Source organism: Lepisma saccharinum, chromosome 13 (assembly GCF_977018435.1).
Source record: "Lepisma saccharinum chromosome 13, izLepSacc3.1, whole genome shotgun sequence".
NCBI lineage: Eukaryota > Metazoa > Arthropoda > Insecta > Zygentoma > Lepismatidae > Lepisma > Lepisma saccharinum.
The window spans coordinates 8053270-8177107 of NC_139241.1; the positions used below are offsets into that span (position 1 = coordinate 8053270).

General features: G+C 38.3%; 1 protein-coding gene and 1 non-coding gene across 3 annotated transcripts; both read left to right on the forward strand.

Annotated features, from left to right (window-relative positions):
• Window positions 1–13630: 13630 nt before the first annotated feature.
• Window positions 13631–83578, forward strand: LOC145997161 (serine/threonine-protein kinase RIO3). 2 transcript variants are annotated; one of them, XM_083133839.1, is made up of 12 exons: window positions 13631–13702; window positions 19249–19404; window positions 35919–36091; window positions 39615–39724; window positions 45178–45357; window positions 47874–48085; window positions 54392–54500; window positions 58025–58094; window positions 61874–62019; window positions 67636–67806; window positions 73470–73559; window positions 81727–83578. In XM_083133839.1, exons 2-12 carry the CDS (start codon window positions 19271–19273, stop codon window positions 81925–81927), a joined length of 1596 nt encoding a protein of 531 aa, XP_082989965.1. In that variant the 5' UTR covers window positions 13631–13702; window positions 19249–19270; the 3' UTR covers window positions 81928–83578. The 2 variants fall into 2 exon arrangements, with proteins under 2 accessions (XP_082989965.1, XP_082989966.1); XM_083133840.1 differs by lacking the exon at window positions 13631–13702 and adding an exon at window positions 13891–14009.
• A 35733-nt stretch (window positions 83579–119311) lies between these two features.
• TRNAQ-CUG (transfer RNA glutamine (anticodon CUG)) lies at window positions 119312–119383 on the forward strand. Its single transcript has one exon. It is a non-coding gene; the product is annotated as a tRNA-Gln (tRNA).
• Window positions 119384–123838: the final 4455 nt, after the last annotated feature.

Below are 123838 nucleotides of genomic sequence, written 5' to 3' on the forward strand. Positions count from 1 at the left end.
CAATTACCAGGACATACTAGACTTCACTGCTGCAGAAATTGCAGAAGGCCATCAAAACCAAGAGGCGTGGCATGTTGACCAAAGGCGTCCACATCCTGCAAGACAACACTCCAGTTCACAACGCGCATGTTGCCCAGGCAGAAGCACGGTCCTGCGGAAATGAAATCCTTCCTTATCCCCCATACACTCCAGACCTCGCACTATCAGACTTTCACCATTCCCAACAATGAAGTCATTTCTGAAGGGAACACACTTCCACGACGAAGAAACGTTGATTTCTGAGGTCAAGCCATGGCTTCTGGAGCAACTGCAGACTTCTACAAACAAGGTCTCCACGGGTACATAAAGCGATGGGAAAAGTGTGTAGCCATTGGTGGTTCCTATGTAGAGAAGGACTAATGTCTGTACCAATTTTCATTTATCTCTGTCCATGGGAACTGGTTCAGAGGAAATCTTTAATGAATGTCCCTCGTAGGAGAATGTTGACAAGAGGTGTCCACCTGCTTTATGACAATGCTAGGGCTCACACAGCGAATGTCACCAAGGTGCTTCTGAAAGGATTCAAGTGGGAAGTTTTGGACCATGTGCCATACAGCCTGGACCTTGCACCCAGTGACTTATAGATTAAGAATGAAATTGAAATGTGGTTCCAGCAGCAGGCTGCAGAATTCTATGACTGTGGAATAAAGAAGTTAGTACCTAGACTTAACAAGTGTTTGGACAATCCCGGAAATTATGTGGAAAAATAACTCATGTAACACTAAATAATCTGTAGTGGACGTGTTTTTTTTTGTTTTTTTTTTGTTTGTTTTTTTAATGAATACTAGCCATTGTAACCTTTCTTTCTGGACATGCCTCATATTATTATTTACATATCCAGGGTTGGGCCAAATCTTAAGACGATATGTAGAGCTGGCCCACAGTTTGAAGTAAGTAAGGACTGGGATCCAAACAATGGTGCAATGTTTGATCCGGTGGCGATCAAACTTCAAACCCTTTGATTTGATTAATAACTAAATTTGTCTGCAGAAGGCAGCACTGCAACTTGAATCATCATCATACCCCTCTCTAAATTAATGCTCATAATATGTTTTATTTGGTAATAATAGTCGCATGTGACAAATCAGATTTAATGATTTCATAACAGCAATTTTCTCCTGATTGTACCACAGAATGAATTTACAAATTCTATTTTGCAAATACAGTATTCAGTTGGAATTCATGTCATGTCTTGCAGTATTACGGTCAGTCGCACACCGGATCCAACAAAACACAATACAAGTCATTCTTGTCGCAAAATATCTTTGAGAAGGTTTTACCCTAAACTCTTATGGGCAGATGCACACTGGACAAACATTTGACTTGAGTTACATTCCAAGGGCTTGTGACATGTGTATGTACAAATTCAACTTCTTGCCATTTATTTAAGACTAGCTGATTACCCGGCATTGATTTGGTATTTATTTACCCCAATCTTGTATTATACAGGAAAATAATGAATTCTAACTATAGTGTAAAATGTAACATATTATATGTGATCGTGAATGTCACCAATTAGCATAGTGACTCCGAAAACTATGGATTTGACACTAATCTAGGTCATTTGTGGAATTTTATTTTTCACCTCCTCTCACCCCCCGTGCCGATACGTGATGAACTTTGAGTTGAACGACATTAAGATTCCACTAATATCGGTCATTTTCGATTATTTTTACATGTCCCCACCCCAAGGGGTGCTAGGGGTGTCTTAGAGTTGAATGGCATTGGGAGTGTCCCTATTCATCTTAGCGACCGCAACAACTATGGATTCCACAGTAATATCGGTTGTTTTCGATTATTTTTACTTGTCACCTCCTTCCCACCCACACCTCCTAGGTATACCAGGGCTGTCTTGGAGTTGAAAGGCATTGGAAGAGTCACTATTCATCTTAGTGACCCCGACAACTATGGATTCCAAACTAATATCCGTCGTTTTAGATTATTTTTACATGTCACCCCCTTCCCACCCCCACCCCTAGGGGTGACAGGGTTGTCTTGGAGTTGAATGGCATTGGGAATGTCACTATTCATCTTAGCGACCTCGAAAACTATTGATCCCACATTAATATCGGTCATTTTCGATTATTTTTACACATCACCCCTTCCCACCCCCTCCCCCTAGGGGTGCCAGGGGTGTCTTGGAGTTGAATGGCATTGGGAGTGTCACATTTAATCTTAGCTACCCCAAAAACTATGGATTCCACACTAATGTCGGTCGTTTTACATGTCAATCCCTTTTCACCCCTACCTCCAAGGGTGCCAGGTTGTCTTGGAGTTGAACAGCATCGGGAGTGTCCCTATTCATCTAATCGACCCCGAAAACTATAGATTCCACACTAATATTGTTCCTTTTCTATTATTCTTACATGTCACCCCCTTCCCACCCCCACCCATAGGGGTGCCAGGGGTGTATTGGAGTTGGATGGCATTGGGAGTGTCCCTATTCATCTATTTTTTTTATTTATTTATTTATTTCGTCTTCTTTTACATGGCGAAGTTAAGGCTGTGGAGCCTTCTCTTCCACTTTACCATGTTTACAAAATAAAATTGGATGTAAAATAATTAAAATATTGAAAAAAGAAAAAGAAAAAAATATATAAAATTACAGAGAAATAAAAAATACAAAGAAAAATTACATATAAGAATGGTAATCTAACCTATAGATACGGGCACACACACTCACACTCACACACACATATTTTTGCCCTTACACACGTACAAGCAAATACATAACACTACACTTACTTAAGCACAGTCCAATATTACACATACTGAAACACAGTCCAAAACGGTATACTTTGACGATAATTAATCTTAACTATTACGTTAAATCATTTTAGTGCCTTACGTCCTTCTATTATTCTCTGCACCCGCCATATTATTAGGGAAATCAAACATTTAATTTTCATTGTATAATATGTGTAACTTTAACAATTTTTTGAATGTCACAATTGAGGAAGAGACATGAATTTCAGGTGGCAACTTATTCCAAAGGCCTGCTGAGGTAACAGTAAAAGAATTTGCATAAAAGTTGGATTTGTGGAGTGGAATGGAGAGCAGAGACCTTTCGCGCGATCTGGTGTTGCGGCTGTAAAAGTCAGAAAGATGTTGAAATCGGTTATAGAGATATTGCGGGTCCTTTATTTGGAGGATTTTGTACAGTAAAATTAACTTATGAAAATTACATTTATCGCTTAATTTAAGCCACTCGACCTTCGCAAAGTACGATGTCAAATGCTCTGAATATTTTAGATCGAAAACTAAACGAATGCAGGCATTTTGAATTCGCTGCAGTCGTTTTGCTTGCTCATGATTGACATCCAAGAAAGCAATGTCACAATAGTCAACAATGGGAAATACAAGAGACTGGACCAGTTTAATTTTTATGCGTTCAGGGAGGAAGTTTTTGAGCTGATAGAGTGAATGCAATGCACCGAAAGCTCTTCTAGATACCGAGTTAACTTGCTCTGCCCAGGTGAGATGGTGGTTGAGTATCACACCCAGATTCTTAACAGTAGTGGAGAAGGGCAGATGAATGTCATTTACGTTGAGTCTAGGGAGGCTAGATTTATCTACTTTGCTCAAAATTCTAGAGGAACCTACAAGAATACACTGGGTTTTAGTCGGTTTAAGATGTAAGCCATGATGTGCAGACCAAGTACTTATTTGTTTAAGGTCATTGTTCACAATTTCTATTGCATGCAGTATTTCTTGCGGAGGGAAAGAGAAATATAACTGAAAATCGTCGGCATAGATATGGTATTTACAGCAGTTAAGCACCGTCGGGAGGTCGTTTATATACAGAGCAAATAAGAGGGGGCCGAGTACAGTGCCTTGAGGGACACCACAAGGAATGGTTTTCCACGACGATTTTCCATATAGGTCAACGACATATTGTTGACGTTCTTGTAGATAGGAGTAGAACCAATTAACCGTGGAGTCGGAAAAATAGAATAACGATGATAATTTAGCGAGTAGAATTTCATGATCAATTGTCTGAAAAGCTCTTGTAAAGTCTAGAAGTACCAGAATCGTAAGTTGTTTATTGTCCATGGCTAGCCTCATGTCATCGGTTACGTTGACAAGAGCCGTGCAAGTGCTGTGGTTACTTTGAAAGCCAGACTGAAGAGGATCTATTAAATTATTTCGCGTTAGAAAGTCCCGGGTTTGATCGCTAACGAGATGCTCTAGGGCTTTAGACAAGGCTGGGAGGATGTTGATTGGTCGGTAATCGTTGACGTTTATTATGTCGTTTGTTTTAGGTACAGGGCGTACCAGGGCGAGTTTCCAAGACGAGGGAAATGCGCCGGTAATTAAAGAAAAATTTAAAATATGAGTGATAGGAGCAAGTACGTGGTAGAGAATTTTTTTAATCATGAGGATAGAAATTTCATCTACTCCTACGGCCAATGACTTTATCTTCTGTAACGATTTTCTGACTTGTTCCGGCGAAAAATAAGAAAAACAAACTTTTGGAGCAGTTGTGGAGCGTGTTTCAATGTTACGAATCGTTTCATGTTTCACATTATCATCGACGATCGGAAGATCACAAAAGTGATCGTTCAATACTTCCGGTGGAAATTTATTAATGGATTCGTGGTTTCTCCGCTTCCCAACTCCCAGTATATTCAATTTTTTCCACAGGACGTCAGGTTTGCTTTCGTATGTTAGTAGTTCAGACGCGAATCGGCGCTTTGATTTTCGTACTTCCTGGGTGCAACGGTTCCTCAGGATTCTGTAATTTTTAAAGATGGATGTGTTATGATCACCGACCTTGATCGCCTTCCTATATTTTGTGTACGCTTTGTCACGCATCGCCATAAGCCGGCGCAACTCGTCCGTCAGCCAGGGGGCAGGGGGGCGTGAAACACGCTTCTTCCTGACTGGAGCATGTGTATCGTACAATTGGAGGATAAAGGTATTTAACAATAAAACTTGCTCATCCACTGTAGGTAACATACTGATTAAATGCCATGGTACAAGGGCAGTGTCTTCATTTAGGCGGGCTTCGTTAATGTTTTTGAAGTGTCTATATGAAACTTGTTTTCCTTTATATTTAGGAACGCGAAGATAATAGGACACGTAAATTAAGTCGTGGTAGGAAATTCCAGGCACTGGTATTTGGCCATGGCGCATTACACGATTTTCGTCAGAAACCAAGATGACGTCAAGCCATGAGTCGGAAGTCGCCGTGTGGTGGGTTGGATTTAAATGGCATGTGGAAAGATTTAAAGCAGAGAACGTATCACGGAATTCTATAATCTTTTCTTTTTTCTACATAAGTCGGTATTCATATCTCCCAGAACGATCGTGTGTGAATATTTTGGTAGAAAGTTTGCAACGGCGTTCTCGAAGTTATCAAGGCGAGTGCAAGGTGGACGATAGACTACCGCCAGGAGGAGTTTTTGTTGACAGATACTGTTTAGAGGATTATATATTCCAATGAACCGTCATAGGCATCGGGCGACTTTGAGAGAATTTTGGCAGGTATGTCCTCGCGCAAATAAATTGCCACTCCCCCTCCCCTCTTTCCGATTCTGTCTTTCCTAAATAAACGAAATCCCGGAAGATGCACCAGATCGACCGAAAGACTCTCCTTCAACCACGTTTCCGGCATGCACGTCTTTGTTTATTTGAATTATATTTTCTACTTCTAGGAAATGAGCGAGAATACTTTGCGCGTTGATATGAATTGCGTTAAAGCTGCCGGGTGCAAGATTCAGCTGCAGCCCAGAATATGGATAAACCGTTTCAGTTTGTAGCGCTGCAGTTGAGTAGGAAAGGCCATTGTTGCTGTTTGTTGGAGAGGTACAAATGTTGCGAAGTTGGTTGAAAAAGTTCGACGTCGGCGTTGCCGGATTTACAGTACACAAATCGTCTCCATCAGCCATAATATTGCTTAGGGTTTTTAGAAGTGCTGACAAATGGATGGAATGCACACATTTTAAACGAGATTACATATATAATTAGTTTAAAAAAGAATTGACTTACCATAAAAGCGGCGTTGATGAAAGGCAGGTGGTGAACACAGAAATAATAATACACTTACACTAGATTTAAATTTAAACACACTCACATGGACGGAACGTATGCACAAGGATGAAAAATTGATACGCAAAGAAAAAATAGTTTGACGCCCTTGGACACAATAAAAACACGTAACCCACAACACACATACAGTTGCATTATTTAAACATACACTCATGAATCCTTATTGAAAATTTACTTTTCCTCCCGCATTTATTTCATGTTGTCAAGTGCCGCCAGTGTTGTGACGGATACTTTTCGGCCAGTCGGTAAGAGGATGATAATTCTTCCATCTTGGGTCCACACGTTCCGTTGGCCGTGGCGGTCTTTTGCCCTCCGCAACACATCTTGTCTCATGGACGTCAGGGATTCGGTGATGAGCAACTTCGTTCCTTTCAGAGATTTCTTCCGCCTCCAAACTTCGTCCCTGGTGCGGTAGCTGGTCAGACGAAAGATGATGGGCCTCCTTCCTTCACGGACGGCATCGGCAGCGGTTCTTCTTTGAGGGCCAAGGCAGTGAGATCTTTCGATGTGCTCCAGAGTGATGTGTTGAAGGTTTACATTCTTGTGGAGAACGTCAAGTACCAGGGAGTCTGTATTTTCGTTCGACCTTTCAGGAACGCCATGCAGGAGGAGGCAGTTTCTCCGAGAGTACATTTCAAGGTCGTCGATTCTGATGGCATTTTCTGCTGTTTCCTTCCTTAAAATCTGCAGATCGGACCTCACAACTTTGAATGCGTCTTCAACCTCGTCCTTGAATTTCTTGAACCAAGCGCAGATATCTTGCAACGGTGTAACGGCGCTGCTGTCCACGCTGTTAGGGGCTGGCTGCTGCTCGACGATCTCGTCGTAGCCTCGACTCCACACCGGCTACCCGAGTTGAGACTGTATTGATAGATGGCTTCGACATTGTAATCTTTGATTATTCAATTCCTGGAATCACAACACTTCAATACGCTTCAGAAAATAGTTGCAAGTTGCCGGCGAGTGGAATATATAAAGTTCTAGATTTAAATATCTCAATGAGCCAGGTAAATTCGGGAAAAATTGCGGAGCTCCAACTACGCGTAGGCCATACGGTCCGCCATCTAATCGACCCTGAAAACTATGAATTCCACACTAATATTGTTCGTTTTCGATTATTATTATGTCATCCCTTTCCACCCCCCTTAGGGGTGCCAGGGGTGTCTTACCCCCACAGTATGTCTTTCCACATTGTAAGTCATTTGTGTACCAAGTTTGGTCATTGTGAATGTCACAAATTAGCTTAGCGACTCCAAAAACTATGAATTCGACATTAATCTTGGTCATTTTTGACATTTTAATTTTCACCCCCTCTCACCTCCCATCCCGATAGGTGATGAATTTGAAGTGGAACGGTATTTGAAATGTTACTCTTCATCTTAACGACCCCGAAAACTATGGATTTTACACTAATATTGGTCGTTTTCGATTGTTTTTAAATGTCACCCCCTCCCACCTCCACTCCTAGGGATGCCAGGGGTGTCTTAATATGTGTGATTATATTTATTCATGAACTGTGCAATTTTGTAAGGCCAACATTTTGAAAAAGAAATGTGGATATTTGTGTCAATGATCAGTTACAAGGTTTTGGCTGTTGCTAGCAGTGCCTCATGCATGTATTCAAAATACAGTCAATGTGTATTTTTTATTATTATTATTATTTCATAGAAATTGTAATGTGACTATGTTCATATTACATCATCTTGAAATCTTGAAAATACGTCACTTGTTGATTATCTGTATATTAGGAAGATTTTAATGTATCAGTGTTTGGAAGTAGTTGAATGATTTATTGAGTTGGTGTTTTAAGTCCACTTTATGCACAGTAAGGCTAATCAGGACTGGACTTAAGTGGAATCCGAACCACTATGATCCTCCACCGGGAATCGAACCCAGGATACCTTGATTACAAGACAATGATGCTACCACTGTGCCATCGGGAGGCCCTTTTGGAAGTAGTTATTTGTAACAAAGTTACAAGTAACACTTACTTTTTATGTATTGTTACCGGAGCCGTATCAAGGTTTATGGAGGCCCTCCATTTTTTTATATTTTTTACTAGGAGCTTTATTAGCTCAATATGTTAACCACCAATTTTCAGCAGTTGAAATGGTAGACCTGATTTTAGAATCAGTAGTCATTCACAATCGAGCATATCGCAGATAGGTTTGCAGGGAGAATTGCTCAGTAAAATAAAGTTACAGGACGAAAATTGTAGCACTAAACTTCTGCATCTAAATGTCTACAGTATATTATGAAAAGTGATCACAGTAACTACAATATATAGTAAATACTAAGGGGGTTCAGACGGAAACGGAGAACTGAGCAGCAGACTGTACTTACGTACATAATTTATTATAAATTATATTATTTACAATTAAGAGTAAATATGTCATTACATATGCACGGTCCATCTACTGGACAATTACCGACAGGTTCATTGTGGAAATTGTAGTAACTACACTTTCTTAAAGAAAATTCACAAAGGCTTAACACTTATAGTAGACACACTTTTCTTGCCTTTTTCGCCGAAAATTCATGTACTATACCATCAAAGTCCAATTTACGAAGAAATTCATGTTCAATGCTTAATAAACAATGATTGGATAAGTGATCCTGTCACATGGCAGCACGAAGCCTGTTTTTCACTAATTTCATTTTTGAGAAAGATCTTTCTTTGGACATTGGAAAATGTACTGCGGAACGGGTCCTTACCAGTGGCGTAGCGTTATAGTACGCCCGGCGTTCCCAGATTTAAATTTTCAAAAATGCTAAAATGCTGTGATTATAAAGTAAAACGTGACTAATTTCAAATATGTTTGACCTTCATGGCATTATAATAGCTATTTTTCGCGATCCGCTTGCAACGCTCCACTCTCAACACTCGTTCTAGCATCTTTTTTCAATGCCTTTCCCGGCCGGACGCCGAGCAGGTTCGGCGTACAGGACTCCTATATTCCTTGCTGCCTTTATGGAAGGAAAGCTTCCATTTCTACAGCACGCGCGTAAATGGGCTCTCATACGCCAGCGTACGAGAGATCTACCGTGATTGGTTCATGTGACCCTTCCTGCCTTCTGAAGCAGACGACAGCGGTATAATTCCTACCCGGTTCTTCGCTCTTCGCGCTCATGCAACTCGTGTTGTGTGATGCTACAATACGCAACATTGACTTTACCAATCTCAAATATACTGCTTCTTAATGGCCACTGCATTGTATAATTTATCGCACGAACAGCGATGTGTATTAGAAACTAAAAGATCAACACAGTTTTTGTGAAGTAAGTTGGTGAAGTCCTCTTGGTAGAAATTCAGCGTGTTGCTGCTCTACCACTTAACCCGCAAAACTATTTTTTTTATTGTATTTTTTCGTTATTATCTAACTGCTTAATATTGTGTCAATGGAAATGTTTAGCATTCATTTGAAAACTCTTAACATCGAATGGTCTCTGGAGAAAATTATTTTAAAATGTTTATCAGCATTCTCAAGATGTAATAAACAGTGGTCTGAATTACTAACCGGCACTGTTACGTCAGTAGAGTGTACGATATTTGGATCATCCACTCTGCTTTGTACAGTGCGCCAAGACGACAGAGGTCCCTGGTTCAAATCCCAGCGTGAGCACGGGTGTTCTTTGTCAGTGTCCCTTCATCAATATCATCACTCATATTCATATTCGCGATTAACCAAAAGTGGTAGAAAAGCGAAGTAAAATAAACCAAATCAATGAGTAGTTGGATCAACCACAACAATGACGTCTGCTGTTGTTCAAAGGCGCTTGTGATTCAGGTAGGTTTTCTAATGACTTGCGTCATGCAGAACGGTATAAAACACCAGAGTTAAAAACATTTGTGGCATAGTGAGGCATCTAATTGTCTAGCTAAAACATGCATGGATGATGTTTTATTGAAAACCCAGCTGACTTCAGGCAAATAAACAATACCTGTGGCGACTAATACCATAAGTAAGTTATTAAGCAAGAAAGGGCCGACCCTTCCTTCGGACTTGGCGTTCCCACCCGAAATGTCCATGCTACGCCACTGGTCCTTACATACAATATTATACATAGACAGTTCCATTGGGATGTCTTCCTGATATTTGACATTACTGCTGCTTACTAGGTGTGAAAACTGTATCAGCTCATTCTCTAGCGGGGGTTCCAGATCCTCCTCGTAGACGCTCACAAGCTCGCAAGCTGCAAATATAATTTGTTGCCACTGCAGGTTCATTTAGAATACTGAACCTCTTTGCGAAAGTTTCATAAGGAAAAATCCTGTCTGCGAGTGATGAAATGACTTGATCAATCACTGGTAGAAAACTTTCTACTCTGAAATGTTCACTAGGTGAGAGGTGGATTTGAGGTTGAGAATTGATTGTTTGAATAAGTGTGCATTTTTCCCACACCACAGAGAAATCAATGCATGGGATTAAGTATACAGAGCTTCAAATATCTACAAACAGATCGACTGAGAGCTGTGCTACAATTGGATCTAGAAGAGTGTAGACATACGACAATATTTAAGTTTTTTTCTTATTTTTAAATACAACTTGTTATGTAATTTTTCACAAGCATAGACAGCTGGTTAAAAGATTTTTTGGTGGAGGTCCTTAACAGCTTCCTTTTGGTGGGGGCCCTGGGGCAATTGCCCTGGTTGCCCATAGGTTAATCTGGCCCTGATTGTAACTGTAAGTAGCTACTTTTAAAAGTAAGTAGCTAGCTGTAACTGCAACAGAGTTACTATTTTTAAATAGAAGTAATCAGCACAATAGTATATTTAGTGCACTTGAATACATAAGTTGCAAACTTGTAGTAGGGGAAGAGCTAAATTTCACAAGTCTTGTTTTCAAATATGTTTTCTCAGGATGCTAAGGTTGCTAGTCTCTGTCGTATGCTAAATTTGAACAGTCACGTTCTATTGCAATTTGGCATCTCCCGAATTTGATCTTTACTGGCCCGATAATACCATATCGTATCATAGTGCTGATTACGAAATGGATGTGCTTTTTTTACCTTCATACTCTTATGTTTGGGTGCAAACTCTGACACAGGTCTGGAGCAAGCCTGGAAAATTCACGTTGATGACCTCCCCCCCTCTCCGCAACATATCCATGCCACATTTCCGAACAGTTACACATTTTGGCTCATTGTTCAACACCCAGGAGCATGAAACATGTTTCATTCTATTTGGAAACGTCCATTCTTTGAAAAGAATACTAAGGTTTGCGCCTTCTCTCCAAAATATCGGGGGAAGAGGGGCCCAACTCCAGATTTTTTCCTCGGGCTGGCGTTCTGAATTGTACAGGCATAGCTATGGTACAGGGTTGCATGCTCTGATGTTTAGCTGAAAAACAAGACTTATCCGAAGTAGATTGCTCCCATAGTGCCCGAGTTATAACAATTTTCTGAGTAAATATGCAAATTACCTATTTATCGTTAAAACAGAGTTTCACATTTTGGCTAATTATTCAACTTGTATGGCACCCAGGTACACATGAAACATGTTTCATTCTCTTTGGAAACGTCCATCCTTTGAAAGGAATACTAAAGTTCGCACTACTTTTCTCTCCCCAAAATAGCGGGAGAAGAGGGGACAAACTCAAGATTTTTTTTTCATTGAAATTCGGGGGTTGCGCCCCCCTTCCTCGGTCTGGCTTTCTGAATTGTACACGCTTGCATGCGCTGATGTTTTAGCTGCAAAACAAAAGTTATCCGCAGTAGATTGCTCTCATAGTGCCCGAGGTATAACAATTTTCCTCCAGAGAGTGTTCGAATTTAAAATTCCCGCCGAGAAGCCTGGAACGGGGGGGGGGGGGTAATTTCGTAAACCTGCTCGGCCGTCTAAAGGGAAAATCTTGATCAAGGAAGAATTGAACTGTCACCACATAAGGGTCACTTACCAAATGACAATTTTCAAATTAAGTTGCTTTAAAAACTTAACAGCAACTTCATGTGTGAAAAAAAGAACGGTAAAATTTTCGTATCCCCAAAACTTATTTCTTCAATTTTACAGGAGAAAGTACTTACCGAAATGGGTTTATTTATACTTTAGGAAGGTCTTGGAAGTTTGTTTTCACCTCGTTGAAATTTTTTTTGCCGGTAAATCATGTAATTTTCGACATTAATGTCACTCCAATGCACGAAAGCTGTTCCCTTGATGTCCGTCTACTACGTGAACCAAATATTTGCGAGCGTTTCATGACGTAACAACCGGTCAGTGTTTCCAAATACGCGGTTTTGTAACTGTGTAACAGTTCTAGAACGTAAATAAACGTGAGTTACTGTTCATCATTTCTGATTACGAACTTGCGACAACATGACGTGCACAGGATCAGTGGCGTGCTCAATGTAAGGTTCATGGGGGCTATAACCCCCCCTTTCGCCCAGTATCTCTAAGGCTATTTATGAATGGTTCGTGGGCTATTTATGTATGGTTCGTGGGGCTATCCGTGAATGGTTCGTGGGGCTATCTGTGAATGGTTCATGGGGCTATCCGTGAATGGTTCGTGGGGCTATCCATGAATGGTTCGTGGGGCTATCCGTGAATGGTTTGTGGGGCTATTTATGAATGGTTCGTGGGGCTATCCGTGAATCGTTCGTGGGGCTAGCGCCAATGGTTCGTGGGGCTATCCGAGAATGGTGTGTGGGGCTACGAATATTTTTTTCGAAACCAATTTTTAACTATTGAAACCTTTGCGTGGCCCTACTAACCTATCCACGCGCCAATGGTTCGTGGGGCTATCTTTTTCACTATTGAAACCTTTGCGTGGCCCTACTAACCTATCCACGCGCCAATGGTTCGTGGGGCTATCTTTTTCACTATTGAAACCTTTGCGTGGCCCTACTAACCTATCCACGCGCCAATGGTTCGTGGGGCTAGCGCCAATGGTTTGTGGGGCTAGCGCCAATGATTCGCAATTATTTCCAATTTCACACTTTTCACATTCCTTTCCTTTCTTCACCACCCCGTGTGCAACCAAAAACTCCACCGGATCCTCAACACCCGGCACCAATTTCACAACACACCCACCACACGACACCTATAACTTCCGAGTTTCGTCAATTTTTGACATTCGTACTTACGTATTCTCCATACTAGTACCTAGATATTTTGCTATGAAGAAGGTCGCAACACTGCATAACCACTGATCATGGACTACGCTAGTCAAGATTTCTCCGCCATATCGCGTGTAACGCAAGCAAAAGCGAAGAAAATAAAAATACTCCATATTTCGAAAATTGAGATTATTTGCCTGCAAAAAACGAAACGCGAAATAGAAGAATCCTTACGAATGCAGAATATGTAAGTATCAATGTGAAAAATACGAAAATAAGGGAATTAGAGACGTTTGGTGGTTACCGAAATTTTAATAAAAGAACTTTAGTGTAAGCTGATAGCTGTGCTGACAGTTTCTTACGAAATGTGTTTATGATTATCTAGACTACTTATAAAAAATGTAAATACGTAACATATTTTGCCCCTCGTAAAGGGAAATTGTGGTATCACTATAGGTGGCAACACTAGGAACGAAACGAAGGAGGAAAATATTTGTGTACAGACACAGCCGAAAGGCTGTGACGTAACAGCAGAAAGGAAAATTTCCTCATTTATCAGGTATCAATTATTATCGTTCTTAAATGTTAATTAGCATTTAAAGATTATAACATTATAATTAAATATGTGTTTTAACCAGTGTAATTATATATTTAATAATAAGTGCTAGTTCAAGCATAAAATTACGATACTAAAACTACCCTATTCTAAAGAAAACATTGAAGAAAATTGAAGGACAAATGTGACACAACGACGTAACTATTTACTGAAAACATTGCACAACGGTGTTAAATATGATTTTTGTTTCATCCCTCTTCCTCTTTGCTTCTATGTGCATCATTTGTGAAAAAGGTGGAGAGGAACTGATGTAAGTAAATTCGCCTCCTGCTAATGTATACGTGTTTCAACAGATGACATAGAGTAAATATTGTCGAATTGTGATATTTCTGCAATGAATTTATTCATTTTTTATATTCAGAATTGTAGATGCCCTTATGGATATTTTAGATAACGATATTAGTTTAAAAAGTAAATTGACAGAAAAGTGTTGGTTTGAACAAAAGTTACATTTTGATATTCGCACTTGAGCTAAATGACGAGAGACAGGACAATTAATTTTTATGTTTACTTGCATATTTGATTGCTAATCAAAGGTAGCGTCAAATGCAGCACCTTGAAATGAAGTAAAATAAAGGCCCAAGTTCTAATTGTTTAATTGCGAACTAAACTCTGTAAACGCATTTTTACATGGTTCGATTTCTATTCATGTCTGTTAACACAATTCATCGTCTCAGTGATTGCTTTCTGCGTGTTTTCTAAACAATGATTTTCGCTGTCATGTACTCAGATGTGCGTATTTGTTTGCTGGCTGCTATTAGCTTACTGTTATCGTGATATTCAGACTGCTGCTACATCATGTGTCATGACGTGAAATGCAAAAGAGTATTACATCCCTAAATGCTTCGTTGTTAGGTTAGGCAGTCCAGGATTAGCGTTCTTAATTATAATAAATAAAATGTTCCTACATCCTTGCAACACCTGATCACAAAACTATCTTCAAGGCTTGTATGAAAATATGTCTGTGGAAAAACCATAATCCAAGAACCGCTGCTCGCTTAGAAGTGAGGATGTTCACTTAACCTTTTGGGTCCCAAGCATCTCGATCGAGATACCCAAATGTAACCCTTGCGGTGCCAAGCATCTCGATCGAGACGCTGTGTCAAGGTTGTAGTTTTTATGTTATAACTTTTCTATTTTTGGCTAGAATTTCGATTTTTTTGTGTATATATATATTGTTCCTAACACATGTATTTAACAGAAATGTTTCTTGCACTTTTTTTTTCTTCATGAAAATGTAGGGGGAAAGGCAGGAAAAGGGACTTCTCTTTTGCATCTCTTTTCAAGGGAAAATTTTCCCCTTTCCCCCTCCATATATACGCCGAATGTGCAAAAATTATATATCGTTTGAGTCTGTGATTCATTCTGCGTACAACGGTATATCGTTCATATCTCCAGGGCAAATAGTCTCTGAGCTAAAGTCATTTCAAGGTACCGCTGCATTTTGAAGCTTGAATCTGTGGCTAGCCGACTATTCCTTTTGGGGGTACAACTCAAGTTACATTGGTCATATGATAATAATGCAAATATTTTTGTGTTCCTTACATGTCAGCGATCATTTCCATGTGCATGTCGACACTGTCATGTACTTTTTTCTTGGGGGAGGGTGCGGGGACCCCATTTTTTTCCGAAATTTTGGAATTTTGAGAGTTAGCCCCTCCCCCCTGCCACATATATGCCGAATTTACATAAATTTCATATAGTCTGAATCTCTGGTTCATTCCGCGTACAACGGTATATCACTCATCTCTCTAGGGCAATTAGTCTCCGATCTACACTCATTTAATTGAAACTCTGCATTTTGCTCAAAATCGGCTCAGGACCAAGGGGGTTACATGTGAAAATGGCCTTGGGACTAAAAAGGTTAAACTATTTTTCAATTAACTTAGGTGAATAATATTTGATGAAGCTTTTAACTATGCTAATTATATACGAGGGCAATTCGGAAAAAAAACCTCCGTTTGGTTATCAATGACATACATTCGTAGATACAGAACTTGTATTATATACATTTGAAACTTAGAACATGACATTACTTTTCAACATAATCACCATTCAAATTGAGGCACTTGTCATAACGTTTTACAAGGTTTGAAATTCCTTCTGCAAAAAAATCTGCCGCCTGGGAATGAAGCCACCTGCTAACAGCATCGTGAAGCACATTGTCATTGTCAAAGCGGTGCGATGCAAGCCACTGTTTCATGTGCCTGAAGAGGTGGTAGTCGCTCGTTGCCAAATCTGGGCTATAGGGAGGATGACCAAAAACATCCCAGTGGAACTGCTCCAAAAGTTCTTGAGTACGTCCAGCAGTGTGCGGGCGAGCGTTATCGTGAACCAACACCACACCGGAAGTCAGCACGCCCCGACGCTTGTTCTGGATGGCTCGTCTGAGTTGTCGTAATGTTTCACAGTAGACTTCTGAAGTGATGGTCTATCCACGCTCCATGAACTTCACTAACAGTACACCTTTCACATCCCAGAAGACTGTTGCCATAACCTTTCTAGCAGACAATGTTCGCCGAGCCTTTTTGGGTTTCTTTGGTGAGTGCGTATGTCCCCACTCCATTGATTGCTGTTTGGTTTCAGAGTTCACGTACGACACCCAGGTCTCATCGCCAGACACAATTCTGTTAAGGAATTGTTCTCCTTCTTCGGCATAACGCGACAGAAAGTCCAAAGCAGAGCCAATTCTGTTTTTTTTGTGCTCCTCCGAAAGGAGTTTTGGAACCCAACGAGCACAGAACTTGTAGCACCCCAACTTTTCTGTCACCACCTCGTACAAAACAGTCCGAGAAAGTTGGGGAAAGCACAGAGAAAGTTCCGATATCGTGAACCGACGGGTTTCACGGACAGTTTTGTCAATTTCCTCCATGAGTTCGTTGCTGACTACAAATGGGCACCCACTTCTTGCCGCATCGTGCACGTCGGTTCGTCCATCTTTAAACATGCGACACCATTCACGTACGACACTGTCACTCATCACGTTTGGTCCGTAAACATCACACAGTTCGCGATGATTCGCAGCCGCCGAAAGATTTTTCGCACACAGAAATCGAATTACGGCACGCACTTCACATTTGGCGGGCTTTGCTATTGGAACGTTCATTTTCAATTGTTGTAACGGACGAGTGAACTGCAACACAACCTTCTCCTTCCACTGCTCACTGTCTACTGGACTACTGCACATACTGCCACAGGACTGACGTCGCTCTTCCCGGACATTTCTTGCGCATGCGCAAACGGAGGTTTTTTTCCGAATTGCCCTCATATTTTGTGCATGAATGTAGCAAACTTGATATTTTTGAGATCATGCTTCTTTTGTTGGTTATCATCTTTTACATAAACCTATTGTATGTAAGCTCACGAAAGATTTGGTAAATTTCTCGAATCGGACAAACTGTTGAAATTTGCTAGTTCATTTAATTTGAATATTCGTACTTAAGTATTCTGCATTGAGAAACATTGCTGAAGGTGGCATTTCGCTTATTTCACGGAAATAAGCTCTATTTGCGACATATCGAGTAAGTTTTCTTCTTTTTGCCTTCGGTAACATGCAAAATGGCGGTCACAGTTTCACTACCGTACTCAGCATGCAGTGTTTCCACCCCACTGCACCCAAAATTACCTACGTAGCCCCACGAATCATTTCCAGTAAGGTTATGTTAGGTAGGGTCACTTATAGGTTACAATAGTTAAAAATTGGTTTCGAAAAAAAATTATGCATAGCCCCACACACCATTCTTCATAGCCCCACGAACCATTCTTCATAGCCCCACGAACCATTGACACATAGCCCCACAAACCATTTGCGGAAACGTACGTTCTTCAGTTACAAAAACACGTGTTTTGAAACACTGACTGGGATTACATCATCACACACAGGCTACATCCCCCTGGAAGTAAATGGATGCAAGAGCTTTCGTGCATCTGTTACACATTTATATCAAAAAATAGATGATTTACCGGCAAAATTCAATGAACGATGCGAGAAAACACTTCTCCGAACTTCCACAAGTATAAAGAAACTGCATTCGGAAAGTAATTTCTCCTGTAAATTTGAAGAAATCTGTTTGTCCGATATGAGAAATTTACCAAAGATTTTCTTCTTCTCCAGTAGAACTTGTAAAAATCATACTACCGACCCAGAACCACCATGCAGCTTCTGGTGGCACACTTCTTTCTTGATCTCAGACAGGTTTTAAAATATCCATGGAAGAGACTGAAAAGAGCCAAAAAGTGGTTTCATGAAAAGTTAATTTACTTGTCCAAAAAAGAGAAGAAAAAACTACTGTTGTATTCCAATGGAGAAAACTAGAGAAACTACATATCCTACTGGCAAAGAGGCAGCCTGGCCAGCAGAGTGGTTAGCATTGTACACTATGAAGCCAGTGGCCATTGATAAGGCAAGAACATTTCATGTCAGGGTTGCAAACTATCATTAAAAATTGCTAAAATTGAGCTATGTAAAGACTATAATAATATTTTGGCGCGAATGTAGAATATAGAGAATGTCTCTAATTCCATTAATATTTGGTATACTAACTAAATTTGGCCTTCTAATCACGAATCTGTTGTTACAATGCAGCGGAGACATCTGGAAATCGTGAAAAAAGCTGATGTAAGTTGATTATTTTTTTAAAAAAACAACCTTTTTCGGATTGTTTTACGAACAAAATTTTAACTATGCTTGCCTAACCTAACCTTGCCGGAAATTGATCGTGGGGCTACCCGTGCATAGTTTGTGGAGCTACTTTTGAATTTAGTTAGTATACCAAATATTAACGTAATTAGAGGCATTCTCTATATTCTTCATTCATACCAATATTTTAACTTACAATTATCCATAATGTTTTATTTTCACTGGCAGAGAAGTTACTGAAATTATTTTAGTTTCATTAACACACTCAAGAAACATTTCCATACTAGGTTCATATATACAGTATCAAAAACAGAAAAATGTGTATTTACATATATTTTTTATTTACTTTATCGAATCATTCAAATATTTTACAGGGTCATTTACCATAAAAAGCCTTTCTACAAATAGTGTGAAATGTTTGGTGCCAAATACATTACAAGCTGTTTTGAGTGTGTTTTTTAAAATAATAAAAAAAACTCATCAAAAATGCTCTTTTTAAAAAAAATATCCACCCTGGTTTACAGTCTGGAAAAGTCCGGGGATTTTTTTTAAAAAGAAATCGTAGACACCTGTACACACAGTAGAAAAATTACTCCCTGCAGGAGATACACATGCTGGCCCCCGTGGCAGAGTGGTTAGCACATCACGCTACGATGCTAGGGGTCCTGGGTTCGAGTCCCAGTCTGGATGTTTGTAAGTGTCTAGCGGCATAATGTCTGTGGCTTCCTAAGAGAAAATTCACCGAAACTGAGTTCTGAACTTTGGGCTACCCTTTATGTCGTGTATAGTACATTTTGATTTCAGGTATAACAAGTTGTGTTTGAATAGCTATATATGTAATTTGTTTCAGATTGTAATATCACACCATAAAAATGGACGCCGGAGCTACTGAAGTTGTAAGCCCTGTGCCCCCAGTGTCACCATGGGGTCAGCTGAGGGTGCCAGTCGAACCTGTTTCATTGGCAGAAATTATGTCTGAAGAACTTGCTAAGGACCTGCAGCAGAGGTAAATTATAGATTAGCTTCTGTGTGTGTGTGCTTGTGCTTTTCCCGTTCATGCATCCACCTCACCTAATATGTAAAATGCATATAAAGGCCAAATCACATGCAGCTGAATTTCCTACTGGAATGCCCTAGTTGGTGCTGGACTGGGTACCAGGCTAGAAGTTATGACTGCCAGACTGGTTTTGGCAAATAGACGAGGTTTGGCCCGAGTGGGCCCAGCCCAGTTTTCCCCACATGGGTTTTTCAGAAAAACCCACTCAAAATGTGTGTTTTTTTTTTGTTTTTTTTTCAGAATATGTTGTAAATTATTGCTTTAGGGCAAATCCTGGTTACAGTTGTGACACAAAGTACACCTTCATGAGGTGGTTACAGCTATTTTGTCTTCTGAAAACATTACTATTTTTTTTCCCCGTGTTTGGCATTCACTTAAAGGTACAACATGGAACATTCATTTGTTCACATTTGATGTTGTACGTATTACAAAAAAATTAGTTTTTTTTGTTGTTACGGTTGTGACGCGATTGGTGACACATTTTTTTTCTCTTGATGATCACTTCACATTTTGTGCCCCTTAAAGAAAAATACCAAAATGAAAAAAATGTAAACTGTCACAACACATCTACAGTTAATATGTAGAGTTGAATTCATAAATTTTTCTCTGTAGGTCCCTTAGAAAAAAAAATATTATAAATTTGTTACTGTTGTGACAGGGTGTTACAGTTGTGACGTTGTACTGAAATAAATAAAAATTCAGCATTTATCCTACAGTTTATGTAAACCGCAAGTGAGACAGTGTTAAGCAAGAAAAAAAAACAATGAATTGGCATTATTTTAATTTTAATTATATCCAAAATTATATATAGCTAATTACAATACTGCTATGATTACAATGCTATGGAAGCACTAAATTTAAAAACTTATCATCTTTGAAATACAATTTCTCACGAACTTCTGTGGGGGTAGGCAAATAGTCTTAACGTCTTCACATTCAACTTTCTCTTGTTCGTCCTGTTCAAATTCCTTAATTGTAATCTCATTTTACTAAATACAGGGTGATTATAAAGTTTCGATCCATTCTGTGAAAAACTGATATTAGAATCAAACCAATAATGAGAATGGAAAACTTAACACTTAGTAATACATACTGTATTAAAACTTCTACAGATAATGTAAACCCAACCTCAGAGTAACACATAATCCATCACAGGTTGCACTTAGCCTTATTTCATATGACCACCCTACACGTCCACACAAACTCCCAGCGACGCACCGCTGCACGAAACACCTTTTCTACAATTGTAGAAGAATTATATTTAGTAAAAAGCTCTGTAACATAGTGTGTGGTTTAGTAAGGGTGGGGAAAAGTCACCAATTTTGAGACCACGATATCTGTAACAAATTCAGAGTTTATAAGCTGAAATTCATGTTGTAAATAGATACACCCAGGGAATGATTTTATTTTGCATTTGCATTTGCATTTGTTGAAAGCATTTCAAGATGGTCGATGAAAAATTGATTTTTCATATTTTGAGGTAGCTCCAAATTCTGATGCATTTCTTAAGCTATTGTGTGACAAATAATTTGGGGCCACTAATGTCTTGTCCATGGGAACTGTTAGTTTCATAGCAATCAGATATGGAGGATGGATATTGTATTCCATTTGGATGAAATCAGTCAAGACAAATATGTCAGCCTTATAATTTTGGCATGGTTAATGCACGGAGGAGATATTTAAATTTGAAACATCTACAGAAATAATGGGAAAACATAATTGTGAACAAATTGCATTGAAGCAGATTTAAAAGTGTGTGTGCAGCTACCGTGTGTTGTATAGTAGATAAAGGTAAAAGTTCCCCGTGCATATAGCACCATGCCATGAAGGCACATTCAGGGGATATGGGAGTAGGGCCTGACATATTCTTGATTTCGGCCATTTTGGAGATGATGTGATCACAACCAAACTCTCGCTGCCTTTACCCCCCAGGACACATTAATTTGAGGCTGGGTGAGTTCCAGAGCTGCTTTATGCAGGGACAAGACCTGAAAAATTCCAACCTTACATCACCCACCCCAAGATTCGAACCTGGGTCTTCTGCATGGCAGTCAGCCAGCCTGTCTACTTTTCTTTACATTTGTTATAAAAGTAATACCCGTAAGCAGTTGTATCCCCCTTTATCTCTCTATTTTCTCAATTTTCACACACATCAATTTTCTCTGTATTCTCATTGGGACAAACACAAACATCCACGTCCGAACCTGGGGTGCCTGGCATTGCAGCGTGCTGTTCTGACAACTGCGTCACGGAGGTCGACTAAACCACCACAGCTATCAAGTATTAGTAATTAGTATAGTATTGCAATGCACAACCCTGGGAACTGATCACAGATCTACTAACTGTTACGCCATCCAGGAAGAGTAGAATTAAACTTTTGGTCAAATATTTCAGAACGTTGTATTTTAGATAATTTAATCATTTGTCCCGCACTGTGGCTGTGATGTCATGCTTTGGGCTCTGGCTATGGGGCGTGTGCAGGTTTGAGTCTCCTGAGATTTCGGCCTGTGTATGAGACTGGTGAACACTCACCATCATGATTAAATTGGGGAGCTACGAATGAGTAGCATAACCTGGTTATGAAAACCTATGACAACAACTGGGGGTTCATCGTGCTGACCACACGTCACCCCATAAGAGTAGGATCAGGTTTGGGAGCGGCCGTCAGTCGGTAGGTAGGGCTGGGCCCTCAATGGTCTGCTGCGGCGCGAGTTATGTATGTTTTCAGTTTAATCATTTCAAGGTGTGAGACCTTCGTTGTCAATTCTTAACTATGTTAACAGAAAATATTAAATTGTTTTTGATTCAGTGAACTGAAACAATACAAATTGAATGTTCCAATATATTACTATCAGGGAAAAATGTATTTCATCTTTAAAATATACATATTTATAAACATAACCTGAAAAAACCCAATAAAGCCCAGTTTTGCCTGGGTTTTATCTAAAAAAAACCTGGGCAAAATGCCAACCCTGAAATAGACCACGTTGTAATTCAGAGTGGCTACTCACATGTGGGAATTATACATGAATTTTTCTCCCTAGACGTGAGAATGAGCAACTTTAATTAATGTAAACCTTATTGAATCCAGACGTATTTATAAGTGCCCTGTGGCATGTTTTTACAGTTCAGCTTTTATTTTTGTCAATGAATGAAAATAAAGCTGCAGTGAAAAACAAAACAGCAATATCTCGGTCCCTATACTTCATTAATGTTCTCTGCAGAATAATCTATCTGACAGACATAGCAAGTCATGGGAAGGCACCAAGTCTAAGCATGAGTTCCTTTATGACAGGAATTTTACTGCTTTAGTATCAGTTTGTTGTCTGTTGTTCACTCATCTGCATGTTCTTCCAGACAAAAGTGTTCTAATTTTCTTAACTATTGTTTTGTGTAATCATACTCATTCCCCTAACATGCTTTTGATTATACACCGTAATAAGTAAAGTTGAAATAGAAGAAACATTTGCCTGTAGCCTTGAAATTTTTTGAAAGTTCTCCTTGAAAACCGGAAATTTTTTCATGATCTGCGAGTGGCCACCCTGTAATTGCAGCTTGCTTCTCTGCTCCATGCTGTGGTAACAACCAATCAGAGAGAATGTGTTGTCACATGAAGACAATCTGGGGTGTAAGGGGTGACCGTCCACGTAGTACACCCAATTGTCAACCTCACTTCCACATAGTACACCCTGGACTGCAATTTACAGACGAACGAGGGAGGCTCTGGCGACTGGCACTATGGCCAGTATAATTCTGTGTGTTGTCCTGTTTTTTGTCCTTATGTGTGCGTAGTGCCCATTTACAGCCTCAGCTTTTAACGGAAGTCAGAATATTTTAAAGTTTTATTTATGCAACGTTAGAGTTGTTTTTTTTTTGTAACGATAAGGGGCTGGTCTCCGTACAATGTGACAGGTGCAAAATAGTATAAGTGCTGACACACCAAAAATTTTGAAATCAAATTTTAAAATAAATTAAGATAATCAGTGGGTTTGTGTATGTGGTTTTTGGAGTCTCATTGTGCAATTGGAGTGAATTTACGGTAACGGACCTCTCCCCGATTTTTGTAATATTTCGCATACTCACTAATTGAGGCCTCCTAATCACAAATTTGAAGTTAAAATTTGGGGGTCATGTGTAGAAATTGCAAAATAAGCAAAATTGAGTGGTCCACGATCGGAACAGAAACGCTGAATTTCTCCACGAAAACAATGGTTATTTCAATATTTTACATTTTTGAACAAAATTTTAACTATGTTTGCCTAACCTAACCTTACCGTGAATGGTTTTCGTAGCACTAATTTTAACTACACAGTCGTGATCAGGTGTCCTAAATTATTGACTATGCGAAATATGAACGAATGCCCTGTATTATTAATATGTACCCAACTAAAAGTTACTAAAAAAAACTTACGAAAGAAAGAACTTTATTTCCTCACACCACGCAGATTGCTGAACAAGTGAGAGCTCCGTTGAACAAACATGGTTTCCATGCTTGTATACGGAGAACGATCACGCACGGCAATTGAAAAGCTTATTTTACAACTTCTACACGTCAGTTAACAATTTCAACATGTTAACCTCAGATACTTCATCGGGACTATGTATTTCGTGAGTATAAGAACTAGGATAGAAATTACGGATGGGTCTGGTATCGTAAATTCTTACCGTGCAATTTTTGTTTGTCACTAGGTGAAGAAAAAAGCAGAAATGAAGTGCACATTCACTCATGTTTATTAATATTTAAGAATTTATCCATAATGACCCATGGCACAACACCATATGACAGCCAGTGCCTACCTACCAACATCACTCACACACGCTTCAGGAGAGGTGCGAGATCATGTAACCAGTTACAGGGTGATTTGTGGTCAGCACAGCAAACCCTCAGTCATTGTTGTAGGCTTACTGTGACCAGGTTACGCTACTCACTCGTAGCTCCCCAATTTCCTCATGATTGTGGGTGGCCACTGATCCCATACACAGACTGAAATCTCAGAAAAAGTTCGAGAGCTCTTAATCCCACTGTATCAGCTTGAGAAATATATTGATTTTGTTTTAATCAACAGACTTCGATGTTATACATAATATAAAATTTGTTCCTGTTGGTGGAAAATGCAAATAATGGAGATATTTAATCTGAAGTATGGCCCATGTAAGTAAAAACCTGCCATTTCGGAGTACTTTTGCAACTTTCGATTAGTAAATATCGGTTGTATGCACACTAAAATAGCAAAAGAATGTGTCAGAAAATGCTATCACTCCTATCCTATTAATGCAAAAGTATAGCTGCTGTTGTGGAATGTTGTATTGGTTGCCTATTCATATTTGCGAAGCCTTCAGGCTGTTCTGCTTCACGATAAGGTAACAGACATACTGTACTTGACAACTATACATCTCCACAAGCTAAAAGCAACTGAAAACATTCATAAGCAGCACATTCTTTGTAAATCATGCAAAATATTTCACTTTCTTGAGGGTACGACAGGGGGTCAAGGGTATCAAAGTTGTTACGCTTCACACAGGTGACTCGAACCGGCACGCATTCATAGCCTGAGCTCGTTAGACCTCACAGCCATGATGCAGACGCAAATTTAATGAAAATCTAAATGTTTGATATATTTAGTTGAAAAAAATCTTTCTTATCAATGAATCCTGCATATCTCATTTAGGAATAGGTTCAATACATACTTGAGTTCATTAAAAGCAACTTGATTTCCATATTTCTTTCGAGTCTGTTCTTTTCTTTTTCTTAAACCTTTGATTTTGGCAATTTTAAGGAAAATAGGAAAGTACCAGACAACTAGTTCAGGACCAAGCAGCAAACCTAGCAGGAAATCTAGCCTCGTGTGATTCAGCCTTAACATAGTTCAATGTACATGTTTCGGTGAATTAAAAATGAGGTAACAAATTTATACAGTAAAAGGGAACACTAACTTATTTACAAAACTTTTGTGTGTGCTATTAATTTCTGAGACCACTGCCACCATCATCTCAGGAACTTACTGTCCCATAGCTACTCGAGTTCTGTTGTCTTGTAGCTTTGTTGCATGCCATTAAATACACTGTTGTTGCTTGTCTCCGTTGTATGAGCAGGTGGAAGGAATGCACCTAGCTGCATATCACAAAGCTACGCACAGAAAATGCTCACCAAGCAGAAGGAGAATATGTTCCTGATAGAATGCTCGCACAATGAAAACAGTTTCATGGTGAAGTGATTTAATTAGGGTTGAGTCAATACTGATACCATTGTGTCTATATGTTCCAATAACAGTGGTATTTGGTAATGGATAGCGTCAGTTTGATTTTATTTATCGAGTGGTCCGCAAAAATACTATGTGATAGGGCCACCGTTAGGGAATGCAAGACCTTGTACGAACTATATCCACGAGACCCCTGTATTATGAAAAGTGAAAATATCTACATCATCAATTTTTTGTAAAATTCTATGTTAAAGCAAACACTGTTATTAGAATTTTGTAATTATTATCTATTGTTATACCCACACGTGTGTTCGTAGTGTCCCCTTTTACCACCAATGAAATCTAAGATTTGACCCCCTGTAGACGAAGACATCGAGGCAAACAACTTTTCTTAATGACTTTTGCTGATTTAGATCTTGTTTCTACACTATATGCCCTAGAAAAAATATCCTGTGTGTTTGCAGCCATGTATGGCAAATTTATTGTTTAAAACTGATGGTCACTCACCTGGATCTAGAAACAGAACTATTGCAGGAGATAGAATACACTCTTCCTCGCAATTTGTTCCTACATTGCCCCCTGGCTACAGAAGAGTCAAATTTAAGATCACCACCGTCACTGGCAATCACAGCTGTGACTATGTCACCAGAAACATTAACACTAAACACCAGGATTTTGACATTATTTCCGTTTATCGATCATGGCGGAATTTGAAGCAAACTGTATTTGGAGGTGTAGTAACAATTTTTTGAAGGCACCTCCTTCCTTTTCCCCTTTTTTTATAGCCTTTTGGAATCCTGATTAAAATTTACTAAATTTTCCTGTTCCCTACTCATTTTATTTCCCATAATGGCGATTCTAAAACCCACTCACACTACTGTCTCAAACAAGAATGACTTCATTGACTTGAAACTTGTTGGCACTTTGGCATTGTTGTAGAATTTGGCAAAATCTGCAAATGCCCCTTCTCTGGAAGGGTTTGTGATAAAATAAAAATAAAATATCTGCAGATCTTTATTTCTATTAATCTTCGGGGGGAATATGCCGATCCAAGGGCCTGTTCACCGCCTGACTTGAGAGGTCTGTTTATAAAGCCTCTTTTTGGAAATGGATAAAGCTGCAAGGTTTGATGTTAGAGGGATGAAAGGTCGCCACAGAGGACATTGACATGACTGCTTTGAAAGTGAAACAGGGCCGTAGCTAGACAGGGACCAGGGAGGTTCAGCTCCCTCTGAAATTTGGTGAAATAGGCCAGTCAACAAGGGATGATTTTGGGGTCCAATAAGGAAAAAAATCAGGGAAAGCTGGAATAAATGTTATTATCTTCTTAAAAGGATTCTTAACAACATATTAATTTTGCACCCCTGTACCAGCCTGGTTATGGCCACCATCTTTAAAAAATTTCACCCAAAATCATTTTTTTGCAAATATCGTATCATGCCAAAGGCATGACTCGAACCTGGGGCCTCGGGCACCATAGCCCGATAGTATAATCACTTCATATAAAGGGCCCGAGTATGAAATAAGCTGGAAAGAGCTTCCTTCAAGCAAGAGACGCCTGAGATCTTCAGCGGATGTGAAACTTCGCTGATACGAATTCTTCAGGAATCGCAGGAAGGATAATGCAAACACAGCTTTACGCTGAAAATGCCATTAACAAGAGACACGATCTGTCAGCGACCGAAAGTTTGAATTTCATATAAATAGTTCGAGGGAATATTTCTCCCCTCAGTTGTTATTCAGAATCTATCGCGAGAACAGTTCTTGTTTTCCCTAGTTACGGTCTGAGTATGATCATTACGTAAAGTGTTACCGCGGGAGCAAACACTAGCGAAGTTTTATTTCAGGACCGTGTCGTCAGTTGTCATAACATGATCTACAGATTCTACAAGATCTTCAAGCTACAGGAAACAAGAGGTAACGAACGTTTCTTTATCCCCCTTTCTTACATTCTCATAACCCTGCCAGACCAGTCAACCGTCGAAGTGTTTAAATCTACGTTTAAGTGTTGTTCTTATTTCATGGGGCAAGCCCCCTTGCTTGGTTGAGTGTTGACGTTGCTCTTCAGAGCTCTTTCAATACACCTCTCACAGCCAATAAACTTCAAATATCAGGCTTTCACATAGTCGATCTACGATCCCCTAAACCTAAGCAAGTAGTGTTTAGGCGATATCTCGCTTGGAAGCACTTTACAGCAAAAGAGGTTATGATGAAAAATAATCTACATAAAATTGTCTACAAGAAAGGTCCTGTGCATTTTTGTTCTAAGAAGCCCTGTTAGGGTGCTAGAGGAGCGAGTAATATCACATATATTTCTCACTCTATTTTGTACGAGCGAAAGACAAGGACATTTTCTTACAAGGTAACTTGAGTGCTTATTTCTTTTTAAAATACCTATTCTAAATGTATGAGCTGAGGTAGTTCAGTGCTGTCGACCTCCGTGGCGGAGTGGTTTTCACAGCAGGCTTCAATGCCAGGTGTTTCGAGATCGAATCCCAGCTAGGACATGTTATATTAGAATGTAAAAATAAAAGGGGCGTTTACTGGTTCGAATCCGGTCTTACATTAATTATTAGGCATGAATGTTCATTTATGTAAAATAAATGAATGTACCACAATGATTAGACACGGTATTGTACATCGTGTCGATGGTCCAAGAGTTCGGCCGATGGATAAGAACACACAGGTTCCTTATACATTGGTCTTCATTTACGAGCCAAAATGATTACTACAAGAAGGAATCAGAAATCAAGACACTGAACACTGAAACATGTTATGACATAGTATTATAATGCACTTCTGTTGACATACTTACACCTTGTCGCTCGCCTACACAAGCACCATTATAGACAAAACACTATCGCCGACCCATAAGTCTCTGGGTCAGAACAAGTTAGCAGCGCAGACCGCTGATGGTCGACGTTGCACGTAAACACTTTACTCGAGCACCATTGTCTACCAAGTTAAAAGTTATTAAGGTTGAAATCTCGAAGCTAAGAATCTAGACTTTTCAATAGAGGAGAAAACAATTTCTCTCTTACCTACAAAAGTGCTGAAACGAGTGTCTCGATCTGAAAGTCTTAATTGTAAATCTTGCACTGTGTGTTTCTAAACTGTGAATGTTCTAAACTGTGTATCTCAAGTCTTACTTCTTCCTTTTCCTTCAAGTTCCTTCGTTCCCGAAAGAATTGTTCTTTTTCTCTATTGGTCGTCGAACTTTTAACTCCTCCCACACGTGGTCATGTTTACACTGAAGGGGTGAGAATCGCATACTCTGAAGGGCGTGAAGGGTGATAATCGCATAGCACAAAAACACAATAACACCTTGTTTGAGAGCTGACCTTGATCAAAAAGTACATCCTTCTAATTAATTTTTATTGCTCACAACTCGGACACTTCGTTAAAGTTATGCCTTCTGTGGCTGTCTAAACTTCACTGAGGTGAAGAGATACGAAGAGTTATTTTCGGGCAGGGTTGTAGTTCAAGATTCCATATTATTTGCCCTTGTCACTTCACTGTCACTGAGCCAGACTGGTCGGTGCGATCGTAGAAGTTATGACGTCTCTTCCAGCCTGCTATGTGTAGAGCAATTGTCTCGGTTCTGAGCCTGACCAGCTGCGAACTCCCTTGAGAACAGTCTCTCCTTGTTTGGGACGAGGGCGAGAGTCTCCTTGGGGGGGGGGGGGGGTGTTTAAATTTTAAAATGCCTGAAGTTCCGTGATTAGCTCCATCTCTAAATTTCAGCCATCAGGTTGAGCTTGAATTTATGTTGATGTGAGCCGAATGTGGACTGGATGGATATGAGAGTTTATTGCGGGAACATTCTAGTTTCTTTATCTCGAAGTAGGTGCGGTGATATATGCGGGGCTCCATGGGAAAGAATGCTGGTTTCTTGAGACAGCTGTCTTTTCTCAGAGAGCAGAAAAATGAAATGTTGGGGAGAAATGCAAAGAAAGACCGATGGTAATGGTAATTCGTACATCGGTTATAATGGATGTTTGTGTATGCCTGTAATGAGAAAAACCTAGAATATTAGTAAAAAGTGATATGTGTGATAGTTGAGAAAATGGTGAATGACTGGGAATACAGCATAGGAGTATTCCTTTAAAAAAAAAAAAAAAAAAGATAGTCATAAGGACATCTGACCTCCATGGGAGAGACTTGGAATTTTTTCCACCTGTTCAAGCAGCTCCAGCACCCACACAGCGTCATATAAAGTGGGTACCTGGAGGAAACTGGAGGTAAAGGTGGCCAGGGGCATTGTATGGTGCTGATCACGTCACTCCCACCTTCAGCCTTGCTCAAGAAAGTGTGGGGCCCTAACTCCACACCTTTCATATTTTCTCAATTTGGCTAGATCGTAAATTCAAAGAGCACGTGGAGCACACCCCCAACCTTAGCTTGAAGAGCAGACAGATAACCATTTCAAGGTGCCTGTCCTCTGTCGAGCAATAATATATGGCAGGAAATTGAGGAAAGTTGGATTCACAAATACGTCGCTGTTCCTTGTTGGCGAATTCTGACTGATGACTTGACAAGAATGGACACACCGTGGTCCATAATGAGCAGAGCTAGGAATTTTAGGTGCAAAAATTTGCCAATAACGGTGCAAAAAAGGTGCCAATTTTTGTACAAAAAGGTGCTAAAATAGGTGCTAATTTTCAGATGTAAAATTTATTGTGAGCAGTGCATACATATATGATTCAACTTGTCTGGATAAACACAGAGTATTCTCTGGTTTTAATTCGTTTAATATAACTAAGCAAAGAAAATTCTCTGATACATTAGAACGCGACATAAAGGAAAACATGCTTCTTCTTACTTGCTTAGAATTAGTCATTTTAAAAACTGTTAAAATAGATTACATTCAAAATTTCTATGTTCTTCAGAGTGAGGCCACACCTGCGGTCACTAAGCAGATACTTGTAAGTTGAAAAAGAACGTTCAACGTCAACAGACACAAGTGGTGCGTATTTTGTTTTCAACCGGTAATCCACATCCTTGTTGGTTGGGACTTCTTGAACATCAGGGTTTTTGGCTAAACTTTGTTCTAACTTCTCTTTCCCGACCCCTTGCAGCTCTCGTTGCACATCCATCAAAACAGCCCACTGTGCTTCCTTTTCAGGACACTACTCCTCCAGTTTTGTGATTGCAGTAGCAAGGAAAGGGGAGCCATGTACAATAGAGAGTTCATCTTGCAATTCCTGTTTAAGTGCAAGTTTTTTTGGCTTTTTTTACAGCTGAGGAATCACTAGGCAAAGTATCTAAAAATTTCGATATTGTATGGAAATGATTGCAAATAAACACTGCAGCTTTTAACCATGTACCCCATCTAGTGAGGATGGGAGAGGCCTCTTTTTTCCTCTCTCCCCCCCCTCCGAGGAGGGGCAAGGAAAGAGAAAAAAGGGGGTGAGGAGGGCAGGTGTCCCTTTCTTCTTTCTCTCTCTTATCAATTTTCTCTCTCTTTGCTTGCTCTTTGTCCTCTCCTTTGAAAAGGAACGAAAGAGGTAATCTTCTTTTCTTCCTTCCTCCCCCTTCTCTTTCCCCGTCTTCTCCTTCTTCTTTCCCCTCCTCCGTTTCTTTCTCCCTTTCCGAAGGAGGAAGGAGGAAAACCCACTCTCTCTCTTGCCTCTCTCTTTCCTTTCTTCTTTTATCTCCTCTTTCTCTCTAGTGGAAGTTTCGTAATTTCTACGTACTTTTGTATTCTAGAAGGAGCCTTTTTCAGTATTTTCTTAATGTTGGAAACAAATTCGTTCACATATGTATATTCATCTTTAAGAGTTTCACAAACTCTATGCAAAGCATGAACAATGCAAGTCACATGTTTTAAGTTAGGATACATATTCTTCAGATTAGAAAATGCAGCTAACATGTAAGATGCTTGGTCTGTAAGAATTAACCACACACTATCATATTTTACGCCCTCTGGCCACGATACAAAACATGCATCATTGAAACTTTGCATTACACTTGCATTATCTGTTTTGCTGAGAAAATAAGTTTTTAAAAGCATGGATTTCACTTGATGTCTATTGAGAGGTGCTACTAAAATGTTCAAAACGTACCTGTTTTGCCTATCTGTGGTTTCATCTAGTATGAAATAGACTGGATGGTCATCTACTACTTGCCTGATCTGCAAGATTTTAGCTTCATAAATAGGTCGAAGGTAAGATTTCCTTAAGGTGCTCTCATCTGGAACTGACTTCCCAGTATATTTTTGCAAATATGATTTCATGACAGGATGGTTAAGTTTCGAAAGAGGTATTCCGCACGCTATAAATGTCCTTGCTGTCTCACTGAAAAATTCATTTATATTTCTAGAACTTGAAGATGCAAGCGCCTCACCAATGCATTGCTGTCGCTTCCCATCTTTACCATCTCGTAGCTCTTTATTCCTGATGTGTTTCCCACTTTGTAGATGCTGCACAACCCGAGTGTGTTGGTGTTTGTCATCAACAGCAATAGAAATATCACATATGTCACACCTCAGAACAGATCCATCACTCTGAATGCCGTCACTGCTAAACTGTTTAACAATGTCCTGCAGTTTCCCAACATTTACTTTATGTTTTGGCATGGTGAACAAGCAAATCCGATGCATCGATCAGTCGATCACAGACTGCAGTTACCTTCCTCGCTGAGACAGGAGAAGGAAACGAATACAAAACAGCTTTCCTACAACAATTCGTAAACAATACAGCATAGGACAAAAAGAGCACAACTCCTAGCAATTGTAACGCGTCATTGTTGGCACTGTTTAAAGTCCGCGTGCTTACTACATTAACGTCCAAGAACTGAAGAAAGCCGATTAATTGTTGTGCGGTAAACAAGAATCGCATGCCATGAAGCAGTGCCTCAAATGTGGGTGGGGTTAAACAGCGCGTGAGTTGTATTAAAAAAATGATAAAGATGCAAAATGGGCGAAAAGGTGCAAAATGTTCTGAGAATGTGAGAAAGGTGGAAAAGGTTCTGAGATTGTGAAAAAGGTGCAACTGAAACACCATGAGTAGAGTTCAATACATGCTTATTTTGAAGATGACTCACTTTTTTACCCATTTTCACACAAAAAAAATTAAGGTGCAGCACCTAAAACTCCTAGCTCTGGTAATGAGATATGCAACTTTGTTTTGGTGTAATTTTTCGTTTAACAGGAATTATATTTTTCTTCCTTTTCTTCCCCATATTTGAATGCAATCCCGCTTTCATTCACAGAAATGAATGAATTACTGATTTAGAAGCATGAGGCCCTGTGTGGTGCCACGCGTTGCACACCCCTAACGGTGGCCCTACCTTCACAGTCTAATTAAGTTATGCAAAATTTTAAGTGGCCATTGAAAAATTGAAACAGTGAAAAAGCATATTTCATAATTACATAACAGGTTTTTTTTATTTTCCTGTAGTTTACGGTTATTACAAGCATAAGAAAACAGTTTTTCGTTGTGACATTTCAGGAGAACACACGCTCCCTTCATCAGACATTTATTTTCATTTTGACTAAAGATACAGTTATAACAATGGTTAGCAATTTTTTTAACAAACATTTTTTTATATTGTGATGTAATCTGTGAATCTTTTAAAGCAAAAATCTTGTAACTTGATGCTTCTATTTGTAGTGGAACACTCAAATAGAAGCATTGGTATTGGTATCATTTTGAGGTGGTATCGGCTCAGCTCTAGAATTAAAAGTGGTTTTTGTATTTTGAGTTTTAAGTCCACTTAACCTTTTGGTGCCCAAGGCCATTTTCACATGTAACCCCCTTGATGCCCAAGCTGATTTTGAGCAAAATGCAGAGTTCCAATTAAATGAGTGTAGATTGGAGGCTAATTGCCCTAGAGAGATGAGTGATATACCGTTGTACGCGGAATGAACCAGAGATTCAGACTATATAAAATTTAAGCAAATTCGGGTATAACTAACTCTCAAAATTCCAAAATTTCGGGGGAAAAAAATGGTTCCCCCACCCTCCCCTCAAGGAAAAAGTACATGACAGTGTCGACATGCACATGGAAATGATCGCTGACATGTAAGGAACACAAAAATATTTGCATTATGATCATATGACCAATGTAACTTGAGTTGTACCCCCAAAAGGAATGGTTCAAGCTTCAAAATGCAGCGGTTCCTTGAAATGACTTTAGTTCAGAGACTATTTGCCCTGGAGATATATGAACGATATACCATTGTACGCAGAATGAATCACAGATTCAGACGATATATAATTTATGCACATTCGGCGTATATATGGAGAGGGAAAGGGGGGAAATCCCCTGAAAATACCTTTTTTTTTAAATAAATGCTGTTTCTCCCCCCCCCGCCCCCCTGAAGAAAAGTATATGAAAAGTTCAAAATGCACATAGAAATTATCGCTGGCATGTAAGAAACAGAAAAATATTTGCATCATTCCCGTATGACCAATGTAATGCGAGTTGTACCCCTGAAACGAAAGGCTTGTACGCCACTGTCTCAAGCTTCGGAATTGAGAGGAATTCAGAGTTACATTGAATTGACTACAGCTCAGAAACTAAATGCCCTAGAGATATGAAAGATATACCATTGTACGCAGAATGAATCACAGATTCAGACGATATATAATTTATGCACATTCGGCGTACATATGGAGGGGGACAGGGGCGGAAATCCCCTCAAGAATACTTTTCTTTAAAAAAAATGGTGTTTGCCCCTGCCCCCCCCCCCCTGCCCCCGAAAAAAATGTCAAAATGCACAAGATGCAAGATTTGTGCAAATTTGGCGTATATATGGAGGGGAAGGGAGAAAACCCCAAAAATTATTTTAAAAAATTGTCACTTCACCCAAAAAATGTCCTCGCACTTGGGCACAAAACGACACCTACACACAACATTCATGGACGAAAAGCTGGAACGCAGTGAAAAATGAGCGCCGATTCTTGCAGCTGCTTGAAATTCTATTTTTAGACAATGCAGGTTAACCTGTGTTGCAACTTGTGGACACTTGTGCTAAAAAAAACAAAGGTTTCCTTCAGCGCGCTTCGAAATTCCATATTCACTACACAGATTCAACAACCAGTCTTCCCCCTCCCCCTGCTTGCGCCCTCACGGAAAACTTTCATTTTGACATCGGATACTGATAAACAAGCTTCCTTCGAATGTAGTTAACAGGAGGGAGTGAAAAAAAAAAGCATTGCTTTAGAACAACAAAGCCGGTCTTGTCGGCAAAAATTTCACCTTGAAAAGAGACTCAAAAGAGAAGTAACTTTTCCCGTCTTTTCCCCTTCCCCTCCATTTTCATGAAGACAAAAAAGAAATGCAAAAAAATTTCTGTTAAATACATGTGTTAGGAACAATATATAAAAAAAATTGAAATTCTAGCCAAAAATAGAAAAGTTATAATGTAAAAACTACGACCTTGACACAGCGTCTCGATCGAGATGCTTGGTACCGGGAGGGTTACATTTGGGTATCTCGATCGAGACGCTTGGGTCCCAATAGATTAATTGGGACCGGATCTGCAATTTAAAGTGAGATTTGAACCAAACCCTCCTTTGGTTATCGAACCTGGGACTCCTTGATTACAAAGTGTTTTTTTTCCGAGTGCCTTCATCAATTTCATCATATTATCATTCATCCTCATCTTTGTAATTAGCCAAAAGTGGCAGAAAAGCAAAATGAAATAAACAAAATCAATTAACCACAAATCTGTTCACTGGAACAAAATAAGGATTTGGGCAATATGTAGGCTCTATTCTTTGTCCACTGAAAAATATAGTCACTGTAAACAAAAAGTACATGTTTAAGTCTTTAGTCAGATACACAATACATAATAATAATAACAGTAAACCCATGGCACAACATCCCGTGAGGGCTAGGGCCCACGTACTGGCTGCCGAGGTGGAAGATCATCCAAACAGTTATGGGGCAATGCATGATCAGCACGACAAACTCTCAGTCGTTGTAGTGACTGGGTTACGCTACTCATCCCTAGCTCCCCAATTTCCTCACGATGGTGGGTGATCACCAGTCCCATACACAGGCTTAAATCTCAGGAAAAGGTGTTACTCTTCCCCCAGGAGACTTGAACCTGAGCGTGTCCCATGACCGGAACCCAAAGCATGAAGCCTTGGACCGCATGGCCACAGTGTGGGACGAATAGTTGCTCTGCACCCTGAAACTTGTCAGTTGGAACTATCAAACTTTGTTTACTCTGAAAGTTTAGCAAGAAATGTGTTTTTATGTTTAGAGCTTGGAGTAATAACTTTGTTGCAGTAAGAAGTAATTTAATTTCAGGGAAGAGGACAAGTTAGCTCAAGAACTCGACTGCGATAAGATTGACATGCCAGCGGAGCTCCTTCCCATCTCTCCTGACTGTGATAGTGACCTCATGATAGCACAAATGCTCCAGATGCAGTTTGACAGGGAGCTGAAGAAAAAAGAAGACAAGGTCAATGGCACGTCAAAAGGTAGGAACACTTTTGTGTTAATCAGTTATGCATCCTTTATCATCTCAGTTTTAGATTTAGCCACCATGAATAATAAACTAATACCAGTCTCTATGGAGTCCCAACCCCTTGGCAAATAAAACCTGCCTTGTCTTTTTCCTTTCTTGACACATGGTTATCTAATTGAGTCACCAGCAGTGATGTGTTATAGATAGGGATGTGACGAAGCTGATGTACTCAGATAATTTTTGGAACCCATACCGATATTTAACCGATTCTGATACAATATTTATTAAACAGAAATGGAATGTTATTTTCTGCATGACAAAAATAAATTTGCTATGTATATTTCTATTGCATAGCATATGTATATACATATATATTCTCAAGAGATGCGAATGTACATTTGCATCTACAAAAGGTTATGTGAACCTAGAGATTTAACATTAGTACACAAGCAGTTCTTTGAAATGCAAAATTAATTCCTGTTCAGCCAGATTCAACTTAAATACGAGATTTGGAAGCACTTCAGGAAGTAACCTACTTCTCTTATTACAAATCTGTTCAGCTACACCGAATACTGATGCAGCAGGTATGCCCAAGTATTTTCTCAGCACTTGCTTCAGGTTTGAATACTCACTTTTGAATTTCCAATACAACAGCAGATCCTGGTTCAGCAATGTACTGTTTTAATTCCGATTTATAGTTAGGTTGATCCTCTGAATGAGAGTTTGCAATAATTTCATTACAAAAACTCTACAATAATGACGTATCATAATCAAATTTTCAATAAATCTTACAAAACTAGAATATAAAACTTGTTAGAAGGTAAAACTCTAGTATAACCTGTACCGGTTTAAATATCGGATTTTTGCCGATTCCGATACCGATATGTCAATTTCTGCCGATTTTCATACATCTGTAATCAGCTTCGGTACATCCCTAGTTATAGACTATAAGTCTACATGTAGATTACAATTATTAAATAAAGCACAGGTCACTACTTACATGTGGTTTAACAAGTTCTTTCCAAAAAAAAAAAATGAAATTTCAGGGTTATCCAAAGAAATCGCACAGAAAGGATAAAAGTGGGATAAAGTATCATTAAAAGGATAATAGTCATAGGATTATTTTTCAATTATTCACGAGATTATTTCATACATTCTGTTTGACACTTAGTAGAAAATTATTTGTTTGTATGAAGAAGAATACAAAGTACTTTTCCGTTTACTCTTCCTCAACAATTAAAACACAGTATAATTCTATTTCGTTTCTACAATGTTTGTTATTAAGCTCTCATTCATCGCCATGTTGTTTACGAAGTATACATTGTGTACTTGTATTGCACAGTCTACGTTGTCTACATGTACAAGGGGCATGCAGAAGGTAAGTTCCAATTAGCCATTAAATGAAATTAGAACATCATCAGTAATTGTTATTTTTGCATTGGTTAAAGTGATTCATAATGTACTTTTTGATTTATTCAGGACCGCTGTTTAGTCATTTGTTGTAGCGTGGCATCAAATATTGTATGCCTGCCTCATATGAGTGTGCTGCCGGATTGGAACCCTCTGTTCCTCAGTGTCACTGTCAAAATTGTCTTATTAGATCCTCCTGATCAGCCTGCCTGGACATAAAGCAGACTTAAATCAAACTTTTAAAGTCACTTCTTGGCAAGTTCATTGAGTACTGGACTCACGATATAACCACTGGTTTATAACCACTGGTTGTCTGTGTGAGTAATCTTTCCAATAAGCATTTTATATACAAGTAATCTATTGAATCCTGGCAATCTTGTGACAGCATTTCGGACTTATGACAGTTCAGGCTGTCTATCAGTGATGAAGATGATTCTTCTTGTGATGAAGAATTTTTGCTTTCTTTTTTCTTTTTTTACAGTATAGTGAATTTACATTGTTATGTCTGTACTTGGATTTGATAAGATTGAATATTTGAAAATCTAAAGTTGTATTGAGTTGTGTTTAAGACTTGTTCGCTTTGTTTCTTAAGAAATACATTCTTGTATGCGTGAAATTTTGTAAAAATATTAAATAAAGTAATGTGGCCATTTCTCATCCAGGATGAAGTCTGAAGCATTAATTTTTACATGCATTAATAATTAAAGCAAGTCTAAATCTCTTGTTAGGATAAAGTACAGCTTCAGTTTTCATCTTAACGGGCCTTGTGGTAGGGGATTTTCATTGCGTAAGATTTTTCGTAATTTCCAACTTTACCTAAGTAGGTGGCGATTAAATAAAAGTTGATAAGAAGAAAACAAAGGTCAAGGAAAAGGAGATAAAAGTCAAGAAAAAGCTATGAAAAGTCAAGAATTTTGGATTTGTTATTTTTGTAGACACCCTGCTGTTCCTGAACGTGTAAGGTGCTGCCTTCTGGTGAGACACCCAAAGGTCAACATCACTTCCATGTAATACACCCCGGGAACTGCAATGTTGCAGGCCGAAGACGCTCTAGCATCTGGACCTACGGCCAATATTATCCTCCCTAGGGCTGTGTTGTCCTTGTGCATGTCGAGTTACCCTTTATAGCCTCAGTATTGTTTTAGCTCATATTGAGTAATGATTTGATGAGTTTTAAGAATTGAATACGGAAATTTTAACAGACATATTTTATTTCATTGTTAAAGGTCTGTCCTGAGTTTTATTAGTCAAGGGGTATACACCGATGAGCCATTACATTATGACCACCCCAACCTGGAAACAGTTAGTGTGCCTGGAGCGTGGAGAGTAACACGTGACACGCTGGCAGTGTGATATATATTGGGCAGGTCTACGGTCTTGCTGTTAGTAGTGCCTCCGGCATCAGAATGGGAAGAGCGGCCGATCTCTCCCAGGTTGATAGAGGTCAAACTGGTGATGGCACGGCACCTTGGTACCAACATCTCTGAAACAGCGTTGCTTGTTGGCTGCTCTCTTGCCGCTGTTGTGAGCACGTATCGAAAGTGGTGCAACGATGGGCAAACAACAACACATCATCTGGCCGTGTGTCGACAGCGGTTCATTGATGCCAGAGGCCAACGGAAACTGTGTTGTTCGGATCGACCGCAGGGCCACAGTGCGAGAAATCACTCACAGGTACAACGGTGGTGACCAGGATAATGTTTCACAGCACATGATTCATCGAACAGTGCTGCACGTGGGACTGCGGGTATAATGTGATAGCTCATTAGGTAGGTGGTCATAATGTAATGGCTCATTGGTGTATACCCATATTGGATAATATTCAAGTATAGTGTATGTGCTGGAGTCCATAATATCAAAATCATTCAATCAATCATTGTGAGTGTCTTCGCCCAATTCATCTAATCGCCTATCATCCTCATAGTTGCTACTAGCCAAAAGTGGCAGAAACGTGGTGCTAAATAATAAAAATGCAACACAGTAAAATAATATGGTATCAGCAGTAATTTGTGTATGTATTGTACTCAGGGTGCATGATAACTTCTAAACATGTATAATTTCATGATCATAATAATAAAATCCTATATTTTCGGCAATCTTTAAAATGCATTTAATTATCTTTCCAGTAAGTATTTCATATTCAAATTATCGAGTGAATCCAGACAGTCTCCTGTACGACAGCGACTCGGACATGGAAGAAGTTGATGACTCTAAGAGAAACTGGGATAGCTTTGAGGTTAGTTTTCAACAATAATGGTCTAAGATAATTGCAAAAGTATTATCATGTAAAGTTATTACCTGTATGCAGTGATCCCTCTTTATAATGATCCCCCCATACAGATTCAGATAATGGTTCACTACTTCCAAAGTTCACTAAAACCTACAAACTTTCCTTAACCCTTAGCAGATGCATGGAATACATGTTTCCTCACATATTTCCTTGTTGTAAGTTGTAACGTACTTGAATTACAAAATAATATATCCATTGTTACTGCTACTAACAAGCAGAGATTGAACAAATCTTTTGTTACCCCTCGTAATATTATGGTATAGATTTATAAAATAAGGGCTATAACTCCTCAACCACCATCTTTTCCTGAAATATTTAACCTTTTCACATAATATTGAGAAACTCAACATGTGCAACATACAACAATTCAGTTCTGCCTTTTTTTGTCCATTAGTTTCCATAAAAGCGTATTGACACACTTGAATTACAAGACAATATATCCATTGGTACTATTGAAATTCCGGGAATTGTTTCTGAAAGGTGGCAACATTGCCACTCTTATACATTCTTCTTATTTTATCCATAAGAAGTATCAGCCTATTTTCAACAAAACTTTACATGGTTGTAGGAATATGTCACTGCTACAGACTACTACTACTGGTCTAATGTGGGGGCCAAAGGGGGGGTGTGTGTGTACCACATGCCAATTGAAAAAATAAATTATTTTCTTCTTCTTCCCTTAACACTCAGTATTGGGAGGCACCGTGTTTAAATTTTTCCTCTGCTAAAAGCCCTGTCTTTAAGAAAGAACACAAAATCTATCTCGTCTCTTTACGACAATTAGTTCTTTTTTTTTTTGTACTTGGCAGCAAGTTTGAAAAGGTCCTGCCAGTTTACAGTTGTGTGAGGTGCTGTAGGCTAATTACTGTTTGACCAGCGATCAGAGAGCTCCAGTTGGCAAAGTGCCAAGAAAAAGGGGTGGTTGGTGATAGGAAGGCAGGCGCGAGAACGCCACTCGCGGTTGCACGTTGAACAGTGTTACCAATCTGCGAGGATGCTTATCCACCAGAACATAAGTAACGAAAACCGAGGGACATGCACAACCATGCCGATTGCCAATTTTAGGTTCACTGTTGGTATTGAAGAGTTGAATCTCGATTAGTGTTATTGTGCTGTGCTATTTTTTTATATATAATATAAAGACCTTGGGAGTAAAACGTCGCAGTGAATGAATGGATGTCTAAACACTGCAGGCAAAAGTGACAACATCGCCACAGGTGGTGGCCATGGACGTCCGCAGGATTTTTTCCAGGGAGGGGCAAGGAAGGTTTTTTTTCCAAGGGGGGGCAAACAAGGCAAATTTTCTCCAAAAATAGTGCTGTTCCCTAAAAACGCATTGCTTAAATTTGTATTTATGGTGATCATGCAATAATTAACACATATTATTGTGGCTAAAATGAAATTATATGTGCGAAATACATAGTTTTTGGATGACTTTCATTTTTCAGGGGGGCGTCCCCCCCTTCCAGACGCCCGTAGTGGTGGCTTGAAACCAGATACGGGTCCAGTCGGCTTCCTCTGAGGTTGGGTCAAAGATGCCGAACTGGCGCTACGTTCAAGACTTCAGCTTTTGCAAAGACGCCTCTCCACGGCCAGAGCACTTCCAATATCTTGTGACAATATTCTCCGGTTGGCAACATTGCTCTCTTTCCCCACGTGACACTCGCGCTGCTCGCGTTTCAGAGAAGCGGTTCCGCAAACTCCCCCAATTTACGACTGGACTCTTCTACTTCGGGCATGCGCAGAAAACTCGAGAGCTCTCGGATCGCTGGTCAAACAGTAACCTGAATTGAGGTTAATAACGACCGAGAAAGTAAATATCTGAGTCGGAAGTTGTTTGATTGATACAGAATCTATTAACCTTTAGTGTATGGCTACTTATGATGCTGACTAAGCCTCTTGAGGAAGGGAGGTTTTGGAGCGTGCACTTTTCAAATGTGCATTGCACACACGAAAATAATAGAAGGAAAGCTGTTTGTCTTTGCAGAGATGAAATTTGTTTTCTGTACTTGCAGAATGGAAGGACAACAGCAGCAGTGAAATTTATACGTTTTATCTCCCACAAGGAAAGTTAACAAAAGAAGAACAATAAAACAAAAGAATAACAATAAAACAAAAGAAGAACAATAAAACAAATTGAATTTTTACCCAAAGAAAAAAATCTTGTTTCGAATGTTGCTATGGTTACCACAATAAACCAACGGGAGCAAAAGAGATATTGTATGCAGTAGTGTCGTGTTCCTACAGTCATGTGACAGATTATCTACCAGTCTGAAAATCCTGGAAAAGTCAGGAAATTTACTTTTTCTGGGAAGAAAAACAAGATTTTTATAGTAACACATTAAAAGCAGGCTTTGGAAAGAAAGGCAGGAGAAGGACATATGTTATGTTTGACATAATTATAGACTGTGCACTTTGCACCATGCTATGAGACATATCTAGGAGGACGAAAGGGTAGGGCCCCACACATTCTTCGATCTCGGCCATTTTGGAGGTGATGTGATCAGCACCATGCTCAAACATCCATGCGCCCATTGATTTAAAGCTGGCCGAGCCCCAGAACCATTTCATGCGGAGACAAGGTTGGAAAAATTCTGTCCTTAGATCACCCACCCTGGGAATCTAACCTGGTTCTCCCATGTGGCAGTCAGATGCTCTACCTACTAGACCACTGTGGCTCCTTTGGGTTAAAAGATATCAAAAACTCATAATGCACAAAACAAAAAGCATTGTGATAAGGTATAACGTACACCACATGCCATCATTTCACTAAGTAACCGAAGTGAAGTTTTGGCATGTACTTAATTTACTCACACTTTCGCCACACGATGGGACTTCATCAGGAGTTAAGACAAGAAGAGTCAAAGTTTAGAACATGGCAAGATAAGTTGAGTTCAAAATGATTACAATAGAAGGTAAAAGAGCAATGCTGTATCCTGTCACTCCTTCCTCCTACATGGCTGGCAACTGACTGCTACAGTCTGAAATTAACTATTATTGTTCCAACAAGGTAACACACAAATACGGAGAAACTAGTACTCACTTTTATCCGTAAAGCTGTTTTTTCTTTTTCGATTAATTTCAGTGGCCAATGCCACCATCCTCGTTGGAACTTGCTGTACTGTTGCTTGGCGTGCGTCTTTTGTTTGTAGTTCTCTGGCTGCCGCTAGGTGCGCTGTTGTTAACTGTGCATCTGGGTCTGTGTCGCCTGCTATTTCCGGGCGATAACTGTTGTAGTAGGGGAATCCAAATGTGGTGCGCTTGCCCGCTATCGATGTGCATTATTGCGTGCGTTTCCTTGATTTTGGTGTCTACGAGCGTGTGGGCAGTGTCTTTGACTTGTACCTTTTGATTCCCCTTCTAAATCTCAATTTTTAAAATTAAAAGCAATGCTGTAACTTTATTCTATCTTGTTAATTAAGAATATAAATTTGCCATTAAGATATTAATTCAAGTATTAATAAATAATTAAGTTAGAAAGATGGAGGTATTTTACATATTGTTCATTAATTTTAACTTTTTGATTTATTTTTGTGTCCCACCCATGATACCAAAAAACAATTATTTTCTCCTTTAACTGTTACATTTTCCCCCTCAACTTCACTAGAATACTCAAAGGACAATTATCTTTTCTCTCTTTGTCTTAAATCGTTTATTTTTCATCATTTAAAAATTCCCAGAAATAAAAATAAATTTCCACCCATGACAGAATTGTTCTGGGAAAGTATTCTAAGGGTAGTTATGTAGAATATGTTTATTTTACTGTGTTAAGTTTCATAATTCATTGCACGGAAACTGTGAGAAAATTGTTGCTTAACTATCAGTAGTCTCGTGCATCACACCCGTGAGAGTGGAATGCCCCACATATATTGTAGTTTGAAGGTTAGGTTTTCCTCTCTGCTTCCTATCTTATTCACAGTTTTGTCATAAGTCACCTTTTTTACAGTTACAGTTTACAGTGTACATTACAGTACAGCATAGTGTTCAATAAAAAGGCGTGCCATCACATGTTGGCAGGTGGCCGCGGTGGCTCAGTCGGTAACGCGTCTGACTACCATGCTAAAGGTCCCGGGTTCGATCCCCGGCTGGTTCATATCCGGGAACTTTTCTAACGATGGAAGCGGCCCCGGCGCCCACCCAGCGTCGAATAACATGGGTACCTGGGGGAAACCCTGGGGGGTAAAGGCGGTCAGGGTCGTGATGCTGATCACATCACCCCCACTCATGACTGGATCAAGAAAGTGTGGGGCATTACCCCCACACCCCCTATACGCCTTCATGGCGTGGTGCTATGCACAGGGGAACACTTTACTTTACTTTTTTTTATCACATGTTGGCAATATGGTAGATGCTAGATATTTTTTTTTGTTGGAATCCCTGTTTTACTTTTAAAATGCTAATTTATTGATAAGGCTAATTAAATTGGTCAGTAATAACTAGAGGCATGCATATTTTATTTTTGACAGAAACACAAAATGTAAAATATGACACTGTAATATTCATTTTTCATATTTTTAAAAGGTTTGAGGTGCACTTGCCTATCATGTTTTATGACGAAATGATGTGAAATGAACTGCAAAATGCACGATAAACTCTTAGGCATGAAATTATAGAGTTTATTTACCAACGCAACACTGTCTGAAGTCTGAATTATCCTGTAAATTATGCAAATTACTGATTGCACGGAATTGATTAATTCTGCTGTAAAAAATTGAGAAGTAAAAATGGACTCTCTCACATGGGAATTTGAAACTCTCACAACTACATAAGTGTGCTATTACAAGGGAAGTGTTTATTTTGTGTAATAAGTATAGTGTTTAAATCAAATTTAGGGTTTTATTCAGCATTTTAACGCCGAAAAATCCATTTTATATTGCGCTTTTGATCCCAAAATGTGCACAGTTTTTGTACCAAAATCTTGATCTCTTATTCACCATAAATATGTGGGTCTAGTAATTACTCAGTAGGTCGTTAATTTTTTTAGATTAGTAAAATCAGTAATTTGTATCCTTTTTGACTAATTTCCACTCCTGCTGCTGAACTATTTTTTCAGCTAAAATTGTAGGCTCGACCAGGACTTGAATCCGGGTGTATGTCATACCGTGCCATTGCTCTATCAACTGAGCTATCGAGCTGGCTTGGCTTTACGTGGGTTCAAGTCCTGGTTGAGCTTGCATTTTTTGCTGAAATTTCTATAGTGCATCTCCTGTGTGTGCCTAATCTTCATGTTATTTACATCCCTACCACTGTAATGCTTTTCTAGCAAATTTGTAATGCTATAAACTAATGTCTCACACTGAAAATTTCAAATTGACATGTAGTGTTAGCTTGTATTGTGTTGGTGGAAATGTGAATAGGACACATATATAATTTCAACATGTGTTCTTTCATAATTTCAGAAATCTGAGAAGGAATTCCCAGCTATCCCAAAATGTGGCTACACCAAGCAAGGAGAGACGGTTGTGACGAAGCATGATATCACAATGGTTGCTCGTCGGAATGCATGCCGTGTGATGAGCTTTCCGCCTGAGTTCCACACTGGGGATGCAGGCGGTTTTGATATGCAGCTTTCCAATAAGGTAAGCAATACGTATGCACTTCATTCATTTGCTACAAGATTGAAAACTTGCATTGAAATGGCTCGTTTGCCTCCTAAAAGCCTTCTTTTTTGCAACATTTTTGTCACATTGTTTTTCATACAAAGTTATAATTTGTACATGAAGATTACTTCCATGCAAAACTAGTTTTCATGCAATGTTTTTACCTCTTAACTTTTGTGGTAAGTTGCAAGGTAGGTTTGTAATTGATACATCTTGATAGTGAACATTGCCTTTTCGCGCAAAATCTTTCTATTATTCTCTAATTTTTGCCACCTGGACCCCAGCTCCCAAATTAGTTTCCATTAAAGTTTATTTTTCTCTTCAGGGAATTGAAAGTAGGACACTGTCCTCCACGATTGTCAAATTCGTTAATTGTTCTATGAATAACACACTTGTCAAATTCGTCCATGTCCACAAATATGTTGCCGGCATGTGACGTAAGAAGTTTTCTACTGTCATACTTTTAAATTGCTTTCTTCTGTGTTTTTTGTTGGGCGTTATTAATCCCTTCCCAGTTACTTTGTTGCGATTATTTTCCTTTAAGATGCGTTTCAAAGTGCTTGCTGATACAGTACACGGGTCTGTCTACGAAGGTTTTAGCCTGGCTTAATAAAATGTGTTAATATGTGAGACTTGCAATAAGTCTTGGTTAGTCTTCGACGTACATCCCTCCTAAGTCCATACACTTAGTGACATGGCTGTACAATTGCTGAATGACCCTGTGGAAATCTTCTTTTGGGATTGCGTTCAGGTGCCTCGTCACAGCTTCTTCAATTTCCAAAATGGTGTCAAAACATTGGCCTTTCATGTGGGATTTCAATTTGGGGAATGAAAAGTAGTCAGCCAGTGCCAAGTCTGGCGAATAAGGTGTGTGGTTTAATACAATAACTTGTTTCTGTGCCAAAAACTGTTAGACAATAATTGCCTTGTGGCATGGCGCATTGCTGTGCTGTAAGAACCAAGCACCGGATTCCACCAACTATGGTCTCACCTATCATAATCTCTTTAGCAAGTGCTCTAAAATGGATCTACACACAACTACAATCATAATCATCAGCAATCATCCTCAGTGAATGTACCCAGTTTTCATTCAGTTGTTGTGGAACGTTTTCAACATTACCTACCTACTGCCACTTCGACTTTTGGAGGGATGACCCTCACCGGGATCATCTGCCACATCTTCCTGACCATCACGGAATCGACGATGCCAAATGAAAATGTGCTTTCGAGAACCTGCTTTGCCTTTAAGAATTAACATGCCTCTTTCTTAGTGACAAGGACAGCCAAATTTATTTACCGGTGGTGACCGATAATTATCTGGCATTTTGGTTTCTCATGAGCTTGTTTATTATTTTCCACATTTGTGTTTTTGGCTCATTTTTACATATTTTAGTTATTTTTACAGATTATTTCCATATTTGAGAATATTTCTCAACATATACTCCATATTCGTGCAATAACTACATGTCCTAGTGTGAAATGACAAAGTCCGAACTGACATTAAACAAATGAAATTTTACTGCCTTTCTTATACCCTCCATTTGCATTAATTACAAGTTTCTCATTCAAACAATTTTTTTCTTCACCTCCCAACTGTTTGCTTTTGCTATTGTAAAATACTTCAAATTTCTGTTGATTTACAATAGTTGTCAACTACAGAGAATGAAAGCCCAAGCATCAGCTCCTGCTTGTGACAAACGTTATTCTGGCAACATTGGAAGAGAGTCCCAAGTCAAGGAGTCCATTGCTAACCCCACCCTCGCTACTAGTTGCGTGCCCGACAGTGGCACCAGAAGCAACTATTTTGTGGTTCACGTATGAGATTCGCTTATGTTTTCTCTTCAAGACAGTCATGTGAATAGTTACAATGGCAAGGCAGTGTTTTATGTAGCTTGTGTAGTGCCCGGTATTATTAAAAAGGTAATTTTTTACAATTTTTATATATTTGCATACAGGGTGTCACAAAATAGTGTTTACGCTCTTTGAACATTAATAACAGAGAGACTTGTAAAGATAACTCGACTGAACTTTTTGTATTTGAAGCTCCAAAGCCTACTTTGAGTGTGTGTGAGCCTGTCTAGGAATTCTGTTGCTTTTACATTTGTCACAGTTAGCCAGACAGTAGGCATTAGTGTACACAAAATGGCGGAAGTGAGAAATTTTTCTTTCGAGAAACTTAAGAAGCATTGAATAACCACACAGATCTCCCAATTGAACAGTGAAGAAAGATGTGTTTTTCTTCCCGTGGAAACTATATCTGCTTTTTTTCGATATGTTGATCTGTTCTGCAGCATTGCAGACGAAGTATTGATGCCAATTAACATCTATAACTTTAAGGTATGCAACACCAAAAAAAAAAGAGTCATTCTTGCTGTTCCTGTTATTAACGTTCAAAGAGTGTAAACACTATTTTCGGACACTCCATATTTAGCACATTTTTACTACATATTAATCTGTTCCCTTGTAATGACATTCCTTTTCTTATTGCTTTGTAGGTTTACAATAGCCTGAAGCTATACTCCAATACCGACCAATCCAGAAGGCACAGGGTGTTTGATAAAACAGAGCAGGCGACAGCAGTGCTGTCCCTGGATCCAAGGACTCGTCTCTTGTTGTATCGTTTGGTCAACCAGGAGGTGTTGGACTCCATCAATGGAGTTCTCAGTACTGGAAAGGAGGCTCTTGTTGTCCATGCCGATGGAGGGTTGTAAGTAGTTTCTGCAAAATCGTGTACCTTAAGATTTTTTCACCTTGGTCCCTGAAAAAAGTAAAATCGAGGTTTCACTGTATTTCCAAAATTTCAAACCTGCCTTTGTTCTTAGGGTCAAAACCAGGTAGAGGTCAAAAGTTTAACACATTCCTGCTCGTAAAAGACCATGGTGGTTTTAAAGTATGTGCTTGTATTTGCCCGTAAATGACTAAGGTCGTTTAGCTGAGGTGTCCATTTTTCCAAGTTTTTTTTTTCTTCTCCCGTGTTGAGTGGTGAACGAAAAGCGGTGCACTGTGTGACTTTGAGGAGAGGTGCGATGTGGTACTCTAGATCATGTCCGGGGTGCCAAATTACTGAGGGGTCCAGGGGATCCAACAAATTCGGATCATCGGTAGGGGACACCAGCAGGAATCCTCGAAGAGGTTGGGTTCCTATCCACGAGGCTCAAAAAGTCTATGAGAAAGTGCCATTTGCAGCCTCCAGGGTGCCATTTTGAAAATCTCGAAAATTTATGATGGCAGCAATTCAAAAAATGCCCGAGCTGTCCTTTTAAATTCCCTTCCCAGAGCTGGGCGTGAATGTCTTAAAATACAAGTAAGTATACATTAACATGGCTGACAATGATTTTCTGTTGTCAAGTACAAGGGTAAGTCAGTAAGTAGATCACAAAATCGCTTATTAATAAAGTACTTAGTGAGATACAGTAGAACGTCGTTTATCCACACTCAAAAGAGGAAGTGCTTAAAAAAAAGACTATTAAATCTATTCCAAATGAAAATTTCTGATTATTTTTCTGCATAAATAACACAGTATAGGTACAGTACTGTAATTTAGGCACGTACTGTACATACCTAGTCATATCATAAATACTGACACAACATTGAAAGTGAATTATAACGAAAGTGTTAAAGATACTTTAATGTCTTGATTGTATAGGTTACTTACAGGTCTAATGAACACATAACACCAATCATTTTTCAAAATGGCCACCTTTGGCCTTCACACAGGCCTGAAGTCTCTGCAGCCACTCATCTACAGCATTACGCACTGTCTCCGTAGGGAAAGTCGCCACTGCCTTTACCAGGGACCCTTTCAGACTGTCAATATTGGCATGCCTCCTCGTACAGACCATGCCCTCAAGCACTGACCACAATTTGTAATCCAACGTGTCGAGGTCAGGGCTGCTAGCAGGCCAATCAGCTGGAGCAATGAAGTCCGGGACATTGCTCTTGAGCCACTCCTGGGTAGAGTGTGCCTTATGGGCTGGTGCGGAATCCTGTTGGAAGGTTGGTTCCTGAACAAAGTGTCACTCAAAGGCTTCACAACAGAGTTCAACACAGTATTTTCGTACACTCTGGCTGACGTTTTCACCCCTTTTTCACAAAAATGCAGCTTGGTGGTGCCATCATACGCCACGCCCCACCAAACCATGACTGAGGCCGGATGATGACCCCTCTGGATCTTCGGTGCTTTCTCCCGAGCTTCGTGGGATGTTGACGCATACACCCGGTCATTTTGGCGATTGAAAGTTTCCTCAATGTTGAATATCTTTTCATCTGTGAAAAGAATTTTCCTGTGGCCATTGTTGGCGTAACGCTGCAGGAGGCGTTTTGCTTTTATCACCCTCTGCTCTTTCAGACGTGCATTGAGGAAGTGACCTGTACTTTGCCGGTAAGCCTTCAACCCCAAGTCACTTCTTAACACGCGAGACACTGACATTTTGGGAATGTTCAGCTCACGAGCAAGCACAGCCTGCTTTCGTACAGGATTTCTCCGAATACGGGCTGCCACTGCTTGCACTAACTTTTTGGTTCGTAAGCTGCGTGGGCGGCCTTGCCTTGGGCGATCATCAACTGTCCCAGTCTCCGTGAATTGCTTGATGGTCCGATACACGAAAGATTTGCTGATATTCAACTTTTTAAGTGTTCTGAATATCATGGGGGCTGTTTGACCCACTTTATGAAGCGCTATTACTCCCACACGATTTTCGTAATCGCCCCACTCCATAGCTACACTTGTACGAACACACTTCCTCTATGACAGCTCAACTCACAATGGCCCACTCCAGCCTCTTGCACAGCACAGGACGGTTGGCCGCGACCTTGAAAACCGGTTGTACACACTGCCTCAAACTTTGTGTCAGTATTTATGATACGACTAGGTATATTACGAGTCTTTTCTCATGTCTTTTGTTTTCTTGTATTATATACGTATGTAGTACTGTGTACTGTGTGTATAAAATGAACCTGTTCTGTATGTGCTTTTCTTTGTTAAATAAACACATGTTTGATTATCCGCAAAAAAAACGTTATCTGCATAACCTTTGGTCCCAATTAATGTGGATAAATAACGTTCTACTGTACTGACTTGAAAACTGTTTTTATTTTTCAACATAATCTCCACCAACAGTGATACACTTATCCCATCACTTTTATCAGTCCCCAAAAACCTGCTGCATGAAAAGTGTTTAGGCTGCTATCCCAACCACAGTCACACTTCATATTTATCTTCATCATCTGCAATTTGCTGCCTAGCAGCCCAAACAGGTGAAAGTTGCTTGGGACTAAGTCTGGGATGTAAGGTGAATGTTCAAGAAGTAGCCACTGTAATCCATCAATTCTCTTCCGTCAGCTCGAAACATTTCCTCCACCTGCCACACTGTTAATGCTTACAAACATGATATTTCATCCAAATTATTTTTTTCGGTGGTGCTACATGCGATTTATTTGAGGGTTGTTCAAGGAATTGTTGTAGTTACCATGCTTTACATGCAAAGACATTATCAAAATAAGTGATAAGATAACGCTTTATTCAAGCTGACTTGTGATGTCAGTTCAATAATATTTTGACAGACTTTTTATAGCAACCGTAACAATTTGTAATACAAAAATGAAAGCCTTTAATATTGGGTTGGTGCGAATGAAATGTCCGCTTTGACGTCTAGTGGGAAACTCACCTAATCAACACAACACAGGGATTGACTGAGGTCACGGGTCTAACACCATAAACTCTGTATATGTCCAGCAAACAGGCTGGAGCACCCAGACAGCCAGGAGGCAGTGTGTTGCTGAACAGGGTCGTCTGAAAGTGCACCATGGAGAACACACAATTGCGAGTGATTTTTCTTTACGAATTCAAACTGGGACAATCTGCTCAGCAAACTGCCAAAAGCATTAACAGTGCTTTTGGGCCAGCAATGGCAAATGAACGCACCATTCGCCGCTGGTTTGTCAAATTTCGTTCCAGTGACACAGCATTGCAAAATGAGCCCCGTGGCCATCGACCAATATCATGTTCAGATGAGATCCTCAGGAACGCCTTGAAAGCAGACCCTCGGAAAAGTGTTCGTGCCATTGCAGACGAGTTAAGCATACACCATACCACTGTCGTTCGGCGGCTCCGTGCAGTCGGTAAAGTGAAAAAGTTGGACTCATGGGTCCCACATGATTTGACACCGGTCAACAAGACTCACCGTCTGGAGGTGTGCAGTTCTCTGAGTGTAAGGAATGACCGGGATGGTTTTCTCCATCGGATTGTCACTTCAGATGAAAAATGGATCTGCTATGACAATCGTAAACAATCAGGACAATGGTTGGATCGTGATCAACATCCAGGGCGGTTTCCGAAACCACCTCTCCACCCACAGAAGGTGTTGTTGCTGGTATGGTGGTCTATGGTGGGTGTGATCCATCATGTCTTTCTCAGGTGAGGTGAAACCATCAATGCAGATCGTTACAGTGCTGAACTCCATGAAATGCACCGCAAACTTCGTCGCAAGCATCCAGCAATGGTCCACAGACAAGGTGTCCTCATGTTGCACAACAATGCTCGCCCTCATGTCGCGAAAACGACGATGCAGGCTCTCCATGAGTTGCAATATGAAACCCTTCCTCATCCATCATATTCTCCCGACCTCTCTCCTACTGACTACTATCTTCCGGCATCTCGATCACTTTCTGACAGGGAAGACCACCATCCCTGATGATCAGGCGGTGCAATATGCCGTTGAGGAGTTCTTTGCGTAGCAGACTCCAGATTTCTTTCACCATGGAATCCAAATGTTGGCTGAGCAATGGCAAAAGTGTGTGGCTGCAGATGGCGACTATTTTGATTAACCAGGTATTGTAGTTTTGATTTGTTTGGCCTTTGTCAATGACGCACCTGGGCCGGACATTTCATTCGCACCAACCCAATAATAATGATTTTATTCAATAAACAATAACGTGAGCTACTTGTTGTAACAAGTTTTTGCTTTCCTCTGTCTATGACTGAAGTGAACACCATTAGAAAAGTATACTTCTTCGTTTTCTTATCTTAATATTTTTAAGTAATAAGTTCTGCATGCTTGTGATTAAAAATAACGTCCTTATATCTACAATGGAGATCAATATTCGTTAAAAAATGTTTATATATGAGCAGTTTTTCAGCTTCACATATCTATTTATTACCGCAGCATCCCAAGCAGAATGCGATTCACAAACCTCTCTTGATACGAAGCTGTGTTACGTAGACTATCCAAATTTTATATTAGATTTTTGTGATTCAATAAGGAATTTATACATAAGGTTTAAAATAGGTATGCCCTCTTTTTTTTGAAAAATTGAAAATCGAAAAATCATTTTTTCGAAGACGAAAAATTGAAGTGCAAATTTTTTTTCAAAAAACAAAAAACTATTTTTTTTTCGAAAAACAAAACCGAAAAACGATTTCTTTTCGAAAAACAAAACGATTTTTGGAATTTTTTTTCGAAAAAGCAAAAAACGAAACATTTAAAAATTTCATTTTTGAAAATTGTATAACATTTTTTTCAAAAATGGCCATCCCTAGTTTAAATATCTTCATGATAACAATTGCCGGCCACTGTGCCAGAGTGGTTAGCACATTGCGCTACGACACCAGGGGTCCCGGGTTAGAATCCCAGCCTGGGCATGGAAGATTTTGTGTTTTCATTCATCAATTTCATCATATCATCACTCATCTCCATCTTCGCAAATAAGCCAAAAGTGACACAAAAAGCGAAGTAAAATAAAGTACATCAATGAAGAAACAATTATGACCTTGTAACTTTGTTGTATTTTTATTTAACTTGACATGTTTGTAAAGAATGATTTCTAATGTACACAGGGCTTAAGTTTTTAATAGTTTTCACTGATATTTAGCTCTTATGGATTAAAATAATTATAATTTTGAACCAAGAAGAACACACATTTGCAATATCAACAATAAAGTAATTTCCTTTCATCAAAGTCACACATATCATAAATACGAAAGTTAATTAAATTACAAATACGTTATTAGGTCCACCATAAAAATATTATAACTTTCAAAATGTGCATTACAGATTTATGAAAGAAATATTTTATAAAAAAAACTAAACTCTTCCAAATAATTTATGATTCAGATCAAATTACATATTCATTAAGTGTAATACATTTTTGATGTTGCTTGTAAGGCATGGTATCTTAAAGCAGCCTTAAATGTGCATACTTAATTAAAAATCAAACGAATTTCTATGTGACTACAGTTATTTATATCATGTAGAAGAAAAGTATGTGCTTCTCTACTAGATCGCAGTACACATCCAGGTACGAGAGTAAAATTTAATTCGAAACTGCCATTATGAGCTCTGCTGCATGTAAACAATCGTATCTACAGTAGATACCATGTTTTACATGAAATAGAATTACTTGGCCATGCACAGTTTTAGTCGCAGTTTTGATTGGCAACCTCTTCATTCTTCTCATTCTTAGTCGGTGGTATATATTCCAGGTCTTTATGGGAATCATATACACTTTCTAACTCGTTGTCATCTTTGCTGTGGCCTCAATGCTTGCCAACTTTCTGAGACACATTGTAATTCAGTAACAGCCATTTCGCCGCCATCTTTGCTACTTCCATGAAACAACTGAGAGATACCATAACTTACCATAACTTTCAACACGTCTAGCTTTGTCATCTGTTAACGAAACGAAACACTTCGAGTATGATCCGACTCCATTTACGATGGACTACACGATGCACTTTGTAACTCCAAAATGACCAAAATTTCACTTACCATGTTTTACACCCGAGCCCTTCAATTATTATTAGATTTTGTTATGAAAACTTGAAATTTTTGTTGAGTTTTAGTGTCCTAGAATATCCACCCTGCACGTGACATCAAAATCTAAAGAAGGATTGTACAGATAGAACTTTATTCTTCATGAAGTGGCATGCTGTAGTTACACAGACATTGAAAAGATTGTATACATTTATGCACACATTCATTCTTAATGTACTAATTTTAGTGAAATTATTTTGCAGCAGCAAAGAAGTAGCTATTCCGAAAGAATGCGCTGTCAAGATATTTAAGACAACTCTAAATGACTTCAAGACCAGAGATAAATACTTCACGGACAAATTTTCTAAGCAGGTAAGAATTTTAAAGGTTTGTTGCTTTAACTCTTATCCATTGGACAGTGTAGTCTGTGTTTTATACAGGGTGGAGCAGAAAAACCTGATGATTTTTAAAATGACAAAACACAGTAAATGAGAAGAGTTCATCTTTATTCATGTGCTAGCCATAGAACCATATGTACACCATTATTATTGGAAAAAAAAAAAAAAGATTAACTGCAGAAAATGATATGTGGCAAATGGTGCTCATTTTGGTCCACACACTGCTGAAACTTCTCCTTTCTGGGGAAGAGAAAATCTGTCGATTCTTGTTTTGTTATTGCTTCACATCAGGTGGTGGGGTCGTGGGAAGGGAAGGGAAGTGGTGGGAATTCCACTCCTCACTAGTTTCCATTTCAGTCACCATGGAGCACTTCGATGCTGCAGAACTTCGCAGAAGGTGCAAATACCCCACTGAACTATGTTTCCAACAGAATGGGACCACTCGTCACACAGCCAGGGTTTCAATGGAAGTGTTACCGTGGATGTTTCAGGGATGTTTAATTTTGATACGTGCCCACCCTGTTCGCCCGATCTTTTTACAGTGACTTTTTTTTATTCCATGGGGTTATTTAAAATCCTAAGTGTACATTGAAAAACCAAATTCCCAGCCTGAACTAAATGCAGCGATACAATGCGAGGTAGCTGCCATGCCGAGAAACATGCTGCAAAATGTGATTAGAAGTTTCATCGACCAACTCCAGCAGTGTGTGGACCAAAATGGGTGCCATTTGCAAGGTGTAATTTTCCACACTTAATAATGATGTAAATCATAATTTTCATTTTTCAATAATAATAGCATTCATATGGCTAGCACATGAATAAAGACTAATTCTTTTTATTTCATTAAAAAAATTATCAGGTTTTTCTGCCCCACCCTATATGACATAAGCTGTTTCCTTTTAATGTGTCTTTCTTGACTTTGGAAATAATTTGAGCAAAGAAAATTGCTGGAAAGTAGTATTTCATAGCTGAGCCTACACCAATGGTGGTATGCCGCACCATGGCCTTGTGGTCTAGTGCATCAGTTTTTGGGCTAGGGCTACGGGATGCACGCAGGTTCGAGTCCCCTGGGAGGAAGCGTAACAACTTTTTGGTGGCCACCCACCATCGTGATAAATTTGGGCAGCAATGGGGCTCGATGCGCTGACCACATGTCACCCAGTGAAAAAGGTGCTCTGGCAGTCCCTCTTAGAGGGCTGTTACAACATGGAGTTTAGTTTTAATTTTAGTTTAGTGATCATTTTTTTAGTTTTAGTTTAGTGATCATTACAGTATTACATCAAGGCTAGAAGATTTGCATGTGTTGGCATGTTATTTTCTTTAACAAAAATAACACTATTGTTTTTTATAAATATATGTGTAATATATGGATGGGCCAATATGAAATTTTGACCGATACCGATAAAGTACAGATATAAAATTTACTGATACCGATAACCGATATTCTACCCATCCAATATAAAATTAGATATGGTCCTTGAAGAACCTGTAGTATAAATGTGTGTTTCAAGGTGACTGCAGTGAAAAAAAAAATGCATATTTAGACATTTACTTTTTTAGAAAGTAGGGTATGGAGGTTGTCCATAAAAATTACAAGAAATTGGCAGAATTTTGCACTAAATTATCAGATATCGATATATCGGATCATTTTACCGATACACCAATATGCCTATATTAGCGTATACCGATAGAGTACAGATTAATTGGTCCCATCCCTAGTTTAATACAAATATCACTTTCAGCTTATCAAATTTCCAACATTAAATCATAATGTCATCAGAAATAGGCTAAAATATTAAACACTGTATCAGTCAAATGCAGGGGTGTCCACACTTTATTTTCTATTCAGAGAGTTCACTATTTGGTCACAGCCCGCAGTAAAGGGTTATTTGAAGAGGACTGCCTGTTTTCATGATATTATTGCAGCGAACTTATGAATTATTTTCTCGCTGTATGAGTGTGCAACTATGCCTGATAGCCACAAGTTTCTGTTCAAATAGTCGTGCACACTTCTGGTTCCAAACTTCGCCATTAGGACCATGCAGTGCAGCATGGATGGATCTAGAGAGGAGAAGGCTTTCTTTGGTCTGCAATTCCGTGAAGTAATTGCAAGCAAAATTGCTTCTTTCGTAGGTGCTTTCGGATGATTCTTCATGTAGTCGTTTTAGCCAGTCGAAGCTCTTGAGTTGCCCGATGTGTTGATTTCTGTTGGAGAGCTTCGTCCACACTGATGATCAGGTACTAGATTTTCCATTGCACAGACAACCTGCATGGATGTCTGGAAGGGGGCCACAACCCCCCCCCCCTGGAAAGTGAAAGCCAACCTAAATTATATATTTCACACATATAATTTCATTGCAACCACACAAATATCTTTTAATGATTGCATGTACATGATAAATTCAAATCGAAGCCATGTTGTTTGAGGGGACAACACTATTATGGGGGGAATGTGCCTTATTGCCCCCCTCCCCCTGGAAAAAAATCCTGCTCGTTCTTCACTATCATCGTATGGTTGTAACAGATTTTGTTTCGTGAAATTGCAGAACAAAGATGCTTGCCTTCTCCATATGCGACCATGTTGCATTGCACACTCCTAGTGGTGAAGTTTGGAACCAGCGGTGTGTGGAACTATTTTAATAAAAACTTGTTGGCATGAGGCACAGACATACACCCATATAGTAACCTTACATTCCATAAGTTCCCTGAAATACAATCACGAACTAGTGACATATTTTTCAATATTGTATTTCACTCCCTAATTCTCGCACTAAAAAATTGGTGAATAGCCTTTCATCGCCCAATCGTAATGTCAGCACGTCAGATAACGAAACCAATGATAGAGGCACAGAATCTTCAGACAGATGATTAAATTTGCAATATGAAAGTGTAATATTTTGACTGTAATGCACAAATCAGTTACGACAATGAGAAAGAATCAAATTTTTGTTAAACTGTCACGAAGAAATTATGTGCATTGATTTGGACTATTCGATTTTAACAAGCATTCACTAGTATTCCAATCATCCTAATCTTGCACCAGAGACAGTTTACCTAGTAATAAATGATTTTAAAGTATTGGTAATACTGGAAAAAATTTAAAAAAAGAGCTTCACTTTTTTTGCCAAAATTTTGGCATAAAATCTGTGACAATTATGCAGTGAAATACATAAATCTGTATTCACCGGAAATATAATGCATCAAATTAAAAAATACATTTTGAAGTTTTACAAATACTAATGCATAAACACGCATAAAACATACTAGGCTGGATGTAGCCAATGGGATATAATAAAGGTCACAGGCAACAAGATTAGTCTGTGTTTGGATAAAGTACAGTTGGTGATACACTTGTATATACAAGTTAACAGTATGTCAACCAAATTCAGTTTTAGATTAACAATAACTAGAGTTGTGATTTTCCAAATGTTCAAACATACTTGCTTGTTTCTTTTGTTGTGTGTCTTTCCATTATATTACATTAACATGATATTTCAGAATCCAAGAAAAATCATCCACTTGTGGGCTGAAAAAGAGATGAGTAATCTGAAGAGACTACAAAGGGCTGGTAGGCATTCCTTCACTATTTATGTGCAATAAAATTGTTTATATTTTGTTGTTTTTTATGTTAAAAATTTAGAATGTGGATCTTGAGTCTTAACTCCTAAATGTATTCTCAATTATATATGAATCCCTGCCATTATTTGTGTCAAGTCTATGGAATACACATTTCTAACTAGTTAACATAATTCTTGTGACTTTGGTAATGTGCTGTACCTCAGATAATGTCCCGGAGATTTGTGGTTTATGTTGATACACGATCTCTCAAGTGTAGCATGGGTAATGTATTTCTGCTGTGGTTGTATGATTTAATATAAAGTCATTTAAATGATTTTTTTTGTGTCATTAGTGGATTTTATATCGTCACTGTTCTGTTCTTCCTTTCTCATCGTCGAAGAAAATGTTTGGAGGGAAAGGTCATGTCTTGCCACCCCTGACACCTTAATTGTCATCTTGAGGACAATTAGTTCCAGCATTCTCTTTTGGAGGCAAGCCAAGGTCCAAATTTCGTAACCTTTTTATTATTTTATCATTACCAGTCTGAAAACTGGGAAATCCTTGAAAAGTCTGGGAATGTACTTTTTCTGGAATAGTCAAGGAATTGTCAGGGATATTTACTGTTTATGGAAAAATCAACATGTTTGTAGTAGTGCATTAAAATTAGGTTTTTGAATTTCAAAAATATAAAGTCAAGAAATTTTAAATTTGTTGTGGAGAAACTGTATACTGAGTATTTCCGGCAGTTACAGTTTAGATCGACCACAAGGAAAAGAACCTTTGGTCAAAAGCATTTGTGCATCTTCCCTGCTGTTGTTGGTGCTCGGGTCAGTGTTTGCCAGGTCAGACTTGAAAAAATATGGAGATTGTTCCTTGGGAAACCAGATCTGCTAAAAATCTGATGATCTAATAGTAGTGGATGAACAACGTTCTTGGGGGGAGGGGGGCATAGGTGTGCACACTGGGGAGCAATGGGGCTATTGTCCCCTAATCTTGGACGTCCACAGATTTTTTCCAATGAGGGGGAAGCAACGTATATTTATCACGGGGGTAAACAGGACATATTACCCCTTAATAGTGTTGCCCCCCTCAGAAAACACCGCTTGAGGTTGAAATTATCACCTTCCTGCACCCCATTATAATAATGGATGTAAATTACTGTGACTGAAATCAACTTTATATGTATGAAATAATAGGTACTTTTAGGTCAACATTCATTTTCTGGTGGGGGGAGGCATGGTGGTCATCCTTGCACCTCCTCCTGGATGTCCATGCCCCTATATAATTTTGTAGAAAATTAAGTATTTAAGTGTAGAATAGTATATTAAGGAGAGAAAATTAAGTATTTTCAAGCCGATGAAAGTTCCAGGCAATTACGAGAGAGAGGGGTGCATTATTTCCTTTGTAATTGAACTATCCTGCTTCGTTCTCAGCAAATTTCACAGCAACCCCATAGTGGTTCCATAGCAACAGTTTATTAAGGTAATCTCCCGAGAAATCAATAGGCCTGGCAACACAGACTTGGACCATGTGAAGGCTCCTCCCACCTACTCTTCCCCCACACCCGCGAGCACGATCCAGTTCTGCTCAGGCTTTTTCCCCTGTGGTTCCACTATAGAAATTGCATATTAAATACTCTAGGAAAAAAGGTCTTGTTTTGAACTGTTTTCATGTAGAAATCTGCTACAAAAAGTGGGTATTGACATTTACCACTTTCTTTTTTGCAATTTTTTGGTTCTGTTTGGTTGAAATTAGGCTTTCATACATAACATTACAAAATTTTACTATAATTACATATTTTTATTATATAATTATGATTTTTTTTACCAAAAATAATTCTTTGTTTACGATTGGTCAATACGTGGCAAGTAACCTCACCCGTGATGTCCCTATCCTACAGTCAATTTCTGTTCGGTTTCACTTCTCGTTATTACTTTTAACTTGGTTAAATGGTATTCTAAGTGTCGTGTTTAGCTAAAATGTAGTGACCTTCTTAAACAAATGAAATACATGCCCTAATGACTTGATCTGGAAAATTTTGGTTCTTGTTCTGGAAGCCTGGAAAAGTCATGGGAATTTTGTTTGTATGAAATTGTAGACACCCTTATTTCTGATTGTTAAAACTAACATAATTTTATAAGCATGCCCTTATAACCTTGTTTATACAGAAGGAAGAAACGAGATATGATTTGCAACTGTCACCATTAGTTTCCGAGATGATTAATTTTTGAGAACTTGCATTGTTTTGCTATGTACAAGACATGTTCTCCTACATTCATATTTTTTTTTTATCTGAACATATGAGAGAGAGAAATGAACACTAGTCTACATTGCGTCACCATTTCCAATCCTGAAACCCCAGTGCTCTCTGGGAACTGTGGGCTAAATTCAGATTTTGTGGAAAAATAGTTTTTCTTGCTTTTGCTTTCTAATTGCTAATGTATTAAAGAAAAGCAAAACCTTATGGCCTGATCAGTACTCAACAGTAATTCATGATTGTGACATCATTAGTTTCCTTATAAATACAGAAAACTTTAGTACTCACTTTTTCTGCAAAGCTCTTCTTCATAGTTCTATTAACTTTGGTGACCAATTCCACCATCTTGCACAACAAGTTCCAATAAGAATCGTATTTATTTATCTCTCATTTCCCAAATATGAATTTCTTTACTTGATGAGAAATTTTATTTAGAGCAGTACGTAATTTCAAATTTTGTTCTAAAACAGGCTGCGGACAACAGCCTTGAACATCTGAGGGTTAATTAATATTCTTTCTTCGGTTAAAAGTGGTTCCGTGAGTATGGTTTTTAAAATATTTTCTAGAAGGGATGTGACAGATTTATTACTACTGCATTGGTATTAGCCAACCTTGTATATTGTTAAAAGTGCTGATAATTTCATATAACTGATATTTCTGTAAATAATCTTTAATTGAGTGCACCATTGTATTATTTTGTTGCTGTTTTTTTATAAGTATCATAAAATCTTTTGCACAACAACTTTCTGGTGACCAAGGTAACTTCCTCTATATGCTTGGTATTCCCAAATCCAAAATATGTCCATATTGGTCGCAAACCACATGTTAGAATAGAGCCAGTCGCAAAACTGCAAAATATGATCCTCTGTTAGTTTCTTATCCTTTCTCTCTGGAAATTAGCAATTTTGGGGAAATAATCACTCCGTTCAATTAATTCTAGAAGTTTGTGTGTGGGGTGTACAGGCAATCAGAAGTATTTAAATATATCTCAGTAGATGAGGCATCTCAGTGCAAGAAATCCGGTGTAAGTATCTCACCCAGTTTTCATGTTATAAGGAGGGATGGCCACAATATCCGGATTTCAAATTATCCGATATCCATTTTGAATGCAATTGATTATCTAGATAATTTGTATATCCTGATAATTTGGATATCCAGAATATTTCGATTTCTGGATAATCAAAATATCCAGAATTTTTAGATATCCAGATAATCCAAATATCCAGATAAAACAGATTTGATGAAGGATTTGTAGAAAATCCATACAGTGAAATATGAAAATGAATAAAAGAATGTGTGGACAGCCCATAAAATTTGTGAATGATAAAACTCTTTGGATAATTCACACATTTGGATATGCAGACATTTTGCATAATCAGAATATCCGATATCTGCATATTTGAAATCTGAATGGAACATTTTGCGATATCAAGATGAAATTTTATCCTTATTTGGCCACCTTAGGGTTGAATGACTTTTGAAACACAATGTACTTGTATCATTACCTAATACTGTTTGTAATTGTTTTTTAGGAATCCTTAGCCCTGACGTGGTGACTTTGAAGAAGCATGTGCTCGTGATGTCATTCATTGGAGCTGATCAGAAGCCGGCGCCAAAGTTAAAGGATGCAATCCTTAGTAAACATGATGCAGTGCAGGCCTACAAACAAGTATATGAGGTAGCTCTATTTTTTATTTATATTGATACTGTTGTTATTTGTGAAAAGTAATCAAGAAGTAATTTTTAATGGTTTTGTCAGTGTCCATAAGTCCATAGATTTATTTGTGTTTTTGTCATTTAGTGTTTGGTTTTTCTGTCCCTTTTGTCTATTTACAAACATACATAATTAGGTTCAGTTTGTGGAAGGCCCAAATGCAAGAATTTTTCCCTATCAAATCATAAAATAAAGGACAACCTATATATCCATATATACAGGGTCATTCAAATTGATTGCCAGGGTATGGTTCTTAACTCTACCATTCATAGTTCCCGAGATATTAAATTTCAGTTAGAGCAGTACATTATTTCAAATTTTGTCTGCATTGTAGCCAGTACCATGGAAAATAGCTTTGGCCTCTAAGAGTTAAGTAATTTCATATGCTTTGTTTGTACATGCAGAAGAAGAACTGTGTAACGTCGTTGCCTTGTAATCAAGGTGTCCCGAGTTTGATACCAGGTGGATGTACCTAGTGGTCCGGATCCCACTTTAAACTGTAGATCCAGTCCCGATTAGCCTTACTGTGCATAAGTGGACAACAATTCATTTCAATTCAAGAAGAACTGTTAAGCAAAGCTCCACATTTCGGGAGTTATTTATGTGCAAATTCTGAACGTTTAGTTCCAGTTTGTACAATATATTCCAATCAGTGGCATACCCAAGGTATGCCTTTGACCCAGCTTTTTGAAACCTCAACTCCCTTGAACCTCAAAATCAACCATTAGTGTTTGTCCACCCTAAACTCTGATATCACCATTTCCATCCATACAATCAGCCACAAGACAAAGGCACACAAGTCACAAACTGTGATTTTCTGTTCCTCTTTCATCTGAGTCACATTGAATCAATTAAACAAAATATTATCAGTGTAATTTAATTCATGTTTGAGAAATGAGAGACGCGGTAGTAGATAAATACAGGGAAACTGGTACACTTTTTCTGTTAAACTGTTTTTTTTTCATAGTTTTATTAATTTCAGTGGCCACTGCCACCATCCTTGTTGGAACTTGTTACGCTGTTGCTTGGCGTGCTTCTATTGTTTTTAGTTCTCTGATTGTGCTGTTGTCAACTGTCCATGTGCATCCATGTCGTCTGCCATTGCCCACATCCCACACCCTTATATACACCAAATCAAGGAAAATGCATGCCATCATGCACTTCCTGCATGAGCAAAACATCAATAACGGACAAGCTCATCACACTTGGATTCCTCTACTACAATGGATAATGCGGGAATGTAAATCAGGGTTCCACTGTAACTGTCTGCTGTAAAATTGCATTTTTTGACAAGTGTTTATACCCGAAAACCTTTGAATTGGAATGGCTGTTTCACTGTATCCATTATCTGTCAACTACCCATAGGAATCAACACATCCTTTCATAAATGCCAGAAGAAACCCTGCACATCAGTTATGCATGCATCCAATGACTCTGGACTCAACCTAGCCATTCAGTAACCATCACTAACTTACACACATGCCTTCGATCCCAGCCACATATCTCCCGACATTTTTCATCCCACCCACCATCCAGCAGAACAGTGGTGAGTGTCTTTTTGTCTAATGCCTTTATATTCTCCCATTGCCTGGCTACACTTCTGTAGGATGTCATCTTTGTTTCTCCAGTGAACATGCTCCGTAACTGCGAGACAGAAATTTTCATTTTTTGATGTGTATACTGTTTCCTTTCATTTTTATTTACCCATTCTTGTGGTCCCTTCCCTTCCCATACCCCCTTTGCTTTTATGAAATATGTTGTCCTTGCAGCTGATTCTGATTCACATTTACTGGTAACTCATATTCTACTGATCCAATATAAAATTGAATAACATAAATAATTCATTAACCTCCTTAACTCTTTCCAGATGGGACTGAGAATACTGAGTTTTTCCAAGGAGATTGGTTCTTTTAGCTGTTTTTTTTTTTAAATCATAGGAAATATGTTGTTAAATGTTTTATTATGTAACTATTTTCAAAAATATGCAACACTTTCTCATTTTACACAAATTTTCTCACATTTATGATTTTTTTCCTGTAACAAGTTTTTGAAAGTAACATTATAACATTGTATAAAAGTTACTGAAAGCATATTTTGAATAGGTAATATAGAATTAATTTATGAAAATACCTGAAAAGTTCCTATTAGGATCAAAATAATCACTAACTGCGAAATCTAAAGCGGAATCATCGTCAATAATTTCCACAAAATGTGTATAAATTGTTCAGTTCTATTATCAAGAGCATAAACAAAAGAGCATCTTAATTCGACACAAGTTACAAGTAAAATCCAGCAATGAAAAAAATGCGACATCTAGCAGTTGGAATTTGAAAGAAGTGGTTACAACACACGTGCGCAAGAAACACGGTGTGATTAGATCCCGTTCTTCGTTCACAATAGAATTTTACACTGAACCACTGGCATCTTATTGGACAGTTACTGTACCATCGCCCATCCGGAAGAGGGTAACCTTTAGTGACCAGCTGGTAAATGTGTCTTACCAGCACATGTATTCTGCACAGGATGGATGGTAGACCTGTCTTACCATGTGACAGCAATTAACGTGACGTTTCTAATGAAGGTATGACATACTCGATTCGCAAAACAATATATTAATTGGTGCTCTTATTAACAGATTAGAGAGTTTTCCCTCAACACTTTATGGGGTAGATTTCATAAATGGCTATGTACTCTTCAACCACCCCTCTTTCCTGATTGTATTTTACTTTTGCATGTAATAAGTAGAGGCACATGTTTTTGGTAAATAAAAAAAGCAAAATTTCATGTTCAAAAGTGGTAAATAAAATAAAATTTCTGTGGTACAGCAGTGAAAAATCGGATCAAAAGTAGTACGTAAAAATGACATTACGGCTTTTAAATTGTGAATATAATCCTAAATTTGATTTGAAAACTCCACTTATTTCACAAAATAAACATATCCCTTCTAATGCACATTTATATAGTTAACAGAGTATTAAGTTTATTTATGTATATTGGGGTCCATTTTTGCTTCTCAAATATTTACAGCAAAATTAATCAATTCTCCGTGAATTGCATAACTCGCAGGATAATTCAAACTTCAGAAACTGTCGTGTCTAAATAAACACTAAATTTCGTGTTTTAGAGTCTATTTCGCATTTTGCAGTTCATTTCGCATCATTTCGTAACAAAACAGGGTAGGATAATGCATCACACACCTTTCTGAAACATGAAAAAGTAACATTACAATGTGTTATTTCATATTTCGTGTTTTCGTCAAAAACTAAATATGCATGCCTCTAGTAGTAATGAATACATGTAGTAATGAAAAGAAAAAAACTTGTTTACAACATGTAATAATTGGGGTCCAGTGGGAAACATCCAATTTTCAAAAATTTACTGAAAATTACGGTTTTCTAAATTTTGTATATCCCCCTCCCCCTCCAAAGTGGGGGACAGGCATTACATGTCCTCAAAGAGTGGGCTATTGTCATGCTTTTGCGCAAATTTGTCCCATCCATTATCCGCAGGGCCGACACTAGAAGCAATGTTCCAGATTTTTCTTTCCCCTGTAACTGAACACTACTTTGCATATACATTATTTTTCCCTATGAAGTATCAGCATATTTTCAACACAACTTTGCATGGTTGTAGCAGGGCACCAATGTTACATATTATGGTGGACTCCCGGACATGCCAAATACATTTTTCTTTGTAAAATTTTGATTTCGTCTTCTTCTTTTTTTAACCTTTTGGATCCCAAGCGTCTCGATCGAGATACCTAAAAGTAAGCCTCATGGTCCCAAGCATCTCGATCGAGACGCTGTGTCAAGGTCGTAGTTTTTATGTTATAACTTTTCTATTTTCGGCTAGAATTTCGATTTTTTTTTTATATTGTTCCTAACACATGTATTTAACAGAAATGTTTCTTGCACCTTTTCTTTTTCTTCATGAAAATGGAGGTGAAAAGGCGGGAAAAGGGACTTCTCTTTTGCGTCTCTTTTCAAGGGAAAAGATAAATTTCAAACATTTCAACAATTTTTTAAAATAATTTTTGGGGGTTTTCTCCCTTCCCCCTCCATATATACGCCAAATTTGCATAAATTTTGCATTTTGTGCATTTTGACATTTTTTTCGGGGGAGGGGCGGGGGAAACACCATTATTTTTAGAAAATTATTTTTGAGGGGATTTCCCCCTTTCCCCCTCCATATGTACGCCGAATGTGCATAAATTATATATCGTCTGAATCTGTGATTCATTCTGCGTACAACGGTATATCTTTCATATCTCTAGGGCATTTAGTTTCTGAGCTATAGTCATTTCAAGGTACCGCTGCATTTTGAAGCTTGAATCAGTGGCGTGCCCACCATTTCTTTTGGGGTTACAACTCAAGTTACATTGGTCATATGACAATGATGCAAATATTTTTCTGTTTCTTACATGCCAGCGATAATTTCTATGTGCATTTTGAACTTTTCATATCCTTTTTTTCGGGGGGCGGCGGGGGGCGAAACCCCATTTTTTTTTAAAAAAAAAAAAGTATTTTCAGGGGATTTTCCCCCCTTTCCTCCTCCATATATACGCCGAATGTGCATAAATTATATATCGTCTGAATCTGTGATTCATTCTGCGTACAACTGTATATAGTTCATATCTGCAGGGCAAATAGTCTCTGAGCAAAAGTCATTTCAAGGTACCGCTGTATTCTGAAGCTTGAATCGGTGGCGTGTCCACCATTCCTTTTGGGGGGTACAACTCAAGTTACATTGGTCATATGATAATAATGCAAATATTTTTTGTGTTCCTCACATGTCCGCGATCATTTACATGTGCATGTCGACACTGTCATGTACTTTTATTTCGGGGGGGTGGGAGGGGGCGAAACCCCATTTTTTTAAAAAAATTATTTTCAGGGGATTTCCCCCCTTTCCCCCTCCATATATACGCCGAATTTGCATAAATTTCATATAGTCTGAATCTCTGGTTCATTCCGCATACAACGGTATATCACTCATCTCTCTAGGGCAATTAGTCTCCGATCTACACTCATTTAATTGAAACTCTGCATTTTGCTCAAAATTGGCTCGGGACCGTGAAGCTTAAATGGCCTTGGGACTCAAAAGGTTAACTGTCTTAATTGGGAGGTACAATGCATAAACTTCACCTCAGCTATAAGTTCTGTCATTCAAAAAATATAAAATAAAATAATAATGATAATCGGTGTATTGGTACCGATTATTTTACCGATCTGATATGTCGATAAATATCTGATAAATTTAGTGCAGAATTCTGCCATTTTGTTGTAATTTTTATGGATAATCTCCATGCCCTAATTTCTAAAAAAGTAAATGTCTAAATATGCAATTTCTTTTTCACTGAAGTCACCTTGAAACACACATTTATTAAGGAGGTCAATGAACCTTTCAGGTCCTTCAAGGAATATTTCTAATTTTATATCGGATCGGTAGAATATCGGTTATCGGTAAATTTTATATCGTTACTTTATCGGTATAGACTGAAATTTCATATCGACCCATCCCTACAAGAAAATATAAACAATGCTTGATATTATTTACGAATTTTTTTAACTTTCTTTCCAGGCCATGAAGAAAATGTACACGAAAGCTCACCTGGTGCATGCTGATTTGTCCGAATATAATATTTTGTGGCACGAGAAGAAATGCTGGTTCATTGATGTGAGCCAGTCTGTGGAGCCAACACATCGTAATGCCGAGGAGTTCCTGCTCAGAGATTGCAACAACATTTCAAATGTATGTAGCAGGGCCTTAGGGTAGAATTTTCTATAGAATCATAAGGGCCTCCCCGATGGCGCAGTGCTAGCGTCGTTGCCTTGTAATCAAGGGATCCCGGGTTCGATACTCGGTGGAGGCACAAGTGGTTCGGATCCCACTTTAAACTGTAGGTCCAGTCCCGATTAGCCTTACTGTGCATAAAGTGGACTTAAAACAACAAATCAATCAATCAATCTATAGAATCATAAGAAACAACTAACTGGTTTGTAACTAACTAACTAACTCTCTAGCCTTCTTAAACCCTGAAGGTTCATGGCTGCAGCAAAACAGGCCTTCCATCTGCCCCTATCTTGAGCAAGATCTATATCGTATCAATCCCTAAGATTATATGTTTATTTTATAAAGTCTCTCTGAATGCTTCACGTTGACCAGGGCATTCACTTGTTTTTCTCAGTTGTCTCAGCCTCTGAGGCATGTAAACAATGCACAGTGTTGTGCTATGCAAACCTCCTGAGCCATTCAGGAAACAGGTAGTTTCTTCTGCCTATGGAGTCGGCAGTTTGCATAGTGGCAATTAAAAAACACGATTCGGCATGGAGGAAGAGCTCGATGGCTAGTGATATAGAGGTGAGACAAGCTGAGAGGGGACTGACTTTTGGATTGGAGTTGAGAAGGGAGAAGTGGTTAGGAGAGCGGTAGGGCAGAAGTGAGACGACGCTCTGGTCGACAAATTGAGAAGCCAACAGAGGACTTCGTATATTCTATTCATCTTAATTCATTAGATAGACAGGTAATTATCCTAACACCCAGCCATGATTCAGGTTCAAAGGTTCACAAAACCCAACGAGTGACCATTGTCTTTTCTGCAGTTTAGTTCCTTAATTTATTTTGTATCTTTCGTATTGCCAAGCGTTAACTCGTCATGTCAATGACGAGTGCTCTCATCAGAGGATGAATGATGAGTAACTTACATCACCCATTGATTAATTGGTTAACATTCTAGGTACTCGTAAGATCCCACGAACTTCACGGTTCGTTACGATATACTCTTTTCCATCCCTACTGATTTCCTTTAGATCCGTCTCAACTTTGTCCCTCCATCTTCGTCTTGGCCTTCCTATAGGTCTATTACCATCAGGTTTCCCAACAAGAATCGTGTAAACTCCTCTTTCCTCTCCCATTCGTGCCACATGGCCTGCCTACCTAAGTCTTCTTGATTTAATTATTCTAATAATATCTGGACATGAATACAAATTATGTAGTTCTAAATTATGTAACCTTCTCCACTCACCTGTCTCCTCATCCCTTTTAGGTCCAAAGATTTTCCTAAGGATCTTATTTTCAAATACTCTCAATTTATGTTCCTCTTTCAATGTAAGGGACCAAGTTTCACACCTAAATAATACTAAAAACAAAATTACTGTTTTGTATATTTTAACTTTTAGTTTCTTAGATATTAAACAGGAAGACAAAAGTTTGTGAAGAGAGAAGTAACATGCATTTCCTGAATTAAGCCTGCTTTTTATTTCCTCTTTAACATAATTTTCATTTGTTAATATTACTCCTAAGTATTTGAATTTGGAAACTGTTTCAACGAGTTGTTATCAATGATTAGATTTTGATTATTACCTAACACTTGGTTTCGGCCTGTAAACATATATTTAGTTTTCTCTTTGTTAACTTCCAAACCTATCTCTTTAGCAGTTTTGAAGAATATTTTAGCATTATTCTTAATTGTATTTATATCATCCCCTAATAAGTCTACATCATCTGGATATGCTAACAACTGAGTCATACCATTTAATTTTAGTCCTTCTCTAGTTTCTTTTACCTTCCTAACAGCATATTCTAAGGCAAAATTAAAGAGCAATGGAGATAATGCATCTCCTTGTTTTAACCCATCATGAATTGTAAATTTGTCAGACATATTAATACCAACACGAATTTTACTTTCTGTTTCACTGGTGCATATTTTTATCATACTAACAAGCTTCTTAGGTATTCCAAACTCTACTAATATATTATATAATTTATCTCTTTTGACCGAATCATATGCTTTTTTGAAATCAATGAATAGCTGATGGACATTTTGATTATATTCCCACTTTTTTTCAAGTGTCTGTCTGATGTGAAAAATTTGATCTGTAGTTGATCTGTTACGTTTAAATCTACATTGATAATCACCTATAATTTCATTAGCATATGGGGTTAGTCTTGTTAAAAGTTAGATAATATTTTATATGTTGTTGAGAGTAGAGAAATTCCACGGTAATTATTGCAGTTCATTTTATCACCTTTTTTAACTAACTGGGTTATAGGGTACAGAAATTCCAATTGTATCTAAAGATATCCGTTTGGCGGTTACGTGGAGAGAGTACCCTATTTAGTAATGCATAATGTTCACTTTTTTCCAAATTTTTGCCCCCACAAACTGTGGTGCGTATTATTTGGACAGCCAGCCTGAAACCACACATGTTTACACTATGTCACTGCATATAACACATATATATCAACACGTGTAAATAAAAATTACAAGGTTGGATTTCTTCAGTAATAATATTTTTTTAAAATACACTGTAAAAGTGAAATGGCCATTTCCCATGATTTTTCATTTTGTAACTGAACATTTTGTGACACTAATAAAACGGTGGCGTTCTGGCAGGATTCGAGCATGCACCTCCCTTCACGTGGGATTTATGGGATTTGTATCAGTGATATTTGTCGGGCGAGAAATAATAGAAAATAACTTCCTTAGTGCTGCAAATCAATAACATAATTTTGATCTCGCTTCCTTGTTCTACAGAATAAGCAAGGCAGTTACAGAAGTGAAAGCTGTGAGATGCTAATCACAGCAGAGGGGGGGAGATGGCATGGGTTGGTGACTCATTGATTAGGTATGAGGTAATTTGCTATTGATTGGCATAGCAAGATCTTGACAACCTACAACTAAGAGAGCCCATTCTTGAACCTGGATTGTACTGTGCATTATATGTGAGATATAATTCTTTGTTGCTTTCCCCCATCAAAAGCCAGGGTGTGCATTATCCATCATATATACGGTAATACACTCTAATAAGTTCACGGTTCATTTTTTTCTGCACTGTATTTGTTCGCTGTCGATTTCGCAATTTGCCTGGTAGCTTCATCAGGTGTACATCTTGCCATGCGTGGTGTGGTTTCTTTTTCTCCCACTTGCATTGGTGGTGGCGCTAGTTGACACAAGATAGGTACAAAAGAAACATCATTGTAGGAGAACTGTTTGTCATAGAGAATTGAATTTACTTTTTTTGGAAATTGGGGAGTGGGAGAGACAGACCCATTCTCTTCAAGAAATTGAGAGTTTGACAACATTCCTACTACCCGGCATAGTTAGAAGAGAAACATAAGAGAGCTTTTTGCAAAATCTCACTTTTGCAAAGCTCCCGTGGTCCCATGATAAACCAAAGTCAATGGAGAGATTCTAGGATGTAGTACTACAATTGTGTTAAATCTAGTTGGAAATTGTTCCATATATTTTCTCTTTGTGACCTCTTGTTAAAGCCACTGGCACTTGACAAATTCAATTTTCTCTCCTGTGTGCTTAATCATGTGGCACAGAGTCACGGTTGCCAGTTTCATCTATTTTTAGAGTAGGGTAATACAGGGTGTTTCCATAACCTTGAATCAAACTGGCAAGGTGGATGGAGAGTGGCCCAAGTATCAATATGAGATAAGGAACCATGATCCGGAAACTTATCCTTGAAAAGTTATGAGCCAAAATTAGTTGCCGTTGCCTATGACCATAGAATAAGACAATTGAATGATGCGGCATGTACTTTTAATGTGGACATTACTACAGTGTATCGTAACACCCTGTGATGAAAATGTTACAGTAGTTGTTCAAAATGGCGATCCCCAGTGTTGAAGCAGGAACGACAGTGTCGCAAAAAAACTCTGTCGCATTCACTCTAACATCCCTGTAGTCATTCTGACGATATTGCAGGCAGAAAGAATTCTTGCCTGCATGTCCTCTTCACTCTCGACTGGTGTCTCATAGACAACACTTTTGACATGACCCTACAACAAGAAAAACGAGTGGGTCAGATCAGATGAACAAGCTGGCCAAGCTCCTTGTCCTTCAGGTCACTGATATAGAGTGACCACAAGGAAAAGAACCTTTGGCAAAAAGTCTCCGCCCATTTTCCCCTTCTTCCGGTCAACTCTGACCATAAGGAAGCATGCTCCACTCAGACCTTCCCCTCCACGTGGGAGTACAGTGCACAGGAGTTGCGGGTCTGTGCAGGTTTTTTGGCCTGTGGTTCCACTATAGCATGCTCACTCTTCAACAGGTAGACACAGACTGCATTTGAAGCACCCGTGCCTCAGGACTAACCACAGAGCGGTTGATGTCATGCCTTCTCCAGTGCATTGTGTGGCATGTCATAGGCAGCCCCAACTAGGTTTGAGTATAACTTCTTACACTTTTCTGGATGGGTGTTCCTTGTCTCATATTGATATTTAGGTCAGTCTCAATCCACCCTGTATATTAGTGACAGAAGTACACTGTGGAAACTGTAAAGTGGATGCCACAATCCCAATGATTTTACACTAAATATCTTTAGAAGTGCATACATTAATTAATATGTACATAAATTATAACATGATCACAAACACTAATAATTCATTTATGTCTGTGCTTTCTGTGCTTGTTGAAAAATGAAAAAAATATGTTTGTTAGTTGTCAGCCACTGGATCTAATGAAAACTTGGTTTCTTCAGGCCATTTTTTACTTTAACATCTTAAAAAGATATTATACGGATCGGATCCAATGAGTGCATTGTTTCACTCCTGTTGCATGCATGTGTATTTGGTACTGAACTTAAATTTGTTAATCTTTCGTACCACCCATGACAAAACAAGTGAAATACCCATGGCACATGATTTTTTGCATTTGAATATTGAATTTATGAATATTAGACACACACTGCATTGGTACTCTTGCTAAAATTATAATCATACTGCTAATGTAGACATTGAACTTGTATATACTTACCAAGTAGAAGAAAGCTGAATTTAAACAAAATGCATGCTCTTCTTAAAATAAAACTTTTACTACATATTTGTCACGTTTGCCTAGACACCCACCCCCATAATAGGAACAATTTATTCTGTAGCAACATAGAGGTAACCTAGTCCCCCTCTCCTCCCCCATAGTTGCTTGGAACTCAACAGCTTGAAAATACTTAATTTTCTTTAAGATAATAATACCATTTAATAACAGTGATAAGGTTCCTCTACACAAAATTTCTAGGTAAAAGTACTAGGGGTAAGAGCATGTGGAAGAGGGTTGAAAATAAATTCAAACCTAAAAATATATGTTTCACATATATAATTTCACTTCAGTCACAGTAATGTACATTAATTATTATAATGGGGATGCAGAAACGTGATAACTTCAAACTCAGTGAGTGATTTTAAGGAGAAACACTAGTATGGGGTGTAATATATCTCGTTTGCCCCCCTGGAAAAAAATACCTTGTTTGCCCCTTCATGGGAAGAATTTGTGGACGTCTTTGATTAGGGAGGGCAATTTGCACTCTGTGCACACCCCTATGGTACACTTAAGAAAGAGAGGGAAAATGTAACACTTGTGACAAGGGGATTGACTCGTGTAGCATTTAACAGCTTCTTATTTCTTTCAGTTCTTCAGTAAATTGGGTGTGCCAGATGTGATGTCTGCTGCAGAGATGTATACCGAAATCACCAGCAGGGAATGTGATGCGATTGGTCAGGTAAGTGACAACAAATAAAAGCATAGAGAAGTGATAGATGAATTCATCAAATGTACCTTCAATTTAAATACCGACATGTTGTTTTCTGTCATTTGTTGTAGTTGCCTATTGGCACGTGTACATCTGACACTTTCTGTAGTTCACATGGTTTTGTGGAGTCAGTAAAAACACCACGTGATACTTTCGCAGGAGTCTAAATATCGTGGCAATTATGCAAAATGCATATTTTTTGCAACAACATTATGGGAAGAAATGTATTTTGTAATTAAATTATTACCTTGTGAAATTATTAATATTTTAAGAGAAAACTCTAGTAGATTATTATGATATAGTTGAAATGTAAAATTTAACTCTTTCTGGATGAGCATGACCCGTTGTACAGTCACGGACATCTGTAGGTTGTAGGTTGATCCCATTGAAAGTCAGTAGCGTTGCTACAACCCAGAAGTGTCCGTGACTGTACAATTGATGTTCAATAAGATGAGCAATCCGGAAAACCTGTTGTTCACTATGAAATCCTATTGTGAATGAACGATAGAGTACAATCGCACCTCGTTTCTTGTGCACGTGTGTTGTAACCACCTCTTCAAAATTCCAACCACTAGATGCCATCTTTTCTTCTTTGCTGAATTTTACTTGTACTCATGTCGAATTAAGTTGCGCTATTCTTTATACTCTTTCAGACGAGCGTTTAATAATTTATATCCACATTGTAGAAATTTTGTTACAAAGATTCAGCTTCTTATTTGGCTGGTTGTGATGATTTCGATCCTAATATAAATTTTTAACGTTATTTTCATCAATTAATTTTTCAAAATATGTTTTCAGTAACTTTTATCAATGTTTAATTTTTTTTTTACTTTCAGGAACATGTTACAGAAAAAATCATTAATGAGAAAATTTATGTGAAATGTAACATATTATATATCTGGAAAAATGAAGTGTTATAGATTTTAGAAAAAAATAATAACACACTTAACAACATATTTTCTATGATTTTTTTAAAAACAACATCTGCGGAAAATTTGATATTCTAAGTCTCATCTGAAAGAGTTAAAATATATTTGAACTACTGTCAAAGCACACTTGAGACATAATCGAACTATTACTCTTTACAGTTATGCCATAATTTATTGTAAGGCTGGGCTGATACCACTTTGAACTGATACCGATACTCCTATCGATTCCCACAGTACTGATACCGGTACTTGAAATTTTTGCAATTAAAAGTTGTTCAAAATATTGATTAATATTAGTGGGTCAGTATTCCATTGAAATTATAAGCATTAATTTACCAGAATTTTGCTTAAAAATATAAAAAAATTACAGTAGCATATTAAAATACATAGTTTTTCCTGTATGTATGCATTGCTTGCATTGTAGAATTATTTTCCTGTAGTTTACGGTTATTACAAGCATAAGAAAACATTTTTTTGTTGTGACGTTTCAGGAGAACACACGTTCCCTTCATCAGACATTTATTTTCATTTTGATTAAAGAAACAGTTATAACAATGGTTAGCAATTTTATAAACAAAAATAATCCCTTATATAATGGGTGTTGTCAATGTTACATTGTTGAAATATAGCAACTTAACTGTGAAAAGAAGCAGTCTGTTTTATTTTATTTCAGATAAAAAAATTTTGATCACATTAATTTTTTATTTAAAATTATGAATCCCAAATATCATCAGGTAATTCAAAGTCATCATTGTTTTCACAAAGTCTCTTGATGTTTCCTGTTACATTAAATTTTAAAGATGGTGGCTTACTCCATTTGTGAAAAAGAAAACTCCATACTGGATCTATGTTACCATTTTCATTATTTAATTTATTCCAGTGTTCTTCTGCAATGAATGAAGCTTCCCAGACATTCAATTCTGTGTTTCCCGTTAATCTTTTTAAAACCCTTCTCTTTTTAATCAAATGCTTCTCTTCGATGATATGAGTTGACAAACCTGTTCTTGGGTTTAGATTTATAATGTCCAAATCGTGTTCGTGCCATCTTATTGCCATTTTCCTTGCTGTTTGTCCTACATACCATATTTACGCGTGTATAGTGTGCATGTGTGTATAATGTGCACTCTGGTTTTGGATGGGCAAAAGTGACAAAAAAAATATATCTTGTATATAATGCGCAGTACAATCCAGTTTCAAGAAATGGCTTTCTTAGTTGTAGGTTGTAAATCTGTTCCTATGCTGATCAAGAGTGAATGACTTCATACCTATTCAATTGCTTATTCCTTCTTTTTCAAAATATATACTTTTTCTTTCCGTGACTAATGTAACATTTATACAAGGCACATTCAGAACCTTCCAAATAGCAGTTAGCAGCACAAGATTTCTTCCATTAAGAAATTTACACACTCCATGTATGTCATATTATTTGGCCAGTAATACATTTTAATTTTTATTATATTTTTCCTTATGTTTTCTTTCATCCAAAGTACCATAAAAATCAGAACGTTTCTTCATTTTTTTGATGAACTTATTTCAACTTCATTTCATATTAGTATCCTTATCTTGTATGGAATACTGTTTCCATATTCAGAAACTGCAGGATTCAAGCTTTACAATGATATTTAACATGATAGGGTTGCGTAAACATGAAAAATCAATGCAAGTGTCCCAAAATCATGGAATGACCCTGTATGGTTTCATGTTGGCTGTCTGAATTATTCCGTGCATAATACGCACCATAGTTTTGGGGGGCAAAAATTTTGGAAAAAAGTGTGCATTATACATGAGTAAATACGGTAATCCTTTGAACATGAACAACATATATTATATATTCCTGTGGTTTCCACATCTGGTAGAGAGTTTCTCATTTTCAATTCATTAAATGTACATTCCAAACTTCTTGGTGATCTAAAAACAATTTTGAAATTAAATCTAAAAATTTTGGCAATTTTGTGTGAGAATCCCTTGTGGAATGGAATGCACACAAATATCTTTTCAACAGATTTTTCATCTTTGTCTGTATTTCTATTTTCCTTTAGTTTTCGTGCGACTTTTTTGATTTGGTTTATTCTATTAGTGTGAAAGCCATTTTCTTTTGCTATATTAAAAAGCCTTTCTTCTTCATTTTTGATATCCTTATTATTAGAACATGTGGCCGCGGTGGCTCAGTCGGTAACGCGTCTGACTACCATGCTCAAGGTCCCGGGTTCGATCCCCGGCCGGTTCAAATCCGGGAACTTTTCTAACGATGGAAGCGGCCCCGGCGCCCACCCAGCGTCGAATAACAATGGGTACCTGGGGGAAACCCTGGGGGGTAAAGGCGGTCAGGGGCGTGATGCTGATCACATCACCCCCACTCACGACCGGATCATGAAAGTGTGGGGCGTTACCCCCACACCCCCTATACGCCTTCATGGCGTGGTGCTATGCACAGGGGAGCACTTTACTTTTTTTTTTTATTATTAGAACATAGTCTTTGTGCTCTCAGGAAAAAATTTAAAAATATATTATCCATTGTTATACGTGAATGTTCTGAATTGGCATGGATGTATTTTTCCCTTGCTAATTTTTTCATATGGACTGATGTTTGAATTGTGTCAGTTGTCTTAATTTGCAGATCAAGGAAAGAAATTACATTGTTATTCATGGGTTCGCAAGTGAATTTTATGCGACGGTGTGATTCATTTAACAATTTAAATACATCCATGATGGTAGTAATAATTAACACATCATATGCATATCTGATGTAGAGTATGACACCCGCACCTATCTCATTAACAATTGGAGATTCTATGTAATGAAGGAAAATGGTGGAGATGATTCCGGATACTGGGTTTCTCATTGATAGACCATTACTTTGATGATAGATTTTGCCATCAAATATAAAGTAATTGTAATTTGCACATACAGTAAACAATGGAACCATTTCCCATGATTCTACTGGGTTAACCTTCATCTCAATAAGCCATCTGTGTAATGCATCTGTGACACCTTCTATTGGGACACTAGGATATAAATTTTCAACATCAAAACTTGCAATACGATGCTAATTATTCCAAACAATATTTTTTAGTTTCTGTTTCACTTCATATGCATTTTTAACACTGAATGGTGTTTGTTGTTTAATTATAGCAAGTCTTTCAACTAAATGTTTGGATAGTTTGTATGCAGGATGTGTGAAAGTTGCAATGATGGAGTATTGGAGTTCCCGGTTTGTGAGTTTTTGGTAGTCCAAAGGCAATCGCAGGGTTGAATTTTTGACAATGAGTTTTTCCTTCATTTCTCTTGGTATCGTGATACTGCTTTCAATTACTTTCTTTACCTCATTTATTATTTTATTTATAGGGTTTCGAGAGGTTTCTGTGAAATTGTTTACTTTGAAACATTCTTCCATTTTTTCTTTATAGTCCTTAATTCGTATAAGGACAGGTTTATTTTCCTTGTCCGATTTTATTAAGAAATGTCGTTTTCTCTCAACCAGATCTTGAAACTATGCACTTTCTTCTCCAACCTTATATGCTCTTACTCCCATTCTGTGAATTTTGGACCTTTGTTATTTCTTCTGTTGTATTCAAAACTTAACCGTTGTCAAGAGCATCATGTGTGAGACTGTAATTTTCTCTTTTCCTCCTCATCATCAGATATGTAGATGATGTGCTAATTATTGCTAAAAATGAGAACACCATCATGGACGTATTTAAATTGTTAAATGAATCACATCGTCGCACAAAATTCAATTGCGAACCCATGAATAACAATGTAATTTCTTTCCATGATCTGCAAATTAAGACAACTGACACAACAATTCAAACATCAGTCCATATGAAAAATTAGCAAGGGAAAAATACATCCATGCCAATTCAGAACATTCGTGTATAACAATGGATAACATATTTTTAATTTTTTTCCTGAGAGCACAAAGACTATGTTCTAATAATAAGGATATCAAAAATGAAGAAGAAAGGCTTTTTAATATAGCAAAAGAAAATGGCTTTCACACTAATAGAATAAACCAAATCAAAAAAGTCGCAAGAAAACTAAAGGAAAATAGAATACAGACAAAGATGAAAAATCTGTTGAAAAGATATTTGTGTGCATTCCATTCCACAAGGGATTCTCACACAAAATTGCCAAAATTTTTAGTTATAATTTCAAAATTGTTTTTAGATCGTCAACATGTTTGGAATGTACATTTAATGAATTCAAAATGAGAAACTCTCTACCAGATGTGGAAACCACAGGAATATATAATATAAGTTGTTCATGTTCAAAGGATTACGTGGGAAAAACAGCAAGGAAAATGGCAATAAGGTGGCACGAACACGATTTGGACATTATAAATCTAAACCCAAGAACAGGTTTGTCAGCTCACATCATCAAAGAGAAGCATTTGATTAAAAAGAGAAGGGTTTTAAAAAGATTAACGGGAAACACAGAATTGAATGTCTGGGAAGCTTTGTTCATTGCAGAAGAACACTGGAATAAATTAAATAATGAAAATGGTAACATAGATCCAGTATGGAGTTTTCTTTTTCACAAATGGAGTAAGCCACCATCTTTAAAATTTAATGTAACAGAAAACATCAAGAGACTTTGTGAAAACAATGACGACTTTGAATTACCTGATGATATTTGGGATTCATAATTTTAAATAAAAAAATAATGTGATCAAAATTTTTTTATCTGAAATAATAATAAAACAGACTGCTTCTTTCCACAGTTAAGTTGCTATATTACATCAATGTAACATTGACAACATCCATTATATAACGGATTCTTTTTGTTTAACAAATTGCTAACCATTGTTATAACTGTTTCTTTAATCAAAATGAAAATAAATGTCTGATGAAGGGGACGTGTGTTCTCCTGAAACGTCACAACAAAAAAATGTTTTCTTATGCTTGTAATAACCGTAAACTACAGGAAAATAATTCTACAATGCAAGCAATGCATACATACAGGAAAAACTATGTATTTTAATATGCTACTGTAATTTTTTTTATATTTTTAAGCAAAACTCTGGTAAATTAATGCTTATAATTTCAATGGAATACTGACCCACTAATATGCTTTATGATTTTTTCATTGAAAGTTGGGGGCCGTGGCCCACCCAACCCCTCTTATTGGCTTTGGCGTTTTGATTTGTGCACGGTTGCATTCCTTGATGTTTTAGCTGCAAAAAAAAAGTTACCCGAAGTAGATTTGTCAAATAGTCTACCAGTTATAACATTTGTTTGTCGAATAACTGTACAAATTTAAAATTCGCACCAACTTCCATACGTAACTTTGCACTCGGCGGGGTTCATCCACATGACGTGCCAAAGCTATGTTTAACCCACTGTAAGTGTTTCCTACCTAACAGAAAAGTTACAAGATATAAAAAAAAACAGGAATTTTGTAATCAGCTGCATGGTCGAAATATCGATCCAAATATATTCAATGGTCGATATATTGACCAAAATACGAGTAAAGGTTAAAATACCAAATAAAATCCTACCGATACTTTCCAATACCGAAATATCAGCATCGATATCAGCTCCGCACTAATTTATGCAGGGTAACCATAAAATATTTCCAACATTTCAAAGGTTTATTACAAAGAAAACTATAAAGGGGTACAGCTGCATGGCTTGTGTCAAAAGAAAGAGAAACTCTTTCTTTACAATGTCAATATACTTCCACATATGTGCCCTTTGTCACCCACAGAACGTTTAAGTGATATTCAATTTCATGCCATGTGTTGTTCAACATTTCTTGGGTAGCACCACCCACAGCGTCAATTATCCTCATACTTGTCACACAACGATGGTTTCATAATCAGGTGGTGGTCGTCGATATTCCCTGTTAATATTTCGCTGCACAGCAATCTGTGACTTAGTCTCATGTGTACCTTAAAACACATTAAGCTTTCTCCTTCACTGATGCCATTTTCAGTTCCGGCAATTGAAACTCCTCCTATACGAACTCAGCCTCATCCTAGAACAAAAGAGGAAAAAGTTTGAGTTTCTCTTCTTTTGCCACAAGCCATGCTGCTGTAACTGGAATAGTTTCTTTTCAATAAACCTTTATAATGTTGGAAATACTTTTTTGGCCACCCTATATATTGACATTACATTTAAAGGGTACAAATACATAAAGTTATAAAAATTCCAGTTGTTTATGGGTAAAATTGCTAGGATCAACTGAAAAAAAAAAAACAGCCTGCAGTCTCTCAAAGAGGGAGAACCACTGCAACAAGCCATTATTGGAAAGTTGAAGGCAACCAAGCCACAGTATGTAGAACCTTCTGGATGTGTTGAACTGGGGGAGAGCATTTAAGGGCAAGAGGGAGGGTTTCCGCAAGGCTCCTCTGCGGTAGCTGTGAGCACTGTTGCCAACTTAGCTCTTTTGGACCCAGGTCTGGCTCTTTCATGCACTTGTTTGACTGCATTTTCCACGTGATAATGTTATATTGGCTGCATCGATCCACCCCCCTGATACCTCCCCAGTTATTTTTTGTAGCGTCATGGCTGATGTGAAAATGACATAACATTGTTATCCGGGAACACTTTATTTTCAATTTCATATGACCATCGGCAGGATGCCGCCAGATCTAGACGGCGAAAACTAAGAACAAATTGTCATCACTTTAAAGTTCTCCCCCCCCCCCCCCCCGGAACCTAACATTAACCTAGGAGGCACTTTATCAAGCTTTTGAAAATGTAGCTCCTTGAAAGTCAGTTTTAACTCCATTTAAGGAGAAATTTAACTCTCTTATACGCATCAGTTTTGGTGAAGTTGTGCGTTTGAGAAGTACATTACGCTTATGGGAGCATTATTTTATTTGTTCTCTTGGGAATATCAAACATTCTGTGGCATAGAAAAGTACATGAACGGGAAATGGATATGTTGAACAATTTCTTGGTAGTTAGAAAAGTAAAAACTCCCATTTGATTAGTTGAAACTTGAAGTTGATTCTCCGTAAGAAGTACATGGGATTCTGTACACTTAGTCATGATATTTTTTACATATATCGTATCTTGCTTAATAATCAACTTAAAAAATCAATTCCACTTCCAACATGGGGAGAAATTCATACTCTCTCATACAGTTTTTTTTATTTTTTTTTTAGTAGCAGTGCCCATTCTGACGATATTGAAATAAATGTACAACTGGTATAAAACTGTCATTCCTCATCTTAATATTGATAAATTCTTGTTTTTTCCTAGGGTGGGGAATTTGAGAAGAATAAGGATTTTCTTGCTTACAATGCACCGGAGAAAGAGGACTCTTTTGATCAGAGTTGGGAGCAATCTATGCAAGACAGGGTGCCCAAAAGGAAGATGCATCCACACAAGAAGATCACCGGGGAGAGCCACAGAAGCAGAAAACATTCGGAAGGAGATAAGAAGAGCAACAAAGCTGTGTGATCCAGTGTAAAGACTGAAGCTGAAAAATGACCAAAAAAATTTTAAAAAAAAAGGTTAAAAAAATGTACTTAAGAGGAAGGCTGAAGTGATAAGCTGGAGAAGGTTGACTAGATAAGGAAAAGGGCTGATGAAGTTGAAGCACTTTCAATTGAGCCTGCTTTGTTACATCAGTCAGTTGAAAAGCTGCAAGAGTAAATAAATAAATAAATAAAATTGTGAAAGAAGCACACATTGAATGTGTGACCAATTTCTTAGATATATAATAACTAGTGGATTTTTATGGCAGTTACACCATTTCATCAGTAAACAGCAACATAGTGTGTTTCAAAAAAATTGCTAGTAATCGCTCTAAGGAATACTGTGTTCATTTTTTTTTATTCTTCCCACATTTAACCAGTTCTAAGCAGTAGTTTCGGGTAATAGCTGAATTTGAAGTTGCTGTCTCATCTATTCACAAAAGATGATGAAGACAATAAAAAAAATGACCTCAGGGACATCCCAAAGCATGAAGTAAAATATATTCTTTTTGCACTAAGATTTGTTTAAAAATTATACTTTCGTAGCAATATCTGACGTCAGAGAATTAAAATCGTGGTACGGGGAAAAACAAAACATGTTTTGGGCTGTTCTGGCCGAAATGTCTTTGCAATGCACTGTGATCATGAATAAAAACTTTATTATATAGACGCACTTAAGTATGTGCTAGTAATTCATTGGTATCTGCATATTACATGAACGTTTGGTGAGATTGCACCATATTTAAAGAGTAAAGTAATCATAATGGCTGGTTGAGCCGTCGCAGCTAGGTAGAAGAATTTCAAGGTAGAACTTTTCTTCCTTTGTTTGTCGTCTTTGCAACTCGTATCAAATTGAAGTGAATGAATTATGCATTAGGTTGTGTTATTCCAATTACATGCACAATCAAGTGATGAAACATCTTGGTGGAGGTAACAAGTCTTCATTTATTCTTGTCGTACATTTTTCAGCAGGTCTGAAATTAATGCACGTGTGGATGTGTGTGACAGAGAGAAATAGGAATATATTGTCAGTACATAAGAACATTTTCTTAACATGTACGAACTTGTGACTGTACAGTGTACATTTTTTCAGTTGTAACCGTTTGTAACAATATGTGCTTTTCTGGAAATGTTTCCAGAAAATTTCTAAGTTTTAAGACTTCCTTTCTATTGAAGAAAGTAATATTTCTCCTCTCATAGAATATCCCAGGTAACCATAGTTATCTCCTACAGTTGAAGCATAAGATATTGTGTTACACACTTTGTTTTGTTTGCCAAATTGTGAAGAAGTGTTTACATATTTAGAGAAAGTTTTGATTTAGAATTAACATGTGTGTTTTTAGGTGTGTGTGAATGATGTGATCTGCTCCTTTTATTCTCATTCAAAATTATGACACTTTTTGTATTTCGTACAATTTAGCATAATAACTTCCATATTGTGTTCATTACACGAAAGAAAACAATAAAAAATAAATCTGTAGTTAGTGAGTAATGACAGTTAATTCAGTTGCTCTGAATCTTTGATTATTAACACTTCTACTTCAGAAACATATCTAATGGACTGTTCTTCCAATAATTTTTCAATTTGAAAATAAATGTGTACTTTTCAATGTGCATTATATCTCTTTTCTCTATTCTTATCTGTGTTGTCATTTTTTGTAAGCTGCTGCACGTACAAAAAATAATGTTTGGTGCTTCCATATTGGGAGTCTTGCATCTAATATATCACCATATAGACCCATTCCGTAGTACATTGTTCCCCCTAATTTGCACCTAAACATGAATTTCGCACCTTTAAAACATGGTCGCAGTGAGCGAATTAAGTAAAAATGTACGATTATATGCGACGTTCTGTAAATTAAGGGAATTTTGTGTTCACTCCTTTAAACTAATTTATGCATCCATAAAGCAACTGGAGGAAAGAGAACTACCAACCTCTGAACAGTGATGGATCTTCACAGAAATCAATAACTGTCTTCAAGGATTTGCTCTTCACTAACTGGAGCATACAGGGTATGTGCTGAAAGTGTCCAAACTTATTTATTTGCAAACAATTTATTGATGACAATTACAACTGCTGTCAGTATTCTTCAATGTAGGCACCTTCAGCCTCAATACAGAGAGTATAGCGACTTTTCCACTGTTCACAGGAGTCCTGGAAGTCCTTGACTGACACCCTCTTTAATGCTGCGGTCGTGGCAGCTTGAACCTCTTCAATTGATGCAAAATGCTTCCCCTTGAGCACCCTTTTGACCTTGGGAAACAAAAAGAAGTCGGCCGGTGCGAAGTCCGGGCTGTAAGGGGGATGAGGCAGCATTGCCACGCGTACGTTGGCCAAAAACTCACCTACCAACAGCGCTGTGTGAGCTGGTGCATTGTCGTGGTGAAGCACCCACCTGTCGGCGATGTCTGACCGGACGCACTGGACCCTCTGTCAGAGATGCTGAAGCACTGTTTTGTAATAATCTGCATTCAAGGTGGTCCCAGCAGGTACAAACTCTTTGTGCATGACCCCCTTTGCGTCGAAAAAGACAAGGAGCATTGTCTTCACCTTTGATTTTGACATCCGGGCCTTCTTTTGACGAGGGGACGTGGGTGTGTGCCATTCTGAACTTTGTCTCTTGCTTTCGGGGTCGTAAGCCTCTCGTAGCATGGTTAAAGTCTCCGTACAGTTTTTTTCCAATTTAACACAAAATTTCACAGCGTAGCGCTGTTCCAAAGTGCACTCCATTTTCACCAAATCCACCAACTGCAAATTCTCGACGTGACGTTTTTTCCGTGTACACAACACGAGCGATTACACCTCAACCACTGCTCACATGCAACTGAGCAAGGCCTTGTTTTGAAGGTTAAGGTCCCCACTGCCACCTGGCGCAGCTTACCGGAACCCTCGACCGATTCTCACGCCGCGCTGCGGACAGTTCGGATACTTTCAGAACGGACCCTGTATTACAAGTTAAGTGGTGGCAGATTTCCATTAGACAGGAATTTTCTGTATATGCCCCCTTAGTGTCTGAAGCTTTCGAGTTCACCAACATAGAAAAGTACAACATAATTTAGTATGGCTCATTCCTTTTGTATTCAGTGCAGTGCTAGGAATGAGTAAAGGTAAACATTAAGGAATATCTAGTTGTGAGTGTATGTGTTTTCAATTGAGTCACATGTTTTTGGTAAATAAAAAAGCAAAATTTCAGTACAAAAACAGTCAATTTTGTGTTCGAAAGCGGTAAATAAAATAAAATTTTGCTGTTATAGCAGTGAAAAAGCAGTATGTAAAATGGCATTTTGGTTTTAAATGTGAATAAAATCCAAAATATGATTTAAAAACGGCACTTACTACACAAAATAAACATATCCCTTCTAATAGCACATTAATTTCATTCCTGTATAAAGGGGTCATTTTTGCTTCTCAAATATTTTCAGTAGAATTAATCAATTTTCAGTGAATTGCGTAACTCTCAGGATAATTTTGACTTCAGAAAGTGTCGCGTCAGTAAATAAACTCTAAATTTTGCGTTTAAGAGTATTTCGCATTTTGCAGTTCATTTCACATCATTTCGTGACAAAACAGGGTAGGAAAATGCACCTCACACCTTTCAGAAACACAAAAAAATAACATTACAATGTGTTATTTCACATTTTGTGTTTTCATCAAGTAATCAAAGTATATCTTCATTTCTCACGATACTTTCTTTGCATGAAAGATTAGATACACATGAATGTACTTCAGATTTTATTGATTCTTTTGCACCTAAACATGCACCTTTGTCTTTCTTTCCTTCATTCTTTCACCTAATGGGTCAAAAGTTTGCACCTAAAGATCCGGGCTCTATTTATAAGCTAGCAAAGACCAAGAATTGTTACCATACTATTCTGTGGTCCCAGAGGTTCTAGTTGCAGCTGAACCACTACTGATAGGAATGTATTGGTATTGGAAAGTATTGGTTGGAATTGAACCTGACACTTTTGCCGAGTCCAAATATTTGTCATTATTTGACAACAGCATTTGCAGGAAAAGTGGATTTTCTGTTTAAGGAATTATCTTAGGTGCAATAATAAATATTTGAAAACAAAAATTTGGTAGATTTTCAGGATGGACTGATATGAACTTTTTGCCAATAGTGATAAAGTACCAGTATGAAATTTACCGACCAATTCAAAAAATTCCAAATGGTCCATTAGCCTCCTTAATAATATGGGTGGACAGTGGTGGTCCCTCCATGGAACAGAGAGAACAGGCTGTTCCCTCCTACTTAACGCCCTTTTGAACTATTTAAATTATGTATATTAACATAATAAGAACACTTCTTTTTATCCCGAAATCAACGTTTCCAAAACTTTTACCGTGGCTGGATGTTTGTTTACTTCACCTACCCTCATCGCATAGCGTCATCCTTCCACCCTCCACTGCCTGATGCCGAGTATTTCCGACCATGCCCGAAGGTAAACGATCCCCACGGTCCCACAGAGCTGAACTCCCTAGCTGTTCCCTAACAGACTCACTTTTCTTCGAGTTTTTTGCTATGTGCTGAAGTTTAATTACGTCATGGTGATACTTTTGAGTGTAGCAAGTCTATAATTTCCTAATATCATATAAGACGTAAGCGAGTTACTAAAGTTATGTCCATGAAACTTTCTTGTAAATGTTCTATTAATTTCGGTGGCCTGCCACCATCCACTTAGGAACTCAATGCTTTACTGTTGGGTTGACTTTCCTGTTGTTGTTTCCTTGCTTACCGCTACGGGCGCTGGTGTAGCCATTTCGTCTGCTGCACATGATGGGTTTGAGTTGTAATAGCGAGAGCCAAACATGATTTGCCTGACCACTGTCGATATTCAGCTCGAGCGGAAAGTGCATAATTGCATGCCTCTCTTTGATTTTTGTGTCTATTAGGGTGTGCAATGTATGCCTAACTGGAACTTTTTGGATCCTGTGTTCGTTAAACTTGAGGTGCCTTGCTAGTCCAGTAGTGCTGTTGTATATGCTCGTTGACGGATCTGATTGATCTGCCAATGTAATGCGAGTTGCACAACATTTAAAAGTATATGTATAAATTAGGCACACACAGGAGTTGTACCACGTAGAACTTTTCAGCAAAAAATGCAGGCTCGACCAGGACTTGAACCCGGGTCTCTAACCAATGAGCTACCGAGCCAGCCTGGCCTCACCTGATTTTTCGCTGTCGCTGTTTTACCTGCGTGGAATCGTCTCTGCCAGTGTTACCGCAACGGAATCTGTTGCCTTTTAAACACAGTAGACTTCGGCGTTGCCTGGTTCCTCCCAGCATAGAGATGTTAATAATGTGTGTGCCTAATCTACAATTATTAACATTTAAAAGTAAGTTTCACGGATATAACTTTAGTAACTTGCTTACGTCTTTTATTATCAACCACATTATTTATTCCCCTTAACATAAATTCCTAATTTTGTTACGAACTTGCGTATGACATTAATAAGGAACTGGAAAAATCTTCTGCAGTCTAAGCACCTGCTAGATACCTTAAGTTACCTTATTGCTGCAAAATAAGCTTCCGAGGGAACGGCTCCAGTCCACCTGTTTCACCACACCAACCCCAAGACCAAAGTTTCAATGCACGAGTATCGGAACATGAAAGCGAGCAAGTGTTGTATGATCGACCGGCTTCAAGACAGTAGCTTTTAGTTCATTGAACTTTGCAGAAAAGACATCAAACCAACACCTATTCTAACTGAATTCAAAACTAAAATGAAATCGTACACAAGACATTTTCAAACTAGTTACTACAACTCTGTGAAATTAATAACTGGACATTCTTCCAGTGGCAAATTAAAATTGTTGTCCTTGTTTGTTCCTGAGAAGCGAGTTTGGAACAGTTCAGGTTTTGTCACAATCTCTACAAATCTAGCATTGAGGACGTTTGAATTACAAGAATACTCAACTCTTATATATATATATATATATATATATATATATATATATATATATATATATATAATCAAATAAGGTAAAAGGAAACACTCACCGGACAGTAGGAAAATTCAAAATTTTCGCTAATTTATAGCATCATCGGTGTGAGAAGAAACAGAAGACGGAACCGGAAGTTGGGGTCCCGCAGAGTTGCCAGGTCCCCATTGAAGAAGAAGCGGTGCGTAGAACGAAAAAAACACTGTTTCGTCACCAGGCTCGTCGTAAACTGTGAGTGTGTAGGATGAGTTGGGAGGGAGGGTGGGTGAGGGTTGGGCATTACTGGGTGGCCTTGTTCAGACCAGGTGGAGTGGTTGCACTCATGGCCGATATATAGGCCCTCTCCCATCTTTTGCGAACAGAGGTGTTGGCTGGTTGGGGTAGGAGGTGGATGATCACTACCCGGAAGCAGTCGTTGAAACTGATGTTGTGGTGGTTGGTGTGGACGGCGACAGTGAAGTCAAGGTTGTGGGTGGAGGAGCGGTGGTTATTGATGCGGAGGTTGAGGGCCGTTGATGTTTCCCCCAGGTAAAAATCACCACAGATGTTGCAGGTGAGGATGTAGATAAGGTTTGAGGCATGGCAGGTCCCATTGGGATGGAGGGTAAATTTGCCAGTGGCCGTGTGCACCTGGAGGGTGTGAGAAGTGATAAGGATGGGACAGGTCTTGCACCTGGGTCGGTTGCATTTATGGGCAGGGGGGTGTTGGATGTGTGGTGAAGGAGTGTTGTGGACCAGGATGTTTTGGAGGTTAGGGGGGCGTTTGAAAACCACCCTGGGTTTGTCGGGAAATATGTTTTTGGTTTCGGGATCACTGTGGAGGATTGGGAGAAGAGAGTGCAGTGTGTGCCTGATTTTGTTGAGGTGGGGATGATATTGGGTGATGAGTGCAGGCTGCCACCAACCCACCTGCACTCATCACCCAATATCATCCCCACCTCAACAAAATCAGGCACACACTGCACTCTCTTCTCCCAATCCTCCACAGTGATCCCGAAACCAAAAACATATTTCCCGACAAACCCAGGGTGGTTTTCAAACGCCCCCCTAACCTCCAAAACATCCTGGTCCACAACACTCCTTCACCACACATCCAACACCCCCCTGCCCATAAATGCAACCGACCCAGGTGCAAGACCTGTCCCATCCTTATCACTTCTCACACCCTCCAGGTGCACACGGCCACTGGCAAATTTACCCTCCATCCCAAAGGGACCTGCCATGCCTCAAACCTTATCTACATCCATCCTCACCTGCAACATCTGTGGTGATTTTTACCTGGGGGAAACATCAACGGCCCTCAACCTCCGCATCAATAACCACCGCTCCTCCACCCACAACCTTGACTTCACTGTCGCCGTCCACACCAACCACCACAACATCAGTTTCAACGACTGCTTCCGGGTAGCGATCATCCACCTCCTACCCCAACCAGCCAACACCTCTGTTCGCAAAAGATGGGAGAGGGCCTATATATCGGCCATGAGTGCAACCACTCCACCTGGCCTGAACAAGGCCACCCAGTAATGCTCAACCCTCACCCACCCTCCCTCCCAACTCATCCTACACACTCACAGTTTACGACGAGCCTGGTGACGAAACAGTGTTTTTTTCGTTCTACGCACCGCTTCTTCTTCAATGGGGACCTGGCAACTCTGCAGGACCCCAACTTCCGGTTCCGTCTTCTGTTTCTTCTCACACCGATGATGCTATAAATTAGCGAAAATTTTGAATTTTCCTACTGTCCGGTGAGTGTTTCCTTTTACCTTATTTGATTTTTACTTAGCCCTTTTGGCCCTCCTTGCTTTTATCCATATATATATATATAAATAACAATCTACAAATAAAGAGATGAAATAGGTTTCGACAAAACATTTTTTTCTCTTGGATCACTCACAATTTGCTTTTATTAAACTTTTCTTTGTTGCGCATCAACAATTTTTTTTAATGTTTTCTATGTTATATCATATTTGCTTTAAAATTATTATTGTCATATATTTTTAACTTGTTTCATGTATGTCACTTTGACAATTTGTAACGTATGTATTGTATATTTTTTTGGCATGTATTGGGTGTGTGGGGCAAGTGCAGGTGACCTGTTCACCTGCTTCATTTAGCACTCCATGCCAACTACAACAAACATATGAGGGAAGTAGATAAAGCAGATCAAAGTTACAATTACTTTCCATACTCTCAAGAAACTAAAAAATGAAAGAAAAAACATTGTAATTTTTTTCATTACAATTGGCAGTGTTCATCACTTTCATTCTTCTGTAGAATGCCTCCCCGATGACATACTTGAAATGTCATTGCCTTGTAATCAAGGGATTTCTGTTTTGAAACCTAGTAGAGACAGAGTGGTTCGGATCTCTGAACCGGGTAGTCTGTCTGTGCATAAAGGGGAATCAAAAACTCACTTTTGAAGAAGTATGTAGTGTAAGATAAAGATAAGAACAAGAGATCTCCTTCAAGGATTTCATACTTAAAAAGTAAGAAAAAAGGTAAAGTGTTCCCCTGTGCCTAGCACAATGCCATGAAGGCATATAGGGGGGGAGTAACGCCCCACACTTTCTTGATCCGGTCGTGAGGGAGGGGTGATGTGATCAGCATCATGCCCCTGACTGCCTTTAACCCCCAGGTACCCATGTCATTCAATGCTGGGTGGGCACGGAGTCCGCTTCCAACGTTAGAAAAGTTCCCAGATTTGAACCGGCAGGGATCAAACCCGGGACCTTTAGCATGGTAGTTCAGACATGTTACCGACTGATTTGATACTTAATTATTGGAAGTATAATATCAGATTCAAACTAAAAGGGTAGTGGCAGTGAAGACACACCTTTGCATTCGCCCCAGTAGCCAAGAAGACCACCAGTGAAGGGTCCAGCTAACCATGAGCAGGGTGTACTAAAAGTTCACAAAATGGCGCAGCCATGAGAGAATGCAGTGTGTGTGTGCTCAAAGCTTGGCATTCAAAAGGAAACCAGTGTTATGTGTTTAACTTGTGGTGTGGCACTTTGCAAAATTTCATTTTATGGTGATTATCATGCAAAAAAATTCTAAAAAGGATGAAAAGTATGCTTATTTATTCTCAATTAATATTAACAGGGTGTACAATATAATTCAGTCAAAATTTTAAACTATTGGTGCTGTTGTCAAAGAAAATGTATTTGCATGCATTTAGGGAAATTCAATTGAAAAATCCTTTCAGGTCGCTGGTATTTAAATGCTCTTGCTGCCAGGCAGTGAGTTAACATGCTCTGCTGTGTTGTATTTGTTTTAAATGGATATTTCCACACTTGTGGACCACGCTTTATTTTATAAGTAAGGGAGATTTCGCACTGCAACTTGTCACTTGAGAATTTCGCCAATGGAATGCACGCTTGTGCAGCCTGTCATTCCACTGCAGTGTAAAACATTGCTGTTGATTGGCTTGTTCCCAAGCAACGTATGTTACGTATCGCTTTGGTCTGAAATCTCCCTTAGTGGTGCAATATGTCCAGAAAGTAAATCCTCGATGTTTCTTGCCAAATCTGGAACTAATAATGGTATGAGAAATTATTTGCAACATGTAACAATGCCACTTCGCATTTACAATACATGAGATTTATCACATAGAGTAGACGGGAGAGAGTAAGTTACCAGAGAAGTCCAGTTGTGAGTTGCAAACCTCAAGTCTATTCCAGTTTGCAAAATGAACTAGTGAGAAACAGCAGGTAGGGTAACCAAGATTGCTGACGGCTCATAAGACAAAATTTCAACTTAACTGCATTCAACTGGTAAACTGAGAAAATGGTAAAGAACTGGCTCAATTGCAGGTTTGAACAATTTTTTCTAATTAAGTATATAGTCGACATTTATGAGAGCAAAGATATGAAACTATTCTGTTAATAAATCTAATTACTCATCTATGCCACTTGGGATGTGTTTACCATATCTTCTCCAATACTAAATTACTTCCTACAGGAGGCATTAGAGTGGACAGAGATATATTGGTGAAAATCTTAACCCTCTGTGGCCCAACTGTGAGGTAAAATATGAATTGCTGTTTAAAAAAAAAACAGAAACCGTAACATCCCATATTCCTCCTCTACAAATTCCTGGGCACGCCACTGCAAATGAGCCAAGGATGACATCATACTGCTGAGAGAACCTTTGCTTTGACTGTAAATTGTGGTCTCGGACAGAGGCTTGAGGCTTGCAAACCATAGATCTACGCATGCTCAGCTTGCAGTCTTACAACACGGTCTATTCTGTCTGTGACCGAATTCTAGCTTCTCTCGTTGGTTTCCCAACCAAACTGCTTATGAATCGGAAACTTTGAAGGTCTCCATGTGCACAACCCCTAGACGTTTAATCAAAATTGAAGACTCGAGCAGGAGCACTTTACATGACCCATATGCTTTAAATTGGTTCAATTTGTTAACAACAGAATAGGTTGTCTGCATATTCCTTAAGGTACAAATGTATTTAACAAGTCGACAGATATCCAAATAGGAAAGGAAAGGGACAGAGATTGCTTGGTTATCTGTTGGAAGGGAAAGTTGAGATTGGCAAAAAGTATTATGTGAAGTGGCTAAGTGGCTACCAGGCATATTTAACCACAAGTCAGTTTAAAAATAACTTGATTAAAAGGAAAGTATCCACATTATCATATTGTAATCAAGGGGTCCTGGGTTCAATATAACATGTGGGCACAAGTAGTTTGTATTGCACTGTAATCTGCAGATCCAGTCCTGATTAACCTATCTGTCCACAAAATGGACTTAAAACAACAATTTCATTATCACCCATATTCAACTTCGCGATTAGCCAAAAGTAGAAAAACAGTGAGGTTAAGTAAGACCAATTTAAAAAAATGCATACTTTCGTAATCAAAGAAAATGCCAAACATACATTTTCCGATTGTAACAGTTTTCTAGCAGCGTAAATCTGGGAGGAGTGTGGGAGAACATCAGTCTCAGGTCCTAGACGGTATAATAGATACCCCTACGATGTGAAATTTTGGGAAGCGAGTGCTGCCTCCCTTGCCCCCGCTAAGTTATGCCTGTGCGGTTTCCAATTATAACGCCCCCTCTTCAATACTTCAGTAATTACTCAGTACTATAGGCGTAGCTACGGGGTGTGCCTAGGCACACCCTAATGGGCTGCTTTATCAAAGAGAATTAAAGACAGATATTTCAATAAGAGAGAAAATAAGCGGCAGTTTGTAAGAAGTTGAAAATGTCATTACTTAGTACAAACGTGTGCATTATCGCTGATGAAACGAGTGTCTATAGTTCTTCGATTTTTTGATGTCATCGAAGAAAGAAGATATTTACTGCATTCTACTCTGTACTGCAGCGCTTTTCTTCTATACCTGTCACAAGTTTCACGTGTGAAAGAGCTTTCTCCAAGCTTACCCAAGTTAAAACTAGATTAAGAGCAACTCAGAAGCAGGATAGATTGGAAGCCCTGCTCTTGCTATTTGTGGAACAGGAAAAAGCTTAGTCTATTGATGTAAATGAAGTTATTGATGAGTTTAAGAACATTGTACCTTTTGACAGACGTCTCTTGTTATAGATGACGTGTATTTTGATGTATTTGTTTGTAACATTTATGATCATTTTGTGTGTGTGTAATTTCTATGCAAGCCCGACCCTGTGGCCGAGTGGTTAGCACATCGCGCTGCGAATCCCAGGGCCCCGGGTTCGAATCCCGGTCTGGCTTGGTTGTTTGTGAATGTCCATTCATCAATTTCATCATTTCATCACTCATCCCCATCTTCGCAAATTAGCCAAGAGGCACAAAACGCGAAGTAAAATAAACTAAATCAATCATTAATTTCTATGCAATTTGATTTTTTCTACTACATATATTCAGAAATTTTCAACACTGTCATTTAGTGAATTTATAATCCTTTACAAACATCAGTGCAGTTAAAGAGCCAAGCGATTGTGTTGCAAAATATGCTATTAAAAAGGTACAAGACCTAATTTTTTTTTCTTTGTGCACACCCAAATATAAAGTTCTAGCTATGCCTATGCTCAGTACCTTCTTTACGAAAATTTTCTTAACTAGTGAGGGGTGAGGGGTTTAGCATCCCCATGTCACCACCACTTCGAGCACTGACTGTCCTACAAGGCATTGCGAGAAAAAGGGAAAAGGAATGTTTCTTTGTAAAGTGACAATACAATTAATTTAATTTCCTCTGTCTTACTTTTTCTTTTCCCTCCTTCGACGTTCTCTTTGCCTCAGGGTTTGGAGCAACCAGGACTGCCCACACGGGGGGATTATGGTGTGGGTTGTGCCATCGAGATTTTTGGGGGATTTTTTTCATTCAAATAATATAAAATTCAACATTTATATATTTTTCCAAAATATATGCAAAAATGTTACACCTTAAATGAACCATATTTAATCCATTAGATGAAGATAAGAAAGTGTTTAAGGGTATTATCGAAGGGAGGGGATGGGAGAAATATCCATCTCCAAAATATTAGGCCCTATTTTACACATGGGTTTGGGAGGGGGGGATTCTGAATTAAACGTTGGGGTGACAGTATCCAACTCTAGGTCTTAGATTATGGTATTTTAGTTAGAGGGGAATTGAGCATTAAATTCAGGCGGGGTATCCAATTCTTGTGTATTACTATTGTCTCAGACTTGCGGAAATTCTTGTGTGGAGACTGAGAATTAATTTTTTGGAGGAGGCAAATCATATCAACAGTAAGTCTAAAATTGACTTGGAAATTATGGTGGTAGGATTGAGTATTTAATTTAAAGGGGGAGATAGGAAGCTTTTGATAAAGTGTTAAATCTTAGGTTGTCAAGAGATTTCTGTAGTGGAGAGAGAGTTCGAACATTAAATTTTGGAGACTGTATTTAGCGACGTTTCGACCCCGAACGTGCCAAAAGAGAAGCTGGACAAAACTAATTATCTCGAAATCCTAAGAAAGTGTTACATTAATATTATTGAAATCCTGCAAAGAGATGGGTGTAAAAATTTTCTTGCTTGCTTCGCTCTCAATTTGTTGCAAGAATTCGTGTTTGGTGCTTTACTGAGGTGAATGTGAAGTTTTATACTATAGGTGCATTACAAGATATAATCGATATTCTCGATATTCATTAATAACATCACTTTTTCAAATAAAATGCTTAGTGTTGGTATACTGCTTAATTTATATCAGGTGCATCATTTGGGACAAAAATATATCCAATCTGCATTTGTAACTTCTTGTCACAGGAAAATTTTACTTTAACAAGTTAAATTTGCACTGAAGATAAAATCCACGTAATTATTGTTATGGGTTACTAAAATAATTATATTTACCCCAAGAAAACGGAGGGGGTGAGTTCTTTGAAAGAGGGACCATATATTATATTATCGCCCTGAGCTGTACTTTCTGGGGATTGCTATATGGTTTGAGTGCGCGAATAATATAATTTGGGGGACACATGACATGATTTTGGGGGGGGATTGCGCCATTGGCCTTGGGGGGGGATGGACACCCCTGGGGTCAACTGCCCCCTAACCTCCCTTATCTAATAGTCTTCTCGGCCTTTTTAATTGTCGGAATCAGAGAAAAAAAATACCACAGCCATAAATCTAGGGGTGTAGTGCGCACCGACAAAGGAGGGCTGGTTTGGAGTTGTCAAGTGTCTTGCCACTTCCACCCCCGCCCCTAATACAGGACAGGGAGAGGGTGGTGCAGGTGGTTGTTCTTCCCTTGAGCATTTCTCGAGGGTTGCAAAAGATTCGGTTCAGTCTAGGGTGCGAAATAGTGGGTGATTTCTCCCCCACAATAATCTTTCCTTAAAAATTTCTGGGAGGGGGGAGTTTTTGTTATAACAATAAAAGATAAGCAATTATTTTTTACTTCAAATATATTTTACTAAGGTAAAGTAAGGTAAAGGTAAAGTTACCCGTTCATATAGCAACGTGCCATGCAGCGGCGTATACTCTGGGTCATCTAGGTAATCGCAGATGACCCGGCTGTATTTTTTTAAATAGATATATATATATATATATATATAAACACACACACACACACACAGACACACACACACACACATTTCTTCGCAATATTCTTCCAAACCAATTTCGATGCATACATTTCTTTGCTTCCAGCGCGCGAATGCTTCCAACCGTTTGCCGCTGAATGTTGGGGAACCTTTCTCCAGCCGGTGGAATGACTTCAGGGAATCTCACCCTGACTTCATTCCTCCCGCTTCCCTTACAACCCTTGGCGAGGAGGGAGGGGGGAGGAAACACTGCTTCTCAGGCAAGGTGATTCCATGCCCAGGCTAACCTCCTTCTTGTGAGAGTCCACCTGTCGCACTCTCAACCTTCAGAGCCTTTACCGTTCCCTCCGCTGAACTAGGGAAAACATACCCGGTAGAGTGCGAACAGGAAAATTGAATAACATGGGGAAACCAATTCTACGCTAATTTTCACTTTACATTTGCTCCTGTCTTGCTGATTTCTGTTACTTGAACATAAATTTATCAAAAGGAAAAAAGCTTAAATATTGAAGATGAAGCAAACTAAATTAAAATTCAAAGCTTAAGCAATTAAAGCACCTATATGCTGACTCCTCCCATCCTTGTATTTACTAAAATAGTGATTGTTTCTCCTCTCTAATCTTCCAAAGCAGCGAGAATACTTCTTTCACGGAACTGAATATTTTTTAAAGGGAAAGATATCAAAAATAAATTTTATATATATATATTAGTTAATTTAAGTTGCTATATTCCGCCTCTTTAGATTAATAGTGATGAAGATGAACGAATTAAACATAAAACGAAAAAAAAACACATCAGGCACGTAGTCAGGTGGAGGACTCGGCGGGCTGAAACCCCCCTCCCCGAAATTCTACAAATATCTAATTTAAAAAGTGTATAGTGGTAATTAATTTTACTTCATTAGCAGGATTAAACACCTTGCATAATACGTTGTAATGATCTGAGATTCATCTTCAGGACTTCTAACCCCACTGTTTCAACTTTATGTGGCGGCTGCTAATAAGGGATGATCCCCATCCCGAAATGAAATTCTGGCTCTGGCCTGCAATGATTCGAACTTTTATAACCTGTCATTTCGAGCTCGGAAAGGATTTTTTTTTATCATTCATAGGGAATATCATTCTGAGCCAGGAACACAACAGAAGTTTGGCGTGTGAAACTGAATGCGTGTAGTCGTTGGCTTCGTGCTGTGCTTCGTGTTTATTATTTATTTAGGTGTTAGTGTTTGTCGTGATAGTGCTGTGTTAAAGGGTAATGGATGTGATACAAGATTTGCTGGTGAAACCTTTTGAACAAGATCTTTTCAGGAGAAGTTGCAAATTGTTAATAGAGGTAGACCAGTGCCATCGCTTGAACTTATTTCTACACACAAAGACAAAAATCGGGAATATGTGAGGCATTTTCGCAAGTAAATTATGACAAAACATCATGGTTGACAGGAAGTATAAGTGTTAATAAGCTTTGCTTTTTTGTTGGCCGTGCTTACTTTTCGGGGCTGAAAAGAATGCATGGACGCGTGGCGGATACTGTAATCTTTGCAACGCTTGTGCCAAACATGAAAAATCCAAAAGCTGCAATCTTTCGCACAGACACGTATTGACGTGCAACTGGACAAACAGCGTGCTTTGGATGTGGTACAGCACAAATAATCGGGTCCTGGAGTAAGTTGAATTTTGCACTTAAATTAATATTGCGGGTTTTTATTTCACTAGTGCACGTCTTTCATTTTATATTTCACAGGTTTTTTTTTTTATAGCTTTATAATACTGTCTTGTTTTATTATTTGAAATTCTACACGTATATGAAACTGCAATAACGAGAATTATTTGATTGTGGTCGTAGCAATAAGACAAACATTCCGACACAATATTCCTAAATCCAATATGGATCCTGACATAAATTGCACGGAAACTTTTGGAGTTTGAGGATCAAGGGTCGGAGATTACCCACTCGTTAGAACCAGCATACGCCACTGGTGCCATGAAGGCACGTTGAGCGAATGTGTGCAGGACTCCACATATTCTCGATCTCGGCTATTTTGGAGGCGATGTGATCAGCACCTCGCTCCGGCCATCTTTACGCCCGAGGGTTGGCCCCAGGTTCTCATTGATTTTAACCTGAGTGAGCCGCTTTACTAAGGATGATATTCAAATCACGCACTATCTTTTCAAGAGGTCATTAACAAATCTATACCAATAGCAATATGTGCACAATAAATACAAATATAAGTATGGAATCTAATTGATTTGCATTAATAGAAAGCAAAAACTAAAGAAAAATTATTCCATCTGAACTATTACGTAATACAGTAGCGAAGCGTAGTCTTACGAAGGAGGCAAGCAATGTTTCAGTACAACAAAACATGTAGTACAATGGCACGCCAAGAGGGGGATTAAAGGTTTATAGCCTCATTGGCCCGGTCGCTGGATTTGTCAAAATATCATAATAAAGTGACGGTTCTAAAAATAAACCATATGATCCTCAAACGTCACATTTACTTTCGAAATTCCAGGTAACGTTATTCGTATGGTAGTAAACGTCTTACATATGCGAACTTTCCGCATACGACTAAAGGGGTACGTAATTTCTTATTTATTTATTAGTACTTTTATTTGTTCATTATTTTTTAATGTGGGAAAACGGTGACCAAACGGATTTAGGTAAAATAACTCATTTATTTAATTTACACTGCGTGATTGTAATTTAGGATTTGTGGGCACCCTAAAAATCGCATTCGGAGTCAAACATTAAAATAAAAAGTTAAACACAAACTTTAAAAAATCCATTTCAAACAAAAGAAACACATGCATAGACGATGTACTCACCACAAAGAATTCCAAACTCCTTTGCATATATAGGAAATTTCCCGCTATCGAACAATTCAACAAATCTTAGGGCTTCAAAGTTCTCAAAACGTGAAGACACTCCCATGCTCTTTCCACAACTGGAAAGCATCCACGCAAGATCACTTTGGAAATCTCTGAAACGACCGAAAGTGATACCAACCTATTTCCTTCATTTTAACCCTCATGGGAAGGAAAGATATATCAGTATGGAGATAGAAATTAAGCGGTGGAATCAGAATCATTACAGCAGAAAGAGTATATACATAATATTTAAGTAATAAAGTGTCATACAGAGGCGGGGCCGGGGCCGGGGGAGGGTTGCCCCCCCTTTGGCCCAGTATTCCTAAGAAAAGGAAAGTCAAAGGCAGGAAAAGATGACAAAATGAGGAGACTACTACAAAAAATCCTGGGAGCACCACTTGTGTCATAATAATAAAACTTAAAACATGTTCTTGTGTTCATAATGTGTACAATGTATACGATTTAATTGTGCTGTGTAAATATCAGTAGAGAGTTCTTTTTAGATAGCTTTATTTTCACCCCAAGTTTTATTCAAAAGCAGTCAATTTATTGAATGTGGTTGTAAAATTTGTGAAACAGCTCACTTGAATTACTGTGTAAATAATTTGGCAGTTGCAAACACTGGTGCGGTCAACACTTTTGACGTAATTTGAGCTGGACCGAGCTGGACACAGGCTGCAGACCAAGGTTCGTCGAATCTTCCCTCCCTCCCTGGGGAAACTCTGGGGTTCAGACATCTCACTTCCTGGAAACACAAACCCCCGCCCTTTACCATCTCGCCCGAACTCCGAATATCCATTTTTTTACGCGTTTTACAATTCGCGAAATCTAAAATAAATTGTAATATAAAATTATATATATATATGGAATTTAGAACAATGATAATAACTTATTTTAGTTATTTTATGACTAAGAAATATTTTTATATTCGCGATCTTATTTACGTGTTCATGAAGACAAATATTCTTTACTCCTAGTTTTTGGTGGCAATACTATATCCTCCTGCTTTCGGTTGAGCTCGGCTATTTTCGGGAATAACGCAAGCTCAGCAAGCAGAGCTTTTGGTATAAGCGTTGTGGACGGGTTCCACTCGAATTTCACGCTTCGCCATGTGACTCCTTCGGGTGCGTCATTTTCCCGCAGAGCAGCCGCAAGCATTGAGGCTGGTGCTTGCTACAGAGCTGCTGAGGGAGTTTGCGGCCGTAATTTTTCGCTAAATCGAGTGCGATGGAAACGAAATAAGGCTAAAACATTAAGTACATTAAATGATATTCGAATAATGCAAGCAGTGCTTGCATTGCTTGTACTATATCTTCGCGTCGTAATACAACTATTTCAACTACTTTGTAATTTATTGCCAGTTAATAAAGGAATTTGTTTGCTTTATAAATATCTCATGATATGCATAAAAGTAACAAATTATTTTCTTTCTATATATTTAATAATGATAATGTATTTTAAATATTTAGTATTTTTTTATTTAATCTATTCTATATATATATATAAATGTATGTATGTATATATGTATGCATATATGTATGTATGTTTCTTCCGGCATAACTCTCGAACGCCTGGAGCGATTTCAACCAAACTTGCTACACATATAACTTACAATCTGGAAATAAATACTGTGGGGGTAAGACACCTCTGGCACCCAGAGGGGTGGGGGTGGGAAGGGGTGACATGTAAAAATAATCGAAAACGGCCGATATTAGTGTGGAATCCATAGTTTTCGGGGTCGCTAAGATGAATAGTGACACTCCCCAATGCCGTTCAAATGCTGTTCATAATCAAGTTTTGATTTAAATTAATATTATAGTGAATTTGTAAAAGATTTTAGTTTATAATTTGTATACTGAACTTATACTTTTAAATACCTGTAGGGATAAAATTAGTTACATTTTACACTATAGTTAGAATCAGTTGCAGCGATTAGGGGGGCGAGGGGGCAGTTGCCCCCACTTTTTGCCACGTTTTCCCCCTCCACTATGCTAAACCTTATTTACGAAGGATAAGAAACTGTCTTTGCCCCCCCCCCCCCCAGTTTGGAACCTTGGATAATATAATGTCTTTACTAAAACTAAGGGACATGGTAGCCCGTAAAGTGGGGAGGGGGAGTCAGGCAAGGAATATAGAGATTAGGTAAAGCCATCCGAAGATTGCCGATCTTGCACGAACGCGTGACGTCACCGGAGAAGCAGTGAGCTCGGCTGAAGCAGACGGCCCCTAGCATTTATATGGGAGATTAGAGAGCGAAAGTATAATATTACTTTTAGGAGGGGGAAAATAATAATTGTCATCCTCCAAGATGGTATTGAGGCATCCTTTTAATGATTAGTAACATAATTGAAAACGCGCTACTTTTAAAAGGGGGCAAAGTACATGTAAAAAAATGTATTTTGAAAATTCATATTCCTAAAACTTTCTGACCGATGTGCTACAAAGAAAGTTGCGTGTTCTCCTTTAGAATTTCGTCATTTTACAAATCGTAATAAAATTTTAACAAAAACGTGGCATGCTAAAGAAGAATTAAAGAGTTTAAAAAATAATTGATTAATAGACTTAGTTTATTTTACTTCGCTATCTGTCACATATGGCTAATCGCAAAGATGAGGATGCGTGATGATATGATGAAATTGAAGAAAGGAAAGTAGACCCATGCCCGGGCGGGGATTCGAACCTGGGGGCCCTTGGCATCGTAAAGCGTTGTGTTAACCACTTCGCCACGGAGGTCAGCATTACAAGGAAATAAACAGAAATTGGCATCTATGTTTTAATATGCGAGGAGGTTATTGAAGTAACAAATAATTATTGCAAGACATTGTGATGAAAATTATTAATCCTATCTGAAATATCGAGAGTTGACCTTGCAGTCTCTAAATGTACTTTTAGGGTTACGCAAAACCTTTACTCAAAATTGATAGTGTAAATTTATAAGCTATTAAAATTTAAAACTTATTCCTGTTCGAAAAGAGAAACTGCCAAGTCAAATTAATATTACGTAGAAATACATATATTTTTCTTTCATGAGGCCAAGAGAGTATTTGGAGGGGACGCTGGCTTGGGAAGGCTATAGCCCCGGATCTCGATCTGCAAAGGGGCTTCGAGTGGGAAAACATTCCTATGAAATAGTCCAGAAGAAGGGGCGAAATGATTTTTTTTTAAATGGCTCAAGAATACAAAGATATAAGCGGATATTTGACAAGCTTAGTCTAAAACTTACAACTGAAGTCGTACGTGTGTGTGGGGGGGGGGGGTGGCTACGTGAGGTAACACAGTGGAATATGATTCACAATACTAAAATTAAAATAAATATGTGGGAACAATAAAAATCAAAATATGTTGTAGCTAGTGACGGCGCAATAGTAAAGATGGAGGGGTAAATCATATTTTCCCGGGGCAATCATTTTTATTATTCCGTTACATACGACACAAAAATGCACATTTTGGCTAAAAGAGCATTCATTCATTTATTTATTTTGTCGTTTTACTGGGGGCAGATAAGAGAGAGAGAGAAATTGTCGAACGAGAATTGGGGGGCGTTCCTGCTCCCCCCCTCCCCGTAGTGTGGTCACTGCTATTGGCTATGCTGGAGAAGAATGCACCAATTAATACGCTATTAAATAAAACAGATACTTTTAAAACTTTTAATCAAATTATTTGTGAACTATGATTTAAATTTAGAGAGAACACATACCTGTTTAATTTAATTTGGATGAGTTAACTTCTGAAACCTGCCATTTCCGAGCCTTCTTCCGGTGTAACTGTACTGCCCTTTGAGCCCTAGCTGCTGCGTTCAGGTGGCGGAACGAGCTGAATACTAATTAAAACAAATATGTGACAAATATATATATAAAAAAACAACGTGTTGAAGCTATTGACGGCGCCAAAGAAAAGACCGAAGAGAAACGTGGAGAGTGCAGTGATATTTTACGGGAAGCAGCAGGCACGTATCCAGGAATTCCTTGGGGGGGAGGCTGAACACCGTTTTTTAAATGGGTATCACAATTGTATGTTTAAGGCCAGTGGTAGCAATTGGGTTCCAAAATGTGCGGGGGGGGGGTGGACAAGGAGACAAGCATTAAGAGGCCATAGTGTGATAGTGTGGAGGCAAAATAATGGGGAGCAACTATCTCCTAAATCGTCGCCACTGTTTAAGGCTGTCATTTTAATCAGAACGTGAAATCGGGACATTTTCTACCACTCAACTCCTCTGTTTCCATGCATTAACATTAGTAGATGTATTTACAATAGGATGAGCGCGAGAAAGGAAGAGCTCTTCTCAAGCAGATTTGCTACACTTAAATCAAGCTCAACATGCCTACATGAGCTTTTTGCTCTAGTGTGGAACTCTAGTCTAACCCAAGAATTTTGGAAAAATGCCCTCGGGAATTTTTCAGAAAGGAAGAGCTTTCTCAGATTGATTTGTGCATACTTAAAACTTGCTCAACATGTCCATATAAGTTTTTTGTTCAAGTGTAGCACCTGCCTAACCCAAGAGTTTTGTAATCGGAAAGTATTAACCCCCCCTCAAGCAGATTTTTGTCTATAAACTTGTATCCATACCCACCTATACATATTTACTTCAGGTTTAAGTTCAATTGGATACTATTTAATTTGCTTATTTAATATTAAAACAATGCAATATGCAGAGCCCCCTTCTAGAATTGCTCCGTGTTTGCATGTTTCCCCCCCCCCCCTCTGTGTCAGTGTGTACAATTCCCGAGACGGTAGTATTGATTTTTGTTTTGCATGTTCTCCTCAGCGCCAGTATTTACAGAAATTCCCGAATATTGCATCAGCCAGTATTGTGAGAATGATTGAGGAGAACAGACGTGTTGATACAGTGCTTCTCATACTTACTGGTTTAAATTCATATTGAACAATATAAAATCTGATATTTGTTGTAATCCACTCATATTTAGAGTCAAGCTTATATTTGTCCCAGCGTGTTATACATAACAAGGTTATTGCTATTCAAGACATGCATGTCCGTGCAGGTATTTGCGGAAGGTTGGTGTGAATGAATATTTATTCTCTTTTTACACTTGTGGGCTATTGGCTTTACAACCTGTCATAAGATAAGCATAGAGATTAGATTTAAAACCCAGGAAATTTTATATAAATACCAAAGCCAAAAATATTAAGTGTATACACACATACACATATACACACACATACAAATCACACAGCTGAACCCAACTGATATTTTTATCCAGCATAGAATTTTGAATTGAAACCCAGGAAATTGTATATAATAAACAACAGTAAAAATGCCAAATCAAAAATATTGTAATCAGTGCAATAAAAATATATCCAGCTCTAATTGGGCCAGACACCAAAAGATTTGTAACCCAGATAAATACAGAACTCCCACAAAAATTTGCCCCAAATGCCATAGAAAATATAACATGCAATACTTCACATATACACATAAAGATACTTGCTCTGTACAGTCATCAACACAACCATCAACATCTGGTCTGAAAAGAAGGCATGAAGCACCTCTTAATGCCAGAGCAGCAAAGCAGCCACGCTATGAACCTATCCGTAGCAGTTTTAATGCCCAACTTAGGGATTATCGGTTTGTATCAGAGCCAAGATGTGGCATTGAGAATTTCTTGAACAGTATAAATTCTGATCTCCAGGCAATTCTCAATGCACAAAATGGCTCTTATAAACTGTCCCTTAAATTGTTTGTACAATATAAGAAACCAAATGACACAAAATTTACGCAGCCCCACATAACAGAAACTGTACCGGTATATTCAAATGCAAATTCGGATAAAATAATAAGCAGTTTGATGGATCAACTGAACATTAAACACTCTGAATTTGCGGCAAAAGAGTCCGGATGGAGCCTATGCGGCTCTCCGCACAAGTTATATGTTAATATTTCTGAATTCAGCCCATTACAAGGATCTACATATGTGCCATTACCTGCTAATATCAAAAACAAAAGAGCCGTGGTCAATATAAAAAATAATGACGCGAAATGCTTTTTGTGGTGTATATTAGCTGCTTTGTATCCAGTTTCAAGGGATCCTCAGAGAATAACTTATTACAAACAACATGAGCACGATTTTGACGATGCAATGGAGGGTTTGGAATATCCAATGTCAGTTCAGAATATTGATAAATTTGAAAAAAGGGCCAGGCATATTAATGGCAAACAATTATCTATTAATGTATTTATTTGTTCCACTGGCAATTGCTTGATAGATCCTCTCAGAATCAGTACAATTGATGATGATTCTGCTGTTCCGATTGATCTGCTCTTAATTGAAGGGAATAGTACACACCATTATACTCTGATACATAATCTTGAAGCTTTAGTGAGAAAGCAAATAGACAAATCCAATACAATATTCAAGTTGTGCAGAAGATGTTTAACTGTATTTGATGGTCAAAAAATGGTGAAGGGGGTTCGGGAAGTGAATGCAGAAATTGCCAAAAACAAGTTAATTGAGCATCTGAAATACTGTGGCAACCATAAACCTGTTCATATGGTGATGCCCAATCCAAGTGAAAATTGCAAATTCAAAAAGTTTGATGCCTTGTTGGAACACCCAGCATATATTGTCTGTGATTTTGAATCGAACGTCAATCCTCTTGCATCCTGCAATCCAGATCCCGAAGAATCTTCAATTACACCATACCAGCTACATGAACCTTCCAGTTTTTGTTATGTGGTTGTACATGATGGTGTTGTTACTAAAAAAGATTCATACATGGGACCAGATGCCATCAAAGAATTTGCACATAGAATAGAAAATGTATGCCGTGACATAGCATCTAACATCTTATTAAAATCAAAGCCTATGTTGCCTTTAACAGAGGAACAGATTGAAGATTTCAACAATGCAGAAAAATGCCCGGTATGTGATTCTGAATTTTCAGATACAAATATCAAGGTGAAACACCATTCTCATACAGATGGTCGATATAAACAGGCCCTGTGTAATAGCTGTAATATTAAGATCAAGAGACCAAGATTTGTCCCCATATTTTGCCATCGAGCATCCAATTATGATTTCCATCATCTGATCAGGTACGAGGGGTTTGAGAAGCAGAATTTAAATATTTTAGCTGAAAATGATGAGAAATATATATCTATTAGCAAGATAATTAAAGTTGATGGTGTTCCTATTCACATAAGATTTCTTGATTCTTACAGATTTTTATCTGCTAGCCTGGCTACACTGGCCTCTCAATTATCTGATGAACTATTCAAAATCACACGTGCAATGTTTCCAAATCAGGACCTGAAATTAATTAGGCGGAAGGGTGTATATCCATATGACTATGTTACAGATTTTTCTAAATTTGATGAGTGTTCCCTGCCACCACAAGAAGAGTTTTACAGCAGAATCAGAGGATCTGGAATCACTGATGAAGATTATCACCATGCTCAGTTGATGTGGAACAATTTAAAATGCAAGACATTTGGTGATTATCACATGGCATATTTGAAACTTGATGTCACCCTCTTAGCTGATATACTTCAGGCATTCAGAAAATCTTCCATGCAAAATTATAAACTGGATCCAATATATTTTTTCAGTGCCCCGGGCCTAGCATGGGCCGCAACGTTTTTGAACACCAAAATGCAATTGGATCTGATCCACGATCAAGATATGTATCTGTTTATGGAGAAATGTATAAGAGGGGGGATGGTGCAATGTTCCCAGAGATATGCCAGAGCAAATAACAAGCATATGCCTGATTATGATCCAGCACGGCCATCAAATTATATAACGTATGTAGATGCAAACAGCCTCTATGGTCACGCTATGATGCAAAAACTGCCATATGCAGGGCTTGAATGGGTTGAAGATTTCAATATTGAGAATCTTAAGGACTTTGATGACAATGACAATGGCCTATTCTTAGAGGTTGATCTGATAATTCCAGATCATTTGCACAACAAATTTTCTGATCTGCCCCCAATTTCCGAGGTTCAGTGCTCACCTGGCTCTAAACAGAAGAAGCTCATGATGACTCCGGAGCCGAAACAGGGATATGTCACATATTACAAAAACCTCCAGTTCCTGATGAAACATGGTGTTCAAGTAACCAAAGTTAGAAAAGTTTTGAGGTTCAGGCACTTAAAATGGTTGAAACCATACATTGATACAAACACGGAGCTTCGAACATCTGCAAAGAGCCAATTTGATAAGGGCTTGTTTAAATTGATGGTGAATTCAGTGTATGGCAAAACAATTGAAAATGTCAGAAAACATACCGATGTTAAAATAATTACTGACTCCAGCCTGAGCAAAAAATTGGTTGCAAAGCCCAACTTCAATTATAGAAGAATTTATGATGAGCACATGCCTCTTTTCAACATGAAAAAAACAAAGATCAAATTTGATAAACCTATTTATGTAGGGGCTGCGATATTGGAATCGTCCAAATTACATATGTTAATATTGTATTATGACGTGCTGAAACCTTTTTATGGTGATCGTGTAAAATTATTGTACATGGACACGGATAGTTTTATTCTTGATATTCAAACAGAAGATGTTTATCAAGATATGTCACAGCCTGAATTGTTTCAATACTTTGATACCAGTGAACATACAAAGATTCAACACCACCACAACAAAAAGGTGCCTGGCAAGTTAAAAGATGAGACACTTGGTGATGTTATTGTGGAATTTGCTGGGTTAAGTGCCAAGGTGTATAGTTTTAAAAAATGTAGTGGTGTTGCTGCCAAAAAGGCCAAGGGCGTTGGCAAAGTAACTGTGGAAAAAGATCTTGAATTTGAAGATTATAAAAATTGCATCAAATCCCAGAATTCAATCAGAACATCAGAAAATAGAATTCAGAGTGAGGATCACTTGTTGACTTCAAATATTGTAAGAAAAGTGGCTCTGGACCCACATGATGATAAGAGATGCATTTTGTCATGTGGCATACATACTCTACCTTGGGGTCATTGTGATTTGAAAAATGGGAAACAATGCCCAATTCCAGAGCATGATTTGAAATAAATAAACATGCCTATGAACTTATTTGGGTTCAAAAAACAGGCTATTATGGACCTGCCAACACCACAACCCTCTCCTGATATGCTGTCTAAGCTGAGTGGCTTGTTAATTATTCATCTGAACAGCATACTTACAGATGTTGATGACGAAACAGGCAAAATATTGTACATATTTAACAATAATTTAAATCATTACCAATTACCTGTAGGTGGGCAATTGCAATTTATTACAACCCCTGAGGGTGATGTCAAGATTTCAGTAGGGAGAAATATTTATAGAATTAAGCACTCAAACATGATTTCTGGCACTGTATATACTGTTTCTGCTGGTGACTGCTTATATATTGAGGTCCCTGGATCCTACGACAAGCTTATACCCTTTTTTATAGAATTAAGAATCAGATACTCTATAATAAATAACCAGTAAAACAAAAATGCCTAATGATATATTTGGCCATACAAGGCATGAAGATCACAGTGATGAGATTCTGATGCTTGATGTCAGAGTCAAGAAATTAAGAAGTGATTTACAAGCTTTACAAACCACACTCAATGCCAGTCTTCAATTAGAAATTACAAATTTACAATCACAATGCATGGACCCTCTTCTTAAAATTGATTCTGAACTCAAACTGCTGCTTCAAAAATATACTGACCTGGCAACATTAGATAATTTTCAAAGTTTGGAAGAAGCTGTAGCAGCTCTTCAAGCCAAATTTAAGACCCAGGCTACCAACTCCGAGCAATTGAAACAGCAATTGGAAGAGCAGATAAATAATGTCCAGACACAACTCCAAACAATTGTCAAAAGCATAAAATCACAAGAAGATTTTGATCTAGTGATTTCCACTCTAAAAGAACAGATTCAGTCACTCCAGATACCTAATCTGGATCCTCTGCACAATGCCATAGCCGAGGTTAAAGAAAAAATTGAGACACTTGAAAATTTTATGAACAACTTGCCATCTTCTGATGCTTTGAATGCAATAACTCGGAGTGTAGCAAACATTAAGCTGCAACTTGAAACATACGAAGATTTTGGAAAAATTCAAAGTACCATAACCCATCTTGAAGGTACCATAGCAGCAGTGCAAAGTGATTTGGCAAATGTACAAGAAACTCGCCTGCCCGGTATTGTAGACACACTTGTCAGTGTCCAGCAACAGATCACAAAGCTTGAAAACCTCAACACTGAATCTGAACTATCTCATTTTCATCACTTGATCGATGATATCCAAACAAAACTTGAAATTTTACAACAATCAACACCCACTCAGGCAGATATAGCCCTGCTCCAAAATGCTATGCAAAATGTGGCTGATGCTTCTGAATTAAACAATGTAAAATTGGCACTTGAATTTTTGCAAAATACAGTATCAAATCTTCCTACATCACAGGAACTTAAAAATATTAAGAGGGCAGTGAATAGGATATTGAAATCAGAAGATATCAAGAATATCCAGGCAGAGATCAAACATCTCACACAGACAGTGGCCACTCTACCAACCAATCAACATATTAATGAACTGCATGCCCTGTTTGAGGATATCAGAAGACAGGTCCATGATCTTACTGCTCAAAATTCAAAATTGGCAGTTGTTGAAAATTTGCAACAAATTGTAGCTAATATCAAGCAACAGCTAGGGACCATGGAATCCAATCAAGCAAATGCTCTGTCTGTTTTTGCCACCCAGCTTCAAGAGATTGTGCAACAATACAAGAAACTTATTGTGGACATAAAAATCAAGCCAGGCCACGATGATGTTGTTAGGACCATCAATGAGCACCTTGAATCTGTAACAAGCAGATTGCTTACAGCAGAAAAGGAAATAACAGGCATAATCGAGAATCCAAAACATACAGTAATCCTTGAATTGTACAGCATCCCCAACAAAGAATATGATTCTCCATTTACACCAGGTGGCAAAATATATATGCTGTCCCCTGCACAATTTTATTACCAGTTTTTTTGTTGGGGGCACACTGAGACCAATCAAGATCAAATATTGGCATCAACCACAGGCACACCACTACCCTACCTTATCAATAACAAATGCTGAGAACAAACCGAAAATCACCAGTGTAGAGTTAGAGGATTTTACAGACCCCAATACATTAGAAACAGCCTATACTGAAGATGATGGCACTTTGGAATTTAAAATACAAATAGGGGACAAATTATATTTAGAAAATCCTGCAGTCTCAGCTGCTGAACACCCCATAGTTGCAATATTTTTGTTTACATATTATGTCTAGACAAATTATTGTTGATGAATTACACAGACAAGCCCGACATAATTTTAAGAGACTCCCAGTAGTCACAAAAGGCATAGATGATTTATGGCAGAGCGACTTGATTGAGTTGTCAAGTGGACAGTTGAAAAACTTAGACAAAATCAACAAGGGCTACAAGTATCTACTCACTGTAATAGACACATTTTCAAAATTTGCCTGGGCTGTGCCACTCAAATCCAAGACTGGAAAATGTGTTACAGAAGCCATCAGGACAATCATCAATCAGAGTGGAAGATCACCGCGCTATTTGCAAACAGATAATGGCAAAGAATTTTATAATTCAGTGTTTCAACAATTTATTAAAAGCCGGGCAATAAAACATTACTCGAGTTACAGTGATCTCAAAGCCTCAATTGTAGAGAGATTCAACAGAACCTTAAAAAATCTTATGTATAAACAATTTACCCTGCAAGGTAATTATAAATGGATTAATATTCTTCCAGAACTTCTACATAAATATAACAACTCGGTTCATTCCACAATCAACATGAAACCCTCTGAAGTAACTTCATCTGATGAGCAAAAATTGATCAGCACTGTTTATTATCCTAGATACCAGCCAACAACAAGAAAGGCCAAATACAGGGTGGGTGATCAAGTAAGAATCAGCAAATATAAGCACTTATTCAAAAGAGGCTTTACAAGAAACTGGAGCACTGAATTATTTACAGTGGTTCAAGTTAAACCCGGGACTCTTAACACATATATAATAAAAGATCACCGAGGAGAAATTCTCAAAGGCAGGTTCTATGAACAAGAGCTCAGCAAAACTAAACAGCCTGACACATATCTCATAGAAAAAATCATCCGCAGAAAAGGCAACAAGTTATTTGTCAAATGGCTGGGTCATCCGGAAAACAGCTGGATCGATGCAGACAAAATAATAATATGAGCACCTGGGATGTTATAAAGAGGCTGCCAGAACCTGAACAACAGAATAAGAGAAATGGCAACTTGCTGCCTGATAATATTAGGTGTCTTATTGTTGGGCCATCTGCTTGTGGTAAAACTACACTAATGGTTGATAATTTTTTATTGGCACCCAACTGGTTAGACTGGAAAAACAGGCACTTGTATGTTTTCTCTAAGAGCTTGGAACAATTAAAATATCAGCAGCTGATGAAGCTATATGATGGATTGGATATTGCCACTTTTGAATCAGATGTTAAGCCACTTCATGAATGTCTCGATAATTCTGTTGTTGTGTTTGATGACATTATACTGGATAATCAAAACAAGGTTAGAAATTTCTTTACACAGGGGCGGCACAAAAACATTGATTGCTTCTACCTGGCACAGACTTTTTCTAAAATACCGAAGCAACTGATCCGAGACAACAGCAATTTTATATGTGTGTTTCATCAAGATCATACCAACCTCAAACACATACATGATGAATATGTAGGTGGGGACTTGAGCTACAATGATTTTTCCAAGTTTTGCAGCAGGTGCTGGAACCAGGACAGTTATGGGTTTGTCACAATTGATATGACAAGAACACCTAATAGTGGCAAATACAGAAATAAAATCAACGATTTTCTAGACGTTGAAACATATATAAATAACCATGAAAAGGCCAATCATTGATGATCTTAAGTTGAGAGATTATCTTGTAAAAAGATTTAAGGGATGGAAATCAGAGAACCGGGGAATTTATGAAAAACACAAACAAACAGAACAGCCTGTAATTGATGCTATTAATAATTTAGGTAAGAATATCAAAACTGTTACAGAGCAAAATCAAGATTTGATCACAGAGCTCGTACCTGTAGCTGCCAGGAACATATTAGATTATCCATTCACCCCACTTTCCAGTATTCATACACCTAGTCCTGTTGCTCCTAGAAGAATTGAAGCTACACAGGATCCTATTGAATTGGGTCTTCTTGCTCAAAAATATTTAACCACACCTAAAGACAACAAAGATGAGGTGTTTGGCTTATATGCTGACACAGAGCTTGATGGTAGCATCATACATAGAATTGGCAATTTCAGAGTAACATTTATGGGGGATGATCTGATTGTTTATTCAGAATCTCGTCTCGGAGAAAAAGGTGGTTTTGTTAAGTACCCCGGCACACCTGGATTGTGGGAACTGATGACTAGGAAAAGGCCTGGCAGCTATACAGATCAAGATTATGAACATTACAAAGAAATATTAATAAAATCAGATGCTCTATACCAGAACAATGATCCCACACAAAAAAGAGTCAAGTCGAGCAGTGGGGCAAAATACAACAACTTAATCAAGCCCATATGGTCACAGATCAAGACTGGCAGTGGAATCAAACAATACAACACCCTGCCTAAAGAATTTGTGTGGGTTGATGATGTCAGGAAACTTGTAGATAGGTTATTGGTGATAGCTGGGGAGGAAAATGCTGGCAACCACAATTTTTACAATGAAAAGGTTGGAATTATGGACATGATAAGCACAAAATTGTCTAATTTTATAGTGAATGACACTAAGGGGATTGGATATCTCATAAAAATTATTAATACTCTACCACCTAAATTTTGGAATATTTCTGAGGGTCGGGGCCTGGTTAATGACATTATAAACAAGTTGCCATTTGAACTACATATTCCAGGCTATCAGTATTGTGGTCCAGGCACAAAATTGGATCATAGATTAAACAGAGGTGATCCTGGTGTAAATCCCCTAGATGCTGCTTGTAGAGACCATGACATAGCATACAACACACATTCTGATCTTGACAAGAGACATGTTGCAGACAAGAAATTAGAAGAGGCTGCATTTGGTAGATTTGTAAGCAAAGATGCTTCTTTGAGTGAGAGAATAGCAGCATTGGGAACCACCATAGCTATGAGCACCAAACAAAAACTGGGGTGGGGTTTGTGAATATGTATATAATAAACCTACAATGAAGGCCAAGGGTGTTATGTATCAAATACCTTATGCAGGTCTCAAATCTCTTAAAACTATTGATAGCCTTTTGACCAAAAAGCAGCGCAAGAAAAAAAGCTCTTGTATTGCCAAGGGCCATGGTATGAAATTGTTGCTTAGTACCCCCCAATTAAAAAAATTACAGCAATCAAGAAAAAAATCACATGTGGGGGGTTTCATATTTACCATCCCTGCCATCTTAGCAGCTCTCGGGGCTGTGGGGAGCTTGGCTGGGGGATCAGCTGCCATAGCAAAAACAGTAATAGATGCCAAGAAAAATAGGGCAGAATTAGATGAGCAGAGGCGCCATAACCTGGCCATGGAGAAAAAAGGCAAAGGTGTTAAGAGAGCCATGAGTAAGTTTAAAAAAAACAAGAGCCGCTTACAAACCAAGATATTGAAGCTTTGATCAAGCCACTGGGCATCAAACATTTTAGGGGTGTGTACATGTCTGATTCTTTACCAGAACAACCACTCAACAAAGAGTGTGGCATTGTTAATTTGGATGAGTACAAAAATCAGGGCACTCACTGGATCTGTTATCTTAAATATTTAAAAAATGAGGCATTTGTGTTTGATTCATTTGGAGGTGTTCCACCTGAAAATTTAGTAAAATATCTAAAATCAACTAATCTTTATTACAATAATGCCCGTGTTCAAAACTTCAAAGATGTTAATTGCGGACATTTGTGTTTATCTGTTCTTAGATATATGTCTCAAATAAATAAACCATCAATTGAAAATTTTCAAAAAGCCTTGTGGTATCTGAAGCATCATGGGGGTATTCCATCTCACCAGCCAAAATTCAATATTGAAACTCAAATTACATGATGACATAGTGTATCCCAAAACAATAGCTCTCAGGGCATTTTATGGCATGTACCTGATACCTAATATTACACACCACAACAACACAATTGCAGTAGGGGATCAAAAAATTGTCATCACTCCAGGGCAGTATAATCTGTCCACTCTAAATGCTCAATTACCCAGAGGTGTAGTGTTAAGTCAAAATTCTGTCACTCACAGAGTAGAGATTGTATCTGCTACAGAAACAGTGGATCTGGGTACTATAGGAGAGCTGTTAGGCTTTGAGAACAACACAAAACTTGAACCAGCCATCAAACACACTGCTATTAATATACCTAAATTCTTAGCCATAGAGACTCTGAATATTCACTGTAATGTGGCTGAGGGTATGATCACCAAATCAAATGGCATAGGCACTCACAAACAAACTGGCATCATTGCAACATTTAAACCTAATTCTGAATTTATGGAGCCCATCATCTACAATCCATCCCCAACATTATATTTTCCTGTGCGCCATAATAGAATAGATTATATTGAATTGATGGTCACTAATGAAAAAGAAGAATTAGTTGATTTTGCTGGAGCCACAACAACTGCTATCATAGAGATTAATATTTAAATAAAAATACATACAATGGAAAATATTGAGAGTTATGAGCTACAATCATTCCCCCCAAACAGGAGGACATTTGCAAATTTAAATCAACCCAACACAGAAATTGAGGTTGATCTTGATGTAGGGGATGGCTTTATACACCCCCACAGAGCAGATCTATACATCAAATTTGATGTTGTAAAGCTCGATGGTACAGATTATCCGGCAAATTCAAATATAAGATTGGTGGATAATTTTGTGCCGCATCTGTTCTCTGAAATTGAGATCAGAAAGCATGGCGTTGTTATAAACAGAATAGATTATCCCGGCATTACCTCCACAGCTTTGGCCACACTAAAATTATCCAAAACCGAGGCTTCTTACTACAGAATCGGTGGATTTGAGGCTGGTGATAAAATATTAACCAAGAGCCACACAGTGCTGTTCCCGATGCGCCTGTTGCCAGGATTCTTCTCGGATTACAAAGAAATTATGTGGAAGGGCGGGTTAAGAATTACATTTAGAAGAGCTGCCAATGATAATAATGCTTTGATGAGGTACAGCACATTAAACTCTACAGGGGAAGCTCTGCCTAATACCCTACCAGATGCAGGCAAATGCATTATTCAGACTATGGAGTTAAGAATCCCTGTTGTTGAATATGAGGCCAGTTACGCTCTGAAATACAAAGCTGATATAATAAAAAATCCACAGATTCCTCTGCAATTTTACACATATCAATGCGTACAGAAGCCCGCCACTGGTACTTATTATGAGTTTGATGCTACAAATTCATTCTCCAGCATACAATACGACATGCCTGATTTTGTGGTAGTACTGTTTCAGACTGGGAGACACAATAATCAGGAAAAAAATTCAAGTAGATTTGATAACTGCAACATCAAAAATATATATCTTAAAAATGGCAGAAATGAGGTATTCCCTAGAGAAAATTACAATTTAGACATTTCCAAGGATGATTTCCTCAAATTATATGAGGCATTTTCGGCTTTCAAGCGTGTCACTACTGGCAATACTGATATGTATTACACACCAGATGAATTCAAGACACGGAGACCCATGTTTGTAATTAACACTTCAAAAAGAAAACAGGTTGTGGTAAATGACAGGACAAACATTAAAATTATCTGTGAATTTCACGAGGCTTTACCCGATGACACCATATGTAGTGTCATTCTCATAGGTGAAAAATCATATGTTTATGATGTAAGAAATGAGCGGGTCACAGAGCAATTCTAGAAGTCCGATTCAAACACAGAAACCCCTTGATTATAAAACAATACTTTACCGTCAGGAAATATATTACCTACCCAAATTTTATAGCACCTCTGCTCGTAGCAGATACCTACCCAAAATACAATACATTTGCCAAAAGTTGAAATACAGAAATATTGCAATGATTATTCTGTAAGTTAAAGACTTGAGCCTATATTATTGCAACAAGACCAAACCTTTGCATGACAATATCCATGAAGGAATTTCCTCAATATGATGAATGGTCCCTGAAAGGGGGCACAGTACAGATAAGAATTTCTCTTTGAGTTCCATGACAAATGACATGTAATTTCCCTCGGAAAAGGCACAGTGCAGGTAATATCAACAGATATAATCACTCAGGCATACAGAAAGAAGGCAATTACTCTTTGATGATGAATAACTCTGAAAGGACACAATACAGATTATATCTGCTAGCATACAAGAAATATAATTTCCCAGGCAAGCATGATTAATTGTTGGCCGAAACATAGGATTGATCAAAAGATTAGAAGAGCATGCAAACAATTAATTATGTTTGCTTGACCTCCATTCTATTATATTGATCAGGCAATTTTGCCCGTATTGTTGAGCTGATATTTTACCCAGATAACAGCAATACCGAAACTCTGGTGATTCTTAATAGAGAATAATTTTGCTCTGTTGTATAACATTTTTTACCAAATTTAAGATCTGGGAGCTATCAACTAGCAGTAATTATTCTCAAAATCTCACGTATGGAATGCCACATCTCTCAGGACTCGAACCCAAAGCCCCTTGTTTACAAAACAACAATATTAACATTTTGCCATCAGATTTTATGAGGACTCAAACCCAAAAACCTCCTGATTACAAGGCAATAAAAACCATGCACCACACTCCACTGGGTCTCAGAACCCAATAAATATCAATTCAAGATTCCTGGGATTTTGACAGAAAAACATACTATAAACAATAAGATGATAAGAGTTTTAAGTATAGACAAATCAATCTGAGAAAGCTCTTCCTTTCTGAAAAATTCCCGAGGGCATTTTTCCAAAATTCTTGGGTTAGACTAGAGTTCCACACTAGAGCAAAAAGCTCATGTAGGCATGTTGAGCTTGATTTAAGTGTAGCAAATCTGCTTGAGAAGAGCTCTTCCTTTCTCGCGCTCATCCTATTGTAAATACATCTACTAACATTGTGTGCCGGAACCATCTCAGTATGTATGTTTGCCCATTTCTTCTCATCAGGCATCAAAACATCTATGTACCAGAAGTGTTTTTAAGAAGGTGTCACACATGCACGGGATGCACAATCCACTCGACAACGCAAGATTCAAACTGTGTGCAGGGAACTGGAATCAGACAGTTCACGAATATTTCTCTCTGGTTCGAGTCTGAACACCACTAATGTGTCTTGTCCTCCCATGTTTGCAGCTCTTATAAAAGCCGAAACCCACCAAATTGTTCATATTCAGGCATAAGCACTCGCAAGTGTCCAAAATTGTCTGTTGAGTGTGTGTCGAACCCAGTAGCCTTAAACAAAAGTATTTTTTTATGCCATGAAATTCTCGGACTGCATACACAAAATTTGGTCCTGGCACAACCAAATCATCACTCAAAACTTTGATTTTCAGTTGATCTGTGCAGCTTATTTCTTTTTTAATAAATCGCTCCAATGCCCAGCCCGATACTGCCGAAATATTCACTTTAGAGAGAGAGAGACCTTCGATCTCTTCGTCCTTCCACCCGAACTACTCGTAGCACTACTCGAAGTTCCGCTGTCGTCAATGTTTTTAGCTTTGGGACCGAACTGGAACTAGTGGTAGACTTCGTTACTTTACGGTATTTAGTCCATTTCATTTTCGAATCACTAGATCGTATAAAGCAACCAATGGACACTGACTGATCACTAATCGACTGTATGAATTGTCACACTTACCTCTGAAGTCTCCACCTATTCTGTTGTACAGATCAACCGGGAAATTGAAGCCGCGTATTAATATCCTCATTATATTCTAGAACGTTTCGCAGATATCACGATTCGTAAATATTGCCAGTAGTTCGACTCCTTCTCTTTTTCAAGAACGTTCCCTCTCGCGCTTTCCAGAGATTAAAAAATTACAATGAATCCGAATCGCCCTACCTGCGGCGCTACCTTTGTTGTGCAGCTTCCAAATGCTGACAAGTCTCTTCTACATAGTGTTCAAGTTCGCTACGACAACACCGAAAGCGTAAGAAAAGTTTACGTGCAATATTATCAACAGCAGGGTTATAGAACATTCTCCGTCTTGCCTTGATAAGTATTTCTCTCCTAATTTTATCGTCACATTATTCAAGAAGACAAAAACCTAATTTTATCTAGTGTAAACTGAAAAATTTCCTGGGGGAGGGGACTCGAGACACCTGATGCCCACCTTGGATACGCACTATTAACAATAACAGGGTTATAGAACATTCTCCGTCTTGTCTCGATAATTATTCCTCTCCTTAAATTATCGTCACATTATTCAAGAAGTCAAAAACCTAATTTTATCAGTGTAAACTGAAAAATTTCCTTGGGGAGCGGGGGGGGGGGGCCTCGAACCACCTGATCCCTACCTTGGATACGCGCTATTAACAATAACAGGCTTATAGAACATTCTCCGTCTTGCCTAGATAATTATCTCTCAAATTATCACCATATTATTCAAGAAACCAAAAACCTAATTTTATCTAGCGTAAACTGAAAATTTTCTGAAGGGGGCTTGAGCCCCCTGATTCCCACCTTGGATACGAGCTGTTACCAATAACAGGGTTATAGAATATTCTCCGTCTTGCCTTGATAATTATTTCTCTCCTTAAATTAACGTCACATTATTTTATTTGACACCACAAGAAACAAAAAAACTCATTTTATCTAGTGTAAACCGAAAACTTTCGGGGGGGACTTGAGCCCCCTAAGCCCCCCCCTTGGATACGTGCCTGGGAAGCAGTCACGTTTATTACATCCTTACATTTACATACAATATTATAAAGTTCTGCTTTTAGATCTCGCAAAATGCCTTTTTCACAAAAATGGGCAATCTCGCATTTTTTTTATATCAATCAAGCTGTGATATTTTAGTTTTCTTCCGTTAGATTTCTGATAATAGTTTTCACAGCTTTCCATAGCATTTAGGCATGATTTCAGTTGACAAGAACAAAATAATATTATTTCAAAAAAAGCAAAAAGAAATCCAACGCGCTTAAGTTAAAACTCCCTTACATTGGAAGCCTGGAGAGAACAAAACAGGGGTTCCTTCGTAACACGATTTCTTGAAAACCATTTTACACATTTGAATCAACTTTGTGATAAATTGATTAGAAAGGATGAATCTTAACAGTAAAAGTTGTAACTTTTCCCCTGCTACTATATTTTAGAAGATATTCGTTGTCAAATGTCTCAATATTTGCATAAGGAACCAGCCTTTTCCGTGCCGAGTGTTTCGATGGTGACGTCATGCATCCACGGACAACTGCGCATACGATCTGCGCCGCCGAACGAGCACCCCCTGGGAGTCAGGTTGATCTTTCCAACTCAACCTCAGCGTCGCCATCGGTGGAGATGAATTAGAAAGATTCGCGCGAAGAGAAAGCAGACAACAATTAGTTTAAAAATAGCATCGGAGAGGTAAGACAAGCAACGACGCATGGTAGCTACAAATAGCCGAGGTCCTATGGTGTAATGGTTAGCACTCTGGACTCTGAATCCAGCGATCCGAGTTCAAATCTCGGTGGGACCTTCAGCTGCTTTTTTTATCACTGAAGTATGCTATTGTGTAATTATCAATGAAACAAGAAACACGATCGGTGCCTTCCTTCCCTATACTACACGTGATTTGTTTAATTACACATAAATACACGCGGAAGAAGAGAGAGGAAAAGACGAAAGAGAAATAGCAAGAGATAGCCCCGTAGTTATAGACTTTTGTGCACTGCCCCCTCCTTCCCCTCCGTGCTACTAAGCACCGACATTTTATGTGCATCCTTCGATATTTAATTCTTTCGTTTGTGATATTGACATCCTACAAATTTTGACATGATGAATCAAAGAAAAATCATTAAATAAATTGAGGTTGTAAGATTCGTGCAGTAGTTCGTCTTTCTGATTTTTTTTTTAAAAAAAAAGTTTAGGATTTTTAAGAATATATCAGTTATGTCTTAGTGTCTGAATAACACCTTTAAAAGCGCACTATAACTATTACTTTGGGAAGAAAATTGCTATTCGGGATTAAAATTATCCGATATGCCATCTGGTGAGATTTTCAGGAACCACTCCAAGCAGGACACTTCACTATGCTTCGCTGGGTTGAAGCCGTTCAAAGCATGGTGAAAAAGTAAGGCTACTCTTCAGTTTTTTGCTCTAAATCGTTTTGTTGGTCAGGAGAAGTGAAAAGCTTACATGTGTTTTCCACCCCGTGAAATCAACAAAACGAGTCTGTTCACTTTATTTTCCGAAAGATGATTTTATTACCATGAAAGTAAGTTTTAAATTGTTCTTTATGAATATAATTTTTTTTTCGAGAACAATGTATTATGTATGTAATTTGGAACAGGTGCAAGTCGATTAAGTTCGAATATGAAAATAGTTTGAGAATTAACTAATGTCTGCAATCATAAAGGTAAGTCAGAAAAAGGAAATTGACATGGTAATGTTACTGCTCCATTCAGTAAGTCAATTTTCAGTGGAGACTGAATATAGCCTCAATGAAATTGTTGTTGTTATTATTGTTGTTGTTGTTATTATTATTATTATTATTATCCTGTGTTGTTATTAAACCAGCCTGCCTCTGGGAAAAAAAACCTGCAACGGCATGTTTACGTTTTTCTCCTGCCCAAGCTTCACAATACAGGTGAATTGCTTTACTTTCAAATCATTTCTGAGAGCCCCAGTTACAACCTAGGTGCAGATGAAACAGCACTGCTTTGAAGAACCAGTGAGTATACATTAGTTTCGTCTGCGTTTTCCGTGTTATTTTTGCCTATCATAATTAAATGCTTCGCTCTCAGCACAGCTTCACCTTCGTTATAGTTCCTGGAATTCACATCGTATTCGCAATATTTAAAAATATCGAGTAATTTAAACGTTTCTTCCATACCAGCAATGACAACACGCTGCTATTACGTACAATGTAAATCTTTAGTAAGGCCTCACTGAGGCCTCACCTTTTACAAAAAAACAAAACAGAAACCGATATTGAATTGGAAACACTGCAGCGCCAACGCCGAAACTCTATCCAAGATAAGGAAGAACTGCACAGCTGTCAGTCGTGAACACCAAACAGAAGAGCAATGTTAACCATGAGTCATCAAGGAATTAGCACAGCGTTTCTTTCTGTGGTCATTCGGCCTCGGAAGAAATATTTGTTGTTCATTTTTTCGTTTCTTTTCTCTCTTTTGTCATTAGCTCTAAAACCAATATAAAAAGTAAAAAGTGGTAACTTTGCTATTTTTACGACCATATTATATCCCTCTTATTTACTTTCAACGATAAGGACGAATGTTGGAGTGACCAGAAAGAATGAACGAACACAATAAGCTCTTAAATATTCCCTCGCTTCGAAAATAGATTCTGGCCCCAGTGGCAGAGTGGTTATGACATCGCGCTTTACGCCAGGGGTCCCGCGTTCGAATCCTGGTCTGGGCATGGATTTGTGAGTGTTCATTCATCAATTTCATCATATCGTCACTCATCCCCTTGATTGATTGAATTTGTGTTTGAAGTCCACTTTATGCACAGTAAGGCTAATCGGGACTGGACCTACAGTTTAAAGTGGGATCCGAACCACTATGTGCCTCCACCGGGTATCGAACCCGGGAACCCTTGATCACAAGGCGACGATGTACCACTGCGCCATCGGGGAGGCCTCCCCCATATTTGCAATTTAGCCAAAAGTGGCACAAGACGCGAAGTAAAATAAAGCAAATCGAACATAGGGTCTCCGGTTTCATAGAGCAGTATGCAAAACACTCGGTCATGAAGACCCTCAAAATTGAAATAATATGTGGAACAAAAAACCTGATATTAGAGTATTTTAAGAGTTTAGGCAGATTAACAATTCACGTCAACCTACAACAAATTTGCGATAATAGTTACACATTTCCGTCTTGCAACACAACCTCGACTCGACACGATATGTGCATTTCCTTGCCCCTTTTCTGTATTTTTTCTATTTAGGATATATTACGTTGCCTTTTTGCCTCTTGGTTAATCTGTGGCGATGAGAATGATTGACGAATTGATAACATGGATGTGATACTTGATTTTATGTATTCGGCGACAGTGATAGAAAGTGCGATGGTAGACAATCGTGATGTTTCTCGTAATTTAAATGCATGTTCCTGAGCATAGTATTTTCATCGTATGAGTTTTTGACTGAAAGAGTTTACTTACTCCTTGGGGGTTACTTTTCTTAGCTTACAAGGTTTGTACAACTGACAAATCTATCTGAATGTTTGCAGTAGGTAGTGTTGCCCACGAGACGAGACTTTGGCCTGTCTCGTCTCGTGGAAATGCTGTCTCGTCTCGAAAATATTCGTTTGTCTCATGACACATGGTCAATCTCGTCTCGTCTCGTCTCGAATTTTTAAAAGCCTGTCCCGTCTCGTCCCGTGGGCAACACTAGCAGTAGGGGCGATTGGGTGCCAACATTTGAGGGGCAAGGGCAATATACTTTATTTTGGTAGAAAAGGCTTAGAAAAAAGAGGTCATAGTGCGGGGGCAAATGTGGCAAAATGTGCCGGTGGGAACTGCATCCCCCACCTCCCGCTTCTCCTAATCGCCGCCACTGAATATTTGGATTAAAATTAACGTCTTATTAGGAATGATTTAAAATACACACGGAAAACCAATTCTTTGTTCATTATCCAAGAAGTATTCCTAGGCTAATGAAAGGCTATTTTGACAAACTATCACCCATAAGAAATAAACAGGTAAGATTGAAAAATCTGTTCAGAATTGAAGAGATTATTAGCTAAGTTGCTATTCGTTTTCTGAACTAAGTCATGTTACTCATGCCGGAGAAGCAATACATGAACATATTTTTTGAGGTAACAAAATGATTTAGGACACATCGAAGTTGATCACCGTAACAGGAATGATCCATCTATTTTTCATAGATGACTTGGGTTGTATGGCATGACCATTTCGAACACACTAGAATGTCAACCTCTTTTCTGTACAGCATACCATGCAAACTTTATTCTTGCAGGGCAACGAGTCCCTGGCGCCTGGAACCACAGTCGAAGTAATAATTTATGGGGGTTTGTATTTTGAGTGTCCGCGTGTGTTTGTTTTTGCCCCTTCGTCACTTTCATCTAATCATCATTGAACCTTATCTTCGTCATTATTAAAATTAACAGAAAGATGACTTAAAATAAAGCAAATCATCCACAACTTACTATTCCAAAAATTGGAGTTTCATTAGTACATACCACTTCGAAAGTTGAGGTGGTAGTTTCTACTAATGGACACATTGCACACAGTGGCGTCTCCTGACCCTGAACTTCAGGCGTTGGCAAAGTAGGAATGTTAACCCCTCCCCCTCTCATTTCTGTGAACCAATATTACAAATTTTCTCCGTACCTTTTTGGTGTAATTTTATAAATATTTAGAAAAACATTAAATTACATAAATTATTTTAAAACAAGTAAATACTTCATTTAAAGTATTAATATATTTGAAGGGTAAGGAGAAGATTAATATGTTCAATACTTCGCCATACAATTAATTTTTAAAGCACGAGTTTGCAACCAGGGGGATTGGTGGAACTCCTACTTATCACCCCTAAAAAAACACCGTGAACATAAGAATGACCCGTTAATTGAAAAATCGCTATAATGCACATGCACATTCCCAGTTTTCCCCCTTACCCTTCATTTATCCTTCCAAAAAGTAAATTTTGAAAAATCAACTGCTCGTTACTTAGAGTTACTTGAATTCCAGCTCTATTCTTCTTTCTTTAGAGAGAAATGCGCTGATCACCGCCTCATAAAATTTGGATTTATTCTCTTCTCCCAGCATAGAAAGTAAGACTTAAATTCGTCATCCGGTTCTGAGTTAAAGTAGAGCGACAGAATGTGTGGATCCTCTTCAATGATGAGAACCATCTCTCGGACAGATGACGTCGTGGAAGGAATTGTTGCGATCAACACTGCTAATTTATATATTTTCGTAAACCCTCCCACTAGATCGTGTC

Coding starts and splice junctions, on each gene's coding strand:
- LOC145997161 (XM_083133839.1), top strand. CDS start 19,271: ATGGACGCCGGAGCTACTGAAGTTGTAAGCCCTGTGCCCCCAGTGTCA. Junction 19,405..35,918: donor GCTAAGGACCTGCAGCAGAG/GTAAATTATAGA, acceptor ATTTAATTTCAG/GGAAGAGGACAAGTTAGCTC. Junction 73,560..81,726: donor AATGTGATGCGATTGGTCAG/GTAAGTGACAAC, acceptor GTTTTTTCCTAG/GGTGGGGAATTTGAGAAGAA.